This window comes from Megascapheus bottae, chromosome 16, assembly GCF_031878675.1.
Source record: "Megascapheus bottae isolate mThoBot1 chromosome 16, mThoBot2.hap1, whole genome shotgun sequence".
Lineage (NCBI taxonomy): Eukaryota > Metazoa > Chordata > Mammalia > Rodentia > Geomyidae > Megascapheus > Megascapheus bottae.
In genome coordinates this window covers 53,736,472-53,877,922 of record NC_143524.1, presented here as the reverse complement: position 1 = coordinate 53,877,922, position 141,451 = coordinate 53,736,472, and the positions used below count along the sequence as shown (strand labels likewise).

Here is a 141,451-nt window from a genome sequence, read left to right as displayed (position 1 = left end):
TCCGCTCCACTGGGAAAGAATGAGATGGCGGGAGCGGAGAGTCCAGAAACTCTTGCAGCACGACGCCTTCTAGGCGAGGGTCCGCCGCCCGCCCTGGCCACGGGCGTCCTGCCTTTCCCCTTCCCGCCCCCAGGCCAGCCCCCAGCCGCGGTCGGGCGCGCCCCAGGCGGCCAGGCAGGGTAGTCGGGCGGCGGCCGGCTCCGCGCCTTCTCCGTGCGGGCGCGCGTCGAGCCGTTCCGGGTCAGTTTCCTGCGGAGACGCGATGCCTGGACGTGTCGGCCCGGACGGGGAGGGCTGCGCGGGGCCTGGGCTCCTGTGTGCCCCCCGCCGCGGCTCCTCTCCTTGATTTATCCAGCGACGTGATTTTTGCATCAGTTAAGGCGTTGTTTTAGTTACCTGATCTTCCCTGGAATAACGGGTGTGAGATAGTGCGCGTATGCAGAAGAAAGAGAGCTGTTGCACGTTGTAGAGCCAGGAGATTTTTAATTAAATGGAAAAACTGCGATTCTTCAACACGTCGAATTCATTCCGACATCATTTCCTATAAATCTTAGGCTTGTTTCTTTTATGAGCGCCTGGGCCATGATCAAAAATGTGCTTTGACCCTATCATTTATCTCCTGCAAAGCTTTCCTTACAATGCTTGCCAGTTGGTGGTCAAACAGTGAAGCCAGATAAAAACCATTTGCCGAGTTTCCTCATTTGACCTTGATTTTTTTGTGAGCCTTGCCATGTGTGGATACACAAATAGAGGTAGGAAAGTATTTATGGTAGAAAATACCAAATACATAGTCTATTTTTGGCAAAACCACAAAGAACCTGCTTGGTACAAACAAATGTTCACAAGCAGGATTTTTTTTTTTACAAGATCTAAAAATTTTATGAACATACTTGTTTCCCCAATATTTTGTTTAAACCTATTTTTACTGAAGACGACTGCCTTTGCTATCAGGCCATTAGGTAGTCAATTAAGATGTTAATATTAAATACCACAATAATTTCTAGAGGCCTGCGTGGTTGAACCTTTTGACTTTGTAAACTGGTTCAGAGGTCTAGTGCAGCAGATGTTTTACTGACATCGAAGTTACTTTTGAAAAGTGAAAAAGCTAATCTACAATTTTTTTCTAATCCAAAAGCATTGTTCCTAACATTTTGAGCCAACTAAATTGGTGCTTTGTGAGAAAAAATAATTTAAAAAATAAGGACATAAATTCTCTCTGTCTCTCCTCTCCCAGTACTGTGGCTCGAACTCAGGTCTGAGTGCTGCTGTCTGAGCTTTTGTGCTCAAGATTAGTGCTGTACCACTTAAGCACCTCTGGCCTTTTGGTCATTAGAGTCTCACAGACTTTCCTGCTTAGTCTGGCTCTGAATCATAATCCTCAGATCTTAGCATCCTAAGTAGCTAGGATTATAGGCATGAGTCACCCTTGCCAGGCAATGTCCCTTAACTTTTTGCTTAAGGATAGAGCTCTACCAATTGATCCACAGCTCCATTTCTGCTTCTGCCTTTGTGTGTCTATGTGAGTGTGTGTGCCTGTGCGTGTGTGCCTGTATGTGAGTGTGTGTGTGTGTGTTTAATTGGAGATAAAAGTCTCACAGGCTAAGTAGCTGAGGTCTAAGACATTGGGCTCTCCCTGTCAGTCAGCTGTCAGCTAAACATTGTTGAATAAAACTTGCTTTATGCTGTAAGGAGCAAGAGATCAGCAGTTATTATTAGCCCATGGGATACATGCTGTCTTAAACCACTTAGATTGAGTAGAACATTAGTTCTCAAGGTATAAGAATCTGGAAAATCCAGTCAAGTATTGGTGACTGTGATGAATAGGTTAGTTCACGGTTTCTGTGAGTAAGGAATTGGGAATAACATGACCAGCGGTTCTAGCATGGGGCCCACACCTCCTGAGGTTAGGTGTGGGGGCAGATTCTGTATCTGTCTGGAGTTGCCTTCATCTAAGAGGAAAGAATAAGCAGTCACGTTTACAGGCAATCACAGCACAACTGGAGAGAATGAGATGGCACAAGGAGATGGAATGGAAATCCTCGCCTAGGCTCTGGTGTCTGAGACTGATTCTTGGAGGAATTGAAGATTGATTTGAGAAGCAACAATGAGCAGGTATTATTCAGTATGCAAAGGCCCTGAGGTAGAAATTAAAATGCTGAGTTTCTAAGGGAACTAAAGCTATTTATAAGGGTTACATGACAGGATCCCAGAGATAAGAGCCGAGCAAGCAGTAGGGTGGAGAAGCAGACGGGGATGGATGGTGTCAGGCTTGTGAGCCACACTGAAGGTGGCAGGCTCAGTTAAGGAGACATGTTTACTCTGCCTGGTGTGTGCCAGGTGAGGAGGGTCAGGACAGGGTTAGATTCCGCAATGAACTCGACTGACCACAGTTTTAATCCTTTTTCTGGCCCACGAGCCTTGCACTTGAGTCTAGTTTCTGGTCCAAGGAGTATGTCTCAGGCTCTGCCCTTCCTAAGTTTGCAGTGATGACAAAAGGATCACCTCCCTCTATGGATCACATGGTCAGTTTGCCTAATCACCTGAGATTTCAGTGACTCAGGTGAGATGTCCACCCCCACACACGGAAGTAGTCTCTGAAACTTTACCATGACCACAACATCAGCAAACATTAAAACAATAAGAACATATGGAATTATACTACCTCACATCTGGAGAATGAGGCAGTATAAATTCCATTTTTTTTATGAGTTGCATTTGAGTCAGGTAGGTGGTACACATCTGGAATCCAGCTACTGGGGAGGTGGAGATGGAGGAATTTCAAGTTCAAGACCACTTCAAACACAGACCCAATCTCAACAATTAACAACTAAGAAACCACTCATAAAAAAGCAAAAAACTTACCAGACTTATGTAACTGTAGCCACTTTGTACATCACCTTTATAATAACAATACATTTAAAAAAATCCCTGACTCCCAATAAAACAAAATATAAATACCCCAGAAACACACACCCAAAAGAACTATGGTTGGGAGCGAAGCAAGAGAGAGAGAGAGAGAGAGAGAGAGAGAGAGAGAGAGAGAGAGAGAGAGAGAGAGAGAGAGAGAGAGAGAGAGGGATGGAGGGAGGGAGGGAGGGAGGGAGGGAGGGAGGGAGGGAGAGAGAGAGAGAGAGAGAGAGAGAGAGAGAGAGAGAGAGAGAGAGAGAGAGAGAAATAGGACTAGGAGTTTAGTGCAAGTGGTGGAACACTGTTTGCTCAAAGTGCCATGAGACCCTGAGTTCAATCCCTAGTAACACACACACACACACACACACACACACACACACACACACAAGGAAAGAGGGAGCATATGTGGTACACAGAGACAGAAGCTCTATTTGTCTGCAGAAAAGAATGAAGCTCATTTTCAGAGTATCTACCTGTACTAGAAAACCTGTTAGTACACTGAATTTTTAAGTAAGAAGAATAATATTAATTGTGATGTATTCCCTTTATATGATTATGACTACACAATTTACCTTTTATACAACACACTAAGAAAACCACATATCTACAGAAACTGAGTTCTCAGCTAAGCTCTCTGCTACGCTTGTCCTCCCATAGGGTTACCAGCAGGGGGCGTGTTAAAGGGAGAAAGCTGAAAAAGCAGAATCTGGGCTCAGAAGCTGGAAAATCTAATGAAAGCGTCTAACTGCTATGAGAACAAGCACACTTTGTTGATGCTTTGTTTTTTTGTTTTCTAAAAGAATGCAAACTTACTAAGATGAGTTCTTTTTTTTTTTTTTTTGCCAGTTCTGGGCTTGAGCTCAGGGCCTGAGCACTGTCCTTGGACTTTCTCAAGGTTAGAGCTCTACCACTTGAGTCTCAGCACCACTTCCAGCTTTTTTTCTATGTATGTGGTACCGAGGAATCGAACCTGGGTGCTAGGCAAGCACTTTAACCACTAGGCCAAACTCCAGGCTCCTGAGATGAGTTCTTCTGAAGCAGCTTATTCAAAGGAGATCTTGAACTATACAGCTTGCAGGTGGGGATAGGAAGAAAAAACAGAGAGAGAGTGAGAGAAGGGGTGACATCCAAAAAGAATACTCTTTTCCTGACTTAGTAACTGTAACCCCTCTGTACATCACCATGATAATGACAATAAAAATTTGAAAACCTAAAGAAATGGATTTTTTTTTAAAGAGTGATTTGGGGGTAATTTGGGGTATTTGCCTTTCCACTCAGTATCCTCATCTGTAAAATAAATAATAACGGTACTTCTCAAAGCTGTTCTGAAGATTCAGTAAACAAATAGTATAATTGGCGTATAGTAGGTTTCAAGAAAGGTTATTTCTCATACCCCTTGAGAATCCTAGAGACCAGCGTGGTGTGAGTCTCTTCAGGGTCACATTTCCCATGTGGCTGAAGAGAGTGTGTTGTGTTTTTTTGTGGATATGGATCTCATGGACGTTTCTGCCTGGGCTGGTTTTGAACCATGATCCTCAGATCTCAGCTTCCTGAATAGCTAGGATTACAAGCATGAGCCACTGATACCTGGCTCAGTCATGAAATCAAAACATATTTGCTGAGTACCTACTTTGGATTAATGTCTATCAGGTAGGGTCTGCCTTTATTATCTTCTCCCTAGGACAAATTCCAGTAATCTTCTATCTGGACTAAAGAAATTACTTCCCATTCAGTTGTCCTAAATCCAGTTCTGACATTCTATTAGAGCCTTGTCCTTATAAAGCTCCTTTGGACCTTCCATGGCTTTCCAGAGAGCCTATAGGACATGGTTGAGGAAACCATGCAGGCCCCAGGCCTACCAAGGGTTTGAGCAGACCTCCCTGGCATATGCTTCAAGTCACCAGTTGGGTTGTCCCAGAAATAAATCCCAAGACTGCAATTTGTGTGCAAGCAGTTGATTTTGAGAACAGTCTCAGATTTCTCTGGTAGGAAAATCAGGAAATGAGAGAGGAGAAAGAAGCCAATGAACAAGTCACCGAGAGATCTGGTTTCTCTGAGAATTCACGAGACAACATAGAACAGGACCCTTTCCCCCAGGAAGGTAGGAGGCTGTGTAGCACTTGTTTTTCATTGGCTGAGGACTTCTGACACTGTTTACAGCAGTTCTCAGGTAGGCCCGCCACAGGTAGGCCCGCCACAGGTAGGCCCAAGAACCTTGGCTTGTGCGATCTGGGCATAGGAGATCAGTACAGGATACTAGGGAGTCTACCACAGCATTTCCAATACCCTTCATCATCACACCATTATAGTGCTCCTTGACCTTGAAAGGACTAATTCAGTGTCTACCTTTGCTGCTTATCTGTGAGTGTTGTATAGGCAGGCTGGTTATTCCTCCAGTGACTAGTATGGAGCCTGATATGTCAAAGATACTCAGAGATTTAGAGATGTGTCCATGAGTGAATCAATAGCTCTAGTCTTTCCAGTAAATAAGCCCAGCATGGCCTACTGTGCCTGGTAAATAAGTTATACAGGCATCATAAAACTTCCAAGCTACTGTGACATCTGATGGTATATTAGTCACTGATACTTTTTCATAACCAACTATGGGCTATAGTAGATTTCTAAGTAAAAATTGGCATGTAAAGTTTTTTCACTATGCAACAAATATATTCGTAATACCTTTCTTTGCAGATTGGAACTAGTCCTCATTTTATGACTGGGCAACAGAAGATGAGACATGCACGGCCCAACCTATGAAACAGGAAGCAGGCTCAGAAGGGGTGACAGGGAACAAGATGCATTGTACTTATAACCTCACTTATGGAATTCATCCCTCCTGTGCAACTACTTAATAATTAAGAATCGGAAGGAAGAAAGGAAAGAAGGAAGGCGGAAGGCAAAAAGGGAGGAAGAAAATAAGGAAGGAGTAGGCTCAGCTTTGTGATATTAGGCAATTCTGACCTGTCATCCATTCTCATGGACACAAGACAGAGGAAGACATGGTGGTGTTTCAGAGCTTAGACTTTATCCTGACAGCATTGAGAAGCTACAGAAAGTCTTCCTACTGAAAGCAAGACTCAAAGATTAATGAAGAAAAATACAGTAGAAGAGTCTAGAAGTTGGGAGGCAAATGGAGAGAAAAGAAGCCTGAGACAATGCAGCTGACATGCTTTTATTTATTTACTTTTTTTTTTTTTGCCAGTCTTGGGGCTTGAACTCAGGGCCTGGGCACTGTTCTTGAACTTTCTCAAGGCTAGCGCTCTACCACTTGAGCCACAGTACCACTTCTGGCCTTTCCTGTGTATGTGGTATCAAGGAATGGAACCCAGGGCTTCATGCATGCTAGGCAAGCACTCTACCACTAGTCCAAACTCCAGGCTCTGACAGACTTCTGATAGTGATTAACTAGACAGGTTGGGGTCAGAAAAGTCACTTGGGTAAATGATCGTAACAGAAACAATGTGTGAATATAGTTTAAGTTTTTCTTTGAGTCCCTCCTAAGACTTCTATTCTGTGACTATCAGTGAAGTGCTCCTTAAAGTGTTAGTAGAGTGTTTATAAAAAGTAATAAGCAAATGGGCTGTTGGTGGCTCACATCTGTAACCCTAGCTACTCAGAAGACTAAGATCTGAAAGACTGAAGTTCAAAGCCAGCCTGGGCAGAAAATTTTGAGAGTCCATTTCCAATGCCAGAGTGATGATATGAATCAAGCTATAGAGTACATGAATAGCAAGCAGGAAGCTCTAAATCCAAACCCCAGTACTGCCCCAAAGCAAAACCGAACAGCAAAATAAAACAGAAACAAACCCAAAAGGTTACAGAAGATGTACAATGTTACTGATTAGAAGAAAGTAAAGAAAAAGAGGCTGCATCTGACTGGGAATTGTGGCTTAGTGGTAGAGTGCTTGCCTAGCAAGCATGAAGCCTTGGATTGGATTCCTCAGTCCTATATAAACAGAAAAAAACCCCCAGAAGTGGTGCTGGGGCTCAAGTAGCAGAGGGCTAGCCTTGAGCAAAAGAAGCTCAGGGTCAATTCCCAGGCCCTGAATTTAAGCCTCAGGACTGAGAGAGGTGAAGGAGAAGAAAGGCTGCATCATCAGTTACCTATTATCTATTCCTGTAAGTCATTAGAGGCTTCCTTTTAAGAGGTGGCTCATCATGGTACATATGTTCCTCTAAGGTGGAAAGCAGGCTTGGAGTCACCGAGGCAGCCAGACACCTTGGCTCTAGAATCATCCTGGTGTGATTTTGTTGTGAACAACCAGGAATAGCTCCGTCCAAGGTTTGTCTGCTGTCAGCATTTTGCCTTGAGAGGAATGTGTTCAGGGGGACATGGAGAATGTATGAATCTGCTGAAACTGCCACACACACCAAGAACCAGGTGTGAAGACTTCTTTTCACCATTCTGGAGGCTGAAGTCCAGTCAGGGTATCATCAGGACTGAGACTTCCTGAGAGGGCATTTCCTGCCTTGCAAATCTACCTTCTCATTGCACCCTCACATGGCCTTTTTATGCACATGGTTGGTGTGGGGGGGGGGGCTGAAGAGGAAGAAGGGGTCCCTAAAGGCTGTCTCTCCTCATACAGTCACTTTGAGTGTAGGGTTACAACAGAAACTTATAATGGGAGCACTACAAATAAATATGGTGTACAGTGATAACTGATTCTGTGCCTGTAAAGTTAGGAAAAGAAGGTATGTTGACCAATTGGGAATTATTGAGATTTTTTCTCTCCTAGCTATTTGTGATGACAGTTACAGGAAGAAGTAGAAAGGAACATAAATAACCAAAGGTTTTTTGTTGTTTGTTTGTTTGTTTTACCAGTCCTGGGGCTTGAACTCAGGGCCTGAGCACTGTCCTTGGGACACTTTTTGCTCAAGGCTAGCACTCTGCCACTTGAGGCACAGTGCCACTTCTGTTCTTTTTTCCTATGTCTGTGGTACTGAGGAATCGAACCCAGTGATGGAATGCTAATTAAGCATTCTATCACTAGGCCACACTCCCAGCCCCCAAACCAAGTTTTTGTGATAATAAAGCCATGAAATGGTGGTAATGGAGTCAGTTCCAAGAGCCATAAAAATGCCAGGAAGAATGCATATCTGTGTCTATGTGTAACACATTCACATCATGCGCACTTCCAAAGACATCTAAAGCTACGTTATCACTTTGGAGATATAAGATAATGCTGGGTGCCTGCCAACCTACCAACCAAGAGGCTGAAATCTTGGAATTGTGGTTTGTAACCAGCCTGATCAGGAATGTCCATGTGACTCTTATCTCCAACTAAAGCATTAAAAAAGCCAGAAGCCGAGCTGTGGCTCAAGTGGTAGAGTACCAGCCTTGAACAATAAAGCTCAAGGACAGTGTCCAGGCCCTGAGCTCAAACCCCAGAACCAGCCAAAAAAAAGATAAATCATATAAGTTGGATAATGGTCATCCATATGTGTAGTAGTTCTCCAAGCTACTTAGAGAACTGGGATCTGAGAAATTGTGGTTTGAAGCCAGATCCGCCTGAAAGATCCTCTATCTCCAATGAACTAACAAAATGCCAGACTGGAGATGTAGCTCAGGTGCCTGCTGTGAGCTTGAAAGTTGGATGATAGTATGAGGATCTGAGTTCAAGCCCTGATACCAGTAAAAATGTTCTGGAGACTTTGTCTCCAGTTAAAAAGCAAAATGCTGGACTGGAATCATGGTTTCAGTGCCAGAGGCCCATCTCACTAAGCAAGCGGAGCAATTATGAGAATGCCAAGTTCAAAACACTGAGTATTGACAGGAAAAAGAATCTGTTTTCATTAAAAAAAAATCTGTTTTCAGAATTTGCCTTCAATTTGAAAACATTTTATGGTGTCTCAATTCTTTTTCTTTTCTTTTCCTTTTTCTTTCTTTCTTGTCTTTTTGTTTGTTGGGTGCTCTTTTTGGGGCTTGAACTTAGGGTATGGGCACTGTCCATAAGTTTTTTTGTTTGTTTGTTTTTTGCTTAGTGCTACAGCCCCACTTCTGGCTTTTTTGATGTTCAGTTGGAGATAACAGTCTCATGGACTTTCTTACCGGGGCTGGCTTTGAACCATGACCCTCAGGTCTCAGCTTCCTGAGTAGGTAGAATTCTAGGTATGAGCCACTGGTGCCAACTTCAACTTTTTTTTTTCTTTCTTAGAGATTGCACTGCAATTTGACCAACAGCAATAGCAATGTCATCACTGCTAAAACAGCACTCCTTAAATGTAAATATTTGTAGCATAAAAGGAAACTTATCTTCTTTTCAACATTGACACATGCCTTTTATGGTCTTGCCCTGAGAAGTATGCCTAATGGCAGCTGTCTTCAAGGGCAGAGCTGCCATTGACAGATCTGATGCTGGCAAATGAAAACTTCTTTTTGCAGAGTGACTGCTGCAGTCGTATAGAGTTGATGATCCAGGCCTCAGTCAGCAATCTATGTTTTTGCTATTGTGATGGCATCAACAATCTATCATTGATTTATGAACACTCATGACATCCACCTGATCTGGACTAGCCAGCCCAAGAGCTGGGAAGAAAAGCCCAGGGCACAGAACTGGGTGATGAGCAAAAGTAAGTGTGATATCACTGAGTTTGAACCAGAGTGCCTTGGTTTTAATTCTCCAAAATGTGGATCAATAGATAAGAACATGGCATATAGGTAGTTTATGTGGAAGTAATAATCTTAATAATCACACATATGGAAAATGGTTAGCCAAGGAGAAATGCCCATAAAATGATGTGCTGAGGAATTTGGATTGGTGGCACACACATGTAATCCTAGTTACAGCAGAGGTAGAAGGGAGAAAATGGTAGCTTCAGAGTAGCCCTGAACAAAAATAGGGTGAGTCTCCGGGCCAGGAGTTTGTTCTAGTAATAGAATGCTTGCCCAGCATACATGAAGACCTGGGTTTGAATCCTCAGTACTACATACATAGAATAAGCTAGAAGTGGTACTGTGGCTAAAGTGGTAGAGCTGTAGCTCTGAGAAAGCCCAAGGACAGTGCTCAGGCCCTGGACTGGCAAAAAAAAAATAGGGTGAGTCTTTATGTAAAATAAGAGCAAAAGGGATAGCAGTCTGGTTCTGGTGGCTCATGCCTATAATCCTAGCCATAAAGGAGGCTGAGTTTAAGGATGGAGGTTTGAAGCCAGCCAAGGCAAGAAAATCCATGGGACTCATCTCCAATTAAGCACAAAGAACAACACCAACAAGAAAACAAAAATAAAAACCAAAAGCAGAGCTATGGCTCAAGTGATAGAGCAACAGTCCTGAGCAGAAAAGCTAAGGAACAGCAACACCTAGGTCATGAGTTGAATTCCCACTACCAGCATAAAAAATGGGGAGGGATGGGGTGATATAGCTGGAATGGTAAAGTACTTGCCTAGCAAATACAAGATTCTGAGTTCAAAAATCTCTGGATGACAAATAAAGGGGTGTGCTGATGAGTAAGTTATTGTTATGGAAAATTAAGGTTCTCTCTTACTTGGGATATTCTGGGGAGTCATTTGAACAAGCTTCAAAAGTGCCCCACTGTGGAGTAGGGAAGCTAAGGAATCCCTCAGATTTCTGTCTTCAAAGTTTGGAAGGTACCCAAGAGAAATGGGGGTGCTGATTCCTGCCTCTAACAATTGTGTTCTGAAGAATGTCACAGATCAAGCTTCAAGGAAAACTGGCAGCTTCAAGGAAATCTGCTCAGATAGGCCCAGGACTGTGCTTGAGGCATCAGCATGGCACATTCCATGGAGCGTTTAGGCCTTTCGTGTGGTAGAATATCAGTGTTGGGTGTGATGATAGGATTGAAGCAATGGGTTTGTGGATGTGTGTGTGTGTACATGTGTGTGCGTGTGTGTGTGCACGCGTGCATGTGTGCATGCTAGTCTTAGGGCTTGAACTCAGGGTCTGGGTGCTGTGCCCCTGAGCCTCCTTTTTTTTTTTTGCCAGTCCTGGGCCTTGAACTCAGGGCCGGGGCACTGTCCTTGGGCTTTTTCAAGGCTAGAGCTCTACCACTTGAGCCACAGCTCCATTTCTGGCTTTTTTCTATGTATGTGTTACCGAGGAATTGAATCCCAGTCTTTGTGCATGCTAGGCAAGCACTCTACCACTAGGCCAAACTCCCGCTGCCCCCCTCCCTCCCCCACTCGAGCCTCTTTGTGTTCAGGCTAGCACTCTACCACTTGAGCCACAGAACCATTTCCAGCTTTTTCTGGATAGTTTATTAAGAGTCTCATGGACTTTCCTACCCAGGCTGGCTTCAAACCCCAATCCTCAGATCTCAGCCTATTGAACAGCTAGGATTATAAGCATGGGACATCAGTACCCAGCTTGGGTTTGTAGATTTAGAACAAAGAATCCCCCTTGAGTAACTGGCAACACAATTAGCTAGTCAGTTCAGTTCAATGGTTTGAAATCCTTTAGGCAACTAGTTTTCAAAGCGTCATCACAGTTAAGTAGTGTCAGTATCATCTGAAATTAGAAAACTTTGTGATCTACTCTGACCCCATTGAATCCAAAGCTCTGGGTGGAGGACTCAGAACGTGTGATAAGCCCTCTAACTGATCCCCATACACAATGAAGTGTGTAAGGAGGTGCTGAGAAGCTTAACTTCATTCCAGTCACATGGGTGGGGACAAGGTTTCTCAGAGTTTCTGGAGAAACCCAGGGTTTCTTTCTTTCCTTTCCTTTTCTTCTTCTTTTTTTTTTTTTTTGGCCAAGCCTAGGGTTTGAACTCATGGCCTGGGCACTGTCCTTGAGCTTCTTTTGATTGAGGCTAGTGTTCTACCACTTGAGCCACAGCACCATTTCTGGCCTTTTCTGTTTATGTGGTACTGTGGAATCGAACCCAGGGCTTTATACGTGGTAGGCAAGCACTCCATCACTAAGCCACATTCCCAACCCAGAAACGTGGGTTTCTAATCTGGAAAAATGATTTGATTTCCAATCTATAAAATGAAAAGTTTGGACTGATAATATACTGGGACTCCAAGCTTCTAATTTTATTAAAGCAGTGTAATACTTTCCTTCAAAGACATTATTTGAAATAGCAATCGCCATAAACAACAACAAATGGCATTAAAACACAGTCTTTTCTTGGGGCCAGTACCCTATCTTGCATTTCCTACAGTGTCTTTCAGTGGGCCATGAAAGATATTCAGAGACTGAGAGATAGAAAGCCAAGTTCTCTCTGTAGTACAGCCTAAGACATCAACACACTTGATCCTGAATTACCTGAGGGTGATTGACTGCTGAGAGGCAGACTGGGAATCACAAACTTGGCTCCACCTCTGCTAGCTGGGAAACCAGTAGCAAATCACTTTATCTCCATAGGCTCAGCATTCGCTTTTATTCTACGTTGATATTCTTGGCATACCTGTTTTAAAGGGCTGATGAGAGGATCCAGTGAAATCATGTATGTGAACATACTATATAAATTGTTATGTTATATTTAATTGAACGGGATTCTAAGGGGGAAAATGATGCTTCCAGGTAGCTTTCCTTTGAAACTGGTGCCAAAGATAGAGATAGTAGATGTTTAAATGGTTTGTAGTTTCTCTCTTATCTCAGAGGGATGCTAATACAGTTTTCTTTTTTAATTAAAAGCCTGTTTACCAGGGTGAGTCACTCTAAATAAAAGGATGCTTAAGCAGAGACTGAATAAACTGGTTGAATCATTCTATTAAGCCTGTAAAAGAAATGTTTGGGAAATGCTCTCTAAAAAGATAATTTGTTTCTCTTAACATTCTACTGCCCACATGCTACTAGGGGAAAGCCAGTTTTGGAATATGTTGATTTAGCATTTTGAGATTCTTGTATATTGAGAAAAATTGTAGTGTAACATGAATTCATATTTATGTGGCTCCTCCCCACCCCAAATGAGGTTTCTCACAGAGAGTCATCTACCACAAAGTATTCTTGGCACATGCTGAACAGTGTACTTTATGTCTGTATTTTGTCATCAGGAAAGTCATGAGCAATTGTGAAACTTTTGAAAGACTAACTACCAGGAATGTCAAGTACAGCTGCTGAAGGTAGAAGGGAGTTATTTTGGACCTGTTTATTTCAAAGACCCAGGAGGATGGGATGACAGGAGATCAAATGATGTTTGAAAATTGTTGTTGTGAGAAAAACGTATCTTTGCAGTGGTCATGTTGAAGGTAGTGATCACCAAGATCTCCCAGCATTTTCTATGTGTGTACCACTTTACATTTCCTAAATGTTGGTGGAGCTTGGGCCTAATATTGTGGTCTGGTCAGAACTCTCTGGAGGAGCAATCTACACAGACTGGACAAGGATTTGTCCAGAACCACTTCATATTTGAGTGGCAGGCTGCAATCATTCTTGTACCTTGGGACTGGCTAGGCTGATTTGAGGGAAAGCATCCTAGAAGCATGCCCATTCCCTAATACAGAAAAGAGATCGATACCCAGAATTAACTTTTTCTCTGGTATTGTGAGAACATAGCAATGCAGAGAAGTCTGCTGAGTCCTGCAGGGTATGGGGATTCCTCCAGGCAGGAGTTGGAGAGAAAGGAGAGGACAAAGAGATATGGAGGAAAGCAGAGTGTTTTAAGTAGAGAGAATGATGTGCAGAATGGCCCAAAAGAGAGGTCATGGGTGCATGTTCCGAGAAACGAGTACAGCCTACAATAGTTTGGAAGAGTCCCGTGGATCATGAGGTGACTTAGACTGGGAAGCCTTGCCAGCTTGGGCCTTGTTCCCTCATTTGAATGAATATTGAAGCACTACTTTTTCACAGAATCCCGGAGTCCCTTTGGGGCTCCAGAGAACTTTGGGGAAGAGGCGGTAGCGGGATAAAAGCACTGGACTCCACGTTCTGCCTCATTAAGAACAGCTTTGCCAGTGTCCATTTCAACTGTTGGACCAGTATATGATAGTATTGGAAGATCAAGTTCTATACCATCCTTTGACATGAAGCTTCTATGTTGCTGTTCTGAGATACTGCTATTTGGGTTTAGCTTATTGTCATGTGAGAAGCAGCTGTCTTGTGATTGAAAACACTGAGGATTATGGCATGAGTTCCTGAAATTTTCACCTACTCACTTATGTCAGCAGAAGACAGGGGCCTTCCAGAAAGTCTTGTTCTTGAGTATCTCTCAACAAAACATACATAGCTAGAAAGCACATTCATTTATACATTGACCCGAACAGGTGCCAGATGCAACAACTCCTGAAGTGAGAACTTGCCCAACCATACCCATAAAAGGCCTAGTAAGTCTTGGTCAAAGTGCTTGCTGACTGTCTCTTCCCAGACTCGTGTGTGTGTGTGTGTGTGTGTGTGTGTGTGTGTGTGTGTGTGTCCCCTCCCAGCCTCCTGCTCTCTAGCTGAGTTCTCTAGACCAGCATAACCTGTTTTAGCTTTTCTCTCTCACCTGACCGTCTCAGAACTGACTTACTGTCATCTTGACCTCTGTATTTATTACCTGTATTCATTACTCATGGATTCCTGCCCTGTCAGACTTCCACCCAGCTCCTCAGAGAGAAACTGCACTGGCTGCTTCACACCCCACCAATGGTCATGCTAGTTTAAGAGCTCTAAGAGTTGAATACTACTTCCTAACTCCTACCAGATCTAGCCTTTTCAACTTAAAGCCATTAGGTACACCTCTTATACCCCTGCAAGAAATGTGGGCCTTTCATTCCTCTTTGTCAATTTTTTTTTGCCAGTCCTAGGTCCTGAACTCAGGGCCTGGACAACTGTCCTTGAGCTTTCTTAAGGCAATCACTCTACCATGTGAGCCACAGCATCAGAACCACTTCTGGTCTTTTCTGGGCATGTGGTATTGAGGAATCAAATCCAGGGCTTTGTGCATGCTAGGCAAGCACTGTACCACCAGGCCACACTCCTGGCCCTAATCCGTGTCAATCTTTATAACAGCAATACTTCTCAAAGTTTAATGTTATCAGTAGATCCTCTGGAAGTTTGCTAAATTGAATGCATGTTAGGCAAGCACTCTACCACAAAGCACATTCCCAGCCTTATCATTATTTTTAAGAGCTTTAAAATTCTATAGAATAAAGTATTGATTTTGAGTCTATATAAAGTATTTAGCTTAATTCTTATAGTATCCTTATGGAATTATTGTTACCATCATTCTACAAACAGAAACTGTTTTGTTTATATTTTTAACTTTATACTAAAGTTATTAAAGTTTACACTAATATTCAATGATGACTTAAATTTTAATTCACATCTCTCTGTCTCTGTCTCTATTTCTCTCTGAGTCTTTGTTCTTTCTAAGATACCTTGAACATGTTCCTGGATCATTTTGTGTTACTCAAATCCATACATCTGGATTTCTACCTCATTTTCCTTACCTAAGACTTTGGCTTCTAGTTTAGGCTCAGCCATAGCTAGAAAGCCTAGTCAAGCTTTTAGCAACCAGAGGCTCCATACTGCACAAGAGTTTATAGGAACTTCGTAAGTTTCTCTCATGGTCCTTTTATAGCCAGAGACTCAGCATCAGGTAATTCAAAAATATAACAATATATATATATTAAGCATAGAGAGCAAGAAGAATGTGGCCCTAAAATGACATTCATTCTCTAACCTTTTAACTCAGGGTAGCAATACTAATAGTCCAGTATCCAGTTCCTATAGATGCATGTGCAAGCTAGGTAGAGCTGATGAGGTTTGTTCCAGGACCCAGCTCAGCTGTGCCAAGTTCTGCCAAGGGTATGGGGAAAGCGACAAAAGGGGGATGATACATTTTTAATAATTATCATTGTTATAGTTTGCTGTACTATGATATTACCATAAATGTTTAAATGATAAATTCACCTCCATTAGTCTCCCTTCTCTTCATTCTTTCTTCTCACTTTTTTCAAATAGTATGTAGTCAGTTCCATCATGCCATTTTCATAATTTCATAATGTTTACCTCCAGCTACCCTCTCTTTCTCTCTTCCCAGTGATTCTCCCTCAAATGTTCCCTGTTTGTATTCATGTCTTGTTATTGTGATTCTTATAATTTTAGATTTAGTGTGCATATGAGTGAGACATGTCACGCTGGGCTTGGTGAGTTTGCCTTCTCTCACTTTAACACAATGATCTGCAGTGTCATTCATTTTCCTGCAAATGACATCATTTCATGCTTCTTTGGGTATATATTCCACACGTTCTTTATCTACCCATTGATTGTTGGAGGCCTAGGCTGTTTCCATAGCTTTATTGTTGTGAACAGTGCACTGATAAGCATGGTATAGATGTCTCTTTTTTCTGTGTTGATTTTCGCTCTTTTGGGTAACAACCCAAGAATGGCACAGCAGTGTCAAAAGATAGGTCTAGTCTTAGTTTTTTGATGAACCTCCATATCGAGTTCCATAATGGTTGTACCAAATTGCTTTCTCAAGAAACGGCAAGATTCTGGAAGTGGCAACACAGTCTGCCTTCAAGTAGACAATCTGTAGTAGAATTCTGTAAACACTCATTCCCACCCTCTGGCTGACATTTTCACCATCTGAATTCCCAAGGATAATTATGGCAAACTAGATCTTAGGCCATCTTTTTTAGACTGTATGTCACTTTGAATGACACGCGTAAACAAATACTTGTAGACATACTCAAGCCCAGATTTGCTGTGTACCTTCAGAGCTCAAGCTGAGTTTCAGATGGGTATTTTGACTCCATTCCTGCCAGGTGTTTCCCTTCCCTCAGTCTCCAAGAAAGGACACACTGAGGTCTCAGCATGTCCTACCCAGGGGCCACTAGAACAGTGACACTTCTAGGTTGTCTTAACCACATTATAAACAACAGCTCCCCAGTCCTGAAGACTCTTTGGAACCCACTCCCTCATGCAAAATATAAACATGTTTCTGGTTAGCTGTGTTGTAGTGTGTGGTTTCCTCTCATTTAAAGTTACAGGCCTCCTCAGGGTTTCCTATGGTTGCTGTGCAAGTCCTCTCGTTGTTTGTTTGCTGTTAACATGAAGGTGGGCCCTGGCTCCCTCAGCCTGACAAACCACAGCTTCTCACAAGCAATGGACAGATCAGATCTGCAAAACTTTTGAGTTTTGACTGAGTCAGTAACCTGAGAAGTAATCCAGAGTGAAATCTCAAAGCTTGACATCAATATTTTCATTTTGGAATTTCACTCAAGTTTAAAAAAAAACCAACAATGGTAAAGCTCTATAATTTTTAACCCAAAGAGGTTGGCACTAGAATTTTAGCAACTTTTAGGCATTTTTTTGGTTACAAGTTTTGTTGACTCCAGTAAGTGTGTACTAGTATCGATAATATTGACCACATGATTAAATAAAACAAAACTGCTAAAACAACAATAACAACTAAAAACAAACAATAACAAGTAGCACAAAGCTGGGCTCCAGTGGCTCATGACTGTAATCCTGGCTCCTTAAGAGGCTGATATCTGAGGACTGAAGTTCACAGCCAGCTTAGGCAGGAAAGTTCATAAGATTGTTCTATCCAGCTAACCACTAAAAAAGCTGGAAGTGGTGCTGTGGCTCAAGTGGTAGAGAGAGCCTTAAGTGAGAACCAGCATCCAGATCCCAACTTCAAACCCCAGATTGGGAGTTTTAAAGAATTAGGGTATACTTTTATTTCCTTTCAAGTCATTACACTGTTTCTTGTCTTGAGAAATTTCAAATGCTGTTATATAGGAAATGTCTGAAGGCTGTACAAACTGACAGCAATTACCAGACTCAGAGCTCTAATTTTATTTCTGGCAAACGGGAGCAGTCAGCATGGGCTATAATCTCTACTTAAGGCTGGTGTCATAAGTCAGAAGAGCAAACACACATCTATTCCTAATTGATTCCTCTGGGGCCTGGGTGAGATGGACCTTAGCCTGACACTGAGTTGCTGGATTTGGATTCTGGCAGCAGATCTGACATGGTCCCTCAGGATCACTAGCACTACGGGAGCATGCGATCCCACTGAATCCTGAGGGTGGGGCGGGGTGGCAGGGAAGGATGGATGTTGGCTTATTCATCCCAGTCACTGCTTGTGCTGCCTCACTAGTTCTGGCTTTTGGGTGGTTAATTTGAGTCAAGAATCTCATAGCCTTTTCTTTCCCAGCTGGCTTCCAATTGTGATCTTTACACCACAGCCTAAGTAACTAGCACACTTAGCCTGAGCCATCAGTACCTGGCTAAATGAACACGTTTGAAAGAAAATCAACAGCAGACTACTCATCTGGTTTCTCTTTGAATTCTTCATTAGTAATATGCTATATACCTAATGACCACTAATGCATATTTGTAGTAAGAAGTGTATGCATGATTACGAATGAACACAATTATATTTTGTCCATACCAGACAAGCCAGAGGTCAGTGTTCATCAAGATTCCTTTGTACTTGGGGATGAACAGTCAGTAGGAAGCAAAGATAGTATTTTGTAATTACTGTATTTTGACTTTTTTAAAATTTTGTTACTTGTAGGGCTGCTTGAACTCTGGACCTGGGTACCGTCCCTGAGCTCTTCAGCTCATGGCTAGCACTCTACCACATTGAGCGACAGTGCTACTTCCAGTTTTCTGGTGGTTAATTGGAGATAAAACAGTCTCATGGACTTTTGTTCCTCGGCTGGCTTTGAACCATGATCCTCAGATCTCAGCCTCCTGAGAATCTAGGATTACAAGCATAAGCCACTGGCATCTGGCTGTGCCTTGAGTTCTAAAGCAGAGTAGCTACTGGAGGATCCTTAGCTCTTTCAATATGTCTGCCCTATCTTGTTCATGATACTTAAAGGACATCTCACCATGGCTCAGCGGTGGGAAGGAGAAGAAAGAGACATGCCACAAAGACAATGGGAAGCAGAGTTTAAACCTTAAGTAGTAAAACAGAAGGAGAAGGTAGTTTCATCAGTCCATAGAATATCATACGAGCTCCATATTGAATTTAAAATGTTAGCTGGGTGCCAGTGGCTCATGCCTGTAATCCTAGCTACTCAGGAGGCTAAGATTTGAGGAGCATGATTTTTGAAGCCAGCCCTGTTGGGAAAATCCATGAGAATTTTATCTCTAAAACATTTTCAAAACAAGCCATAAATAGAGCTGTGGCTCAAGTGGTAGAGCATGAGCTTTGAGCAAAAAAGAAAAAGCTCAGAGACAGTGTAAAGTCTCTGACTTCAAGCCTAGGACTAGGAAAAAAGTACTACAAGCCACACACAAAAAAAGTTTAAAAATTTTAGAGTATATTTTATGTAACTCAATAGATCCCAAATATTGTCATTTTAACATGTAATGAACACACATATTATTGATGAGCTATTATACTATTGATGAACTCCATAAATTATATTACAGACCATTTTAATCAACAGTAGTCACTTATTATTTTTCTTTTTTGGTGGTTGCTGGGTTTGAACTCAGGGCCTCATCCTGGCAGACAGGCACTCTTACCACTGAGTCATAACTACAACGCTATTTCCTGCTTTTTATTTTTGAGATAGGGACTCACTTCCTGCCTGGGTGTGAAGCAGGAAGCCTCTGTTATACTTCTCACTGTGACTAGGATAACAGGCACAGACTACTGTACCCAGCTCTCCACCGAGATGGTCAGGTAATTTTCTATAACTTGGTTTCTTATCTGTAACCATTCTGAGCTTCTCAGATGATTGTATGACATAATGAATATAAAAGCATTGACTCCACTATGGAAGGTAGGAAGCAGAATCTTAGCTAATATTCTGGGATTACTAGGATCTTGCTCCAATACATAAATGCCATTTGGGAGTATTACCAATGGCTAATAAAGTCTCCTACAGTTCCCTGCCTCCTTTTCCAAGGTAAGCATAGAGGGGCTCTTAAGTACATTGAATTTTAAAAATAAGTAAGTAAACCAAAATGAAAATATATGATGACCATTCTAGATGCTTTGTATAAATGGGAGGTCTTCTATCCTTTAAAATTTTTTTCTTCCATTGGCAATACTGGAATTCAAATAATTCAGGGCATTGTGCTCACTAGCTACCAGTACCCAACTTTGTGGGTTTTTTTTTTTTGCCAGTCCTGGGGCTTGAACTCAGGGCCTGAGTATTTTCCTTGGACTTTCTCAAGGCTAATGCTCTACCACTTGAGCCACAGCACTATTTTGGGCTTTTTCTGTGTATGTGGTGCTGAGGAACCCATGGCTTCATGTATGCTAGGTAAGCACTCTACCACTAGGGCATACTCCTGGTCCAACTCTATTTCTTGAAGTAATTTTTTTTTTAAGGATTAAGAATTATTTGTTGTATAACGCTGGGTAAACCTAGAGATTTAAAACAATGTATGATTGGTGTTGGAATTACATCAGTGAAAGGCACTGCTGTAATAAATAACAATTATTGTATATTCATACCACAGACATAATCTTTGTCTTGAAAGGAACTCTGTATGAAAACACGACATATGAATATAAGTTAAGACAGATATCTGACTATGATCATTGCTTGTAGAGATGATAAATAATAGTGCCCAGTTTTTTTATGGACATATCTCTGGTAGAGTTGATCTCCAGGTTATAACTTGACTTTGTTGCTAGTTTTTCCTTTGGCCTGGGTATCCCAGCCTGGATCTTTCCAGTCTCGCTTATTTTCATTTGCAAATGCTGATACTAGTAGCTGCCGTTCATCAAGGGATTGATGTGAAGATCAAACAAGATAATCAAAGTGAAAGGCCTTTGAAAAATACAAAGCCTTGTAGAAATGTGAGACATTATTAAAGACTGTAGAGAGATTGCTAACACAATTTGACTCAAAGCCAAAAGTTTTATATTTCCAAAAGTTAAAAAGATAGTCAGCATTTACAAATTATTTAGAAAACCAAATTCTTGCTTTGGTGACCCAGTACCATGATTAAATTATGTTCTAAATGCTGTACATTTGATACTTATTGCTGTAAGTCACCTAACCACAGTACCACACCAGATGGAATTATTCAGTGTTTTAGCAATATCTACAATTTTTAGTGGGAAAGAAGCTATAAATCTACATAGCATAAAGACAAAGTCATGTCTCTTACTTTTCCCCCTGTGGTGGCAAATATGTTGCTTTCTGTAATAGATCTATGAATAGCTGTTTGCCAATGGAACTTAACAGACATTTATTGGGTCATTTGGGAAAAGATGGGATAGAGGAAAGGATAGAAGTGGTGAGAAATGCAAGAGAGAATATATTGCTGAAATGGGAGCTCTAAAACTATTGGCAGTGGCAGACACTGAAACAACTAACTAAACAAACTAACAACTAAGAAAGTGAAATTGCTGGTAGGAAAATGGTTGAGGAGCATGAGGGTTGAAGAGGCTACACTAATTATTTCATTCAGTTTAGGAATGTGAAATCAGATAACATTTGTCCCAGGCTTTGCTGTGTGAGAAAGATTCCTTATGCTAAAATGGAGGACAGAAGGGTTGGAAAAGTAGCTTAGAGAAGATAGCTTGTCAAGATCACGAAAGCTCTGAGTTCTATCCCTGATATGAGGGGTGAAAAAAAGAAGCTGAGAGTGTGGCCTAGCATGCCTGAAGCCCTGGATTCCACTCCTCCGTACCACATACACACAAAAAAATTGTGTTGTGGCTCAAGTGGTAGTGTGCTATCCTTGAGAAAGCTCAAGGACAGTGCCCAGGCCCTGAGTTCAAGCCCCAGAACTGGCAAAACAAAACAAAACAAAACAATGAGGCTCTGGATAATTCAAATCTGAAGAACCAACCTAGCCCACTTCCCCAATTAATACTGACCTACTTGCTAACCAGCTTATAAGACTGATTTGGCCTTTGCCTATGACTCTACAAAGGCATCATTGAATGGTATTAGAGGCCACATTCCAGATTCTTCCCTGAAAATGGCCGCCTCATGGCATTTCAGCTTTCTAGGAGGGGAGCTGAGAATTTTATCTTTATTCAGTTAGGAGACCCCAAATTTAAACAACTCACTTTCATCTGAAATACTGCAGGCCAGGCTCTACCCACAGGTGTCTAAGCTCTCTCGATCCAGTCAGTGTTCACAGATTCAACACAAACGTTTACATTTCATTTTTGCTTTCTTCTGGGACTACTGTTGGATTACTTTTCCCTTTTCAAAACCTGAAAGGACTCTCTTCCAATCATTGTCATGCTATTGACTGAAATGTCTTGAGATATTCCCTTTGTCTAGGCTGTGTGCTAAGTGCTACAGCGTTGTTTCCATTACACAGGACAGGTAACAGCACTCTTTCTGTTGTACAAAACAGTCCTCATATATGGTTCCTGTTCTATAGCCTTTCCCTTCATTATTAATATGCAATCCTATGAAGTTCAGTGTCATTTATATGCAGCCCATTTTGAAGTGTCACTTGGTCCTATAAGCGCTGACTTGAAATGATCATGTCAAGTAAGGCTTCTTTAGTGCATTCTATATGCAAGACACTGTGCTAAACAAACTTACTTTCTCATTTTAATCCTCACAATCACCCTGAGAGAGGAACATAATTATTGTCTTCTTAACAAGTGAGCAAATTGAAGCACAGAAAAGTTGGGTGATTGGCATCAAGTTTTACAGATAGAGCCAGTATTAGGATTTTGACCATTTGACATCAGAGCTCTAATTTTTATTCTCTGAGCTCTTTGGGGGCTCTTTGAGAATTCTAAAGAAGATTGCCTCAAAATTCTTCCCCAAATTTGCCTCCCCTGGAGCCTGAAGTGAGGATTCCTAGGCCAACCCTCTAAGGTAGGTGTGGCTGTGTCCAGGAGATGTGTTGCTCTGGCATAGCAAGCTTTGAGTACCTTCCATTGAGTGCCAGGTGACACAAGGCGTCCTCAGATGAGCAAACCAGCCTGTACCTTCCCTCAGGGCTGGAGAGTGGCAGGGAGTGGTAAGCTTCATAACTAAGCCAGGGGTAATCAAGTGAGAAACTAACACCATTGAGTTCTTGGCACTCCCTAGCTTAAAATCATTCTCCTGCAGCCCTCACCAACAGGGTTCATAAAACTTGCATCCCTTCACAAGGCAGGCATGGTTATTCTTCCAGCATGTAACCAACTCATTCCTTTCCTCCTCTTTCAAAAATTACTTTGCGGGTTGGGAATACAGTTTCATGGTAGAGTGCTTGCTTACCATGCTCAAAGCCCTGGGTTCCATTCCTTGGTGCCACATACACAGAAAAAGCTAGAAGTGGTGCTGTGGCTCCAGTGGTAGAACACAAACCTTGAAAAAGCTCAAGGACAGTGCACGGACCCTGAGTTCAAGCCCCAGAACTGGCAAAAAAGAAAAAAAAGAAAGAAGGAAAGAAAAGAGGAAAAAAGAACTACTTTGGAGTTGGGAGCGAGTGGCTCATGCCTAAATTTCTAGCTCCTCAGGAGGATGAGATCTGAGGATTGCAGTTTGAAGCTAACCAGGGCAGAAAAGGCCATGAGAGTCTAATTTCTAATTAATTAGTAAAAATTCCAGAAGTGGAGGTGTGGCTCAAGTGATAGAGCACCAACCTTGAGTGAAAAAGTCAAGCCAGAGGGCAAAGCCTTGAGGTCAAGCCCCAGTACCAACTTACACACGCACACACCACCACCACCTCCTCCCCTTCCTCCTTCTTCCCCAAAAGTGTTTGTGACATTTTTGCACACCCTTTATAGTACCTATGCTAACTTGTAATGAGCTATTATCTTTCTTTCCCTCCCTCCCTCCCTTCCTTTCTTTTTCCCTTCCTTTCTTCCTTTCTTCCTTCCTTCCTTCCTTCCTTCCTTCCTTCCTTCCTTCCTTCCTTCCTCCTCCCTCTTTTTAAAAAAAATGTCAGTTCTAGGGCTTTATCTTTGTGTTTTTGTGTTCAGAGCTGGCACTCTGCCACTTGAGTCACAGCTCCACTTTCAGCTTTTTGCTGGTTAATTAGAGATTATAGTCTCATAGGCTTTCCTACTTAAGTTGTTTTGAATCGCAATTCTCAGATCTCAGTCTCCTGAGTAGCTAGGATTACAGACATGAGCCACCAGTGCTCAGCTTACAAAGGCATTTTTTGAGTTTTTAAATTGTTATTGTAAAGGTGATGTAGAGATGGTTATGGTTACACAAAGGAATTTCTTAGGTGTCTCCTAGTGCGCCATCCCCAGTGCTTCACATCAGAGTCAAAGCTTGGGCAGAGGCTACAAAATACACCCAACATTTTAGCATGCAAAGTCCTGGCCAGGTTAGCAGCCCTGTATCCAGCACTGAACTGAATGTGCGTTTGAACTCAGAAAGAAGAACCAAAGGCGGACTTCTGGGATAGATATCACTAATCCCAGAAATGAAACCTTAGAGTTCGGAAGTTGGCCTGGGCCGGCCCCAGGATCAGAAGTTAATAACTGGCTGTGATGCAATGTTGTCTTTACCGGCGTACCCGCCTGCAGGCAGGCACGCTAGTACTCAGGGCTGGGGCACACCAGTCCTCTTCGCACACCGTCCGCAGCTCGGAATTGAGTTGGCCACTTTTTCGGATAGTATTATTGTACTGGAAACACTAGGGTTTAAACTCAGGGTCTCACACAACGCAGCACTTTATTTAATCCTTGCAACAATCCGTGCACGTTTGGAAACAGTGGTGAAGTGATTTCCCTCCTCCGCGTCCTCCCTCCGCCCAGGGGCTGGGTGGCTGTCAGTCCCTTTGGGGTGGAGTGGCTCCACGCCCTTAATGCACAGCGGTTTTTCAAAAAGGATGAACAGTCTTGCTTTCTTGTACAAAATCCAAGCTGTTTCGGGGGACACGTTCCTTCATTCGAGGGGAATCTGGAGAGAAGCAACCCTCGGAGGAGGGTCACTGCTTCCAAGCAGCTGAGGGAAGAGAGCAGGAGGGGGACCGCACCGGGCCGGGGGGCGTGGCGGGGCGTGGCGAGGAAGCCAGGACTGCTGCCATTGGCTGGCGCTCCAGGAACGGCCCCGCCCCGCCCCGCCCTCGTCCTCCAGGGGGAGCCAGCACGCGCCGCTCGGCGCTGACAGCCGCTCGGCGTCACCAGGTTGAGCTGGGCCGCCGCGCAACGATCGCCTAGAGCGGGCTGCCGGAGGGCGCAGCCCGTTGGAAGGTAACGCGCCACTCTGGGAGCGGGTGCGGGGGGCCGGTGAACCTCAGGCCGGCTCTTTGGGCGAGGAGACGCGGCCCGGGCGGTGGGGACTTCAAGCGGCGTGCCGGGCTCCACTGTGTGACTTCTCGACCCGCAGGCTGCGTTCCCTGGACGGCTTTTCCCGCACCGTCTCTTAACGAGGGAGTTGTTGGAGTGATTATTGCCACGTCCTTTGGTCTGCCGAGCTCGAACTCGTGAACTGCTGGGCCTCCCTCCCTCCCCCCCTCCACCCGAGCAGCTCCGTGCCTCAGTTTCCCACTTCCGAGCCGCCGCGGGGTTCTGCCGGGAATGGGGATGCAGCCTGGAGGCGTCCGAGGCTAATCCGAGACGGGGCCGGCCGCTCGGCAGGGCGCGGCTGCAGTCAGCGCCCCCCCCCCACACCCGGTACCTCAGCCCGAGGGAGTCCAGACAGGTGGGGGGCAGGGCGGCGCGGAGCAGCGCGGGGCCGCGCGGGCGTCTCCTCTGAAGAGGAGGTCCCCAGGTCTGGACTGTCTGTCACGGCAGACCTCTCCCCTTTCGAGGTGAAGAGGCCAAGTGTGTGAGCTGCACGGAGGAAGTGGGTCTCCTCTCCTCCTCCTCCTCCTCCTCCCGCACCCATCCCGCCGCCTCCTCCCCCTTCCCTTTCCTCTCTCCTCCCTTCATCTGTCCCCTTCCTCTGTTGAGGGGCTGCCACTTCCTGCCTCCACGCCAGGTCCTGCTGGTTTGTCACGAGCTGCCTCTGGGGCACTGGGCTCTGGGTTGAGATGGAAGCCTAGATAAGAACAGATGGAATCATTGCCAAGCAGAGAGGCACCAAGGAGGCCTCGCAGGGCGACAGACAGACAGACAGAATGTATCAAACTGCTGTCCAACTTCCTGTCCCTTCTTTTTATTGGCAGCCATTCCCAGCCACTGTGGTGCCCCCTTCCCTCAGCCAGAGAAGGGTGGTCAAGAGTTGCTGAGGAGTTTAACCACTTTCTGTAGATTCCCAGCAGGGCCCCTCCACGCTCACCTGTGGATTTCAGCCCGATGATCATCAGATACCCCAGGGGTATCTGGGTGAAATCAGATTCTAGGTCCCATCAAGAGTGGCCAGGAAGAAGAGGAAAGGGGAAAAGGGCAGAATGATGTTGACAACTTTTTATTAGGCACTTATTGTGAACCAGGCACTGTTCTGCATATAATAATATATTCTTAATTCTCACAGAGCCCCATCTGGTTGTGATACAGTACACCTATTTTACAAATGAGAAACCAGGGCTCAGAAAGATAGGTTTTTGAGTCACTCAGTTAAATGGCATAACTGGAATTCAAATTCGTCCATAAAACGTGCAATTTCTGGGCTGGGAGTTTGGCCCAGTGGTGCTGAGACTCAAATGGTAGAACTCTAGCCTTGAGAATGTCCAAGGACAGTGCTCAGGCCCTGAGCTCAAGCGCAGGACTGGCGAGGGGGGATGGGAAACCAAACCAAAACAAAACCCCAAAACGTGTCATTTCTACTTTCGTTGCACTTTTGAGGAAGGCCAAGCTGAAATAACAACAAAACAGACATATGGAGCTCTTATTGGTTGTCAGGCACTGTTTCACACATTGTGGAGGTGCTGGGTTTTTACAGTGCTGAAGTTTCAGTTATACTGAAGGGAATCAGTGGCTGCCCTGGGCTCTGGGCAGGGGTCCTGTTCCTGGAGGCCTAGGGGGTGGGGCCAAGCTATGCTAGCATGTGGGTAGGGCAGGGGCTCTGTTTGTTTTATCCTAGAAGTGGTTTGGGGTCTAATGAAAGATTGATTGTCCACATCTGATCCGTTAGACTTGACCGTTGGCTTTTGAATGATCCACTGTCTCCTAAGAGGCCCTTTTCCACCTTCACTCAATAAACACTGCTGGTATGAATGAATTAGCACCTTTGTGCTGGGTGCTCTGCTGCCCCATTGAAAAAGAAAGCAGCCAAGGCACAGCACTGTGTCCTATCCTCAGAATCCGTAAGGCCAGCCAGCCCAGGGTTTCACCACCTTGAGAAAGGCCGGTTGGATGAACAGCTTTCCTATTTCCCTGGTTAAAACATTTGCTACCACGTATTAGGGGGTTTTAATGAAATAGTCTATGCAAAGAAATCTGACTTACAAAAAACTAACTTGAAAAGTGACTTGGTTGTAACAAGGTTATAGCTCTCTTTGGAGTTTGGCCTAGCTGTAGAGTGCTTGCCTAGCAGGCAGGAAGACCAGGGTTCCATTCCTTGATACCACATAAATAGGAAAAAGCTGGAATGGTGCTGTGGCTCAAGTGGTAGAGCTCTAGCCTTGAGAAAGCCCAAGGACAGTGTTCAGGCCCTGAGTTCTTGCACCAGGACTGGCAAAAAAGAAGAAAAAATATTTTAAAAAGTGTGTGTGTGTGTGTGTGTGTGTGTGTGTGTGTGTGTGTGTGTGTGTATGTGTATGTATGTGTATAAGATGTATGTCTACCTTTGAGCTCTCCAGCTTTCCTCACAGAAGAGCCTCAGTGGGAAGGAACACCAGATGCTCTTGCGATCTCAGCTGGGATATCAGATCAACTTTTGCAAGCCTGAAAGTTGTTTAAGGATCTAGGATTCTTTTTTTTGCCATTTGATTTCATGTCTAATACATAAAAATAGTTTCACTCCCCCCAAACATTTGAATAAATATTAGTAAATATTGGCATTCTGGAAGATTGTTTTATATTTTGGGGGCACTCAGGTGGAGAAGGCTACAAAGATTGTAGTATAGGCACTTAGAGTACCTGCTGCATTTTCCATTTTTGGTTTGTTGTCATTGAGCCTAAGTCCCTTGGGAGATTACCCTTTTCTCCACTTTGCAGAATGAAAACTTTTTCTTTTCTTTTTTTTTCTTTGTCAGTTGTGGGGTTTGAATCTGGGGCCTGGGCTATGTCCCTGAGCTCTTTTGCTCAAGGATAGTGCTCTACCACTTTGAGCCATAGCCCCACTTCTGGTTTTTTGAGTGGAAGAGCCTCATGAAGACTTGTTTGTTTGGGCTGGCTTCAAACCACAATCCTCATATCTTAGTTTCTTGAGGAGCTAGGATTACAAGCATGAGCCACTGGTGCCCATTGTGAAAAATGTTTTAAAAGTTAAAACATTCTAGTCAGGTGTTGGTGGCTCATGCCAGGAAATGCCATGAGACGCTAATTTCCAATAAACTACTCAAAAATAAACAAACAACCCCAGAAGTGGTGCTATGGGGGTAGAACGCTAGCCTCCAGCAAAAGAAGCTCAGAGACTGTGCTCAGGATCTGAGTTCAAGCTTAAGGACTGGCAAAAAAAAGTTTACTTTCATATTACCAAAACCATACATAGTCATTGCACAGAAAGCTAAAATACAAAATACCAATAATAAATAAAACTTTTGAGTAGCATCTGAGATCTGAGGATCACAATTTGAAGCTTGTTCAGATAGGAAAGTCAGTGAGACTCTAATCTCCAACTAGGTACAAAACAAAACAAAACAACCCCCAAAAACAAAATCCCAGAAGTGGAGCTGTGGCTCAAGTAGTAGTGTGGTATCTTTGAGTTAAGTCCCAGGACTAGCATGAAATAGCAAAAATAAAACAAAAAACCCCCAATACATCTATAATTATAGATACTAACAAAAAAACTTGGGATATAGTTTTCTGTCATTTTTCTGAGTCTATATGAATAAATTAAAAAACTCATTGAATTCTTATCAGAACTAAGAGCCATCTCATACTGGTTTTTTTTTTTTAAGAATAAGTAAGGGCTGGGATGTAGCTCATTGGTGCAATGTCCTGGGTTCGATCCCCAGAACCAAAAGAGAGAGAGAGAGAGAGAGAGAGAGAGAGAGAGAGAGAGAGAGAGAGAGAGAGAGAGAGAGAGAGAGAGAGAGATAAAATAGAGAACTATCATAAAGGTTAATCCCATTTGTACTTACCCTCTCCTCTGTGCCATTTGATCTCCAGCAGAGAGAAATAGACTGGGGACACTGCTGAGAATGTACATGTCCCAAATATAACAAAAAAGATTGCTTTTCAGTATGTTTCTGTGGAAATTTGACTTGAAAATTCAAAAGGTCATTTGCAACATTAGGAGAGGAGGGCTATAAATAAGGACATTGCTTCATCGTTGTAGTTTATTACCTCTGTGACTTTCAGTGACACAGGTAGCTTCTCCGAGCTGACTTTCTCTCCTGTATTGGATGGAATGCACTTGTGTTAATCAGCCTTCTGTAATTGTGTAAAAATCACCAGAAACAATCAACTTATAGGAAAGGAGGATTTCTTTTGGCTCTTGATTTTTGGGCTTTGTTTTCTTGGCTCTGCTACTTTTGGACCTGTGACAAGGTAGTACAGAGGAGAGGATGAGAGAGAAGGGAGAAGGAGGAGGAGAGAGAAGAGGAGAGGAGAGGAGAGGAAGGTGAGAGGTATGGACTAAGTTCTAATAACCTCTTCAGAGGCATGTACCCAATGACCTAACCTCATTTTTGTAGGCCCCACTTCCTAAAAGTTCCACCACCTCCCAATAGGAATGCAGAATTCTAACCAAACTATCAACACAAGAATATTGAAAGACATTTCAGGTGCAAATAGCCCTAATTTATTTTCCCTAGCAAAAACACATGAAGACCAAATGTTGGCATTACCTGCTACATGAATTGCATATAAGTGAATATATTATGGAGAAATGTTTAATTATAGGATATTCAGAAGGATTTCAGACTGTATAAAATGATGGAGCCTAACTCTTGACTTACCATTTGTGGGACTTAATTGTGATTTATGTGATTTATGGGAGCTCTGCTCCAAGTTTTCTTCCAAGAACCTAGTATTTCGTTGGTCTTCAGCAACCAAAGGAAAGAAAATAGTTCCATTAAAGACAGGCTTGCATTCAAGAGAGCTAGTCATTTGCTTAAGGAGTTTCTGAAAGTATTCCTAATTGCCTTAATGGCAGAGGAATGCTGGGAGGAAATGGTAGGAGCAGCTAAGAAAGCAGTGTATCTCCGTGGAGGGCATGAGGGCTGGCAGCATTACCTCAGGAGGAACTCTCAGGTGGCAACCTGTTCCAGGCTTCTCCAGGAAGACATAACAATGGGTCCTACATTGAGAATGGGGTAGCTTGGCTTTTTTTCATATATTTTTTATTGTAATCAATAGAAGGGTTATATTATATTCACCAGATAGAAGATGTATTACTTCACATACATTGATAACCCTTGCTCATGTCTTGGTCCCCATTTCCCTCCCCCCACTCTGTAGCTTGGCTTTTATCCTTGCATCTACCCAAGGCGAGTTGTACTAATTGGGGTTTCTCACATTGCCCCTCTAAGCCTTCATTTCTTTATAAAGTTGAGGAGTTGGATCAGATCAGATTTCTTCCAGTCTTAAAAAACATCTTATTTTCTATTCATATTTGATTAAATAAAAGTGCAGTAGGGAATTTATACCTCTAGCTGACTCAGGTGTTGATTTGAGCTTTCTGTAACCCCATTCCTGATTTTCTATGTGTTGTCCCACCTGACTGCCCTCGACATATCACCGAGAGGAGAGCCTTGTTTCCTTCCACTCATTTGTTGCTGATAACCTGCTACCTCTTAGCATGTTCAGAGGAAAGAACTAGGTATGTAGAAATATAATGAGAGCAGATTTTAAAAATGATATTATAGTCATGTGTTCCACTAAATACCTCTTAAGTTACTAAGGATAGTATTTTTTCTTAGTGCCTTCTGGGCAATTGGCTCTGTGCACCTGACCACCTCTTGAGTCAGCTCTGGAGGTAGGGGAGAGGACACAGAAAACAGAACAGCTGTGGTTGGAGTAGAAAATGGTTGAAAAAACTCATTTTTTTAAAAGAAAAACAATTTGGGAAAAGATGGAATCCCTGAGGGCTTAGACTTTATAGTGTAGTGTTGCTAAAATTCGGTGTTAAGTTCTCTCTGATGGTGACAGTTACGTTTTTAAAAATGAATATAAACTTGCAAAAAAAAACCTAAACAAAAACACTCTTCTATGTTATCTCATATTGATGAGATAAACAAGACTGAAAGTACTTATTTCCTAACATCACACTTTGTAGTTACTTCTAGAAATAGACTTAGTTTCTTATTCCCAAGTCTCCTGTACATTTACCAGGAAATATTTACAGGTAGGACAAGCATAATGCAACAAGCCACTGTACATATTTGCATTGCACTTTGAACCAGAGGGAGAAAGATAGGCATCCTTTGACTTCTGGGTGAACAGACACTTGTTTTTGCTTTTGCAGAAGCATTGTCTTATTTTAAGTCTTAACCAAACTCCCACCCGTTTCTGATCAGACAGATGCATTTTGTGCTACCATTACTCACAGCCACAGGCGCCTGGGCTTCTCTGCCTCTGGCTGAGTCACTTGGTTAAAGCACAGAGCTGGGAGGCTGAGGGCATATGGGCTTGATCCCAGGCCAGACGAAACTGCTGGGTTAGATCTGTCCCCTGACCACTTAGGGCCCCTCTGCCAGTGATCCACATTGCAAAGAAGACAGCTGTGGTATGTTAGATTCTTTAGGTCAGATTCTGTGCCACTGTTGGTTTTTAGGATAGTCATTTAAGCATTAGAAGTAAAGGGTCTGGATTTTCAGTTTGATTCTCTTCAGTTGTTTCAGTTTTGTCATTTGGGGACATGTGCAGAGGATGTAGCCTGAGACCTTTGCTACCCTTGACTGTAGCTATTCCCTATGTTTGGAAAATGAGGTTGATCATACCTGCATCACAAGGTTGTTGAGATGCTTGGATGAGGTCATATATCTCATGAAAACCTGCCAAATAGATACTGTTGCTGCTAGGTGGCTGATCGAAGATTAGTCTGCCAAGAATGCTCTATTCTGCACCTGTATGAGACCATTCTGATTTAACTACAGTTTCTGTGTGACACATTCAAGGTAACTTAGGGGTAGTTCAAAAGCCATCGACATTCAATCTACAAATGCTATGTATCTATTACACTGTTGCATCTGGGAGTAAACTGGTCATATCAAGTTTATCTTCCTTAGTTGCTTTTACCTGATCTGGGATATTTGGTTGCTAATGTAACATGTTGTATGTGACTTGTTTTGGTTTTCTTTTTACCAGTTCTGGGGCTTGATTTCAGGGTCTAGGTGCAGTCTCTGAATTTTTTTTTGTTTGTTTCAGACTAGCATTCTACCACTTAAGCTACAGCTCCACTATTTTTTTTTTTGCCAGTCCTGGGCTTAAGCTCAGTGCCTGAGCACTGTCCTTGGATTTTTCTCAAGGCTAGAGCTCTACCACTTGAGCCTCAGCACCACTTCCAGCTTTTTCTAAGTATGTGGTACCAAGGAATCGAACCCAGGTCTTTGTGCATACAAGGCAAGCACTCTAACACTAGGCCAAACTCCTGCCCCCCCTTTTTTTGCTGGCTAATTGGAGATAATAGGGTCACAGACTTTCCTGCCCCCCGCTGACTTTGAATTGTGATCCACAGATCTCAGCCACCTGAGTAGCTAGGATTTACCAGCAAGAGCCCAGTTGTATCTGATTGGTTCTTTACTTTTTTTTTGTTCAGTGCTGAGATAATGATGATGAGTGAATGAGATAATAAATGATGGTGGCAATTATTGAGCACTTATTGTATATCAAATATCATCTCAAATGACATATCTGCATCTGTTTCTAATCATCAAGATAGTATACTATTGATAATAGTTTTGGTGTTTTTATTGTTCTTATTTTACAATGAGGAAATAGAGGCAGCAAGAAATTATGTAAGTAGTCCAAGATGACATAGCTAATAAGAAGAGGGACAAGGATTTGAACCCAGGCAGTCTGACTGCAGAGCCCATGTTTGGCTCAGCAGGTGATGTGATTTGCTTGATTCCTGTCCTCACCAGATGATTGTTCCACAGTTTTGTTCAAGCTATGAGAGAGCTGAAAACGGAGGTCCAGAAACAGGATGAGGCTTCATGGTGTGGCCAGTGTTTTGACAAAAGATTGAAAATGGTCTCATTACTGAAACTTAGGATATTTTCTTACACAGAGATAGTAATATTAAGTACTTTTGGTAGTGTTTGGTGGTGATACTAGACTCCAAATATTACGCAATTTAGTCATTCTATTTAAGAATCAGTATTTGCTTGGGATGTAGTAACTAAGATATTATGTTTAGAAGTTAAGAACTAGTTGTATTTGCATTGGATAAGTCATAAGACTTCTGGTTCTCTATTTAGAATAGAAAAGGTGTCTTTGTTTTGTTTTGTTTTGTTTTTCCAGTCCTGGGCCTTGAACTCAGGGCCTGAGCACTGTCCTTGGGCTTTCTCAAGGGTAGAGCTCTACCACTTGAGCCACAGCACTATTACCAGCTTTTACTATGTATGTGAACTCCTGGCCTGAAATAGTATCTTTCTTTCCCATTCTTTTTGGAGATGCTACAGATAATGAAACATAGTAATAACAAGGTATCTGTTTTCTATGGAGTATATAGTATGTGTTAGTTCCTTGCTTCTCTAATTGGCTGAGAAATCCTCTGAAATAAGTGAGAAATTTTTCTAGTTTACCAGGAGGAAATGGAAGCACAGAGAATTAAGTGCCTGCCCTAAGTTACTGTATGATAAAAGAAACATTTGAACTCAGGTTTTTTTTTTTAACATTGATGCAAAAGTCTATGTTCTTTTTTATTACTTATTCAGACATGACTTTTTGGTGGTGATGGGGGAGGGAGTAATTCTTGAGAAAGAAGATATTGAGTTTATTCTTACTGAATTCTATCTTGTAACATTGTTTGGTGTGAGTCTCTTTATAGATCATAATATTTGAAATTTAGTCTCTTACAGAAAACAGTATATTTCTATAGAAAAGTAAGAATGGACTTGATACAGTCTTCCAGGAAAAAAAACAACATGGTTTTCCCAGCTCCCAGTGGCCAGAGTCTGCTGTTCACTGCTGCAGCACATGGCAGCACTGCCCAGGACTGGGTCCCAGAGAACTGGTCTCTGGAGAACAGGCAAGCCAGCTTCTCTCCTGCTCTTTTCCTTTCCCTGTGCTTTTACTTTTTTCTTGCCCTTTGCTTTCTTTCTTTCTTTTTTTATCACTTGGATTTGAACATATGGCTTTGTACTTGAGCCATATCCCATATTCATTTTTTCATATATTTTTATTATAATTAATAGAAGGGTTACATTATATTCACCAGATAGAAAGTGCATTACTTCACATACATTGATACCCTTTCTTATGTCTTGGTCCCCATTTCCCTCCCCCTACCCCCGCCCCTTATCTTATTTTCCTCCCTTCCCTATCTGATTTCCCCATATTCATTTTTTGCTCCTCCTCCTCCTCCTCCTCCTCCTCCTCCTCCTCCTCCTCCTCCTCCTCCTCCTCCTCCTCCTCCCCCTCCTCCTCCTCCTCCTCCCCCTCCTCCTCCTCCTCATCCTCCTTCTTCTTCTTATCATGGGGCTTGATCTCAGGGCCTGGGCACTGTCCTTGCCTTTCTTAAGGCTAGTGCTCTACCACTTGAGCCACAGCACCACTTCTGGCCTTTGATGTGTATGTGGTACCAAGGAATCAAACCCAGAGCTTCGTGCATGCTAGGTAAGCACCCTACCACTCCTGGCCCTGATCTTTGGTTGTTATTATTTTTTTTTGCCAGTCCTAGTGCTTGAAATCAGGGCCTGGGCACTGTCCTTGAGCCTTCTCACGTCTAGTGCTCTACTACCTGAGCCAAAGCACCACTTTTAGCTTTTTCTGTATATGTGGTACCAAGAAATTGAATCCAGGGCTTCATACATGCTAGGCAAGCACTCTACCACTAGGCCACATTCCTGGTCCTCTCTGGTTATTCTTGAGATAGGATCTCCTATTTTTCTCCAGGTCAACCTGGACCCCTATGTTCTCCTATTTATGCTTCCTATGTAACCAGGATGACAGGTGTGCACCACCATACACAGCTATTGGTTGAGATAGGGGTCTTGGGAACATTTTGCCTGGACTGGCCTGGGGTGACTACAGTGTTCCCATTCTCACTTCTGAGTAACCAGGTGACAGGTGTGAGCCACTGGGCCCTTTCTCCTCGTGCTTTATTTCTGAAAGACCTCCAGTCACATTTTATTTGAGAGTATCACAAGTTGACAGATGAGAGGGAAATAGTGAAGAGTTTGAGTCAAAGTGAAGCTGATCATATTGCCAATGATAGAGGACTTATTAAAGCTGAAGAATTCTTTATACCAGATGCCCTCCACAGACCAATTAGCCATGACACATTTTCATTCTCTTTTATACAGATTGAATAGCACTTTTCTAAAATGCTTGGGGCCAGAGTGTTGCTGATTTCATGTTTGTTTGCATAGCTATAATGAAATAGATTAGTATGGGGCCACACCTTGCCACACACTTCATTTATATTTCTTAAATAACTGGAATATGTAACCCACAGGTAACTTTGTACAGCATTTTTAACTGTGACTTCCTATATAGATGAACTCAGTTTAATTTTCTACTTGTAAGATCATGTTGGCACTTAAATAATCTTCAAGTTTAGATTTGGGGATTAGGAATAAACAACCCTCAAGTCCTTTGGAAGTTTTTTTTTAATAATCCCAGTGATACATTGCCATGTAATGGTAGGTAATAAAATGTTTTGCTGATACCTAGATTTGAACTCAGGGCCTTGAAATGGTTTGGCCTACTTGCTCAGCTGGTACTGTACTATTTGAGCCATACCTCTAGCCTGTTCTGTTTTTGCTGTTTAACTGTAGGTAGTTTCACAGACTTTTTTGTCTGGTTGGGTTTCAAACTGTGATCCACAGATATTGGATTCTTGAATAGCTAGGATTGCAGGCATGAGCCACCTGCTAATAACAGTTTTGAAATACAAGTGGTGAAGTAGAGAGGTCAGTTAAAAACATTATTTTATGTCTGAAATATGCAGACAGGTAGGGCATGGATGCTAGGGAAACAAGAAGGGACCTCTGAGTTGGCACATATAAGGTGATTATCATGGCCGGATATCACTGGGAAGCTGAAAACCTAAAGTGAACCAGGATCAAGCCTTGCTCTGCATCTTAGAGGCTGCAAGGGAAGCAGTATTTTGAGTACAATATCAGAATTTCACTTTAGAACTGATAATACTGCTCAAAGTAAGAAAAATGAATTTGATTGCCATACTTCCTTGTTCTTGTGGATATAGATGAGGTATAATATTTTCTTTCTGGATCAAATTTACTGTGTGTGTGTGTGTGTGTGTGTGTGTGTGTGTGTGTGCTGTTGGAGTTTGAACTCAGAGTCTTGCACTCACTGTGCAAACACTGCCACTTGAGCCAGACCTTAAGCCCTGCATATCCTAGTTATTCTTTTAAACAGAGCCCCATGTTGTTGCCTAGGACCAGCCTTAGACTATAATTTTTCTTCTTCTGCTTCCCTTTTATCTGGGATTACAACTATGCACCACTACACTGGCTTGTTTTCCAAGAAGTACTAAGTTGTTTTTATCCAAGGCTGACTTCAAACCATGATTCTCCTTACCTTTGCTTCCCAAGTAGCAAGGATTATAAGTATAAACTACCATACCTGGCCTGCACATTTACCATTTTAAATAAAACACCCATTTGCCAAAAGCAAGTGAGGCTTGAACTCAGAAACAATATTTAAGACTCCCTTTTCAATCTCCATATTTGAGGTGCAGATTCAGGAACAGACTTCAGCTAGTACATGATAAATTTGGCTAGCACTTTGTAGAAGTTCTTATGCTCAAGTATGCACCATTGTGGTTAACACATTTCAGAGTTTCCTGGGTAGTGGGTGGAAGTGGACAGAGAGGTCCACAAACTGTCAAGGGATATTGCAAGACACTGGCTGTCTTTTTTTCCCCATACAATCAGGATCAGATACAAGTACACACAAGTGCACACAAGTGTGTGGGTTTTGTGTGTTTCTAGGTCTATATTTATGTTTGTTGTCTATTTCATTCACCAGAGGGAAAACTTGAGATATAGCTGAGTTCTCTGGGGAAAGCCACCAGGGAGTTAGCCTTGGTTACTAGAGGTGCCTGGATATAAAGACAATCACTTCTTTCCTTGCCTGAACCAATGTGTGGTCAGGAGCCAAGGGTGTGGAGGAAGCATGACTCTATGTGTTAGATCCTGCTAGGGACAGATGAGAGGCTTTCATGAAACTGAGCACAGGTGTGTGCTTGGTGTGAGGAAGTGAAGTGTGGGTGGGTTTGTTTGTTTATACCTTTCTGTCAGACTTTCGCCAAGATCACTCTCAGAGGCAGCCAAGAATAAAGAGCAAGTCTTGGGCTGACATAGGGAGTAAGATGTACATTTTAAATTCTTTGAAGGCCCATATTGGGCTGTGATGGATTCTCTTGAGGACACTTAGTTGAAATGTGACTGGAACTGGTCTGGTCACTCTCTGTAGGGCAATGGTATGACTGGCTAGTGTTTACTGAAAAACCATTGCCTTTACACTCTCTCTCTCTCTCTCTCTCTCTCTCTCTCTCTCTCTCTCTCTCTTTCTCTCTCTCTCTCTCCCTCTCTCTCTCATGTGTGTTTGTGTGTGTGTGTGTGTGTCTGTGCACGCATATACTTGCGCATGTGTGCATGTGTGAGTGTGTGTGTGTGTGCATGCTTATGCATGCATGCTGTGCTTATATGCAGATAGTGGGACTTGAACTCAGTGCCTGAGCACTCTCTTTTAGCTACCACTTGAACCACAGCTTTTTTTTTCTGGCTGATTTTGTGGTTAATAAGAAATAAGAGGCTCACTTTACTACCCAGACTGTTTTTGAATCATGATCTTCAAAGCTCAGCCTCCTGTGTAATTAGGAATACAGGCATGAACCTGTAGCCCCTGGCAATTGCAATTATTTTAAAGCTGTTATTAAATACTGAACATTTATCAAGATTTTGCTCTATGTATGAAGCTAATTGAAAGGACCTCCAGGATATTGAAACAAAAGCCATATAACGAATGATTGTTGTCCTTAATGTACTATGTTATCTCTCATCTCCTTTGCTGTCCCTGGGGTATCTCATATTGTTATAGTATCTCACTTTGTTATCTGATATGTTGAATTTATTTGTATTTGGTTATTTGAAATTTGATAGGGAAGGGGGAAAATCAAGACGGGTGGGGGGTGTGGGGGGGGTAAATGTGGACCAAGACATGAGAAAGGGTATCAATGGATGTGAATTAATGCACCTTCTATCTGGCAAATATCATGTAACCCTTTTATTAATTACAATAAAAAATATATTAAAATAAAAAAATTTCTTGAAAAAAAATACTGAACATTTGAAACAAGTGCCCATGGTTCACCTCTGTAATCCTAAATACTCAGGAGGCTGAGATCTGAGGTTAGTGATTCAAAGTCAGCTTGGGCATAAAACTCCATGAGACTTTTATCTTCAATAAACTACTCAGAAAAAGCCTGAAATGGTGCTGTGACTCAAGTAGTAGAGTATTAACCTTAAGTGTAAAGAGGATTAGGATCAGCCCCCAGGCCCTGAGTTCAAGCCCCAGGATCAGCAAAATAAATAAGTAAATATAATTGAAATTAAAAATTAAAAACGCTGAACTTTTGATAAAAAGGGGCAGCATGCTTTTGGTGGGGGTAGATTCATCTTACCAAATGCATACTATCCTGTGACAGTATGATTCTGTCATACTGAGTATTTACTGTGTTCATTAGTTCTTATGTACTTGTTACATCGTTATTTCCATGCCAGAAATTGTCTTGGGCTCAAAGTCCAATAGAGAAGACAGGTCTGGTGTTACTAGGAAATGTGAAATTACTAGTCAGAAGTGAGCAGGATCAGGGTAGGGAGGGGGAAAGGAAAACTAGTGTCAGGAGGGTTTTACTGGAAAAGGTGACACTTGAGAAGGAAACTTGGATGAATAAGAACCAGAAAGTCAAGAAGGATAGGAAATAATGCAGTGGGCTCAGCTTCATGTTCAAGGCAGGGCTGGCAAAAGGGGAGACAAAAGACAAAGGAGCTTGATCACTGACTACAGAGAGATGGGTACATTTCATTAAGGAGACTGAGACCATTTATAAGCGTTTACTCCCTTTTTTTTTTTTTTACAGTTCTTCCTGACCCTGCCACCTTCTCTCCAGTTCTGCTGGTCTTTATACCTGCAGTTCTATGGTAATTCTTCCCCAGGTCCTCCTGGTTTATTGCAATAGGTTTTCTTTTCCTTCTTGAGCTTGTTTAGTGTTTGTTTTTGCCTATCTATGGCTGCCACCACATATCACTGTGTCACTGATCTTTATGTACTTCATTATTGGCCCCATTGGTCTGAATATTTTTAGAGGGCAGGACCTCTGGAGATTTAGTATTTCCTTAATTCCCAGAGCTCAGAAGGCTGACAGAACAAGTATGTTGAATAAAAACATTTTAAAATGCGGAGTTAGATTTTCTATAAGAATGTATTGGTCAAGGGGCAGCTGTTAATTAGACATTTAGATTTTTTTTATTCCCAGGAGAGCAGATAAGACAACATAACTAGACGGAAACTGTTTATCCCTAGGCTTGCTTGTAAGGTTGGCCCTTGGCTGGAATCTGGGAACTTGGGCTTTAGGCAGGTTCCTATTAATCTAGATAAGAGAGGTTCACAGAGCCTAAACTATTTATACACGGTGTGGCTTACACTGATTACCAACTTGAATGGAATTTGGGTTCATGTGTATATGAGTAGCAAGCCTCCAATAAAACCCTTGAGCAACTGAATTTCTAATGAACCACCCTATAAGCAGCGTTTCACATCTAATGGCATTGCTTGTCCTGTGAAACTCACTGGAGAAGGGTGTTTGGGAGCTCCCGCCTGGTTTTCCCTCTGACTTTACTCATCTTTCCTTGGCTGACTTTGCTTTGTACCCTTTGACATAAGTCATAGCAGTGAGCATTATTGAGTGCTGGCTTGAAACCTAAGGATGAATGTATGTATCCACACACTGTGAAATATCACAAATGTAGATATTCAGCATTGGGGATTAAACTTGGGACTTTTGTTTGCTAGGCAGGTGCTTTACCACTTGAGCCCTGCTTTTAGTTAGTTTTGCAGATATGGTCTCCTGCTTTTGCCTGTGCTTGTCTGAACTATGCTTCTTTTATCTCTACCTCCAGAGTATCTATGAAACCTGGCATGGGCCACCATAACTGGACCCAACTAGCTTTTTTTTTTTAGCTAGAACCTTATAGATAAACAAGAGAGTTGACTGGTCCTTTCTTTTTCCCCTCCTCTTTTTTCCCCCTTTCTTCTCCTCTATTTTATCCTCGAAATGAGGTTTATTGCGCTGTTATTATATAGTAGGAGAGGCCCAGGTGCTGAAGTGTTCATATACATTGTGACTATGGGGACTGTGAGTGGTGAGAAGCTCTGGGATAGAAGTCCTAAGGCTTATGTGTAAAATGAGGTAAACAGTTTCAATATACCCCATCTTCTTGAGACATTGTGGACTGGTCACTCTCTTTTACCTCTCTTTCCCTCCTGCATTTGTTGTCATCTAATTTAGGAGATGGATTTTCTTTTATCACCAATCAGTCACACGTGTTATCCTCCCAGCCTTTAGCACTAGCACTACATCTGATGAGGCATTTGCTAAGCCAAAAGGGGTAGATTTGATGATATTTACAAACACACCAGTCACCTTTGAGGGCTAGCCCCTCTGTGCTTGGCTGCTGCATTGTAGAATGTCCACTTAGCTATTTATCTTGGTTTTGGCCACCCCCGCCCTGCCTCCATGTGACTAAGGATCACTGTCTGGCCAGCACAGGCATTAGGGGCCACCCTGTGCATGTCTGGTGGCAGACACTTACTCAGGTCTCCTTGAGGCTGAAGGTCCCCAGAGTGGCCCTCTGCATGCTGATGACACTGCTCAGCCCTTTCCCAACCCACCTTGGGGCTCTCAGCTGGGCCACTTTGAAGGTGGACCTTGCCTATGTGGCCTAGGCTTCCCAGGCCAGATGTTACAGGACATAAACCCGGGTGGTTCACTGGAAGCCTGAGTGGGGTTGAAATAGATGTGTCGAAGCTGCTTTTGCTAGAAGCATTGACTCCTCATATGGGCCTACAAAAAGTACTGAAAGCGGAATAAACACTTGGCATCTCTGCCTCCATTTCGCATCTGTCTTCTTTGCTCTAAGCCATTCTCTCTTGCAATCACTCTCCAGATACCTTAGAATGCAGGAAGGACAGGACTGTTCAGTAACACCTTGTGAGAAGCAAAACTGTCCCCAGACATTAAGGCCTTTCTTATCTTGATACCATGCCTACACTCCTGAGATGATAATCAAGTGGACTATACCTGTGACCAGGATTACTTTAATAATCTTATCTTTAGTTAACCACCAAAATGCAGGGAATGAAGCTGTGATTTCAGTGATAGAATGCCTGCTTTGAGTGAAAAAGATAAGGGACAGTGCCCAGGCCTTGAGTTCAAGCCTCATTACCAGCACACACACCAATTAAAAATGTGTCAATGGCTTTAATAGAAGACCTGAAACTTTGAAACCAGTACAGGATAACATAGGGCAAACACTTTAAGGTAGAATGTAGGAATAATTTTAATAAATATGACTTAAATAGTTTATGGAATAATAGTGGAATTGACAAATGGATTGCATCTAATTTAAAAGCTTCTGTATACAAATAATCAAATGGCCAGACTAAAGAGACATCTTACAGAATAGGAGAAAATATCAACAGGATATTAGTATCTAGAACATATTAGAAAGAAAACATAAAAATCAAACACCCAAAGAAGAAATCAGTCACTACATGGACAAATGAACTGAATAGACACTGACAAAAATTACATGAAAAAAAGTATTCAACAACTTTCACCACTGGGGAAATGTAAGTAAAAATATTTTTGTTTCCATCTCATCTCAGTCACAATGTCTGTCTTCAGGAAAGTAAACAACATGGCTGGGCATGGTGTCTCATTTCTATATTTCTAGCTAGTTGGGAGATGGAGATCAGGAAGACTGAAGTTCAAGGCCATCCTGGTCAAAAGTTTCATGAAACCCTATCTCAATCAGTAGCTGGGTATGGTGGCTCAGGGCTGTCATCTCAGTTACAGTGTGAAGCATAAATAGGAGAATGTCAATTTAGGTTAGTCCAGTGAAAAAACTCTATCTAAAAAAAGGTTAAGTTCAACTGATAGTGTTCTTGCCTAGCAAGTGCGAACCCCCTGAATTCAAAAAAGAAAGAAAAGTAAAACAAACACTGCTAGGGATAAGGGGGGGGAATGGATAGAGTTGGGGGAGGAATCCTTATTGGTGTTTGGGGAAATGTAAGTTAGTGCAATCTCTATGGAAATTGTTATGAAACTTCCTTAAAATACTAAAAACAATGGCCATATAGTCCTGCCATAGCATTCCTGGGCAGATATCCAAAGGAGTTAAAGTCAGAATACAGTAGATATGCCTGTACATCCTTGTTTGTTGCAGCCCTTACTATTCATAGTAGTCAGAATTAATAGAGAGAACAGGATATGTATACACAGTAGAATAGCATTCACTTATATGCAGAATGAAATGGTGTCATTTGTAAGAAAATGGGTGGAACTGGAGATCATCATGTGAAGGAAAATAGACTCCAAAAGACAAATATCATATTAAAAATGTTGATTTTAGCCAGGTGCCCATAGCTCACCCCTGTAAGATCCTAGCTACTTAGGAGGCGAAGATCTGAGGACCTCAGTTTGAAGCCAGCCTGAGCAGAAAATTCCATTTATTTGTTTGTTTGTTTGTTTGTTTATTTATTGACAGTCCTGGGCTTGAACTCAGGGCCTGAGCACTGTCCTTGAGCTTTCTCAAGGCTAGAGCTCTACCATTTGAGCCACAATACCACTTCTGGCTTTTTCTATGTATGTGGTACCAAGGAATTGAACCCAGCTCATGCTAGGCAAGCATTCTTACCACTAGGCCAAACTCCTAGCTGCAGAAAAGTCCTGCTTATCTCCAATTAACTACTCAAAAACTGGAAATGGAACTGTGGTTCAAAGTGGTGGATGCTTGCCTTGTGTAAAAGAGTTCAGGGACAATGTATCAGTTCTGAGTTCAATCCCCACAACTGACCAAAAAAAAAAGAATGCTGATTTTTAAAATCATGAAAGTAGAAGGGAGTCTATTTGAGATAAAGTTATGGAGCAATTTCTGGGATATTTGCTTCTTATTTTTTCACTTTGATGTAAACCTTAAATTATCATTTTCTTTTTCCAAAAGGAATGGGAATCATATTTGTGTCCTCTTGTACAGCACTTCCCCAAAACTGATTTTTTTCTCCCTCAAACACTAGAAAAAGAATAGAAATCAAACCAAAGGTCTTTGTAAATCCAAGTTTTTTTTTCCATTGGGGGATCAGTTCCCAGGAAGCTATACCACCTAGCTGGGAATTGGTATACTTTTCAAATTTGTTACTTCAATTCCTTGGCCTTGAGGAAGTGTAACTTGTTATTGTTCTTTACAATTCACATTTGCTCTTTTGATCCCTGGAAGATAAAGATTGGGAAAATGTGAGTTCTGTCCTTTAATGTGTTACATAACATCATTAATTAAAGATGGCAAAGCATTAACCTCTTATTTTGACATGCTTATAGTTGTTTTGATCACATAGTTCTATTTAATGAAATATTGTATGAGGCTCATATTTACATTGAAGAAAAATACTGACTAGATGTGAAAACATGTGTTTGCTGAATTCCTTAACAGGAATTTTTTGGTAATAGGATTTTGAAAAATGTGTGCAGAACTAAATAATGTGACAGCTGCAAGACCTTGGCATGGAAATGCCTGTTTGTCTGTTGGAGTAATTTTCATGACAGGAATTTTTGAGACCATGTTCTTGATCTCTTAAGGACAGATTTATAAAATATTGGTTATAGAATAGATCAGCTTAAATTTCACGGACATTATACAAATTTGAAATGGCTAAAATTTTCTCTATATCTGGCTTGAATTTTATAATTCAAAGAAGAAAAAGGAAATTGCTCATCTTTGTAAAACAGAGTTCATAACAATGAATTTCCTTCTAGTTATTTGTACTTTGTTTGCTTTATGCTGGTTCCAGGGCTTGAACTTGGACTCTGGGCACTATTCCTGAGCTTTTAAATTTTTTATTTACTTCTATTTATTTATTTATTTATTTGCTCAAAACTAGCACTCTGCCACTTGAGCCACAGCTCTACTTCTGGCTTTTTGGTGCCTCGTTGGAGATAACAGTCTCACAGACATGCCTGGTTGTTCTGGCCTTGAATGGTAATCCTCAGATCTCAGCCTCCTGAGCAGCTAGAATTACAGACAGAATTACTTCTCTGATTTCTTTTGGGAAATCATTTTTTTTTTACTTTCTAGTTTATTGTTTCCAAATTGCTCTTATTCAAAGAAGAAAAAGTATATGGAGATGTTAAAGCACTTTTAAATGACAAATTTCCATGTATTGAATCAAATGATTAGTCTTAATTTAGAACAGGACAGAGAAAAATGAAGGCACATTTGGCTCTCAGTGCCTCCACTTCTCTGTCAGGTGGCCTATTCTGACTTCCCCAGAAAGATGGATTTGAAGGATCTCTGCTTTGAGAGATAGAGATAACCCTAATTTGAAGAAGCCTGGTGACATGGCTTCCTTAGCGAGTTTGATCATCTTAAATAGTTCATCATCTAGCCTTCTACAGAAGAGTAGTCTTTTTCTAGTGCAGACTCTATCTCTCATCTAACTTTTTTTCTGCTAATCTGCAATTCTCACTGGGAACATCTTCAAATTCATCACATAGTAATGATCTGTCACAGACCTCACTGGTTACGTACTCAATGTCAATTGTATTGTCACCACATCAAGGTTATTAATCCTCTTGTATCAGCTGGTAGAATTCCCAGGGAATGATGGGTCTTAGCTGCAAGAAGTTGAGGGGATGGGGCTGCAGCTCAGTGATAGCATACTTGCCGTGATAGCACACTTGGGATTCTATTCTCAGCAATGCACGTACAAACACACACACACACACACACACACACACACACACACACACACACACACACACAATTTGAGAAAGCAAATACCTCCTTGCTGCATGTATTTCTGCCTTTGTAAGCTCAGTTTAGATCTATGACTTCATATGAGATACTCCCAACATCTGGTGACCACTCAACTTTCTTTTAGGACTTAGTCTAGTGCAGAGGAAGTGAGGGGGGAATATAACAGAATCTTTCAGTATTTATCTGAGGAGCTATTGTAGGTACATTGGAAACGGCTCTTTGCTGTGTCTGCAATGGACAGTGATGGGGGGTGGAATAGGTGGAAAATGAAATGGAAATCACTTAGATGGCAGAGGATGGTTCTACCTCAGAACAGGAAAGATGCTTAGAGGTTAGCTTTCCCTCTCCTTGTACATGAAGAAACTGGGACAGAGGCAGCTTGCACAATGAGTTAGGCTCTCAAAGCTAGGAAACAGCATTTTTCAAGCATTGAATTGATGTCTTTGGGGCTTGCAGTTTGGTGGTTTCCTGTAACCCACTGCTCCTAATCCTTAATCATTACAAGGCATGTGACTATAAAGTGCTCTACCCAGCAAACCTTCAAGTCTCTTCTCCTGTGATTTTCTTTTTTTTTAAATTTTTTATTGTAATTAATAAAAGGGTTACATGATATTTGCCAGATAGAAGGTGCATTAATTCACATACATTGATACCCTTTCACATGTCTTGGTACCCATGACCCTCCCCCCCACCCCACCCCACCTGTCTTGGTTTTCCCCCCTTCCCTATCAAATTTCAAATAACCAAATACAAATAAATTCAATATATCAGACAACAAAGTGAGATACTATAACAATATGAGATACCCAAGGGACAGCAAAGGAGATGAGAGACAACATAGTACATTAAGGACAACAATCATTCGTTATGTGGCTTTTGTTTCAATATCCTGGAGGTCCTGTGATTTTCTTTTTTTAAAAGTCTAGATAAATATCTAACTGGAGAGGAAAGTGGAAGATTTTTCTGGAAATCACCATGAACAAGTCAAGAGACTTTTATTGGAAGGTCTGCATTTGTCCACATGAACATTTCTTTTTCTGTATTTCAACTCTTCACACTAACGTGACTTTTCAGGGCCAAGGTTCCCTTTTCTGTTATGGAATTATGAACTATCAGAAACTCAGCACCATGCAGATTCATTGCAGTCCCTAAATAGATAAGCAAGGATCCTTAAACTGGGCTGTAAATGTGGCTTAATGGTAGATTGCTCACCTAGCATGCATGAAGCCCTGGGTTCATTCCTCAGCATCACAGAAGCAGAAAAGCCAGAAGCAGCACTATGACTTACATGCTGAAGTGCTAGCCTTGAGCACATTGAGGTTCAGGGACAGAGCCTAGGCCCTGAGTTCAAGCCCCATGACCGCCTTCCCATGCAAAAGAAAATCCTTAAGCCCAGGGGTCACAGGAAGCCACTAGGAGCTATCTCTGAACTGCAGAATTAGAATAGAGGCAAAAGCACAGCATTTGGCAGGTAGAACAAATGAGTTATTGTTCTCCTCTCTTTCTTATGTAATTATAGATCTGGAAGGGAACATAAAGACAAATTCCAGTCAATGTGTAGAAATGTTAAGAAATATGCTGGAAGTAAGGAGATGGTCTGGGGCTGGGACCATGTCATTTTTCTCTCTTGATATTATATAGGATTGAACCAAATGAAGTTGCTATTTCCATAGGTCAAAACAATTTATACTGACCATTTCTATTATGGCTCACTTTCATGTGTTTTAAGGATTGGTACTATATGCATTATTTTTTGAGGGGGTGTGCCAAGTTCTGGAGCTTGAACTCAGGACTCCATCTCTGAGCATTTTTACTCAAACCTAACAGTCTACCACTTGAGTTACAGCTCCATTTTACAGATGTTTAGTGTTTCTTTGGAGATAAAAGTATCATGGAATTTCCTGCCTGGGCTGGCCTTTAACCATAATCCTTAGATCTCAGCCTCATGAGCATGAGCCACTAGCACCCATTTATAATACATTCTTAGTTCAATAATAGGAATAATAGTTTTGGCCTTCTTTCTAAACCAAGTAAGCATATAGTAATGTAGCTTAGTGCTGAGGTTGAGGCTATGAGTTCTGAATGAGTTGATCCTGGATTTATAGCCTTGTTCGTTCTAAGCCGAAGTTTCCTCATGTATAGAATAAGAATAGTATGTGAATTTCTCTTAAGAGATAGTTTTAAAAATTAAATGAGATTATTTTTTGGAGGCCTTAACATAGTGCTTGCCATATAGTTAAGTTTGTGTCAGCAAGTCATTAAGTATATTTTTGTTGTAAATTGTATTCACAAGGAAGATAATCAAATTCATCAAACTTCAAAAATTTAATAGATTTATCTTTAGAATATGAATATTCATGTAGAAAAGTCATCTTTACTGAGATATATAGAATATGCCAATCTACATTATGTTTCATGAATTTATATTCTATTTCATATGTTCCTGCTAGCTATAGGAAACATGCTTGGTATGATACTCTACTTCTGAGACATTTAGTGTGACACATACCTGTGTATCTCATAAACTTATTAGATAGAGGTAAAGCAAACAGAATATGTGGCATGAGATCACAAGCTCCATAAAGGGAGGGGTCATTTGCATTATGATTATGGATGATTCCTTCTCAGTCCCAAGCAAATGTCAGCCCAGTTATGGCCCAAAATGTTTGTACCAACTGACTGAGTTAGTATATTCTTCAAAAAAAAAACCGAGCCTGCGCTCATATCCATGTTTTTCCATCTGTGCCTTGTTGGTCAGCAAGTATCTCTGCTGCCTGGGCTCAGAGACACCCATGTGTAAATTATTTGTGAGAGAAGTCCTCATGATCCAGTGACACATCAAGAACAAATATATATCAGACATCTCTTGGGACTTGAGTTACCACCCTAGAATAAGAATGGATTAAAGCATACCCAAGAAGCAATATACTTACTCTGAAAGCAAATGGCTCTCCTAGCAAAGAAGATAAACAGAGGTCCACCCACCTCCCCTAAGTACCTTTAGCTCACCCTTCCCAGGTCTTTGTAAGCAACTTTTTTTTTTCTATGCACTCTGTGAATGCACCACCTCTTGAAACTAAGGAGGGAGTGAGCAAGCCCAGAACAAGCCTTCTTGTACAATGATTTGGGGAGAGAGGGTCTTTGAGCATACTGTCCTCTCAAGGTTATCCATAAATGGACTTATTGAATTAGAATATTTTCTTCTCATCTTCTTCTCTATCTTGTCCATATGAATTTTTGTCATTGTAAGTGTAAGGAAAGTTTGATCTTTAGAGGAGGAGACTACATGAATCAAACAAAAACTTAAGTGAGAACTGGCCACCATTTTGAATTACGATTAGACCATTAGTGCCCAGATATAAGGTGGAAATACTTATTGAGGATCTGGTGAGATCTTCAGTAAGGCAAGGCCTTTTGTCAGCATCGTGTCTCCTTCATGACCTTGTGAACATAATTGCTATTTTCAGTTTTACAGAAGGAAATTCTGAGGTTTTCTATGGCATAAGCCATAGAAAAAATATTGGTATTTTTCCTCACTATAGCTATGAATATGCTTGTTACTGCAGCAGGCTCTGGTGGAGGTGGCTCACTGAAGGCCTATGAGGCAGATGGGCAGAGGTACTATTGACTTTTTAAAGTTGAGAAAACCAGAACAAAGTATTGGGAATTTCCCTAGCTTTATGAGTAAGAAATTCATTCAAACAGCCTTCTGAGTAGCTAAGATTACAGATATGAGCCACTGACACCCAACTGGGTGCCACAAAATTCCCTCAAGATTCCGCCAAATTGCCATAAATGTTAATGGTTTCATCTCCTCCTCCTCCTCTCCCTCCCCTTCCTCCTCCTCCTCTTCCCCTTCCTCCTCCCCCTCCCACTCCCTCTTCCTCTTTTTCTTCCTCCCCTGCCCTTCCTTCTCCCCCTCTTTCTCTTCCTCTCCTCCTTCTTTTTGTCCTTCTTCTGTTTCTTAGTACCCACCCATGGTATGGATATAACACAGTTTATATAACCAATCACTTGATGAGAAGAGCATTGGGGTTATTACAAATAAAGCTATGATAAGATCATTATGATAAAATGTTATTTTCAAAGCACTACCATGTCTTGTCTTAGGCCAAATGTCAAGTATAAGTGATTATCGCTATTTCCTTGGAGATATTCTTTAGCACCCATTCAACATGTTTTCACTTTGCAGGGCTTTAATTCATAGCTTCCAGCTCTTGCTTGGCTTTTTGCTTATGGTTGGTGCTCTGCTGGTTGAATCATGCCTCCAGTTCCATTTCTTTTTGCTGGTTAATTGGCAATAATAGTCTCTTAGAACTTGGGTTGGCTTTGAACCTCAATCCTCTAATCTCAGCATCCTGAATAACTAGGATTATCGGTGTGAGCCACCAATGTACAGTTTCAACAAGTATTTAATTTCTATGAACAAATAGATAAGTAAAAGTTACCTTTGTGGACTCATGGGCCTCAATAGTCCACAGCTCTCACTGTCTATTTTCTACTAGGAACAAACTAGAAGTTAGTATAGTCTCAGTCAAACTCCTATTGCCTTTAACTCAGTAATTAAAGTTTGAGGAGTTTTACCCTCTGTAATTCTCCTGACCCGTTTCACACTATACATTTTCATGATCATTAAAATGATCACTGAATATCGTTTTTTGTTTTCCAGACCTGGGGCTTGAACTCAGGGCCTGAGCACTATCCTTGGGCTTTCCTCAAGGCTAGAGCTCTACCATTTGAGCCACAATACCACTTCAAGCTTCTTCTGTGTATGTGGTACCAAGGAATAGAACCCACAGCTTTATGCATGCTAGGCAAGTACTCTTCCACGAGGCCAAATTCCCAGCCTCACTGAATATCTTTAAAATTAATGTTCTGAATTACTTTGGAAACAGAAGCAGAAATTATTGCTTTTCTTTTGATAAAAATATTAGATACATTAGTATATTAATATACTTTAGTTTCATTTCTAGGAGGATATTATATAATGGATAAGAGAAAAGGTGGAATCCTACTTTTTTGTGTTTCATCCCTAAATGGGGTTCATTTCTAGCTGCCCTTGAACAAGCAGCGTTGAGACCACTGTTTATCCACTCTACTGTCTTGGAAATGCCACTATCTGCAGGTGAGAGAGTTTCATAAAGTAAACCTTACTGGTGTTTTCCATCCAGCTTTGTGGGAGGAGTTTGAATCTTGTTCGTTTTGCCAATCATACATGATTAGGATTTCTATGTGGAATGAATGTGGGTTTTCTCTTGGCGTAAATCCCTTTTTCTACCTCCCACTTCTTTGGCTATCCCTTTGTAATCTCTTCTGATTGGTTCAGATGAAAAGTAATACCCAAATAGGAATGGAGTAGATTAAGTGCTTGCAAATCATAATGTGTCCCAGCAGGTAGGCACAAGCTATGGTGTGATTCCTGGGGCTGATTGAAATTCTTTAGAAACCCAGGTGATAGTTTTCCTTACTGGTTCAATCTGTGGAATTATGGAAAGAATTTCACCAAAGTTTTACAATGATTATTTTTTTGTGTATGTGTGAATGTGAATGACTAGCAATTGTCTAGGCTTCTAACATACATAAATTTAATGAAATTAATACAGTACAATTAAGCCCCAGGATGATGTCATTTATTTCCCTTCTATTGTAGCCTAACTAGTAATGATAGTTTTGAAAGTCATTCTAGAGAATAATATAATTGCGGCCCCTGAATCTGTAGACTGGTTTCTGACTAAGTCCTCTTTGATCTCTTTTGGTATTGTTGTTGTTGAACATTGGGCTTGTTAGGCAGGAACCCTCCCACTTGAAGCCTTACTGCTCTGGTTGTTTTTGAGATAGGATCTCTTCTTTTTGCCCAAGCTTGTCTTAATCAAGGTCCTTCTATGCATTTTATGCCATAACAGGCACGTACCACCATGCTCAGCTTCTGCTGTTGAGGTTTGAACTCATCCACTTTTTTTTCCCCCAAAGTTGGCATGATCTTCACTCCTCCTAAGCTTCCTGCATGGCTGGAATGACAAGTGTCTACCACTGAATCCCACTATTGATCGAGATGGTGGTCTCATAAATATTTTTTGCCTGGGCTAGCTATGACCATAACCTTCCTAATTTTAGTTTCCTGAGTAGCTAGGTTTATAGATGTGAGCCATTAGGACTGGATTCCTTTAGTAATTTCTACTTATTTTTTCTCTCATATCTAGGATAAAAAGAAAGTCAGTGTGGAAGAGAATGTTGTATCTTTGGATATAACTTTTCCCCTCACATCATTGTTAATGATTTCTTTTTGCAAGACATTCCGGAGGTTTTCCACACTCTTTCCACATGTTGGCTTTGGCTTCCAAATAGGAGAACAAAGCAGAAGGAGTTTGAGGTGGCCAGTGATTCTGCAGCTCTGTAAATTCAAACTCCATTTTCAGATTATTATATCATACAATCTCTACCATGGGATGGTTGCAAGAGATAGTCTTCATTTATCTGAATTGATCAGATGTTTTTGCTTGAGAATGTTCCTTTTCCCTGGGTGACTCCCTCTCTTGGAAAAGGTGAGAGTTCTCCATTTCCAGTTTCTCGGTTAAGGTTCTGAGTCTGCTGTGGGGCACAGGGCAGCTGTGGCTGGGTAGTGCCCATTAGATATTTGGAGCCTCCCTCCCTAGGCCTCCACTCCTTGAGGTGCTTGAAATCTAGCCTGAGGAAATCCATGAGCAGGTTCTGAGTTGCAGATGAGAAAATTAGCCATTATAGAGGATCTATGAGGTCACAGAGAAAGAAGCAAAACTAGTCAAAGACAAAGACTCGCACAGGTCCAACCCAGGCTGTCTATGCACGGTGACATAGCAGAGGGTTTCACTGAAGCTGCACTGCTCCCACTGAATTGCTAGTTACTCTCTGTACCTGTTTCTTTATTCATAAAATCATTCTGATGTGAGAAATGTTAATATCCACAAAGTTCTAGGGGCAGTGTAGAAATTAAGTGCTATCTAAGCCTTTGATAATGTTATCGTTAAGAATTAATATTAACTATTTTATATGTGCTTAATTGGTTATTTGAAATTGTATAGGGAAGGGGGGAAATCAAGATGAGCAGGGGGGAGGGGGGAAGGGAAATGGGGACCATGTCATGAGAAAGGGTATCAATGTTTGTGAAGTAATGCACCTTCTTTCTGGTGAATATAATGTAACCCTTCTATTAATTACAATAAAAAATCTAAATAAAAAAGAAATTAATATTAACTGATTTTGCCTGGTTTATTATTAACCATCAAGAGTAAGGGTGAAAGGATATGTTTTTCTTGTTCTCACAACAACAGGAAACAGTGACCTCGTGTCTGGAGGTTTTCCCACAAGTCATTTTGCAGTGGGCCCAGTTCAGTGTCCCTGACTCTGTCTGCTCTACAAGTTTTGTTGATGACAATTGGAAATAGTGTGTTTTGAAGGCGTTGAAAGAAATTGCAATACATTATGATTCCCACTATTTCTTTGGACTCCAGCCATTTGGTAGGTTAGCTCACAGAACTCAGGGATACACTTAAACATGTCAGTTTGTAATAGAGTAGTAAAAATGATACAGATGAGTAGGCAGATGAATGGGGGAGTGGAAAATGGTGGAGTGTGAGCTGCTGGGCATGGAGTTTCCATGCTTTCTCTGAGCACCACACACTCCAGGGATCTAGAAGAAATTTAGACACTCAAAATCCAGTCCTTTAGTTTTGTGAGATTTTTTTTTGAGACTTCATTTGTAGGCACTATTGATTAAATTATTGGCTGTTGGTAGTCAACTTGACAATGAGTCCCTGTCAAGTTGGGGGGTAGAACTGAAAACCCTGTAATTACACCTTAGTGTTTCTGGTGACCAGCTCCCATCCTGAGACTATGCAGAGATCACCAGCCATCACCAGTTATTTTATTAACATATTAAAGACACTCACAGGTTTCAGAGATTCCAAAGCTTTAGGACCCGTATATTAGGAAGCCAGGAAGAAAGACCAATATATATATTTCACAATAACCAGAAAAGGTTGTTCCATTTGGGTGAAAATGATCCATCTCTTTAAAAGGGGTCTAAGTCTCCCTAGAGGAATGATTATGCCAAGCTCCTGAAAACTTTGGGATAGGGTTACTCTGGGTTTTCAGATGAAATGAGTGGTATATTCCTAACTTATGGGGCCATGACTGATTACAGCTACATTTTGCTGTGGTCTGAATGATGCTCTTTCATCAGTGTGAGTCAGAGTGTTTAACTGCTGAAAGAGGTTGATGAGATCATTTTAGGGTGCCCATTTTGCAAATGAGGTGATGGAAGTTTCAGAAGGTGGACTTCCCTACAATTACTGCTAAAGACTAACTGGGAATAAAACTGACCATACCTATCTCTAGCCAGTGTTCTTTCTCCCACACACACCAGTCTTACACAATTGTGGCCTCTCTCTGTGGTGAGATATAGCTAATGAATCTCTATACAGAGCATTTCTTTAGGAGATTTTTGGCAATTCCCTGTGGACTAAGGCTCGGGTGAGACAGCTGGGAAAGTGATCTACCATGGAGAATCTTCATAACAAATAGCAATAGCTCCACATGTAATCCCAATAAACAGCTGCATCTGGGCCATAATAACTCATTCTTCCATAAGGGAACCATGCTCAATCTTTGCTCCGTATTTGGTTATACAGTCACTTTGCAACCTCCCAGTCCACATTTGCCTATATAATCTGATGAAGGGTTGAGGGTGTGGCTCAGGGGGAGAGCACCTGCCTAGCAAATGCAAGGCCCTCTTAAGAATGTCCACTTTGATCCTGCAGTCTCCTTATCCATTTGGGGGCTTAAACCTGATTCTGCTAGTACACACAGTCTGTGCCTGTTTTATTAAGACACTCTCATATAATTATGAGTCTCTATCATCACCATGAAATTGTTCCCAGTCATTCCTTTCCACTCCATTCCTGTGTTAGGAACAGGCCCAGGTTACTCATTAATTACATTCTGGATCCTTGGTAGCAATGAATGCAGTCTAAGAAGGCAGGTTTGCTGTGCATGCACGTGATTAGTCAGACCTACGGAGGGGACACTTTGACTGAGAAGGTCGGGCAGCTCAGGTAATGTTCTTTGACTGAGAAGGTCAGGCAGCTCAGGTAATTTTCAGTGATGATCAAGGGTGCTATAGTCAGGTGCTTCCATGTTGGCTCAGTGAATGTCCAGATCACATACACTTATCTCCATGTGAGTCCTTTCCCTGGTACCTACTGAGTGCTAAAAGTAAGGCTCTGAGCCCAGAGGCTTTCTGCTGAGTCCACCCCTTTCTACTTCTAGGAAAAATACATATTGATTACTGAGTTGGCTAAAGAGCTTGTACTTTTCTGTGTCTGTATGCTGGTTCTGGAGCTTGAACTCAGGACCTGGGCACTGCCTCTGAGGTGTTTTTTTTTTTTTTTTTCTGAAGGCTAGTGCTCTATCACTTGAACTACTGCTCCACTTGTGTGTGTGTGTGTGTGTGTGTGTGTGTGTGTGTGTGTGTGTGTGTGTGTGTGTGGTTAGTGTAGTTAATTGGAGATAAGAGTTTCAGAGGCTTTTCTGCCCAGGCTGGCTTTTAAGTTTGATGCTCTGATCTCAGCCTCCTGATTAGCTAGGATTGCAGATATGAGCCACAGGCATCCAGCTTTGAATGTGTGCTTTTGAAGTGGAAGACAATGTACTTTCGTATACATTCAAATATAGACAAAGTTTCACTTTTCTGTATCTTAACCTCTTCCAAATAGTATCATCCCATCTTTTTTAATTCAGTGAGTTCACATATGCTCTGCCTAAAATGTAGTGTCTGTCAAAGCTTGGCTTTCCTACTTCTTTTTCTGATCTCTTCACTTACTCTTTCCTACTTCTTTTTCTGATCTCTTCACTTACCTTCCATTCACTCTTAAGTAGGTTCTGATGGCTTTAGTTCTTTTCCTTCTTTGCAAATGTGTTGCCTTCTGATATGTAACACTTGTGTGACCCTAGATAAACCATTTGATTTTGCTGAACCTTAGTTTTCTCATGTGTACAGACTACTGTGATGTTATTCCTCCCTGTTTTCTCTCCCTATAAGGTTGTGGTGTGGCATGGGTGTGCTCCATTGTGTGGGTATGTTGTAATCCTTCAACAGAGTATGAACAGGACCTCGATTACTGCTTTGAGCCAAAATCTTGACAATGGAAACCAGGTCTTCCTATTTAAAGGATGATCTGGTGTGCTGTGTTTAGTCTCAATCAGAGGATACTATAAGAATGAAAGGAGAGAGGGACAGAAAAAAAGGGAAGGAAGACTGTCTATTTTTATGCCTTTTCTCCCCTTTCCCAGTTATTGCTTTCTCCTCACTATAGGGGTGTCATATGAAACTCACCTAGTTTCTAAAAAGACATTTGCTCTGGACAACAGGATGGCTTATTTTTCTCCAGTAGTCTACTTCACATCTCTTATCCAAAAGTTTGATATATAATTATGTCCATGAGGAAAACAAAAACCAAACATTAGAAAGTAATAGAGATAGGTAAGTTCAAGCACCTCATTTTTATAGGTGAGATCATCAGAAGGATGAGTGAAGTCAGAGATTCTATTAATAGTGACAGAGTGGGGTCCAGACTGTTCGTAGACTTGTGAAATGCCAGTTACCATTTATGTCTGCCTTTGGAGGCATTTTAAGGCATTATGATAAAGCTCTCCCTAAGATCAGTACAAGGATTTTTGTTGTTCATGAAGAGTTAAGAAAAATGGATTTGCTGATGAGTCAACATCCACATTTTCAGTCTATTTATATATGCTACTAAATTGGGATCACATAAAGAGCAATAATCTGTTTGTACCTGGCTGCATTACACATCAAGGTGAAGAGTTCTGTGTTGCAAAGCTTAGTGTATTGAGTACTCAGGATCTGAGGGGAAGAACTTAGCCTTCCTTGCGTTTGAGTTCCTTTTCAGAGTATCATACCCCTGGGCCCTATCTTTAATCTTGGTGTGTCAATCAGAACTGGAATGTCCAACTCCAATGTTTAGAAGCAATATGGATTCAGATGGGTCTGTCAACCTCCATGTACTTCAGTTTTCTCTCTCTAAGAGACTTTGCTGGTTTTCCTTATGGTGAATGTAATGATGATCTGTTTCTGCCCCAGCTCTTCATCAATTCCAAGTGCTACCAAGGCAGTAATTAACTTAGCTTAAAAATATCCTTGACAACACATGCACTTACATTTTAACATTATCAATGCTTAATAAAGGATTCTGATTCAAGGTCATATTCATTCTTCTACTCGTTTGATTTTTTCCAAGGTTTGGTTAAGAATTTTCAGGCAGCTTCATAATTTATTCCTTTTGGAGGGTTTCTTTTCACTAGGCAAAAGAGAAATATCCACCAAGTTGGATAATATTTCTAACTTTAAATTGCCTTTTTAAGGACTGAGGTTTAGTTGTTTTAAAGAGAGCTTTCATAGGGACACAGTAATGTGTAGTTTTCAGCTTGGCGAAGATGATGTCACAATTCTGAACAGCTGTATACATTTTTTCCTAATAAGGGCAAAGGATTAGAAATAACTTACTTTCTTATTTTTTGAATAAAATAACAATCCTTACAAAAATAATTATGCCCTTTGAAATAACACCATGTATTGAATGTGGTCCTTTGGTGGAATCTGGTACCCTACCACCACATACTGAGTGGCAGTCATAGGTTAGGTGTGGGGAAGATGTCCAAGATATGGTATCTCTGCCTTCAAGATCTCAGCCTTGTGAGAGAGACAAATAAGTAAACATACAGTTGCTTTATGACGCGGAGTCCTGTAGACCACAGTGCAAGAGCCCAAGCTTGTGAGGAAGGGTTAATCTCATCTTCCCTAAAAAGGTAAACTTGAGCTATGCATTGAAAGATGCGGGATTTACAAAGCTCAGAAAGGACTTTCCAGGTATGTCTCAAAGGCACAGAAGTGTGAGATGTAAGTTTAAAGAACTTCAAGGTTTGCATGAGGGAAATAGAGAAGGAAGACACTGGGGCAGAAACCTGGAAGGGCCAATGGAACACTAGGGAATTGAACTCATCCTGGGGGCAGTGAAGGGCCATTGAATGTACCTTAGCACTTTGAAAGAGAACCTTAGGTCAGAGCCCAGCACTTTATAGATGTAGAAACAGAAAATAAGGAAGGACAACTGAGTTACTCTAGACCTCATAGGTAACCAGTGCATGTCTTTGTACAGTGGAGGGTCAAGGCAGGGGACCTTCACAATGGATTTCAATGTCGACCCTGTGAAGGCAGATTCTCACAGGAACATTTGGCTAGGGATTTATTATGGGGACTGCATGGTTTGGGGTAATGACCCCAGCATGCCTTTTCTCAAACTATTTCCTTTAAAGGAAAGTCCATTACTAGCTAGAAATGTTCTTTGGTTATTTTTAGGCTCTGTGGTAGGGGGAATTAGTGGAATTCCTAAGGTCAGCTCCAGCTGTTTTCCTCCAAAAGATCAGCTGAATATTTCATGAGATTTTTCTCATTAAGGCTTTTATCCCTGTGTAAAGGATTGTACTGGCTCACTTGGGAAATAGGCAACAGGATGGGAATTTGGGGAAAACTGGACTGGGCTGAGGTACTTGCTACTGCCCATAAACTAATGTTGTATTAATAATATTGAAATTCAGATTTACATACTTTCATATGTAGATTGAATGTCCTGCTGGAATCTGCTAACCATTTTGAAGGGTAGTCATACCATTTTATAATTACTATCATGCAACAGTACCTCCTATCAAAAAAGATCACCCAGCAGCCCTTTGTAGCTATCAAGCCCTGTCCTCAAATGGCCTTAGCAGACATTAAGAATGGGGAAATTGCCTATGGTTATTTAGTAACTCCAAGTAGAACTTAACTTCTATTATATCTTGGGAATTATGTGAAGGCAGGTGAAGTAAAAACATTCTTCATTTCATTATGAGTGTCTGCTTGGAGCTCATGCTGTTGTTAGGAGCTGAATGGATAAATATGATTGTGTAGTGTTTTCCATAGATCGTCTACAAACTGTCCCCTTAAATAGTCTCATTAGCTTCCTGTAATGACTGAACAAGGGAGCCTGAGCAATGGTTAATACCAGTTTTAGAGATGAGCAAAAAGAATTTCATAAGTGCGATGTTCCTAGCCACCAAGCTAGTAAATGGGTGACTATATTTCAAAATAGAGGTAGTAGCTTTAAGACTTATGGTCTTTCTATTTGGAACATAGCCACCTAGATTGGGGAAAATGATTTTCCTTTTCAGCAGAAAAGTGGTTTAAGAAATGCCTTTAAGGGGCCAGGAGTTTGGCCTAGTGGTAGAGTGCTTGCCTAGAATGCACAAAGACCTGGGTTTGATTCCTGGTACCTCATTCATGGAAAAAAGCTGGAAATGGTTCTGTGGATCAAGTGGTAGAGCTCTATTCTTGAGAAAGCCCAAGGAGAGCACTCAGGCCCAGAGTTCAAGCCCTAGGACTGGCAAAAAAAATGCCTTCAAGAGAAAGTAATTCTGTTGCATACCCAACTGAGGAATGAAGGAGAATCTACCGCATGGGATTTTTTAAAATATGATTAGTCAAAGTAACATTGTCTCACCAATTCTGGAACAGTAGTTGTCAGAGCTAGAGCTTAATGACATTAAAAGATCAATCTACAATTTACACTAATGAAAACAATGCTTATTCATCACTGTTTTTGGGATAAATAGTGGTTTAGTGGCCTTAGCCAAACCTTCCATAAGAATTTTGTGTAAGTAGTGTTAGTGATTAGAAAGAGATTTGGTGTACTTCTTTCCTATGCTTTAAAATGTCTAAAGAAGAGCCATCTTTAGTCTGTGGGGTGTAAGAAACTTGGGGAGATGCTCCCAACATTATGTATTTTACTTGCTATTTATTTTTTTTTTTCTGCCAGGAGGTTGGCCTAGTGGTAAAAGTGCTTGCCTAGCATGCACAAAGACCCAGGTTCCATTCCTCAGTACCACATACATTAAAAAAAAGCTTGGAGTGGTGCTGAGGCTCAAATGGTGGAGCTCTAGCCTTGAGAAAGTCCAAGGACAGGGCTCAGGCCCTGAGCTCAAGCCCAGGACTGGCAAAAAAAAATTCTAGCGAGGTGTTGGTAGTTTACTTCAGTAATCCTAGCTGCTCAGGAGGGTGAGATCTGAGGATTATAGTTCAAAGCTAGCCCAGGCAGAAAAGTCCATAAGTCTCTTGCATTCATTTAACCTCCAAAGACCCAGAAGTAGATCTGTGGCTCAGGTAATAGGTGATAGAGTAAAATAAAACAAAACAAAATTTTAAAAATCCTAAGTTCTATCTGCAGGAAGAGAAAAAAATGCCTCTACTATGTGAGAGTTGCTAAAAATGAGGTAGGCATTGAAATGGGAATTTGATGTACTGATAAGTTTATTAGTATCTCAATGAATGAGTGCTGTATTAAGGGACTTGTATATTTCTTTAATCTTCTTAACAATCCAGTAAAAGCTCTTTTTTTGCAGATGTGAGTCTGGGGGCTCAGAGAAACTAAATAACCTGTGCAATGGGATCACTTTGTATCAGAATCTGACTCTGGAGTCAGTACTCTTTTGTACTAGATATGTGAATAGGTATTATGAGACCCAGGGAAAGCTTGGAGGAGGGGTACTTGTGAGGGGAAATGGGACACAGGAGAGGTTTCATGCAAAACCTTTTTATTTAAGTTGAGACTTAATGAACAGATAAAGTTTGAATGTGTGCAAACACAAAGGAAACACATTCTTGATGGAGTGAACAACTTGACCAAAGTTCTAATGATGATGATACAGAGGAGTGTACAATGAATGGTTTGGCTGGAATTAAAAGATGAAGAAGAAGCACATAGAAGGCTTTAGAGGAAGCCTTGCATGAGAATTTGGGTCCATCAGGAATCCTGATGAACCATTTTTAAGGATATGTTCAGTCCACAGGGACCAGGAAATGAGCTGAGAGTTCATATATAAAATACTCCTAAGTATTAGTTACCTATTACTACTATACCAAATTCATTGGCTTAAAGAAACATAAACTGATTATTTTTCAGCTGTAGATGTCAAAAGGCTGAAAATGCATCTTACTGGCTAAAACCAAAAATTTAAAAGAACTGAATTTCTTCTGGAGTCTCTATTTCTTTGTCCTTTTCCAATTTCTAGAGGCTGCTTGCATTCCTTGGCTTATAGCCCCTTCTTCCATCATTAAAACATAGTTGCAAACAGTTTTTACCCTCATAATTCCTCTCTTCTGACTGTCCTGCTGCCTTCATGTAAAGACCCTGGGAATGTGGCTCAGTGGCAGAGTACTTCCTAGCTTGCATAAAGCCCTGAGTTGGATTCCTCACTGGCTCAAGTGGTAGAGTGCTAACCTTAATTGAGCAGAGAGAGGCTCAGAGACAGAGCCTAGACCCTGAGTTCAAGACCTGGGACTGGCATTAAAAAAAGACCCCATGGTTCTATTGGGCCTATCTATGTAATCTAGGACAATCTCTCATTGGGGATCACAAGATCCTCAATTTAATCTCATCTACAATGTTTCCTCTTTTCCAATTTCTCTTCCCTTATTCTTCCCCCTCCTTTTTGACCATTCCCTTCCCTTTCCTCCATTCCCCTCATTTTCCCCCTCTCCTTCCTTTCCATTCTCCCTTCTCCTTTCTTCTTGTCCTTTCCCTTCCAATTCTTCCCTTTTCCTCCCCTCTACTTGTTTCCTCTCCCCTTTCTCTTCCTCTCTGTTCCCCGATCCCTCCTCTCCTTTCCTCTTCCCTTCTTCTTCCTTTCTCTCCCCACCTCCCCTCCTTACCCAGCCTCTCCTCTCCTTTCCCCTCTCCTGTCTTGATATGTAGCCAAGGCCACCCCATGAACTTACCCTGTCTTAACCTCCTGCCTTCTGAGAGTAAATTGTGCCTCATCATTCCTGGCTGACTTCAGTTTTCCAAGGCAGGAGTCAAAGCCTAAAATGGGAATATTTGAAGAAACCTTGATCATTAAAGTGTGGGACCTCCTCATCCAATCTATCTGCTAACTAGTTTTCATCGCATCCTTATCTTTATAATACCCTCATACAGTTTCCATGGCATTGGTATATGTGAGGGTGTTTGTAGAAGCCAGGAATCTGATTCTTCCTTAAAATGAAGTGGGAAGATAGAGAAGTGGGGAGATAAATCAGTAAAGCAATGCATTAGCTTGGAAAGGAGACTGAGTTGGTGAAATGCAGAGATTTTTCAGCAGGTATTTATCAGGCCTTTGGCATATCCCAGACTATTTTGCTTACTGCCAGATGGCATCTTTACAGTAACCCTGTATGGTAGTTTCTGGTAAGACTGAGCAACATGCCCTAAATTTTTAGAAGACCTGTCAAAGACCCAGTGAAAGGTCTGACCTCTCCCAGCAGCCCCTTATACCAGCACATAGAAAATGGCTGTGGCAGACAGTATTTGGTTTCAGAATATTTCTCTCCTGGAGAATGGAAAGGATCGAGGAAGATTTTACACTCTCCAGACACCCTATAAAGCTTTACTGGGACAATAAATGGCCTGAACAGAGAGATTAGACCAGGTCTGGGACTAGCATGAGGCAAGTGAAGGGTTTAGGTGCCAAATCTTTGGAGACAAGGTGTTGTGACCATTGGCACTATACTCGGCAGCATTCCAAGTGTGTCTCCTTAGATTTTGTGTCCTAGTTACTTCTCTCTTAAGGAGCTATTCATTCTCAGGGTGCTGAGAATGTTTTATGCCCTGGCTACCTTGCCTGCCTCAGATTGCAGATTAGAGCAGGGCCCACAAAGCTGAGGGTGGGGTGTGGGGAGAAGACCAATTAGTTCAGTGATCTCAGCTCATGCTGCAGTCACCTGAATATTTTCCACAAAAGTGTCGCGGATGGGCAGGCAGGGTCCTATGTCAGAGAAATTAGACAAAGATCATGGAGGAAGAGGAAAGGATCTCAGAGATTTTTATTTTTTATTTGCTACTGTCTAACCAGTTTTAGGAACTCCTGAGTCCTGAGTTCATGCATTTGGAGGGAGACTCATGCTCCTGGGCTGAGCAGGGGTGTACACAATGGTACTCAAAAGAGATTTTTCTGTCGTCCTTTTAAAGTCAGAACTGGGGCTGGCCACAGTTCAGTTAACATTATGATTCTGGATTTAACTGCAGTCTAGTTAATAAATCAGCTGATTCCTCTACTGCCTTCCTCTGAATTTGAAGCCTAGAAAATACCCAGGTGTGGAATCCATCTGTAATTGCTGCTTGTTGTCAGCATGCTCAGTTCAGGAATGCTATGAACTGCAGCCTGACTCACTTATTAGCTCATTAAACAAATTTTTTATTTACATAGGAATTTTCTATGTCCTGAGAGATAAAAGAGGCATCCCCAAGAATCACAACAAATCAGAGAAAGGCTGGATAAGTGGGACTGCATTAAACTGCAGAGCTTTTGTATGGCAAAGGACATAGCTAGTAAACTAATCAGGAAGCCTACAGAGTGGGAGAAGATCTTCACCAACCATACAACAAAGGCCTCATATCTAAAATATATCAACAGCTCAAAAAATTGAATCAATTCAAAATTAATCTCCAAATTAACAACCATCCCATTAAAAGATGGGTCAAAGACTTAAAGAGAGTCTTCTCTGAAGAAGAAACAAAAATGGCCTATAGACACATGAAGAAATGCTCAACATCCCTGGTCATAAAAGAAATGCAAATCAAAACAACTCTAAGATTCCACCTCACTCCAGTTAGAATGGCCAGGATCAAGAAAACTAATAACAACAGATGCTGGAGGGGATGTGGCCAGGAGGGATCATTACTATACTACACCGTTGGTGGGAGTGCAAACTGGTTCAACCACTATGGAAAGCAGTATGGCAGTTCCTCAAAAGACTAAACATAGAGCTCCCCTATGACCCAGCAATTCCACTACTACGCATTTACCCAATCATCCAGAAACAAAGACATACTAAATCCACCAGCACAACAATGTTCATTGCAGCACTACTCACCATCGCAAAGATATGGAACCAACCTAGATGTCCCTCAGTTGATGAGTGGATCAACAAGTTGTGGTATTTGTACAAATGGAATTCTATGCTGCTGTCAGAAAGAATGACATCGCCCCATTTGTTAGGAAATGGAAAGACTTAGAAAAGATCATATTAAGTGAAGTAAGCCAGACTCAAAGGAACTTAGGCTCCATGGTTTCCCTCATTTGTCATAATCAGTAGAAACCTTGGGCTCTCCTAGCAGAGATTTGCAATAGAGCAAAACCTTGATACAAAAGGCCATATAGTGGGTCGCTAAATGAAAGGATCTCTAGGATATAGAAACATAAGCCATATAATGAATGATTGTTGTTCTTAAGGTACTATGTTATCTCTCATCTCTTTTGCTGTCCCTTGGTTATCTCATATTGTTACAGTATCTCACTTTGTTACCTGATATATCAGATATAGTTGTATTTGGTTATTTGAAATTGGATAGGGAAGGGGGGAAAACAAGATGAGGGGTGGGGGGGGGAAGGAAATGGGGACCAAGACATGTGAAAGGGTATCAATGTATGGGAATTAATGCACCATCTATCTGGCAAATATCATGTAACCCTTCTATTAATTACAATAAAAAATATATGAAAAAAAAGAAAAGTGTGCTAAAAAAAAAGAGGCATCCCTTGGAGCTATGAAGCTATGCAGCCTGAACCAACTGGCCTAACCCTTTTTAGTCTCAGTTTTCTTATCTGCACAAAGAACTGGTTATGACTCCGTGATCCAGCTGTTACGTGGGGGCTGTGTGTGTGTATGTTCTTAGCACAGCTGAACAACAATTGGTGTATAAATGTGTGTGTGTGTGCCATTTCTGACCTACTGGAAATCTTGTAACTCTGAGTCTTAGACCTGTTCCATCTTCCCAATCATGTGGGAACATTTTAGTAAATACAGATTCCTGAACTTTGGAGTTGGAAGATTTTGGTTTATTATGTCTTAAGTGATAGCTGTGAATCTGCTGCTGCATAGCTAGATTTGGATACCACTGTTTTATTGAAGCAATAATGAGTATAATTAAAATGATTGTAGATGTCACTAATAGTATGAGGTTTTGTCAGAAGAGATAGTGTTTTCAAGGATACTTTTCCTTTTCTCTTAAGACCACATATATCTTCCCATCAAGTTAAAAATGATAACCTCTACTCTTATGTTTGTGTGGCTTTTTTTTTACTTCGTTCAGTGTACTTTAAAAATACAATCGCTCTCTGAGAGCAGGCCTTATGCACATTATCAGAACTTTGAAGATTAAAGAACTTTCCTTCTTCAGAGAGAACTTACTCTGTGGTGAAGACTGGTATTCTAAGGGGAAAACAAGTTTCTCTAAGTCATTGGGAACCTAGACAGGACTCCTGATACTTTATAAACATTGTTGGCAACAGGAACCCATGACTGTGTTGGCTTTTACAGCAGCTCCACACATTATCAAATTCCTTTCTGTGCTCAAAATCTCTTCTTGATATGTTGTCAAAGGTGCATCGTATCTTTTATAGACTGCCATCTCTTTTCTAGATTAGATTTGAATTTTCAACCCAGCTGTGAGGTTTCAAATGAACTTTCCACTACTCATTTCCTCTGCTCCTTTCTTTCTTCACTGTTAATTGTGCCTTGGAATGCTGCTATACTGAGAAAATAGGGATTAAAAGGATGTTTCTAGCATACTGATCAAGAATGCAGAGTTCAGAGTAAGGTTTCTTCCTTTGACATTTCAGGTCCATTGAGATCACTATTTTCCATTTAGACCTTATACTTAAGATACCAGTCTTCATCATCGTCATCGTCATCTTCCTCTCCTCCTCCTCCTCCTTTTTCTGTAATGTGATTTCCATAACCTAGTACTCTTCTATAGGTTAGTCTTCCATGCTTGCCTCATTTTTTTCCCTAAATCCCTGGGTCTCCTCAACCCACACATTGGTTTATACCTTCTTTGTTAAGAGTTACCTAGGGAGGGTTAATTGTGTATGTGATACTGTGTGTATTTCTCACATGGCTTATAATTTCTGCTCTTGGTTGAAGCTTAGTTGAAATTTTGCTTTCTTAAGGGCATTATAAATTTAAACTTGAGAGGCCAAGAATTTGGCCTAGTGGTAGAGTGCTTGCCTAGCATGCACGAAGACCAGGGTTCAATTTCTCTGTACCACATACACAGAGAAAGACAAAAATGGTGCAGTGGCTCAAGTGGTAGAGCTCTAGCCTTGAGAAAGCCCAAGAACAGTGTTCAGGCCCTGAGTTCAAGCCCCAGGACTGGCAAAACAAAACAAAAAACAAATTTAAACTTGAGCCAAGAAATAAAAGATCTGAGTTGTTTTTTTTTTTTAAGAAATCCAGGTTTTGCAGAAATTATTTGTTTGAATGTCAAATTTAGGAGTAGGAACACTATCACTTTTAAGTAATTGTTTTCTCCTTCTCATTGCTTTTTGGAGACTATGCCAGTTTCTAGGAGATGTTAGCTGTTGGCAACCTCAACCTGGAGCTGGGGAAATGAACAGAGTAGAAAGATGCTTTCACTTTTGGAAGAATCTTCCAAGGCCAGGATCAGAGATGAAAGCGTGGCAGCCAGGTTGAATTTACACTTGTTACTCTATGGAAAATGAAACAGAAACAAGTATACCCTTTTTATTCCATCTGTATCTTTTCATTTATTCACTTCTTCATAGGTTTACTTTATACATTCATTTTATTTAGTGTGTGTGTGTGTGTGTGTGTGTGTGTGTGTGTGTGTGTGTGTGTTTGAGAGGTTACCATGAGCCAGTCACCAGAAAGTATTCTTTCTCAGGAAGTCCAATTTGGGCAAAGTATTAGGTTTGATTTTTTTGTTTTGTTTTTGATGACAGCATCTTGGTTTGTTTATCAGGGTAGTCTTGGACTCTCTGTAGACCCAGGCTGACTTTAAACTTGTGATTCTCTTCCCTTCACTTCTGAAGAGCTGAGATGACAAACGTGATCCACCATACCCAGCTACATGGTTTTTTTTTTTTGTGGATGTGAAACATTTAATTTAAAAATGTTGACACTATAATATATAAAATAGCTATTATAAATGCACATAGTGTATTCTATAGCTGTCAGGTTTTACTTTTTTTTTTTAAGGAAACTGTAAGTTACACTGTGGCTAAGACTTGTATCTTCACCCTTGAAAAAGCCCACATTCTATCACAGTGATGTATGGTCAGACTTAACAGCCCCAATTGTTAAACACTTGGATCAAGTCATAACCAGTTTTATTGCAAAAGGACCCTGTACACATTTATCAATTCTAGTACTTTAATAGCTACCCAACAAGTCATTAACATACAGAAACATGCATCATGAGAAGCAAGAAGTATCACCCATCCCTTCTGCGTATTAGCAACTCCTCACTCCTGAACCCAGTGTGCACCACTGAGATCTGTGAACAGTCACTTTCCCATTCATCCTGAGTGAAAGATGGAACGACTTAAGTACAAATGCAACATATTATAAACAATTTCTTACAAAAAAGTCACAGATTAAACCAAAGTATTTTACAGAATTTACTACAAAACGCCATAAAAACTGCCTTCACTTAAGCTCTTTCTCCCGGTATCCGGCGAGCCAACTGGATGTCTTTGGGCATGATGGTGACTCTCTTGGCGTGGATGGCACACAGATTGGTACCTCCAAACAGACCCACCAGGTATGCTTCACTAGCCTCCTGAAGTGCCCCGATGGCAGCACTCTGAAACCTCAGGTCCGTTTTAAAATCCTGGGCGATCTCTCTCACCAACCTCTGGAAAGGTAGCTTCCGGATGAGAAGCTCGGTGGATTTCTGATAACGACGAATCTCTCGAAGAGCCACCGTGCCAGGCCTGTAGCGATGGGGCTTCTCCACCCCTCCGGTAGAGGACGCGCTTTTCCTGGCAGCCTTGGTGGCCAGCTGCTTGCAGGGAGCCTTCCCATCAGTGGATTTACGAGCAGTCTGCTTGGTTCGGGACATTTTCTCTCACCCAAAGCCGAAGTTTCAGGCCGTTTCTCGGACCACCACGCCGCCGCTGTTCTCCAATGAAGAGGTGCAGTTGACGAGCTAAGGGACAACGCTACCCCAACGAACGACCAAACCGCTCTGCCATGGTTTTTAAAATAAAGCTCTGCAAGACCCAACCATGCAGAAAAAAGAAAATATTTATGCTGGGAAACACACCCAGTTAGGGGAAAAGATGAAACTAGGATTCAAGTTTCCTTATTCTTCCCTTAGTTCTTTATGTGCCCTAGTATTCCCTCACTGTACATTTATTACTAATTATTTCCCATGGGCAGCATGCATTGGTGTTCAAAACACAGGGTGCCCTCCAATGTAAACTTGTTAGGAACAGTGGAGTGGAAGTAGAACTATTTCCTGACAATGTGTGAGTGACATTTTCCTCCTGCATAAATACATTTCTGTGTGATCATTTAACAAAACATTCTGGTTGAGTTTAAACTTATGGACTATAGTTTCTAGTTCCAGGAATCTATACTATTCTAAGACATTAGTGGCATGTATAAACACCTGCATGTTGATACAGGTGCCCCTTTCCCTCTCTCTAGGGGCTTGTCCTTTTTTCTATGTCTATCCATAAAACAAACCCAAATGAACTCAATAGTTTTACTATTCATAAGCTTCACCCAAGAGCATTCTAGGCTTTGAGCACCAAGGCATGTTGGCCAGGGGAAATGGCCATGAAATGTACAGAGAGGTGGCATAGCAGGGTGAAAAAAGGACTAATAAACTGGGATTCTAGTCTCATCTTTACTCCTCACCAGGTGTGTGGTCTTTCTGAGAAGGGAAGTGGTAGCTAAGTAAAATATTAAGAACGATGGCTTCAGAATCATAAGCCTTGGGTTCAAATTACATTGTGGTTGACAAGTTAATTTAATGCCAGGAGCCAGCCAGTGCTCTCCTCTAAATGATGTAAGGAATACCTCTCAAGTGGTCAAAGTGAAGAACTGATGTTCATAAATGTGAGGCACTTAGCACCATGTAAGGAATGGTTGAAAGAAAGAAAAAAAATTGTCTTCTTAACAAAGAAGACATAGGGGAAGTGATGTCTGTCGTCCTTTAATATGGTTATGTGAAAGGAGGCTCAAATGTGGCTCCAGAGAGCAGGGTGGAACTTGATACACAAGTCTCATCAAGGTGCCAGGAAAGCCTACGAAAGGGAGTGATATGACCAGACAATTGCAGTGTTAGCATCCACGCCCTATCTTCATGGGCCTAGGAAACTAATGACCACTGGTCTGGCATCTGAAGGTGGGATTTTTCTCTTGGATGTATACAATGAAGTTCCTGATTGTCACATTTAGTTTATTCTATCTCAGATTCTCCTGAACCACTGTGGAATGAATATTCTATCATCTTCTTCTGCCACTGTGACCTTGGGCATGTACAAAGCATAGTTTTATGTATGATGGAATTTGTGTTGTTGCTGGTGATGGGTCCTCATTGGTCCAGGCTCTTCTGGTAGACTCCATTCTCCTAACTCAAGATTTGTGCTTGCTCTCTGTCTCCTGTCCATATTTTCCTTTCAAGCTTTCATTCTTGGTGTCATGGGACTGTCAGAATAAGCCTTCTCTTTTGAAAAGCCCATCATGTGAAAGTCATTATAACAGCTACTTGGGAAAGGAATGGATATTCTCTGGGACTCTAGTTTACACAGAACATATTGGGAAAGAAATTTCTCTTCTCTTGGCTGCCATCAGAGTGCCAACTATTTATAGTTTTGGCTTTTCATTTAGCTAATTTTTGAGTAATTGACAAGGAGACCACTGATGTTCCAGGGCAGGGATGATATGTAAGAAGTATGAATTGAACAGTCCATATTTAAAGGTTTCAAAATTCCTTTAGGTGCTGCTAGTTCTAGTGCTACTTGTTATCCTGTATTTGCCCCTATGGAGCCTTACAATAATCTCTCTAAGGAAGGACACGTAGGCTTACAGAAGTCATGAGAGTTATTCAGACCTCAGAGTCTTATGCCAGACCTGGAGCTAGAATCAGTTTATAATATGGATTGATTTTATAGACCCTAAAGCAAGGTTTGTGTGATTGGGGAAATAGGAATGCCATCCTCTGCCAGCTGGATTAGTTCATTTATTCAATTACTATGGGTATTTGAGTGTAGGTACTTGGGATGTGAAGCACTCAGGGATGTAAACCCTTGCTTATGACGGAATGTAGGACAAATGGATTAGACAGGCATTTTCTACAGTGAAATGAGTACTGTGACTGCGCAAGGCCCATGTTAAAGAAAACACCCAGGAAGCGGGTTGAAAAGCTTCTGTGTAGCTTCTGACACATAAATTGAGATTTAAGAGAGAAGGGGTTTCCAGGAGGAAATGAAGGCATGAGGACCAACGGACTTAAACATGAGCTTTCACCTAAGGAAAAGAGTGTAGAGAGGAAAGAGGTACTTGTTCATGAGCCACATTAAGGATTTCAGCTTTAGTGATCATTAGCAAAGGGAACTTGGAAGTGGGGTTTTAAGCCTAGGAATGTTACCTCGTTGGATCCGAATTGTAGAAAGCTACTCAGCAGCATGTAGAGGATGAATAGAAGGACTAAATGAAAGAACCTTTCATAGTAGCTACTCCTATGAGCATGCTGTCCAGTGAACCTGGGTGTCTCCACATGTGCCTTTCTTTGCTACCACTTGAGCCACAGCTCCGCTTCTGGCTTTTTAGTGGTTAATTGGAGATAAGAGTTTCCCAGAGCTGGGAGCCAGTGGCTCACACCTGTGATTCAAGCTACTCAGAAGATCGCATTTATTTGGAAGCCAGCCTAGGCAGGAATGTCCATGAGACTCTTATCTCCTCTTACCTGCCAGAAAACCAGAAGTGATGCTATGGCTCAAAGTGGCTGAGTGCTAGTCTAGAGCAAAAATGCTGAAGGTCAAGTTCCATGACAGCCAGAAAAAAAAAAAGGCTCACAGACTTTCCTGTTCATGATGGTTTTGTACTATAATGCTCAAATCTTAGCCTTCTAAGTAGCTAGGATTATAGGCATAGGACAACAGAGCCTAGCTACAGTACCAACACTTTTCATTGTCATTTTTTGTTGTTGTTACAAAAGTGATGTGCAAGTGGGATTACAGTTTCATAAGCAAGGTAATAAGTACATTTCTTTTGGGACACTGTTACCCCTTCCTTCGCTCTCTCCCAGTTTTTCTCTCCCATCCCCACTCATAAGTTGTATAGTTCATTTTCCATTAACTACTCTTAAAGGCTTCAACTCGCCCCACTTTTCCATGTTTTCCATTCCCAGTGCTTTTCTGCTTAGCTTTTATCCCTTCCAATGTGTTGCATACAGTTTGAATTACTTCTATTATTATTTTTTTTTTGCCAGTCCTGGACTTGAGCTCAGGGCCTGAGCACTGTCCTTGGACTTTCTCAAGGCTAGAGCTCTATCACTTGAGCCTCAGCACCATTACTGGCTTTTTTTTTTCTATGTATGTGGTACCGAGGAATGGAACCTGGGTCTTCATGCATCCGAGGCAAGCACTTTACCACTAGGCCAAACTCCAAGCCCCTACTTCTGTTTTTAAAAAAATAGAAAAGTAGTTTTTATTGAATTTAGTCATATCTTAAATCACATGTAATTTCATCAAAGGCAGAGATTTTTCTGTCTTGCTCATTGCAGCTTCTCCAGTGCTTGAATAGTGTCAGGTGATCAAATGAATGGAATATTCACTTAGCAACCAGTTAGATATCATCCAAAATAGTGGAAACTGGGCGCCTACCAGTCCTAAAGAGTTTTGGTTGCCCTCTGAATGCTCTCCTCAGATCTGCTTGGGTAGAGATTCCTAGCTATTCACCTAGGAGGAAAGGACTTTAGGCTTCCATTGTTCAGAAAATGAGAACACTACCCTTCCCTTGTCAATAGCCTAATCTAAGGGGAAAAGTTTACCCCCTAAAACTCAGTAAGTATAAGCACTTGTTAGTTCCTGTTCTATTTGAAGATATGGAAACCAACCAACACATTCCCTTCAAAACCCTTCCAGTTACCACTTAGACTGTTTTTCTTCTGTGCGCTCTTCCTGTCCCCCAGACAGTAGCATAGGCTTTAGTGGGGACAGATCCTAAAGAGTGGCCAATATCCATTTTCCTGGAGACAACCTTGATCTGTCTTGGAGGATGAGTGGTTTCCAAGGCAGATGAGGAGGCAGTGATAAATGCAAGAGAGGAATTTTTTTCAAAAAATATTGAATTATCATCTTAACATTTTTTTGTCAGTCATGGGACTTGAATTCTGGGCCTGGGTGTTGTCCTGAGTTTTCAGCTCAAAGCTACCAATCTACCACTTTGAGCCACAGAGCCACTTCCAGTTTTCTGGGGTCAATTGAAGATAAGAGTCCCATGGACTTATACACCCAGGCTGGCTTTGAACCTAGATCCTCAGATCTCAGTTTCTTGAGTAGCTAGCATTACAGGCTTGAGCCATCAGCACCAGGCTTTATCTTAACATTTTATTGAAGTAGTTACTGTGGGCAGTGTACAAGAGCTGTGTCTTCCTTTCCCCCAGTTTTTATATCCATACCAGGAAATGTTCAGAAATGGAGGGGGACAGGCTTGGTAGGTTCCTCTATGCCTACCAAAAGTCAGAGCTGCAACCAGATAATGGTGACAATTCCCATAGCAGAGCACAAGTATATTCTAGAGACAAGGTGAGCACTTCAGATTTTTGATTCCTGGTTCCTTTCCAATAATGATTTAATGACTGGAATCACATCTCCCTGGTCTTACTGACCTTTAGGATTTCTTTTTCTGTTTCCTAACTCAAAGTATTTTTTTTTTTGCCAGTTCTGGACTTGAGCTCAGGGCCTGAGCTCTGCCATTGGACTTTCTCAAAGATAGAGCTCTACCACTTAAGCCTCAGCACCACTTCCAGCTTTTTTCTATGTATGTGGTACCAAGAAATCAAACCCAGGTCTTCATGTATGCTAGGAAGCACTCCAGCACTAGGCCAAACTCCTGGCCCCTTGGCTTTTTTTTTTTTTTTTTTTTTTAAGAGAACCATCCTTCACTCAGGTAGATTGTTAAACACGGATAGGCATTTTAATGAGTTTTTCATCTCTGGGTCAGGCTGGATTTGGTTTGAAGTGTGTTCTCTGACCCATTTGTCATGTGCTCAGGAAGCTGGCAAAACTGGTTCCCTTCTCCCCAAAGTCTATCTCCTATCATTTGCAAATCATGTAATACTGAGAAGTGCTGACAGGAACGGCCTCTCACTGTCTGCTGTTTTCTGTCTCATGACTTCCTAGGTCAAGGAGGCTCCAATATTGCTGTCTCTCCTGGAGTTGACAACGGGGAGTGGAGAGAAGACAGGCTGTGTCTGAGACAGAGCAGTCCAGAAAGAAAGTGCACTAGATGCTGCTGAAGAAACGAGCAAGGAATGCAACATCCTGAGAACCTCTTCTCAACTCACTCCCCAAACCACGGCTTCCTCACAGAAAGAGGGTCCTTTTAGGATCTTGTTATCAGCTGCCCAGAGCTTTCGTGGAGCCCACACAAGATTGTTGCCACAGATCTGAACAGGATAGCATTTCACTTTTGCCACCTTTGAATCTTCCTGATTGTGGTCTTAGAGCTATTTATCCCCAAGAATTATAAGCCACATTTATTGCTGGGGTTTTTTTTTTTTTTGTGTGTGTGTGTGTGTACACTTTTCAACATGATTGACTTAAGTTTCCTAACTGAGGAGGAACAAGAGGCTATTATGAAGGTTCTGCAGAGGGATGCTGCCCTGAAGAAGACTGAAGAGGAGAGAGTCAGGTAAGAGGCCAGAAGAGTCTTCAGACTTGAGGGAAGGAAGATGTGGGCCATAAGAAAATAGAGACTTTTAAAATTTTCAACCATAAGTGGTAGTTCTGACTTGGAGCCTAAACTTATGGGTTCCAATTTTAGGTTTGCTTCCTGCACAAACATTTTCCTCTGGTGTCTTTTAATTTACTCTATTGGATTCCTGTCAGAAGCAGATCTTGATTAAAAACTTAAACTGGGTGTGGTTTGTAGTCCCAAGCTACTCCCAGCTTGAGCCCATGAATCTGAGATCAGCCAAGAAAACAGAGTGAGACATCATGTCAAAAAACAAAACAAAATACACTGAACCAAGCAGCCAGATCAGCGAGTATCCTATACTCCTTCAACTTATTAAACAAGTTAAAAATGGAACATATAGGGCTAGGAGCGTGGCCTAGTGGTAGAGTGCTTGCCTAGCATGCATGAAATCCTGGATTCTATTCCTCAAAAGCACATACAGAGAAAAAGGATAATGTGGGCTGTGGCTCAAGTGGTAGTGAAGTAGCCTTGAGAAAGCCCAAGAACAGTGCCCAGGCCCTGAGTTCAAGCCCCAGGCCTGGCAAAAAGATGGAACATATACAAGTATATTTCTCTCCCTCCCCCACCCTGGTTGTGTGTGTGTGTGTGTGTGTGTGTGTGTGTGTGTGTTTGAGACAAGGCTTCCCTGTGTTACTCAGGCTGGCCTTGAACTTGGGATCCTCTTGTTTTAGTCTTCTGGGATTCTAAGCACCTAGCTGCATGCATGTGTGCATATTCCATTCCACTACACAAAGCATTTTGGGAGTAGAAAATTATATGCTATGATGTTCTTTGATTTCTAAAATTTTAGAAGGAAAATAGAGAAGAGCTCATAGCTTTGCATATTTTTAGAAATATTGGAATTGGTTTTAGCAGCAAAATTAAAATACTCTGTTCATATCAACTTTTTATTTGGCTCAAACCCATGGAGCAGAGTAGTAACTCTAATATATTAGGCTTGTTAGGAAGAACCTGTCAACATTCTTATAGCTTTTGCTCACCTTTGCAGTAGAAAGAGCACTAGACCAGGTCACTGAATAACTGGGCTTAGTTCAGACCCTTCCAGTTGCTGTCTTTGTAACCTCAAGCTTTGAAGGCAGTGAGAGGCTTTCTGCATGGGAATTCATGGTATTAACTTTGTGTTCCTTATCCCAGGAGTTATCCAAAAGGAGCATAAATTATATTCTTACATCCTAGAGCACAAGGACCATGAATAGTGGGTTTATTTTCACCATTCCCTATAGCTTGACCCTATATATTGAATGTGCTTTGTAAAACAACACACTGAAATTCACTTTGAACTCTATATAATGTCTGATCATTGCTACTGATAATTATGATGCTTAATAAGGTGTAAATGCCTTAATATGCCCTTCTTTCTTCTTAAAAAAAGACAAGCTTTAATGAGCTTCATAAAAATCATCCTTGTAGGGCCAGAAGCACAGCCTAGTGGCAGAGGGCTTGCCTAGAATGCATGAAGCCCTGGGTCAATTCCTCAGTACCACATACACAGAAGAAAAAAAAGCTGGAAATGGTGCTGTGGCTCAAGTGGTAGAGCACAAGCCTTGAGAAAGTTCAGGACAGTGCCCAGGCACTGAGTTCAAGCCCCAGGACTGGCAAAAAAATATCATCCTTTAGTTGACCTGGGATAGGCCCACTTGCCCAGCAAGTTGTAGGTAATGGTTTCACATTTTCTGGGCTCCAGGATGGGATGATTTCCTCTGCATGCCACAGACATCTAAGTGACAGTACATATGCCTCCTTGGTGAGAGGAGAGGCTGTAACTCCAGCTGAAAGTGTACCTTTGGCACCGTTATGCCCATCATTTCTTATGAGCCCACACGCTTATATGTAGTTGGAAGGTAGAGTGGGATATAATCACCCTTCCACCTTTATGTTTGAGGCACACCAGGTGAATTGCTCAAGAGCACAAAGCCAGTGGGTGTCAGAGTGAGGGTGAAATCCCACTCTAATGATCTTCCCGTACTCGTACACTCCACTTCCTCTTCTGACATCTAACAATGGAGAAGGGGAAAGGAGGTAGGACACGGAGCTGGGATCATGCTCCTCTCTACAACACACTTGTAATGCCTTGGAAGTGTTACATCCCACTCTCTGCAGGTGCTCCACCTTTGAGCAGTTTCCCCAGAAGCAGGAAAGAACTGACACTAATCCAGCCATCAGAGCTTCTGGGTAGCTTTCAACTTCACACATTCACAGATCCTAAAGGCCTTTCATGAATGTTACCCTCTTAGGTTTCTCATGGCAACACCAAGGTGTGTCAAGGCCAGGACTGTTACACATAGCCACAGCTAAGTATTCAAGTCCCTTGGCAGGCTTGGATTTGTACACTACTCTCCTTTCTCCTGGGTTTTCCCCAAACTACCAAAGGTACAGCTCTTCTGCTTCTCCTTCTCCTTCTCCTTCCCCTTCTCCTCCCCCCCCCTCGGTCTCTCTCTCTCTATCTGTCTATCTGTCTCTGTCTCTGTCTCTCTCTCTCTCATAAAAAAAATGACAAGAAGCCTTGGGGTGGTGACAAATCCAAGGAGTTAAGCCCTGTCTACAACACTTCTCCAAGGAGCTTTCATAGTGGTACCACACATCTCTTGTGAACTTGGCCTTGAGCCAGGATTGCAGAGGACATTGGGACTATTGAGGAGTGTTAGTGTGGCAAGTAGGTTTGAAATGATGACTTGCAACACTGAGAGTCTGACCCATAATGTGTTCACACAAAAAGAACCTTGCGGTGTGTCCCACTTTTCTCTAGAACTGAAGGAACTGACTGGGCTCATATTCTGTTCCTTTTCTGCTTCTGGGCCAAAATTAAGTCTCTGAACACTGGAAAGACTACTTGATGGGATTCTTTCTTATAAATGCCTGTACCCTTGTTTGGCTCTTTATCTTTACCTCATCCATAAACTAAGCCTGACAGCTCAGAAATAGAGACTTTTGAGTTCCTATCAATGGTTTTATAGGTTAAATCCCAAAGAGGATTAATGACTTGCCCAGGGTCAAAAGTTAGACAGTGCCAAAGCCATAAAAAGAAAAGTGCTTGTTCCCATGATTTTTTCCTCTGCCCCATGCAGCTTGTTGCAATTTATCTCCCAGAACAAAACAGGAAAAATTCACTCATGACACAGGGAAAGGACTCTCATGCCTGGATCGTGGAATCAATTCCATCTCCACTTCTAATCAACTGTTGCTCATTGGGCAAATTATTTAACCTCTCTGAGCCTCTACTCACATGCTGGGTGTGACCATAATACCAATTCAGTTTAAAGTCAGGTTTAAGTAAAATAATTTTAAATCTTCCTGACATGTTAGATAGTAAGTACATTTTAAAATCCCTTATTCAACATTCAACCTGTGCTTTTATAAAAGAACAGAAGACTCTGCTTAACTATCTGATTCCCTAGCAGAGATACAATTCTAAAACCAATTACTTAATGTAGTAGTGAGATTGAGTAGAGCACCTTTTAAGTACAAGAAACTGTTTTGGACAGAGATATGAAGTGAATTTCTGGGATAACTAAAAAACATCACCTCCCTCAAAGGATTTACCACCACATGGCCCTTCATCCAGTTAATGGATTACCAATTGCAAATGAGTCTAAATTTTGCTTCCCTAAGTTGGTTTTACAATGCCTCAGTTCTCTCTCTAGTTGGCTTGTAGCTTAGAGATATCAGTTATGCTGGGCATTGGTGGCTCACGCCTGTAATCCTAGCTACTCAGGAGTCTGAGATCTGAGGATCACAGTTCAAAACCAGCCTGGGCACAGAAATCCATGAGACTCTCATCTCCAATTAAGCACCAGAAAAACCAGAAATGGTGCTGTGGCTCAAGTGGTAGATTGGTAGCCTTGAGCTGAAGAGCTCAGGAACAGTGCCCAGACGCAAAGTTCAAGCCCCATGACCAACCCCCACCCCCCAAAAAATGTTTCTTTCAAATGCTAACTCTCTTATAGCCATAAAGACGTCACTAGAGGCCTATAGCTTCCACATCCAGGAAATCTGCTGCTTCAGAATCCATTTTAGAAGGCCTGAAGGTGAGATGTAGCATTCACATTGAAATCTGGAAACCTGGTTCACCTTTTTCCATACATCCAGTGCTTTGATTATTCCTACCCAAACCCACTTCAGACACTTTGAAGATCATTTAGTTTGCATGTTACCTTCCATCCTGGTTTCATAATAAGAAATAGAGATGTTAGTCATTTTAGAGCTGTGTTCAAGCTCTAAGTCACCCAACCAAGCTTATAGTAGTAGTAATTAGAGTAGTAATAGTAGTAGTAGAATATGGAATTGAGTTATCCTCTATGGGGTCATTGGGGTGCAGATGAGAAGACAATATCTCTAGGTGACTCTTGCCACAACTCTTTTCCATGATGCATCTACCTATAGCCACAAGGGCTAGGCTTGGGTTACAAACTGCCAAGTAAAGATATTTCACAGACCCGTAGGGAAGGATCCATATAGATAATTTTTTTCTTCTACTCTTTCTCACCCATGCCCTCTGTCTCCTTGCCTGCCTGTCTCTCAACTTTTAAAGAAACACACCCATATAAACACATGTGTAATTTGAGTCTTTTATGGTTTGAAAATGACATAGTGTGGAGGTGGCGTTTCCTGTGCTTTGCCTCACACTGCCAGCAGGAAATCGCTGCATGTCTGTCTGTATGCCACACCAACACCACCTCCCCCGCCCCCATACACATACAACCACATTGATGTGTGTCTCTACAGGAGATATCATCTCAACTGCCACCACATCTTATGAGTCTCAGAATCCGGTTGACAGGCAGTTGACATGACAGATTTGACTGACAGGACCTCTGGCAGTGTATTCTGTCACAGGAAGTGAACAGGAACTAACATTTATCTACACATGGAGCCGCACATAGTTGTTTTTTTTTTTTTCATTTTGTCTTCAGATCATTACAGTGAACCCATCCAATAAATGAGGAAATATGGCTTAAAAGGATAAGTGTCCTATAGGATTAAAGCCTGTTCCCTTCTATACCCTGTACTGTTTCTCAGCAGATTATGGGGAGCTAGGATGGATCTACGGTCTAATAGATTCATTTCTTCTTATTTTTTACTGTAAGGAATATTGCAATTGATTTTGTTTTCAGATGTATTGGCTTCTAGCTTCTCCATCAAAGGTTGAATCTCTTGGTAGAGTGAGTATGATAGTCATTTTTAAGACCAAACATATATTTTTCCTTCTGAGAGAGTAGGGAGTAGTGGAGAGAATATTAGCTCAGAGTTGGGCTGGTTTCTGGTTCTAACTCTGGGTGATTTTGAGCAAATCTCTTAACTTCTCTGACCCTCAATCATCTCATTTAGAAAGGGAGGCCACTCATAACTATCTAAGGTATCTTCTATCTGTCACATTTTTCTTTTGTGGTCCTTGTTCTGGGGCTTTAGATTGGGGCCTGGTCACTGTAGCTTAGCTTTATTGCTCAAGGCTAGTGCTCTACCACTTGAACCACATCTCTACTCCCTCTTTGGTAGTTTATTGTAAATAAGTCTCCCTCATAGATTTTTTTTTCTTCCCAGCCAGTTTCAGACTGTGATAGTGAGCTCTCAGCCCCCTGATTAGCTAGAATTAGAGGTGTAAGTCACTGGCTCATGACATTCTAAGCAAACATCTAAGAGTATTATTATCATAAGGGTTATTATTTGACAGTATTGGACCTCATGCTTCCTAGTTAAGTCCTCTACCACTTGATCCACATTCAAAATGAAGAATAATTTAAAGTCACATAATCCAAGCACCTGACTGTAGTGGGATATTAAGCAACAACAGCAAAAGACTAGAAAATGGATCAGTCATCCTCCTGTTTGCCTGCTCATTCTCCATTCACAGTTGGCTAGGTAATATCATCCAGTTCTTGTCTATAACATCAGGCCTTTGCTGATCACGATGAGGATCTAACATGCATGGATATGAACGCTAGAAACAAAGCGGTGGGCTAGGGAAAAGTGCTAAAGCCTTACTGCGGCCACTCACTTTTCTATATTTCTTCTGAATCCTCATACTCTTTGTGCACTGCCAAGAATGAACAGTTGGTAGTTAGGGCTGTGCATTGAATTCTTGTACACAATTTCAAACCTATCCCTGATAGGGAATGAATAAGTAAACAAATAAGCAGATAAGACTTAGATGTATAGTCTGCAGCATTCTGAGCAGGCAAATAGCCACCTTTTGCAGATGACTAAATTCTTTGTAGCTCATGCTAATATGTAAGGATACAATGATGTAATGCATATCCAAGTGCCAACCATATGGTACAGCGTAAAGCAGATGCTATGCAAGTGTTAGCAGAAGGAATGGGAGACTGGATAAAACAACTGGATGTTTGTTTTGAAGCCTTTCTGTGCTTTTGTGTTCACCCCTGTCCACCAACCATGGAACATCTTTCTGCACAGTTCTCTACTAAACACAGTGTGTATATGTAAAGGATAGAGTGCCAGTCTGAAAAAATTACCCTTTTCCCCCTTCAACTAGATAGTAAAAATATGCGGAAATCCAGTGCTAATTTGATGGGTGCAATTACAGTTCAGAAGAATAATGAGAGATCAATGTGAATTAGCAGATAGAGATGATTTTAATAGCATCATTGTGGAATTTTTTCTGTCTTTACAAAACTTTGTCTTTGATGTCAATGCATACAGAGTCATCTCCCAAATATCATGAATGACTAAGAAAAAGATCTGGAAAGTGGCTATTAAACTTAGCAGCCATAATCATGTTCAGAAATATGAGTAGTGCTTATTACACTTGAAAGAATTGTTATTCTTGGATCATTTCAAAACAAAAGGCCATAAATATTTTCTTTTCTACAATAGCTACCAGCCTTTGGTAGAGAGGGAAGCCTGTGTTTTCTTGTGTCTGCCTCACCTAGCCTGTGCTCACTGTGCATGGATGAGGAGAGTGGATGAAGAGTTGCAAAAGGATCACTGCAGAATAGTGAGCCTTTCATGATCCTTGCAGAGTCAGGAGTTGTTCGGCTGGGGGGCTTGTGGTCTCTTTCAGCAGCAGTGTTGACAGTGCTGACATGATGTTTCTAGTGAGAGATTCACATTCCCTGCCTCATCAGTTGGATGAGAAACCCCTGCCATTGTGATGCTTGATCTCCTGCCATTTCTTCATTACCTGTGACCTGACTCAGACCAGGGTGGCCAAGGAGCCCTTATTTGTTCACTGATTTATTCACTCAACAAATACTCACTGGGTGTCAATATCAGCTCTGTACCAGGCTCCATGCAATGTGCTAGGGTTACATAGGTGATTAAGATGAGTTTGCAGAGTCTACTGATGACTGGGTGAAGCAGATGTGCAAATAGATTGTTGGGGTGTGGTGTGCTGGGTGCTACAGGGGAGGTGCCATGGGAGCACAGAAAGGCAGGCCCTTCTTGAGATGGATCCATGGAGCTGTACAATGAGGAGCAAAGACAAGAATCAAGGGAAAGACATCCCAAAGGCTTCACATTCATTGGCCCCTTCCCAACATCCAGGTATTTCTAGGCAAGCACTTCCTATAGGTAGATTTTATTTTTTTCCCTAACTTCATTAAAAAGAATAGCAAAACTTAGCATGATTCGGTAATCTATCCATGAGTACATATAGGAAGAACAAAACTGAGATTTAGAAATATTTGGGGAGTAGTCCTCTGCCACCTCCTTTCTGTGGTCTATAGGTTAAGAAATGCAGTTTGAAGAACATTCTAGTATGTTAAGTGAATATAAAAGTAACTTCTGGGAAATGAATCTGAAAAGGTAACCTGAAGCCAGATAGTCAGGTACCTCATATGACATTCCTTCACTCTATAAGAACTCAATCAATAGCCATTGTCCCCACTCTCTCCTCCCACCCCTACACACACACACACACACACACACACACACAGCAAAGATGCACCAAATCTAGGCCCTGACACTAAGAATTCAGTCTTACCAGAAGATGGAAATGATTTCTATCTTCTGGAACTGGACTCAGTCTTAGCCCAGAAATCAAGAGCTATGCCCGCAACACAAAAGGGATTGTCTGCTCTTAATAAGTAATAAGCAAGCCGGGCACAGTGGCTATAATCCTAGCTACTCAGGATGCTGAGATCTGAGGATCATGGTTCAAAGCCAGCGGAGCACTAAAGTCCATGAGACTTATCGCCAATTAACCACCAGAAAACTGGAAGTGATGCTCTGGCTCAAGGGGTAGGGTGGTAGCCTTGAGCTGAAGAGCTCAGGGACAGTGCCTAAGCCCAGAGTTCAAGCCACACAACCGGCAAAAAAAAAAAAAAAAAAAGAGAGAACTGTGATTGAATGCTTACAGTATGCTCATTCCTTCTTAGGTAAATGGGAGCAAACAGAGAGGTAATGCCAGCTACTCTGGCTGGCTGGAAACTCTCTAGGCATGGTTGGAAACAAGAAGCATCCTTACCAGACTTGACTAGTTGCCTACCTAACTTGCTCTAAAGGATATCTAAGTATGACAGGTTTCCAGCTCTACCATCTTGGTCTAGTCATGTTCTCTGGCTAGAATGTTCCTACTTTAGGAAATAGGCATAGTAGTTCTAATGTACAAAAAGCTCTTAAGTTTCTAAAAGGCCTTTATTGCACTTTATTCTGTTAGTAAAAAAAGGTATATTTGTGGTTCTCATCTTGAGGAGAAACAGAAATGTAGAGATTAAAAGACTTGTCAATGAGAATACTGTTTTTCCAAATAATAAAAATTTGGGAAGTTTTAGGAAGTAAGAATTGGCCTATTCTTTAGGTTTTAGCTTTTCAGTGAGCATGGATGACCCTGGAATCCTTAGCAGCACTCAGGTCAAATTTTTCTGCCCAGTCTTCTTCTCACATTTGGTCTTCCCTAATTCTAGCCTGCTTTAATTTTCAAGGCCATCAAGCCTCACAAGCTACCAGGAAAGTCTCTGAGAAACCCATTTCATCAAGACTGAAAGGGCTGATGAGCTGGTAATCTTATCACTAGTTACTTGGTGAGCATTTATTAAGTGCCAGACAGGTACACTGGGCTCTCAACACAGAATTAACTTACTAAATCCAGAAGGTAGGTTTACTGTCCATAAGCTCTGCCTCAGGAAACTTACGTATTATCCCTCTCTAGGACATTTGAATAATAGACACAGAACATGGCAACCACTAAGTGAAATTGCTCTTAAGAAATTTTAAACATCACCCTAGGACTCTGAAGGAGACCTTTTTTTTTTCTTTTCCCTTTTTTTTTTTTGCCAATCCTTGGGCTTGAACTTAGGACTGAGCACTGCCTTTGGGCTTTCTCAAGGCTAGTGCTCTTTGAGCCACAGTACCACTTCCAGCATTTTTCTGTGGATGTGTTACCAAGGAATTGAACCCAGGGCTTCATGCATGCAAGCACTCTACCACTAGGCCACATTTCTGACCTGCATAATATATACATTTTTTGCCAGTCCTGGGGCTTGAACTTAGGGTCTGAGCACTGTCCTTGGGCTTTCTCAAGGCTAGAGCTCTACCACTTGAGCCACAGCACCATTTCTGGCTTTTTCTATGTATGTGGTACTGAAGAATTGAACCTGGGTCTTAGTGCTTACTGGGCAGGTACTCTACCACTAGTCCAAACTCCTGGCTCCATGCATAGTATATTTTTAAACAAACCCAAGAATCACTTGCTCTTTACATTTCTTACTTTTCAGTCAAAGAGGAAGATTGGTTAGTCATCTGTGATGTTTCTGTCATCTACACTATTAATAACATTATTTCACTTACATGTTTACAAATTTCCTTATGCAGTGCTACAATCACAATGAACTCATTTAATTTGCTCTGGGTCTCAGTGAAGTAAAACTCTTTTCCTTTTTTAGACATTTGCCTGAAAAAATTAAGGATGGCCAGCAGCTGAAGAATATGAGTGGCCAATGGTTTTACGAAGTCAAGGCCAAAAGACACAGAGAGAAAATCCATGGTGCAGATATTATCCGGGCATCCATGAGGAAGAAGAGGCTCCAAGTGGCAGGTAAGGAACTGTCCCTCAGCATGTGTGTGGAACAGAGCATAAGATACGGTATGAGGATTGTTACTGACACTGGTGGAGGGAGATCAAAATCTGGGTGAAAATCTCGCCCTGCTTCAGATAGATAAAATCAAAGCCACTGAGACTCTCTGCCGTATAAAAGGGAAGCCCTTTTAAGTACCATATTCAGCTGTAATTGCCTCAATTCTTGGGGTTTATAAGGGATCTTACTACCTGTTCTTTGGCTTTTAACTCTGGAATTTTAGAACCTTCTGAGTAAGATAAAAGACTTAGACAAAATGAGATCAGCCTTCTTATGAAAAATCTTTGACATCTGGTACTTTATTAACCAACCAAGTACATTATTTAAGGGACTGTCTGGGCAATATTATGAAAGCTTATTAGAATTGTTTTGAGTTGACTACTTACTTGGTGGATTCTCTTCAATTGTAGGTTAATCAGTCTAAACCCCTGGGTAGATGTAGCCTTGCACCCTCTATTATTTCTTCTTCTATTCTCTATTATTTCTAATAATAGCAGCAATCTTGTAAGGTAAGTATATTTTCCCTAGAAACTTTCTTGGGCAAGCATGGAATTGGCCAGGATCATACTGTTGGCAAATGACCAAGTTAGGATTTCAAATCCTACTGACTCAGTGTCACACTTTCTACAGGTAAAAATCAGTTGCTTAATGTTCACAGTGGATTGCATGCAGCCTTCTTGCTTTTCCAAATCCAAAGCATACTGCTAAGTAATGTAGATTTAGTTGACATTTTTCAGTTGTAGAAATTAGACTTAGATATCACAGGACCTTTAATCCCTTGCAGGGATATATAGCTGGAAATTGTAACTCCAATATTGTTCTTCCTCCTCCTCCCTTTCTTCCCCTCCTCCTCCTCCTCCCCCCCCTTCTCCCTTCTCCACCTTCTCCTCTCCCTCCTCTTCCCTCTCTCCTCCCTCCTCCTCCTTCCCCTACTCCTTTCCTTCCTCTTTCCCCCCACCTCCCCCTCTCCTCCTCTTTCTTCCTTTGTGTGTGTATGTTTCCTAGGGCTTGAATTCAGGGTCTGGGTACTATCCATGCGATTTTTCTTGGTGAAGTGTAACACACTACCACTTGAGGCATAGCTCCATTTCACTTCCAGCTTTTTTTCCGATAGTTAATTGGAGATAAGAATCTTACAGACTTTCCTGCCTAAACTGCATAAGCCTGGCTTGTTTCATCTTTTTAACACCAATGAAAGTATTCTTGGCCTTCACCTGCCATGTGTCCTTGTACAATTTTCTTGAACATTGAAACCATCAATTTCTAGATGTAAAAGTTACAAAAATGGCTCCTAGCTCCTAGAATAATGCTTACAAAGAACTCAGCACCACAGTGTCTAATAGTTCTCATTCCGCTGTTGGTAATTATCAGACAAATTCAGGCATAAAGAGAATATTAGGATTCAGCAGCAAAAGAGGTTTTTCCTGAAGAGAAAACACAGGGGTTTTATAAGAGGTCTGACATCTGAGCTACCTGTTAAGAAGTAAGAAGAATTCAGGTATGTAGAGACTAGGAAATGGGGTGGAGGAGGCAGTAGAAAGGGACATTATAGACTAAAATCATGTGTTCCCATTGTATCCAAGAGCCAAGCATTGTGTGGAATACATTGTATAGATTTATCCCAATGAATATTCTCCCTGCCCTCGGTATCATTTGGCTATGCAAATTCAGTCCTGACTCTAGATCAGATTAATCCGAAGGGATTAATAATAGAATACAGATGTCTCACAAATGGAATCCTGATTCTGAAACTTGGAGGCCGAGAGCTTGCATTTGAGCCCTTAGTGATAGGAGCTGGTGAGAGGGGTAGATTGTGGAGGAAATGACCTTTCTTTTTTTTAATATTTTTTATTGTAATTAATAAAAGGGTTACATAATATTTGCCAGATAGAAGGTACATTAATTCACATACATTGATACCCTTTCACATGTCTTGGTACCCATTACCCTTCCCCCCCACCACCCACCCCCCCCGTCTTGGTTTTCCCCCCTTCCCTATCAAATTTCAAATAACCAAATACAAATAAATAAACAATTTCTTATTTCAGCTGAGCAGAGTAAGGACAGAGCCATTGGGGTGAAGGAGAGCTGGGTGAACAATGTCAACAAAGATGCCTTCCTTCCCCCAGAGGTAGCTGGTGGTAGCGAAGAACCAGAAGACTCAACACCAGCAAGCCCAAGGTAAGATGGAGCTTGAGAGTTTTGTGACTTGGTGTGCTGTGAAAACATTGGACTGGTGCTATCAATATGGGAAGAGGGTAGGATGTGAGAGAATTTGGGGCCCTGATGGGGGCCTTGGTTGGGACAGAATCTAGGCAATGTTCTTTTAGAATTGTAACAAATCTGAATCATAAATAAAATTAAAATGTTAAGGGACAATGTTTTCAGCACCAACAATAACTGCTTTTAATTTATAGTAAGGATTTTTCCTGAGAATAGGCCAGAGTGGTATTCCAAAATGAATTCATCTCAGAGGTAAGATGATTGATGATCACACTATAACAGCTTAGTGCAGTGGAAACAGCTCCAGCACAGGTGCCAGGAAGACCAAGTTCAAATCCTGAGACTGTCATTTATTTGCCATTAAGCAAACCATTGAACCTTCCATATGTATTTCTTAACTCTAGACTGGAATGCTAATATAGATCCCAAAGGCCATTAGTGAGACTTGATTATAACAAACATAGAACACATAGCATGTGTGAAATACTAAGTAAAATTCACGATGTTGGACGGGAGTGATGGTACATGTGTATAATCTCAGCTACCAAGAAGGCAAAGTTGGGGAAGATAGCAATTCAAGGCAAGCCTGAGAGCCCCATCTCAACTAATAAGCTGAGCATGGTGGTTATGCAGGGGGCATTGGTGTAGGAGAGAGTGGGAGACAAAGTAGCATTTTTTTTCTTTTTTTAAAAAATTAATTTTATTATCAAGGTGATGTGTAGAGGGGTTACAGTAACATCCATAAAGTAGTGAGTACGTTTCCTCTCCAACATTGTTACCCCCTCCCCTCATTTTTTCCCATCTTTTCTCCCCCAACCCCCTCTCTCCCAAGTTGTAAAGTTCATTTCCAACATATGAGGCATAGTAGCATTTTATCCTCAGCTTCTGGGTGAAGCTAGTTCAATGTAGAATCTTCACCTGGAATAAAGTTGATGACTTTGCTGGATGAAGAACCTCTGAGTAAGAGTCCAAGGCTGAGGTACCCAGAGACAGATACATTTCCAACAACGTTTGCTTCTTTTAATGGTTGGGGGGCATAATGCCTTTAGGCATTGCAAAGTCACATCTAAGTAAAATTCTTGCCGGGTACCTGCAGCAGCTCAGGAGGCTGAGATCTGAGGATGATGATGCAAAGCCCATCCTGGCACTAAAGTCCATGAGACTCTTATTTCCAATTACTCATAAGAAAATCAGAAGTGCCACTGTGACTCAAGGGGTAGGGCAGTAGCCTTAAGCTGAAGAGCTCAGGGACTGTGCCCAGGCCCAGAGTTCAAGCCCCAGAACTGACAGAAAGAAAAAAACAAAACAAAACAAAACAGAAAACCAAAGAACATGGAATGATGAATTTATTGATACCCCTTGTTTATTCATCCTACTTTTCCCCATGAGTGGCAGAGTCCACTGTTTTCTCCCAGAACAGTATGTGGTATTCTGTTTTATTTATAGAGGCCATGCTAGTTATTGAGTAAACACCTTTGTAGCAGCTACCATTTGATACTATGATCTCACTTGTAGTAGTTCTGACTTTACTACTTTATTTCTATAGATATACATGGGAGTATTAACAGTACAGTTAATGGAAAATGAGTAATTAGTTGGTATATATAGAATTCTTAACACATATAATGCTAGCAACTTGAAGGGTAGGATCTAAAATATACATGAATACTTCAGGGTGACTAGGAAGGGTGTACGGGGACTCTTTCCCACCTTAGTGATTCCTCATTTAGCAGCTACATGAAGATGGAGCCTTTACTTTTATAAAGACAAGAGTTTCAGAGCTGGGAGTTTGGCTTAGTGGTAAGAGGGCTTGCCTAACATGCATGAAGACCTGGATTTGATTCCTTAGTTCCACATATATAGAAAAAAATGAAAATGGTGCTGTGGCTCAAGTGGTAGAGCTGGTAGAGCTCTAGCCTTGAGAAAACATAAAGACAGTTCTCAGGCCCTGAGTTCAAGCCCTGGGACTGGCAAACAACAACAACAGCAACAACAAAATAAAGGCAAATGTTTCAAAGTATTAGGAACTCTAGGAGAAAGAACATAGCCATTTATATCCACTTTGAAGGAGCTGAGATAAGGTCTTTGGATCATTGACCACCTGTGGAAAGGAGACAATTCAGGCATATCAGAGACAAATTCAACTCACTGCAATTTTATCTAAATCAGATCTCTCATCCCTCCAGGTGGTCATTCCCTTTCAAAAGGTTTGAGTGGGCAAAGGTGCCTGACTCGGAGACTGGGTATTTCCTTAGTCTTCCTCACTTTTAGGCTAATAAAACTTCCACGGCTCACATCTGTACTTGTTTTCTGCATTTCTCATGTGACCACAGACACTCATCCATGTTCCGGGTGTACCAGGATATTGTGAGATTACCTGAAAGAAGGTGATGGAACCACTAATCATTTCTTAGGAAGACGGAAAATTGACCAGCATCCAAGAGGCAATATAATAATGCTATTTATTATTACATAAATAAAGTGTGGTCAAAAAGGCAAGTCTTACACTGTGTGGTATGAGTGATAATCACTCAGAGCTAACTATACATGGGGTGATATTTCACTTCCTCTTTTCCATGGCAGAAATCGCCACTTCACTCAATATCAAGTTCCTGCAATGTTTTCACACTTTAACCTTTGTGAACTGAACTGGGTGTGTTAAGTATACTTTAGGGCCTGTACTTTTTAGACGATGTGAATTTCAATACAGTGACTCAATAACTGTCAATATTTTCTTAGCCATGAGTTGGGGAGTATGAGTGGGGATTTTGTGGGTTTTTTTTTTCCAGTCCTGAGGCTTGAACTCAGAGCCTGGCTTCTGTCCCTGAGCCTCTTTGTGCTCAAGACTAGCGCTCTAACACTTGAGCCACAGCACCACTTCTGGAGATAAGAGTCTCATGGACTTTCCTGCCTAGGCTGGCTTTAAGCCCTGATCCTAACATCTTAGCCTCTTGAGCAGCTAGGATTACAGGTATTAACCATCAGAGTTCAATCTGAGGTTTTTGTTTGTTTGTTTTTAATAATAATGGCAAGGTGTTTTATGGTGTTGTGGGCACAGTTTTGTTGAGTTCTACCCGTGAAGAATGTAAACATTGTTCTAGCTCTGGAGTCAGGAGCCTGGACATCTGCTTGTATTCCTTCTGAATTCTTCTTTGTACCTATAGCAAAGGAAGCAGAGAGAGGCTTATGAACAGAGAATAAGTTTCCCTTTAGGGCAGCAAAAAGGAAACTCTAAGCCCAATTCCAGTCCTATTTACTGACTTTTAGCTGGGTAGTATTGGCTAAGCCAGTATAATATAAACTGTAGTGAAGAACCCATTTTATTCTATTTCTAACTTTTCTTTCTTAAAAAAAATCTATGTTGGGCTATAGACATAATGTTCTATTACATAGATTAATACATATCTATGATATACAAACCCTCATCTTAATTTTAATTATGTTCTAAAATCTATGTGCCAGTGATTGTATATAGAGATTCCCATCTTGAATACTTGTTTGTTAAACATGACATTTGAAATAGGATGTAAAAATCAATGTTAATAAAATCTTAAAGAAATGTAATCATCACAGGTTAATATTACCCTTTGGGCTTTGGTAACTTAGGGTTGTTAACCTAGCTTATACACATACATATTTATCTATAAAATATGGGAAAATAATGGCATAAAATGGATAACTGATCATATGCTGAGATGTCTCAGCAAATTGCTATAAATGGTTCTCAACATATACTCCCAATTTTTGTATGTATATCATTGTGAATCATTGATAAACAGCTCATGGATTGGCACTGGCCCACAAACCACATACTGATAACGTATAAATATTTGTTAAACACATACACAGTAAGCCATAGCACCTGGCTGAGTCAGATAAGAAGTAAAGAACAAAACACGATCTGGGCACCATTGGCTCATACCTCTAATTCTAGGAGGCTGAGAATCTTGAAGATGTCAATTTGAAGTCAGCCTGTGCAGAAAAATCCAAAAGACTCCATCTTCAATTAACTAGCAAAATGCCAGTCTTATGGTATGGCTTAAGGGGTAGAGTACCAGACAAACAAGCAAGCGAATTGAGCAAGAAGACTTAAGTTCAAACTTTAACACTTAAAAAAAATTAGAAGCTCCTTCCACATGTAACAAGACCCTTCCCATGCATGAAATGTAACTTATCCTGACTTCAGAAGTAATCCTTTAAGAAGCCCTTTCTCTATTACTCAGGGCTACATGTTCTATGAAACAAATTTGGGTGGTGTGAGTTCCATTGAAAACAGTAGGCTTTCTTTATGGACTAGGACCTTACATATCCTTGCTTCTGACACTTCTTTGGACTGAAGGATCCTGGATATGGACTGACCTTTTCATTCCTCTCTGGTCCCTGTCTTCAAGGAACCCATTGTTCCTTGTATATATAATTATGAACATTATGAACTGTGTTTGGTGTGGTGATAGTACTTAACATACTGTGAGAGCAGTACTGAGTTTATATAGGGTGGAATAAAAAGATGATCTGAGAGCTTTTTGGAGATGATTCTTGAAGGATGAGAAGGGTTATGTTAGATGGTCCTGGCAGAGAGGCTGACCCAGAATCTGGAAGGCCTTGGCATGCCAAAGTCCTGGAAGTGATCTGACCTGGGAAGTCTGCCTTGTGCATGGTGGGTAACATGTATATAAAAAAGCTGGAATCAAATTGAAAAGAACCTTGAATGTCATTCAAGAGGCTGAACTTTTGCTTAAGTCATAAGGAAACACCAAATGAATTTTTTGCCAGTCTTGAGACTTGAACTCATGGCCTGGGCATTGTCCTTGGGCGTTCTCAAGGCTAGTACTCTACCACGTGGATCCAGAGCTCTACTTCTGGTGTTGGTTTGTTGAATGGCTGATTGGAGATGATTCTCATTGGGCACTTTCTTGCCTGGGCTGGCTACAAATTTTCATCCTCAGATCTCAACTTCCTAAGTAGCTAGGATTACAGGCATGAGCCATCAATATCCAGGTACCAAATGAATTTTTAATCAAGTTTACATTTTAGACTGACCCTTCTGGTAACTGTATATAGACTGGAATAGTCAGTTCAATTAGGACCTTAGAACAGAAGTTTAAATATGAAATGGTGAGGATCTAATTGAAGGAGAAAGAAGGAAACAGCAGAGCTGTAAAGATGAAATTAGAAGGAATTTGTGGTGATCATAGAACAGAAATATCTAATGACTAATGTAAGCAATTTGAGAAAGATTCTCAAATGTAGTGTGTGTGTGTGTGTGTGTTGTCTTTTTCCCTTGGTCCATTAGGTTAAGGATTTAATTCATTTCCATGCTTTGTTTTGTTCAATGTCCTTGTCCTAGCATATGGATAGTGCCCAAAATGTTCTGTGGAAAGACAGAATGGAGCAGAGTGAGAGACTGAGAGAGTGAATAGCCGGTGGGATAGCAGATTACTAAATAAAGATTATATAGTAAGTGAATGGTGTGATAAAAACACCATGGATAATTGAATGACTGAATGGAATGGTTTGGAGCTTAGGGGAGTAAATAGAAAAAGGAGGAAAGAAAGAGAACAAAAGCAAAACCATGAAATATGGACAATATTTCTAGCATCCAGATATTGTGACTTTGCTTTACTAAGAATCTCTTCAGAAGTATCTCTGGGTGTACTAGTGCTTATAGAAAGACAGGAGAATCTGAGGAAGTCAAGATAGAAAATTAAAAGGCATTCAGGTAGGAGAAAGCTTGACTGCTACAGAGGTTTGTAATGTCTAACACCCCCAGAGATGGGGCTGGGAATGTGGCTTAGTGGTAAGAGTGCTTGCCTAGCATACAAGAAGCCCTAGGAGGATAATGATGATGACCTGAAGAAGTGGAGATGTGGCTCAAGTGGTAGAATGCCAGCCTTGAGTAAAAAAAAAGTCACATGAGAGCATAAGGTGTGAGTTCAAGCCCAATATGTCCACAAAAAAGAAAATAACTTATTTGACATAGTTTATTTTCTAATTTGCTTCCTTTATCTATCCCTGACCTGGGCAGAAGTTGATTCACACACAGCAAAATAACAACCACCACAATCACAAATTCCAAAATAAATAGTTGCAGACATTTTAGTTCTATAAGCAATATCATTGTCTGATATTTGATTTTATTGCCAGTCCTTAGGCTTGAACTCAGAACAGTGCCCTTGGGTTTTCTCAAGGCTAGTGCTCTACCATTTGAGCCACAGAACTACTTCCACCTTTTTCTGTGTATGTGGTACCAAGGAATTGAACCCAGGTCTTCGTGCATGCTAGGCAAGCACTCTACCACTAGGCCAAACTCCCAGCCTTAATAATTTTTCTTTCATATATTTTTATTGTAATTAATGGAAGGGTTACATTATATTCACCAGATAGAAGGTGCATTACTTCACAAACATTGATACTCTTTCTCGTGTCTTGGTCCCCATTTCCCTCCCCCTACCCTGCCCCTCATCTTGTTTTCCCTTCTTCCCTATCCTATTTCAAATAACCAAATGCGCATATATACAATATATCAGCTTAATAATTTTTTAATGAAGTAAACTAATTTTGTTCAAGTAATACTTATAATATTATAGGCTCTTTTTTCTTTTTTCATATATTTTTTATTGCAATTAACAGTAGGGTTACATTATATTCACCAGATAGAAGGTGCATTACTTCACAAACATTGATACCCTTTCTCATGTCTTGGTCCCCATTTCCCACCCCCTCCCCCACCCCTCAACTTGTTTTCACCCCTTCCCTATCCTATTTCAAATAACCAAATAAGCATATATACAATATATCAGATAACAAGGTGAAATACTGTAACAATATGAGGGATAGCAAAAGAGATGAGAGATAACATACTACATTAAGGACAACAATCACTCATTATATGTGTAGGTCCTTTTTTCTTAATGTACTATGTTATTTCTCTTCTCTTTTTTTGCCCTTATGGTTAATCTCATGTTGTTACTGTATCTGGCTTTGTTACTTGGTATATTGTATATATGTTTATTTGTTTATTTGAAATAGGGAAGGGAAGGGGGAAAACAAGATGATTGGGAGGGAGTGGAGGAAGGAAAATGGGGATAAAACCATGAGAAGGGGTATCAATGTATGAGAAGTAATGCACCTACTAACTGATGAATGTAACTGTAACTCTTCTATTCATTATCCTGACAATAAAAAGATACTATAGGCCCTTTTTCAAAAGTGCTTGAGGGAGGGAAGTTTCAAAGCACTAGGTATGGAATTGTGCTTGCTTCACTGTTTAAAAATCTCATCATGTGGTTTGCATTGAGTTTCTTTTTATATTTAGGACACAGTCTACTGCCCTCTGGGAAGAATTCTAAGAAACAAAGAACATAGTATCTAGCTGTAAAAAGACTATATTCTCTAAGGAAAATTGAATCTCTATATAAAGAGCTTACCATCTTACAGTAAATAGTTCCTGTCAGGAAACAAATTCATAATTCAAAGTACCAATAAAACATGTCATAATAAGATTAAAAAAAGATTCACTTCCATCAGTATGGTATACAAGGTGAGGAGATCTGGATTATGTGTGGAGATAATAGGAATGATTTATGCAGGAGAAGGGATGGGAAATAGGTCAAGTAGAACAAGCAAAACATCAGGTGAGTTTCTGGGAGTGGAAGTAGATGCATCACTTCATTTGGCATAAAAGCTTTACAGAGAGGAGTGGGAATTTCCTAGGACAGATGTGCTTTTCTGCAGAGTTCAGACTTCACTCCACAGACCTTGAAGACTCAGGGAAAGTTAGTGGGTAGAAAAAAGATATGGGTCAAGTTATGTTTTGGCCTATTCTAGTTCAATAATAGAAAATGGAATGGATTAGGACATTGGGATTTTCAGGAAGCCAGATATGAAAATTGACAGCAATTAAGTATTGCTAAGGAGAAAGAGGAGGTGCAGATGTGAGAGTCACTGAGAAGGAAATATCACTTGGATTTGTCTCCAGGCTTTTTTTTTAAGGCAAGCAGGGGAAAGTTTATTGGGGTAACGCTCCCAGGCGAACCCCCTGGGCAAACCCAGAGAGGTTGCGCCAGGTCAGGTCAGGTCTCTCTAGTCTTTTTGTACTAACCACTGTTGCAACAATGCAAGAAGACAGAGACAGTATAGTCTGGCCCTTAACCATGTTTGCTTTGGTGTTAGACATAGCTAGATTCACTTTCACTATGAATTTTGTGGTAGCAACAAGTTACTTTACTTCTTCAATACAGGGTTTTCTCACAAGTAAAATGGGGATAACGATAAGCGCCTCATAAATGTTGCAAGAGCAAGCAATATGGAGCAGCAATGATTGTTGGCCAGTTGAAGAGAAGCAAGCAAAGCATCATAATATTCCTTCAGAGAAGCAAAGCTACCAAGAAGTGGCTACATTTGGGGACAGAGATTGGGGACCTTTCATCCACCTCCCTCCTACCCCAGGCACAAGGCAGCTAATGAATGCTAAGCACTTCTGGCTTATAGTGATTACACTTAAGTTCTGACTTGTTTTTTTCCCCCTCTTTTGTTTTCCGAATTGCTGAAAGACATATTCTTTAACACCTGCATATAATCTTCCCCCATTGTAGTCTGGCATACAATATGGATTCAAAACAAAATGAAACCAAGTCCAGCCACCTGCCTGCTGCTGTATTTCCTGGCACTGGATCAGTTATCCTTCATTCCTTTAGGCTCACCAGTCATGTACCTGACACTGTACAAGAAACTGTGTGTCTGAAGATGATGGAGATTCTCTGGAGAAACTGCTAGTTTATCATGAGTGATGAAACAGGCACCCAGAGAAAAAGGAGTTGCATAGTAACATGAAATACATTGCTGAGCAGAGTTCAGTAGGGAAAGACTGGTTTCAACTTTAGGAAGGAGGATCAAAATCATGTGCCACATGGGCAGTTAAGGCTGGAGTCAAAGGGAACAGGAACTTATTTCCAGGAGAAGACTACAAAAGTATGACCTATCTTTTGGGGTTGGGGAGACAGAAGAGAGAGGAAGAAGATGGCAGGAAAATATGGATGTCCCACAGAGACCCTAGTCAGTGCTGTTTGGCCTCATGTTTACTAAGGAAGGCTATAAGAAACATTCTGAGAAACTGAGTATAACATGTTCTATCTGAATGTTTTCCATTATCATCCCCTAGCTTTGTAAAATGACACATAAGTGAAATCACTTTTTAGTTCTGAGCTATTGACCAGGGTCCCTGAATCCTATCAATGACTACGTTTCATTTTTCCCCTTTGCCTCAAGCTGATGTAAGTTTATGCCCATCTATTGCAGGCATAGATGACTCCCCATTCTGTCCTTCTCTTTTCTTATTCTTTCCTCTCTGTTCTCTGCTTTCCCCTCCCATCCTCCTGCTCCTCTTTCTTACTTCCAGACTATCAAGCTGTATTTTATACCTCGTCTACTAAAATGAACTCCTTGCTAAAACAATGAAAAGGGCAATGAAAGAAAGAATGACTTCCTGAAGAGTTCAGCTGTTTCCTAGCACTAACTGTACAAAAGCAGCAATCAGTATACAAAAGGAAGGGGAGGAAATGAAGCTGCAGGAACATGTAGCTCAAGAGTTTAGTGACAGTAATTTGGGCACAGTTCCCTGGCCTTAAACAACATTGCTCCCTTCTCCAGGCCTTCTTTGTTTCCTCTGCCAATGTGAGGAAAAGCAAGCACCTTCCCTCGTATTTCTCAAACTTTAGGCTGAAGTCACTAAGAGACCGATGGTATTTAACCGGAACAGAGGTTTCAGCCAACAGTGACTTCACCTCTTTAGGCCTGAGGCAAGGCTACTAGGGTAGGCAGTCTGATGAGTTTCTTTTCTTCCCCTCCAGGGCCTCTGTGACCCTCTGCTGCCCTTCTTCCTCTTGAAGAGGGTAGTTCCAGCAAAAGGGCCTGCTTTACTCACCTTTCTCCATTCATTCTTGTTTTACTCTTACCCTGGGGCCATCTTGTCCCAGAGGCAAGTCCAGAGACTCAAAGCACTCTAGGCTAGCTGTGGGTTTATAAACTTTCCCACAATCTTCCAGAAGCACTCTTTGTCATTGAATAAGAACTCAGTTGGGTTGAGAAGTCCCAGGAAGTGGCCCCACCCACCATCTTCTTTGCTTTTCATCTCCCATCTTCTGTCTCTTGGCCAAGTCACTTGTCACCACAGGAGCTTTTTCTTGAGTTACTTCCTACCGGACTTAGAGTGAGTGCTGCCATTTTTGTCTCTCCTTGCTTTATGGAATTGAATCTTCTTTGGGGCTTTATTTTTTGAACCCAATCTTCTTTGGGGCTTTATTTCTTGAACCCAAGTGCTTCCTTTTTTGGCCTGCGTTTGATCTTAACAGTTGACTTGGAGATTAATTTATTTCTGAAATTTAAATTGTGAAGCTCTGGTGTGCTGTGCACTCTGATAACAGCATCTAAGCTCCTGAATGGTGTTTTTTGTTTTTTGTTTGTTTGTTGTTGTTTTCCCCCTTCTCTTATGTCTTTTCTGTTCTGCCAATTCCCTTGATTTTAGTGCTTAATTGTTCCTAACTCCTCTTCCTGGAGGTTCTATTTTTTTTTTTTACAGACTTTCTTTCCTGTCATTCATTAAAGCTTTTTTGTTTGTTTTTTGTTAAGCTTTCAAGGCTTGACATAGGCTTTATGGATGCTTCTCAAGAGGCGAGATTGCATTTTCTGAATGGTTTCTTTTGCAGCTCCAGTGGGATGAGTCCAGCCTCCACTGTCATTGATGCTTCCCAGGAAAGCACAAGGGAATCCACCATTTCTCTGGCCAAGGTAGATAGAACCTAGACTTCAAAACTCTTCATTTTGAATGGGAATGTCATTTTTTTTTCATTTTATTCAAGCACTAAGAAATGAAAAAAAACGTTGTGTTACCCTTTGTGGTACTAGCTATAGATAATTCTTACAAGTGACTATAAGAAAGTATTCTTTTGGTGGATAAAATTGATCAGTACTATGTTTGTTCAGTGCTGAAGACCCAGATTTCTTGTCCTAGAAAGTACAAAGTCTGAACTAGTTGGTGGGTTAACTTTAAGCACTTGTTTTTATTCATAGTTTCCTGAATTTCTGTTACTATTTGCTTCTGTGAGGAAATCACCAATCACCAATGTATGAGATTATAGGCATTTTGAAGGGGTATTTAGTCATATATATACATATATATATATGTATATATATATATATATACATACTCTTAAGGCAGGGGGAAGATGTGTTTGAGATCAGCCTGGGCTAGATAGCCAAGCCCTGGCTCAAAAAAAAGCAAAAACGAAAACAAAGCAACAAAGCAAAACGTTGAAAGGAATAACATTGATCTCAAGATGCATTGTATTACTAAACTGCTTTGTTAAATGACAACTCCTTTGTGTAACTACTTAAAGATAATTTTTTTAACACCTTGAATTGGCCATGATTATTCACACATAGTTAATCTCAAGGAAGGCAGAGACAGGAGGATTCCAAGGCCATCCTGGGATGCAAGTGAGACCCTGGCTCAAAAATCAAAGAAATCACAGGCTAGGGGTCTGGCTGAAGTGGCAAGACACTTGGCTGTAGCTACAAGTCTCTGAGTTTAAACTCTAGCATCCAACAAACTCTGTTTGGTCCCTTTCTATTATTGGAATGGACTGCAATAATGGCTGAGGAGTACTGCAAGATAACTAAAGCATCTCCTAAGTCCTTAAAGTCAATCACAATTAAATTGCATACAGTTGTAATCTAGTAGGGTGCCTAGTATGGTAGAAAGAGCCCTGGTGGGAATCTGACCTGATTATAGAGACCTTGACCTTGACTTGACATATCCAGAGGGACATTTTTTCCTCACTTGTAAAATGTGAAATTTCAATTTGAATTACTGTTTCTGAACTTTGTAAAAGTCTGGCACTGAGTATATTTTATACAATGTTATCTGTACTTATTTTTTTTCATATGGCATGTGGTAATTCTATGCTAACCAGATTCAGTTTTTGTTTTTCAAACATGCCTGATAATAGAATCGACTAGGTACATCTAGGCAAATATGGGAAGTGATAAGCATTTGCTAATGCTGAGCTGCTGTTATGACATTTAAACTGCTTCATAAACAATATTTTTCCCCAGCAAAGGAAGAATCCATTTAATAGCTCCATGTTGCCAGAAGATCACTTATCGCAACAAACCAAAAATGAGCAGTCAAAAAATGGAAGAGCTGGTTTATTTCAGATTTCAAAAGAGGGTAAATATTATTTTTATTAGACTACATATTTTTATGGTTGTTATCTGTGGATGAGGGAAATTCTCAGAGTTCTTTGCACTAAAATAACTTCGCAGAGAACATGAAAAGTCCTGATTTTCTTATTCTTCTGTGCCTATTGGGAGAAGAGAAATGTTAAAAACTGAATCTTTATGTGTTCCAAATCTCGGAGCTGCCACTTGTTTTGTGACCTCCATACTTTGTGATCCTTTAGCAGTGAAAACTTTTCACCAAATATTGTTTTAACTAACTTTTTTCATTTAATACTACTTGTTAGATGCATATCACATACTGACACAGTTTTTGTTTTTGTTTTGCCAGACCTGGTGCTTGAACTCTGGGCCTGTGCACTGTCCTTGGGCTTCTCAAGGCTAGAGCTCTACCAGTTGAGCCATGGCACCACTTCTGGCTTTTCTATGTATGTGGTACTCAGGAATCAAACCCTGGTCTTCGTGCATGCTAGGCAAGCGCTCTACCACTAAGCCAAACTCCCGCCCCATAGTTGTCTGTTTAAAATTAATGGAGATTGAAAAAAGAATGTTTTGAAAGGTTGCCTCAAGAAGCTAAGGCTACTTGACAAAGTTAAGATCTTCTAATCTGTAATTACCAGTCCATTTGCCCAGGAGCACTGGAACACTTTTGTGGCTTAAGTGATTTGAGTTTGCCTCTAAGGGAATTTTACTGTTCTTACAAACCATTAAAAGGAAATAATAGATAATTTAGTTGTCTTTAAAAGAACTACAGTCAGCCAAGGGGTAGAAAATTAAAATTGAGCAATAATATGTTGAAGGGTTTCAATTAGACCATTTTAACATTAATATATTTTTCATTGTATATACAGTACACAAACTATTTTGTAGGAAAGACATCACTGGATTTGTGTTTTTTTTTTAAGTTTTTAACAGAAATACCCTTTTTTCTTGCCTAAGGTACTGAGATTTTCTTTTCTGATTCAAGTGCATGGATTTTTTAAAGTGATTTGTGGTTTTTAAAACCTTTTCAGAACAATCTTTTTCTTTTTTTCTCCCTTTCTTTCTCCCTTTCTTCCTTTCTTTCTTTCTTTCTTTCTTTCTTTCTTTCTTTCTTTCTTTCTTTCTTTCTTTCTTTCTTTTTCTTTCTTTCTTTTGCTAGTCCTGGGGCTTGTCAAGGCCTGGCACTGTCCCTGAGTTTTTCACTCAAGGCTGGCACTCTACCACTTGAGCCACAGACCACTTTCAGCTTTTTAGTGGTTAAGGAAACAAGCCTCTCACATACATTCCTGACTGGACTGGCTTTGAACCACAAGCCTCTGGTGTAGCTAGGATTACAGATGTGAGTCATTGATTTCTGAGGAATTTTCTTTTTAGGTTGTTTTTTTTTTTTTTCTAACACCAGTCCTGGGGCTTGAACTCAATGCCTGAGCACTGTCCTTGGGCTTTCCTCAAGGTTAGCGCTCTACCAAGTCAGCCACAGCACCACTTACAGCTTTTTCTATGTATGTGGTACTGAGGAATCAAACCTGGGTCTTTGTGAATGCTAAGCAAGCACTCTACCACTAGGCTAAACTCCCGATGCTTCTTTTTAGGTTTTAGCACTGTTTTTTGTTGTTGTTGTTTGTTTGTTTTGCCAGTCCTGGGCCTTGAACTCAGGGCTTGAGCACTGTCCTTGGGATTTTTCAAGCTAGAGCTCTACCACTTGAGCCACAGCACCACTTCCAGCCTTTTCTATATATGTGGTACCAAGGGATCAAGCCTGGGTGTTCGTGCATGCCAGGCAAGCACTCTACCACTAGGCTAAACTCCAAGCTCCAACAAATACTTTTTGTATTAAGTATAAAATACTGCAAAGTAAATTAAAACACAAGGGCCTTGAACTTAAACTCATGGTTTTTGTTCTACCACATGAGCCCTATCTCCAGTTGACTTTTTGCTGTTAATTGCAAATAGAGTCTCACAGACTTTTCCGTTTGGGCTGGCTTTGAACCACAATCCTCAGATCTCAGGAGCCTTAGTAACTAGGATTAGTCATAAGCCACCGGTGCTCAGCCACACAACCATCTTTTCTTTTTAAATTTTATTAAGTAATTGTACTTCTATTCCCCCCATTCCCCCTCCCAATTCTATTCTCCCCTTCAAGGAACATTAAATGTAATGACTGCATTTTCTCACCTTTTTCCCCTTCATTTGCATTCCTGTATTATTGTCCCCTACCCAGCATGTTTCCGCTTTCTGATATTCATTTTGTTAAGCAGTTCATTAGTTGCTTATGAGTTATACCATTGAGACGCCTTCCTAAACTATACCATCAATCAGTTTAAAACACAATAATCTTAAATGTGCATTCATTCTGCGCTGCAATTAAATAAAGTATACACATTACCCATATAAGCTCTTTTGGGTTTTTAAAAATGTTTTTATCATTATTAAGATAATATACAGAGGGGTTACAATTATATAAATCAGGTAATGTGTACATTTTGGGGGGAAGCAGTGTCACCTCTCCCATCCCTGCCCACATTTTCAACATGGTATCTACTGAGTACCACAGACATGTACACACAATCCATGCCTGAGTCTCTCCCATTACTGACATCTCAATTGTTTGTTGTAACTCAAGAGCTCCCTTTGACATCTCTATCACTAAAGTCGATAATTTCTAGGAAGGATCACTATTGGCGTTACCTATTTCATGGGTTTGGAAAAAAGTATGACATGAATCTACCACTGTAGTATCCTAAAGAATCATTTCATTATCCTGAAAAATACTTTATGCCTCCATTTATGATTTATTTTTGGTCTGAGACCAGAATTTGAACTTGTGATCTGCTGCTCTTGCTGACTGGCTGACACTTCATCAACTGAGCCATGTCTCCAAATCCAGTTTATGAATTTTTAAAGGTTTATCTTATATGGTTTGCATTTCTGTGACCTACTTTACTATCTTCATATTTTAGTCTTTTTAATTAAATGGGGCTACATTTGTAAGGATTTAAAATTGTAGAGTTGCTCTCCAATGAACATACCATGACTTCTTATCTCTTAACTTCCAGGTGAGTTGTTGGAGTCAAAAGAAAATACCCAAGGTATTTCAAGCCAAATGTTAGGGAAACTAAAGCAGCCAATGCCAGAAGGGCCTGTGAGTGGGGTTCAAGAGAAAGCTCCAGTTCCTAAAGCCAGAAAATTGATCTACAAATCAAATGGTTATAAGCAAGAAGACACCCAGCCTTTTCCTAGACAAAGGACAGACTCCTTGAATGCCAGAGCAGTTCCAAGAGGGATTCTCAAACGCAATTCTAGTTCCAGCAGCACAGACTCAGAAACTCTTCGCCTAAATCACAGTTCTGAACCTCGATCCAAAATTGTGTCACCTGGCCCAACCATCCACGAGAGAATTTCTGAGAAGGACCCATCTTTAGAAGATGATGCTTCCTCATGTGGCCTGGAGCCATCAAAGCATGTGAGGTTCTCCGCAGTGAAGGATGAACGTCACCAGAGTTCTGGACTCATTCATGGCAGGGAAGTGGGAGAATTCCGTGTTTTAGAACCTGACAAGTTGAAGAATGGAACAGAAGAGATAGAGGACACAGATGAATTTCTGGAGGACTTGAAGCCCTCTCACAGAAAGCTTTTGCCTTTTCCTGAGTCAAGATCAAGTCCAAGTGTGACAAAAAATGAAACACAACCACAAGTGACTTCTGGTTCTGGTCCAAATAATGGAGTCCACTCTTACTCAGAAGTTCTGACTACAAGAGGACAGTCCATTGAGGATTCACCCACCAGCAGTGAACACCAAGATGAATCCTCAGAATTAACAAGGCTGGAATCAGAATTGTCCAAAGGCCCTGCTGGTAAGTTATAAAAATTAATCTAGAAAGCTTGGCATGGCAAGACCATGTCAGAGCCATAGAAGAACAATTTTGCCTCCGCAGCCTTCTAGCTACAACTCAGACAGATGTCACTGGGGTTCTGGGGCTTTTCTTCATCCCCTATATTACAAAAAGAACCAGGACAGCACATTTTCCATCTTAGTTTAATATGAGCCCCTCTATACATTACAATTAAAAAATTAAATTTCCAAAAAAAGATGAGCTTGGCTTAACTCTACACAGAGTAAACCTATCAATTATTTAAACTAATGACAATGTTGTGACTTAAATATAGGTGCCTAAATATAGTAAGAGTGAAAGAAATGAGAATACTTTTGCAAAGAGTAAAATATTCTTACTCACCTAATGTAAATACACAAATAGTGTAAATGTATGATTTTTGTTTGTCTTGTAATTTGAGAACCTTCACTTTCTTGCCCCAGACAATGGAAACTAGACTTTGAGTATTTACTGTGCTAAAGCCCCAGACTTTGGCCTGCCTAGGCTCTCCAGCCATTTGTGTCTCCAACCATTTGTTCTTTGACTTTTAACAGTACTGAAGGCCCTATCTCCCTCAGGTGGTGTGAGTTGAGAGAAAATGAAGGTATTGCCTTTCCTACCTCCCTCTTGATCTCTGTCTGTCTTTGTATTTCTGTGCTAGGGATTGAACTCATAGAATCTTATACTTGGTAGACAAGTGCTTTACCACTTGAGCCACAAGCCCAGCCCTTCAAACTATCTTATTCTTATGTGATTACTATATTTAAAGCAGTGGGAAAGATAATACTGTGTATTCTCTGCCATGTTCAATAAGTATATACGCATACACATACACACTTAGGATACAAGCAATTAAGTTTCCAACTCATTTGTTCTTTTTTCTTATTGGTCAGTATTAGGTGATTATGTAAACTTTGTTTTACTTTTGCTCAGCCCTATAGTTTCATAAATGTTCAGATCCATCTATGTCTTAAAAGACAAAGCTTCCTTTACTTCTTGGACATTTTAAACCATTTGAACACAGCAAAGCTTTGAAAAATGAAGGATTAGCAAATACTCCTTCCAGAAATAAGAGAACTTGTGTTAAAGGAAATTGTTTATACTTAATCAAACATTAGCAAGGAATTACATAGTATTTTTTCAAAATGTTTATTTAAAGGGTGAAAAGAAAACTTCTTTGGTAATATTTCCCTTTGTTATAAGTAATAGAAAATATTTCTAAATTTTTCCTTGTTTTGAAGCAGCACCTGCTTTTTTACCTGACTACCTCTATAATTGTGTATTTATGTCTTTGTGTTTTATTTTTTTTTTGCCAGTCCTGGGGCTTCAACTCAGGGCCTGAACACTGTCCTTGGGTTTTCTCAAGGCTAGGGCTCTACCACTTGAGCCACAGTACCACTTCTGGCCTTTTCTATGTATGTGGTACCAAGGAATTGAACTAGGGTCTTTGTGCATGCTAGGCAAGCACTCTACCACTCGGCCAAATTCCTAGACCCTCTATTGATTTTTTTTTTAGCTAGGGCTTGAATGCAGGGTCCCACAAGTCATACAGTAGGTTGTTTGCCTAGGGTTGCCTAGGACCACATTTCTCTCTTTTGTTTTTTTGTTTGTTTTGTTTTTATTTCCAGTCATGTAGCTGGAATGACAGGCATGCACCACCATACCCAGCTCTGTTTGGCCTGACTTTTTTCTGTTTGTTTTTTCTAAACATTTACTGATACAAACACCAGTTTTTACTTTTACATGATAAGATTGTTTCAGATTAGCTGAGCTATTAGGACCTCCCCTTGCAATAAAATTAAAAACGATTCTTCATGTCAACCTGAAGAGGAAAAACATCATGCAATATTTACATCACTAACAGATCCCTGCATTAGCCAGCAAATATGTTTAGTACAGTCATGTAAAAGGTTGACAAAACACACAATATGAGGATACCACTGGTGTATTATAAATCACAGTGAATTACTAGAAGACAACCATGTAGCTTGTCTGTGTGGAAGACTGAGAGATGTGGCAAGGATTATGAAGGACAGGTTCTTTTCGGCAGGGTAAGCCAGTCAGCTCTCACTTCCTGCCTGCCTGCCTCTGAAAAGACAGCTTGAGAACGCTGAGACTTCCTCACATGTTCATTTCAGACCATTGCTAAACAGCAGCAACAACAACAACAAGAAAGCCATGCACAAATTTTACATCTGATTAAAAATAAGATACAAAACCTGTTTGCTCCACTACTAGGAAAGCTTGCATCTTCACTGCCTCCCTGTTCTCATCAGGTTGCATACCACTCACCCTAAATGAAAAGCTGTTGGACTTAGCAATAGTCAGCCCTCCACAAACAGCAAAATAGACTCCATCAGGTCACTGATTCTTCCCTGCACAGCAACCCATAAACGTATACACCACAAATCTAGAACTAGACACTGTGTGTGCAGTTTAGGTGGTCATTACTGGTGTAGTGTTTGTTTCAGATCCTATATTTGGGAGAGGGGCTACTAAACAGCCCATCCCAGCTGAAGGTTTGCACAGGTCTGCCATAAGTAAGTCCTACAATGTGATACAATGTAAGAAGGAGTGTTCCCCTTTGAAGAGGATGTCCACTACAAAGTTGTGTTTACAGAGTAGGCAAGAACACTGCTTAAAAACTGTCAGACCAGGGCTGGGAAGGTTGCTCAGTGGTACAGTGCTCACATGCATGAAGTCCTGGGTTTGATTCCTTAGTACCACATACACAGACAAAGCCAGAAGGGGCACTGTGGCTCAAGTGATAGACTGCTAAGTTGAGCTTGGGGATGGTGCCTAGGCCCTGAGTTCAAGCCCCAGGACTGGAAAAAAAAAAAAAAAGAAAAGAAAGATTTCTGGACCAAACCTTTAATAGAGTAAAGGGAAGAGTTTTTTTTTTTCCTTGTGCCCCTTTTCTATTATCGTATAGCCAGTGAGAAAAGCAAAATACTTGTCTGTGCCTTGACACATCTAGCCAACTGAAAGAAACATTTCTGATTTTTACAAAATACCTATCATTGAAACAAGGTTATTGTAATTTCTTCCATTTACTCACTAGTTCAACCACTGGCAAACATAATCCAAAGTTCAACAACCCCATTCCCAAAACAGGCAAAAGTTGTCTCATTCAGAGAACAAGTACTTCTACTTTGATGGAAACCAATAACAGGGTTTTGCTCCCTGAAATTTTAAATATTCAGAAAGACTTGTCAAATGCAGTGCTGGCATTTAGATCTATTGCCCTAAATCATATTTTAGTTCAATTTTTTACTCATATTTTACTTTACTATCATACCTCAGACCTCAGACTTACCAATCACAAATCTACTGCTAGTACAATAAAACTCTTCTCAGAAATAAGGCCAAAGTTCACAGATTGTCCTCTGTTGGGTGAGTTTTAAAACTCAATTAAAAAGTTATTGAGGGGCCAGGAATTTGGCCTAGTGGTATAGTACTTGCCTAGCATGCACAAAGACCAGGGTTCAATTCCTCAGTACCACATACATAGAAAAAAAAAAGGCGAAAGTGGTGCTGTGGCTCAAGTGGTAAAGCTCTAGCCTTGAAGAAACCCAAGGACAGTTCTCAGGTCCTGAGTTCAAGCCCACAACTGGCAAAAAAAACTCATTGGCCAGGAGTTTGGCCTAGTGGTAGAGTGCTTGCCTAGCATGCACAAAGACCCAGGTTCAATTCCTTGGTACCACATACTTAGAAAAAGCCAGAAGTCAGAAAAAATGACATCGCCCCATTTGTTAGGAAATGGAAAGACTTAGAAAAAAATCATATTAAGCGAAGTAAGCCAGGCTCAAAGGAACTTAAGCTCAATGGTTTCCTCATTCATCATAACCAGTAGAAACCTTGGGCTCTAATAGCAAAGATTTGCAATAGAGCAAAAACTTTATACATAAGGCGATATAGTATGAAGCTAATTGAATGGACCTCTAGGATATTGAAACAAAAGCCATATAATGAATGATTGCTGTCCTTAAGGTGCTATGTTATCTCTCATCTCTTTTGCTGTTCCTTTGTTATCTCATATTGTCACAATATCTCACTTTGTTATCTGATATATTGGATATATTTGTATTTGGTTACTTGAAATTGGACAGGGAAGGGGGGAAAACCAAGAGAGGGGTCGGGGGTGGGTAATGGGGACCAAGACATGTGGAAAGGTATCAATGTATGTGAATTAATGCACCTTCTATCTGGCAAATATTATGTAACCCTTTTATTAAATACAATAATATATATATATATATATAAAAGAAAAAGCCAGAAGTGGTGCTGAGGCTCAAGTGGTAGAGCTCTAGCCTTGAGAAAAATCCAAGGACAGTGCTCAGGCCCTGAGCTCAAGCCCAGGACTGGAAAAAAACAAAAAAAAAGTTATTGAATTTAGGAGGAAGCATCAGCTAAAGCAGTTCATTTGGCTAACAGCCCTTCTGTTATAAAAGAACTTAACAACACATTTATTCATTAATGCCTGCCTTTTCCCCTTTGATGTGGAATATTTTTTAAAAATTAGGGCTGGATATCAGTGGTTCACATCTATAATCCTAACTACTCAGGAGGCTGAAAATTAGAGGATTCAGGTTCCAAGTCAGCTCAAAAATCTATCTCCAATTTAGCTAGCAAAACTGCTGGGTGCTGATGGCTCATGTCTAATCTTAGCTGATGGAAGCTGAGATCTGAGGATCATGGCTCAAAGCCTGGGAAGGAAAGTCTGGGAGATTATTATCTTCAAGTAAGTAGTAAAAATCTGGAGTGAAGCTGAGACTCAAGTGGTATAGTGCTATCCTTGAGCATAAATGCTCGGGGACAGCTCCCAGGTTCTGCATTCAAGCCCCAGGACCAGCCCAAAAAGTGAGGACTGGAAACCTGGTTCAAGTATTACAGAGCTAGCTTTGAGCAAGAAATCTGATCAAATGTGTGAAGCCCTTAGTTCAAGCCCTAAGATCAGTACCTGGCAGTTTTTGCTAGCTAAACTGGAGATGGATTTTTGAGCTGGCTTGGAATCTGAATCCTCTAAGTCCCAGACTCCTGAGTACTTAGGATTATAAATGTAAGCCACTGATATCCATTCCTAATTTTAAAAATAAACCTCAAACAAACAAAAAATGATTATGACTAAAAATCTAAACTTTAAGGGTATGAATCATAAGGATTTATCTTTAGTTCTAAGCTTCAAGATGCCAATATCACATTCAGTTTTACACTGAGAAAAAACAAGAAAAAGATATTTTTTATTTTTAACATAAGAACTCCCACTACTAACACTTAGCTATAGATCCTTCCAAAAATCTATATGTATAAATATTATTTATAAATTCCATTTACATTGCCTAGACTTTTTAGAAATGAGCCTGTTCGTATATCCCATATATCACTTTAAAGACGAGAAATATTAAAACATCCCTTTTTTTTGCCAGTCCAGAAGCTTGAATTCAGGGCCTGGGCATTGTCCTTGAACTTTCTTAAGGCTAGCATTCTACTACTTAAGCCACTGCTACCATTCCACTGCTGGCTTTTTCTGTGTATATTACTGAGAAATCAAACCCAGGGCTTTGTGCATGCTAGGCAAGCACTCTACCACTAGGCCACACTCCTATCCCCCTAACATCCATATTTTAACTATAGTCTTAAGTAAATGCTCAATGGGTGTTAACACAATGCCTGGATTCAGATATTTTATATGACTGGGTTTCAGGCTCAACAAGGACTCTGCATTTCTGATGGTTTAGAAAGAGTGTAAATGTCCTTCTTTAGCCTCCTAGCTTTAGGTTGGCTGATATCAGGAAGCAGGGTAGGGAATCTCATTCTACATCAGTCCTCAGTTTAGTTCACTGGGTTCACAGAAATAGCTAATAAAGGGGGAAAAAAGGTAGAAAAGAAATGGGGCACAATGGAGGGCTTGTTTAAATCTGGGTTCTAAAATCCCAGTGTGTAAAATGAACTATAGGAACAACTGGAGTCTTTATGCAATCTCTGTACAGAAATGCTGGCTCCTTATATCAGGAATAAGATGCAATATTGCGGGGCCTGGAGTTTGGCCTAGTGGTTAAAGTGCTTGCCTAGCATGCATGAAGACACGGGTTCGATTCCTCGGTACCACATACATAGAAAAAAGCCAGAAGTGGTGCTGAGGCTCAAGTGGTAGAGCTCTAGCCTTGAGAAAGTCCAAGGACAGTGCTCAGGCCCTGAGCTCAAGCCCAGGACTGGCAAAAAAAAAAAAAAAAAAAAAAAAAAAAGATGCAATATTGCAAATGATCCTCATTTAGATGTTATAGAGGAATTGTTCAGTCTTAGTTGTTTTACTAACTCCTAAAATCACTTAAGGCTGTGCTCTTCATACTTGGTAATAAGCCCCTTCTAGTGTTTAAGGTCATGTGACAGGGGATGAGGGAAAGCATAAAGTTGTGTCTTCCTGGAATGTAAATTCTTTACAGAAATCTGAAGGTTGGAGAATATTACTATTTGAAGCATAACTTGAAGTAGAATCTAAAATCCACATATATATTTAAAAGAAGCCAAGGATTTCAAAGAAATGACCTAACTAGGTCTACACACAACTTCCAGGGATTTACACTTGCCTGTCTTTACTTTAACAGTTGCTATAGAGTCCCTTTTGTAAATACCTCCTTAGAATGGCTGAGATCATAATCCCTGAAAAATACGGCTACAAAGAGTGGTAAAGAAAGTGCAAAGGAGAATACCTTTTACAAAAGATAATGTGAATGACTGAATAATTGCTTAAATGTTCTCTCTTCTTACTCACAAAAGCATCTCTATGTTGCAGATGAACTGTCTCCTTATGTCAGACCTGAGCTGTCTCAGGTACTGGATCACAGTTCAAGAGACCATCAGCAAGGTAAGCTCCCTCTGTTTGCGGCTAAGACATCCTCATGCTCTGGTTCCGATGTCAGTGAGATCAGGAAGACAACTGATGATGCCATATCTAAAGTTCTAGACTGGTTTAACCGAAGTTCTCATTCAGATGACAATAACTCATCCCTCCCACATTCCCAAGGAATAGAGTCCAAAGAAAAAACAGACTCAACGTTGAAGGCTACTGTTGCCATGGAGACAGATGATGGCAGTCTAAAAGAAAACGGCACAAAGGCCCTGTCACCTGCCAGAGTTACCTTGCAGCCTGTGAGATCTGGCTTAATATTTCAATTCCAGGGAGATAGGCTGTTTTCTGAAAACTGCAAAGATAGTGACATGGATAACAAAGCCAAATCTATGAATTTATCCCAGCAAGGCATCTCAGAGGAAGATGCGTGTGTACCATTTGAAAGCCAAAGAAGTAAAAATGTGAACTGTAGCCAAAATTCAATAAACCCAGGAAAAGAAAATGGGGCACCTAGTGCAACCAGTAAGTTCTCCCACAGAATTCTCCGAGGATCTGACACTCAAGGACAAGCTCCATGCAACACTAAGAACATTGGCAGGTTGGGCAAAGAAGAATTCAACTTTCCTGTTCAAGAAAAAAATAGAGAAAACACGGAAGTGAATTTTAACCTGGAGACAATTGACCACAAACCAAATTTGAAAGACGATGTGGAAGCAGAGATAAAAAGCAAAAAAGGAAATAGTTCCATCCATGTGGCTTCTTTAGAGACAGAGAGTAGGGGCATGTCCCCTGGGGCTGCCCGCTGTGGATCTGCATGGCAAGGTGCAAGGGAGAGTCACAAGAAACCAGTACAAAGAGAGAAATACATACGAGTGAGCGAAAGAATATCTTTTTGGGAAGGAGAGAAAGCTGGGACTAAGTTAATTCACAAAGAGCCTGTACCTTCAAGTAGCCAGGAGCACCCTTGTACTAAAATGTACCAACCTTTGAAGTCACAGAGTATGGCCCTGGACACAAATGAATATTGTCACATCATTGCCAAGCGAGTGGTGCTTGATGATGATGACCAAATACCCCATCTCTCCAGTTTTTATTCCTCAAATCAACCCGACGAACCCAGGCCTCAAATATCAGATCCATCCAAAGACTCTCATTCAGCTGACCAATCAGAAAAACTGTTTGTGTTTCAGAAAAAGGCTTATGAGCCTGTAAAACAATTTCCAGTTGAAGACAGTTGGAGTTCTACAAGAGATAGTACTTTACCAGCACTGCCAAGTCCCTCAAATACTGAGAGTGAAAGACAGACTTCTTTGGAGAAAAAGAGACTTCCAATGGGTGAATCAAATGCCAACTTTAAAGTGATGTCCCTAAAGGAAAGAATAGATGAGCACAATACCGAGCAAGTCTGTCATCACTCACACTTTGAGAATTTGAGAAAGTTTTGGGACTTAGGAGCAAACAATAAGGATACTTTTGAGAATCCTACGAATTCCACAAACCCTATACTTTTGAATAACCAGAAACAGAAAGAATTCAATGACATTAAATCATCAGGAAAAAATGTTCATGAAGCAGAAGCACTTTTAAGCCATAAAAACCTTATGGCAAGAGAGGAAATGAAGAAAGTAAACTCAAAGTACACGCTCCAGGTTCTACCAGATGAAACCACAGTCCTGTTGAAATCATCAGGAATGTCCACTCATCACTTGGCAGGAAATGAGCTATTCAAGGAAAATGTGGAAAAGAATACAGAATGGTTGCTCACTTCAGTGATCAAGGAGGAAAGGAATGACTCAACTCAAGAGACTGAAGAATCTATAGTGAAAATGAGAGTTTTGTCCGTTGATGACAAAGTCACTTATAATGACAGTTTACAGCAGCTGCTGTCCAAAGCTTCATTGCCTCCAATCCAACCTTTGGATGGAAATTATGAACTCAAACCAGATAATTCTGAAAATAGGACATGGCCTCAGAAGGTGTATTATCCTCATTCTGAGGAGGATCCCAAAGGACCCAAGGAGATCACTGCTAAAGAGATTGTCAAAGAACATATAGACAAAACAGTAGCCCCTCCAAAGTTCAAACAGGACACTTTGGCTGCTAGTCTAGACAAACTTCTGAAAGAAGCAACTGAAACTTCATACTCTCCCTTGCAAAACACGTTGGAACCTATTACTGCTAAAACCAACCCTCAGCCTGATAGGGGAAGATTTTGTGAAAAGGGAACAAAGAAGGATCCCAACATTTCAGCCTATTTGAGAGAGCTAATAGCTCCTTTTCCAGAAGAAGATGGGCCATTTGGAGATGTTGCCATTACCCAGAAGGCTGCTGGTAGCATGTGCCAGCTCCACGGGGAAAGCTTGCTTCAGATGGCTGAGAAAGGTCCTCCTCTGCTGGAGCAGGCTTCCTGTCCTCTCAGAAAGCATTCTTTTGTGGATGAGACTAACGCTCCAAAAGATTTGCCTTTGACCTGTGATGCTCATCTAGTTTCCCAGGATAGGGCATTGGCCTCCCAAAGGGAAATTTCAGAGACCATAGAGAAAGTCATTCTTCTACCCAAACCTGTACTGGATGAAGTGAATACTACATTATGGAGGCTATCAAAAGAGGCTTGCCTAAGTTATCCAGCTGGGAATGCAGTGGGTCCTGGAGAAGTGAAGGCAGGATTCCCTGAGGGAGTACAATTAGCAGGTGGCTCCCCAAGTCCTCTGGGAGTGACCCCACCAAGGCTTACAGTGGACAGCATGGTTCCTAATTCCTCCCAAGTAGTTCCTGGTAAAGCTTGTGAACTCAGGTCTTACTTAGCTACCCCAGTGTCTCCCTCAGAACAGCTCATTCATTCGTCCATTTCTACTTTGGTTCAGAATGACGTAGAGCTACCTCAGGAAGTGGCAGAGATTGTGAGGCAAACAATTATTCAACCCAAATCAGAGCACTGCCTTGAATTCAGTGCTGGCTTAGCAAAACTCCTGCAGGAAACCCTAGAAACCTCCCCATCAACACACGGAAAGGATCCGGAGATGCTTTCTTCATTAGAAATGACAGCTAGTGCCGACAGGCATGTCACTTCTGAAATCCATCCTGAGGAGGTAAAAGAAACAGTAGAAAAGACAGAGGCTCCCACAATCACCGAGAGTGCTTTTGACACTGGACTTGAGAAACTTCTTAAAGAACTAGCTGAAGCTCCTCCTCATCTGCTCAGAATGTTGGTGGAGGAAGAGACTTCTTCTGAGAAGGAGCTGGCACGATCAGAGCAGCCCACAATCTCAGGGGCAATGCTCCATTTTTACCAGGGAGCCTCTAACATAAAGGATAAAACGAATGCTTTGGACCCCCAAGTCAAGCAATGTGATGAACTTGTTGGAGTTAAAGCTGAGGCTGGTTTACCGTTAAATCTTGGTGATTCTGCAAGTGATACAGAGGCCCTCGGAACCTCACAACTTCACAAGGACTATGAAATAGGAGCTACTACAAATATTACACCCCCAGAGAGCAAGGACAGGAAAAGCAATGTTTCAGGGAGAAGAGGGCCTTTTCAGGAACCTGGCTTTGAAGAGGTTTCTGCAGTCATTAGTGGGCCCAGAAACGAGCAACCTGTGTCTCCCTTGACAAGCAAAGAAAACTCGAGAAAAACAAATGCAGTTGAATTGATCCTAGCATCTCCATATAAGAGACAAGATGAGCATGAGCAGCAAGGAAAAGGCGATTTCTCTGACTCTGATTTTTCAGATAGAAACACCAGTTCTAATGCAGAAAGCTGGAGAAGTACTTTGAGTGAGCATTTTGGGTTTTTTTTTAGCTCATAAGTATGCTTCATGAAGTGCTTATGTAAAGGATACTTTTAAAAAATTGGGTTAACTTGATGATCTCAGTAGTGCTACTTTCTTTACCTCATTTTAGTTCTTTTGACCCTTTCTCATTTTAAAACTATGATTTACACAGAAACAGATTTCCTACAAGGCTGTGTTTCAGAGTTGAACCTGACTTCTCAATAACTTACCTGTGGAATTTTCAGTATATAAAATAATCTTTGGGGTTTAGAAAGCACCTTTAACTGTGCTGGAAATAATTGAAACTTCTTAACTGGTAATATTGAGTGAAATCTCTAAGTCAGGGTTAAGAAAGTAAGACCAAAGAGCACAAATTCCCTAATTAAGTGCAGCACTTTACTGCAATTTTGACTAAAAATATCCAGGACAAAACATAAAGCAAAACTTCCCTTCCCTCAAATACTTGTGCTATGTTTTTGTTTGTTTTGATGCCACTCCTTCTCTCTCACTTTCAGACATTTGCAGACTTTTCCCCTTCTAGAATATGACTTTGGTCAGATGAATTCACCTGATTCCATCTAATGAATTGCTGGGTGTGGTGAATTTCTCTGGCTTAGCTAAGTTGTTAATGATCTTTATCCATACTCACTTTCACCCAAATGGACCTAAGACTATAAAGCATAGAACTTGACTTCATTTGCTATTCCGATCCTCTCTTGGAATTTTTGGTTTTGTTTTTCGGGTTTGTTTCTTTTTTATAGAGAAATCCCAGAGTGAAATAGAATAAGGAATTGCCTGAATGAACAGTGATGAAATGGTATAGGATGTTCTCTGGCTGGGACATTTTAACCAAAGTTGCACAACAGCTGCTGTTGTAAATTAATAGATGACAGTTTCCATGAAATCAGATGAGCTTTGTTGAGTGTCTGATTTTGAGTACTTTTGAAAGTAGCTGTAGTGTCTCCTCTTGAACACTGAGCAAAGAATCCACCTTTAATCCTAATTAGTCAAGATATAGTCCTTTAACAAATGTTACTTTTTTTTGGTTTGTTGGTTGGTTTTTGTCAGTCCTGGGGCGTGAATGCAGGATCTGGGCACTATCTCTCAATTTCTTAAGGCTAGTACTATCCCACTTAAGCCACCGTACCACTTCTGACTTTTTCTGAATAGTTTATTGGAGATAAGAGTCTCACAGACTTTCCTGCCCTGGCTGGCTTTGAACCACAGTCCTCTGATCTCAGCTTCCTGAGTAGCTAGGATTATTGGCATGAGCTACCAGTACCTGGCCACAAAATGTTACTCTTCTGAAACAAATAAAAATGAAATAAGATACCAAAACATGAACCCTATTAAGAGGTATCCTCTTAATTCCTGTCCCATGAGTTACTAGGATAAACCCCCATAGGAGCTTTACAAATTTGTCCTAGATAGATACTGTCATCCAATGTATGTAGTGTTATAGGCATTGCTGATTAAAGAGCAAAAGCATTTCTAAATAAGAAATCACCTAGACCAAGGCCAGAGAAGATAATTTAAAATTATGAGCCAATGAAAGGTATAAAATAATACAGTGCTTATCCTATCTTCTAACCTAAATTACTATTTTAGGACAAGTTGTCAGAGGAAGAATGAACATTAAGGAAGAAACTTACTACAAAGTTACCTTAATTCTGATGAGCGATCTTACATGTTTACTTATGGCTGAGTTCTTCACCAGCTAGGACTTCAATGTGTCTCTTTGGAGAGAGAGGGTTTCTATGGTCAACTTCTTTGGGAAATGCTGAAGGACTATGGACATTGTTAGCATGTTAACATTTCTGAGATATCTCTCTTCCTCTTTTTTTTTTTTTGTGGGGCTTGAACTCGGCCTGGGTGCTGTCTCTGAGTTCTTCAGCTCAAGGCTACCACTCTACCCTTGAGCCAAGCCTCACTTCTCGATTTCTAGGAATTAATTGGAGATAAAAGTTGCAGGTTCTTTTGTGCCGGGCTGGCTTTGAACCTTGATCTTCAGATCTCAGCCTCTTGAGTAGCTAGGATTACAGGTGTGAGGCACTACGCCCAGCTGAGATGTCTCTTAAAGTTTAACCTTGAACATCCCAAATCAAACTCATCTAAGAACCCATTTGCCATGTCATGCATAATTAACAATAAGCAGAACTGGAATGCATTTCAGGAAATTATTTTTTAGAAAAGTGGTATTAATAGAATGATTCGTGGATTCAACAAATACTTTTCAAGTATCTATTGTCATTGCACAGAGAGTAGACAGTACTGAATGTCTATACTCAAAGCAGGCTAACCACGGTAAGAGTTTTCATTGTTAAAAAGAAAAATTAGGGCTGGGAGTTTGGCCTACTGGTAGAGTGCTTGCCTGGCATGCACAAAGACCTGGGTTTGATTCCTAGGCACCACATACATAGAAAAAAGCTGGAAGTGGTGCTGTGGCTCAAGGGTAGAGCTCTAGCCTTGAGAAAAGTCCAAGGAAAGTGCTCAGGCCCTGAGTTCGGCCCCACGAATGGCCAAAAAAAAGAAAAATTAAAGAAAATTCAGAGATTTAAAAAATAAGTCTATTTAATTTAAAGACTGTTCTTACTCTATTCTAAAACTATGTATCTCTTTTCCTCTTTTTGGTTAAAAACATCTTATTATAGAACAATAGCATTAATAAATGATAGGATTTTCCCTTGTCCTTCAAAATGCCATGGTTAAATAAAAAGTTGACTACTCCATTTCTTTACTCTCATTTGGTTAAGATTGTCACAAAGTCATGAAATCCAGGAAACCTACATCTACTGTTCTGGAAAGACACACATCTGTGCACCAGATGATATACAGATGTTGCACATCTGGATGCTGCCTTCTATGGTTTTCAGCTAACATTTTTAATGCTTCTAAAATCATTTCATTATTATCTTCAAAAGCTAGACTATTAAGTGGGAAGACTCAATGACTGGTGCAAAATAAATCATGTGCCTAAAATAGGTAGGTGCAAGCAATCAGGAAAACACTTTCCTATTAATGTGGTAATCTTGTTTCTGAACGTTTATGTTTGAAAATATTTCCTGAGTACGGAAATTATTTTAAAGAGAATTTTAATTGTGCAAAACTTTTATGTTTTTCTTCCATGGAGTATTTAAAAAGTAAATCAAAGTAGAGAGGCTTATAGCCTAATTTCTCTTTTCAGCCTACTATCTCAATGTTCACTGGTTATGACAAGGTTATTTTTCCTTTTGTATTGTGCAGTATTCACCGGTTTTGTCTTATAACAGGTTCAGAAGAAGAACCCAGTCCTGTTTTGAAAACTTTGGAAAAGAGTGCTTCTAGAAAAATGCCTTCCAAAAGTCTAGAAGACATTTCATCAGATTCATCAAGTGAGAATAAAGTTTTCCCCCGTCCATACCTCTCCTGAGCTTCAAGTTGCTTATGTGCTCTTGTGTGGTCTCACTGCATGTTGCCGTGCACTGAAACCCAAATGCAGGTGTTCACTACTTAGAATAACCTCTCCCAAGTGTGCTGAAGAGGCTCACACTTAAGGGTCTTGAACTTTGCTTTTAAGATGATGGATGAAGTTTGATTATTAGAGCCTAGGTCCCCTTGCATTGAAATGAGTGTTTACTCAAGTGCAATGAATTTTAAAGGATTGTGGTAGCTAGTAGTAGAGAAATTAGTGCTATTTACAAATAGTTTAATTGAATATCTGCCCAAATTTGTCTAAGAATTTTACACAGTTGACCTCATTTAATCAAAACAAGCAACCCAGGGAGAGATGAGTTGTTGTTGTCCCTGTTGTATAACTTGTAACTGCAGCTCAGAGATGTAAAGTCTTGCTGTCACACAGCATACCTGGGAGTCAAAATTAACAGACTACTGCCAACAGCATTTATGAAGTGGCTGTAATATATACGACAGTGTCGGGTGTCTAATGAATTTTGCAATATGAAGTGGAATTAATGGAATTAGTCCCTGGTTCAAGGGCTGTCTTTTCTACCCACATATTTTTCTTTTGGTTACTGGGACTACAGACACAAAGACTAACCCACAATACTTTAGGTTTTCTTTTTCTTCACTGGCAACTGCTTCCATTGGTTCAGTCGGTGAAGGATTTCTTATGTGCAGACAGAAAGTATGATATATGTAGAGATTATGTGCCAGGCAAGTAGACTTAGCAAACATGACTTCTAGAGGTTTGTTCTTTACTATGTTGCAGTCAATGATGTGTATTTCTGTGATTACAGATCATCACAATGTATTGCGTAAAAGTTAACTACTTGCCAAGTGCATAGAATTACTCAATGACCATTGCTGGATTTGGAGTCATTCTGAGACATCTGCAGGGGAGATTTACCCCCCAAAAATGATAGAAAGAAATCAGAGTTTAATTCAAAAAAGAAAAACTGCTCCATAAAAAAAAAATCTGAGATTCAGAGACTCTCAAGGCTCTGAAGACAATCTGCTCATTTTGGAATACAGTCCCAGCCCTCCCAAGGGTCTTGAAATTTCAGAATTAGAAGGATCTTGAAGGTCACCCATTTCCACCTTCTCCTCCTCCTAAAGCTGCCTCAACACGTGGTCAGCCCCCTACCCACCTGAGTGCTTCCAGAGAAAGCCAGTCAATCCTTCATTGGACATCCCTAATTATTCTGCCTTATGTTGGTGATGAGCCCTAGGGGTGGAGTGAGGGTGGGGAGAGCCTTAATATCAGTTGTTCAATTTAGCAAATCTCTTGCCTTTAGAAGCATGCGGTGATTTCCATTTAAACTACTCAGGAGTGTGTAGGGTTAAAAAAAAAACCATCAGCTGACGGGTATTCTTGCACACTCCCTTCCAAATACCGATACCCACTCTCACAACAGCCTGCCAAGATTCCACTTAGCAGCTGGTCCCCAGTTACAAGCTCTTCAGTTGACTTCCCAAGCAAGTCTTCCCAGCGGCATATGCAAACGATGATGCATACACACAAATATTTGTTCATAGCCATAGGTTTGGGAAAGTGTTAGTCATGGCCAGATCTCACCCTTTGCAGAAGAATAGATAAGCTGTTACAGTCCCGTGCTTCCTCCCGCTGCCCGCTGACTGCTTGCTCTGAGCTAACCCTCTAACCCTTGGGAGTCAGTGTGCAGCAGGCAGTGTGCTGATGTGAGCTGCATCGGGGCTGAAATGGGAGCTTGCGCTATGGCACTACCTCAAGAAGCTCATCTAAAGAGAAAGTATTTGGGGGAAGACATCTTGGTTGCACCCCTCACTGCATCTGGATTAATTGCTTCCAACTCCGAGAGCCTCCAGGGACCATCTCATTGTTCTTTTCTCTCCAAGGGTCAGCCATGTTAACCATTTGTTCATTTCTCCTGAACAGATCAAGCAAACGTAGATATTCTGCCAGAAGATTTAGTACATAGTGCCGAAGATGGTAACTATCTTTATGTATTTGCATGCCTGTTTGTATTTTCAGTTCCAGGGTGATTTTGGTAGTTAAGGGGGTGGCTATGATGGGTAAAGAAAAGAATTTCATTAGCTACTATGTAATAAATAATGCTAATGAAAAAGCCTTCCGAGGTGCCTTTAATACTGTTTGTATTCTTGAGGCTTTTGGTGGTGAAACTGTTGGGATGAGCTCATCAGAGACCTTTAGGGAAGCATAAGTTCCGATAAATAGGAAATTGTATTTCTGTGGTATGAGTTGATTTTTACTACTTCGATTTGCGGAACTCAAGATAGAACAAGTTCCTTGGTTAAATTAATCCTGTGTTTAAGTCTCAAGTCTTAGCATTTAAATATCTGGAAACAGCTAGTAAAGTCTTAGGGTCTAGAGAAATGGTCCCAGGACAAGGATTGGGAAATCTGCCTCTGCTTAGATAATAAGTAAAGACTAGACTGAGGATGGAATTAATTGATTGATTCTGAATGTTAAGGAATCAGAAATGTCAGAGATTGTCTGTGGGTCATTTATTACTTGGTTCAGTTTTAAAAATTAATAGGGACTAGTTCTAAATTTATGCAAAAAGTATAATTTATTTGTATGCTAGTTTTTGCATTTTTCCTAAGTTGCTCTTGCTATAAAATACAAATGTATACTAACTGAGCTTTTCCTCTACAAAATGCAGTAGTACAGTTCCTCAAAGATCATTCCTTTTATGGAATAGTTTAATTACCTCATTAAAATAAAGTAGGCAGGATTTTCATATTGATTTTGCAGATAAGTAAAGCCTGGAGGAATTGTGTGACTTTTCTAAGATCCTGTATCCTAGTCAGTCAATGGGAGAGCAGAGAATGGAATTTGAACTTGGCTTCTCCCTGTCCGATGCTCGTGCTTTGGTTTAGTAGCTTATAGGAAAGCCACCACACCCTCTGATGCTAGAACTTACATTTTTAAGTGAGCAAGAGACAGTAAAGAGGTTAATTGGAGTCGTACTGGGATATGGATGAAGCAAGCTGAAAAACTTGTCAGATGTATTCTGTAATTTCAGCTCTAAAACTGACATTTGAGCTTTACTTTCATGACTATTTAACCCTTCTATTAAAATGGTTTTTATTCTCCATGTTACTCTCCTGAGTAGATCAAAAAGCAAATCAGGAACCAGAAACAAATGAAAGCATACCAGGAAGTGAGTAGCAGGATCTTCTTCACAATTGATTAACTCTTCTAATCTACACAGTGGTCAATGTGCTGAAAGAACTAATTCATATCATAGCATTTATTATTGCTAACCTCCTGCAGCTTGCAAAACTATTTCATTTATAAATGTTTTAAAAAACACTTTATTAGTATTTGTGGTAGAGGATAATTCCTAGTTTCACTAGGGAAGAGGTATATATCTAAATATATATCTATGTATATATTGTGCATATTGCTATCATTGCATATGGTTGACTTTTTGTCCCTCTCTCTGATTTTTTTTTTTTCTGTTCCTGGGGCTTTAACTCTAGACCTGGGCGGTATTCCTGAGTTTTTTTTTTTTTTTGTCAGTCCTGGGCTTGAGCTCAGGGCATGAACCCTGTCCTTGGACTTTCTCAAGGCTAGAGCTCTACCACTTGAGCCTCAGCACCACTTCCGGCTTTTTTTCTATGTATGTGGTACCGAGGAATTGAACCCAGGTCATCGTGCATGCTAGGCAAGCACTCTACCACTAGGCCAAACTCCTGGCCCCTCCTGAGTTGTTTTTGCTCAAGGCTAACACTCTACCACTTGAGCCACTTACAGCTTTTTCTCTGATTATTTGGAGATAAGAGTTTTAGGGACTTTCCTGCCCAGGCTGCCTTCAAACCTTGGTTCTCTGATCTCAGCCTCCTGAGTAACTAGGATTCCAGGCATAAGCCACCAACACCTATCCATCTCTCTGCTCTTTTTGAGTTTTGCTTAAAATCAAGTTAACACTTTCTGATTTCAGTGGGCTTTGAGTTGCAGTATGGTCTTAAGTATTAGATCTCTTGTATACTGTATGCAGAACTGTAGTCACAAAGCAATTTATTAATTATTTGAACCAAAAAATGGACTGTACTTTGACAGATTTGTATGTAGTATAATTGAATATACCTCTCTACATGTCTACAAATTATATTATGTCATGGATTTAAACTGAGGCTTAAAATTAGACACAAACAGTAAATATTCAATGCAAACGATGAATGGACACCTGAATCTAATATTCATCAGCTATCACTATGCCACTATGCAACATTAAGCAGAGCATATTTTTGTGTTTTTTAATCTCTTTTTTATTTAATGTTAAGATTATTTCAGGACAGAAAAGGCCAAAAGTGGTTCCATGGCTCAATTGGTAGAATGCTTGCCTTGAGCAAAAGAAGCTAAGGACAGTGTCTAGGTCCTGAGTTCAAGCCCCAGGACTGGAAAAAAAAAAAAGATTACTCTACTTGGCAGTGACTATTTTTTGGTAGTAAATTTAAACTCAGAGCTTCACATTTACCTAGCTTGCTTGTTTGCTGCCATTTGAGCCACATCTCCAGATCTGCTTTTTTCTAGTTATTTTTGAGATAGTATATCATGGTCTTTTCTGCCCAAGCTGGCTTTGACCTATTATCTTCTGGATCTCAGCCTCCTGAGTAGCTAGGATTACAAAAGAAGTTATCAGCATCTGCCCCTAACCATTATCTTTAGGACAAATGACACATTAAAAAAAAAAAAGATTCTGTGAGGCCAAGCAAAGCATGAAGATATGCCTGTGTGGTTTCTTAGCCATTTCTGTCCATTTTGTAAACCTAGGCACTGCAAACATGAAGGTAATCTCACACACCTCTCCCGTTGGTTCCACAGTATTTTAATAGTAATCTCCCCACAGCCTTTGCATGTACTGATAGTCAGTAATGAGGAGAGCAGGGAAAGGAGGGAGCCATTAGCTAGAGAATCAATGTGCTGATGCTGAAGTCATGACTTCTAGCATGTAATCTGAGACGACTCTTGAGGTCCTCCTCCTGTAAGCAATGGAGGGTTGAGCTTTGGCACATGACTTGACAAATTCTTAAGAGCTGCATAGGGGAAGAAGACAGTCCAGGCCTGGCCCTTGTGAGTATGTGCTTTCTGGATGCTACAGACTAAATAAGACTTCTGTCCCTAAGAGGTGTTGCTTTTGAACTGGGAAATGCTTACATTTGGATCTTTGACCTTATCTTGCTATGCTTTGTTTAATATTTAGGCTGAGGAATGACAGCCAAACATGCAGATGCTTGTGATTCTCTGTGTTCACTCCAGACTTCCTAATTGGCTTAGTTATTGGTCAAGACAAATATACCAGTTGTGTACTAAATTTGGACTAAATTAATTGTTCTCTTTTTAGCAATTTTATTTCTGGGGGAGGGGTACTCAGCCTCCTGAGTACCTAGGATTAAAGACACAAGCCACCAGCACCTGGAATTCTTAGTGACTTTTATTAGCATAAAATACGTTCTTTTCATAGGATAAAATCAAATATATGGTCAAAGCATATATAACAAAGCCCATAAATATAAAATTCACTATATTTCATCTATCTTTGATAATAATAGGAATGGGTTACATCAAAAAAATTTTACTCTTCTGATCCATACTCTCCAACCTAATCTTATTGTACTACCAATTTAACTCACCCTGAAAGAGAGAGAGAGAGAGAGACAGAGACAGACAGAGACAGAGTTGTTCAATAGAAGGAGACATGAGAATGGGTTTTGTTGTACATTTACCTTTGTGTACCTAAAACTAGCTAAAAATTCATGTGCGAGTAATTAAGTTCAAATTTTCTTTGCCTGCATGAGATATTTTTAATTAAACATGAATATGAATTTAGCTAATACCTATCGTGAATTTGAGTCTTTTGATTTATATATAGAGTGAAATTTTATTTGGATCTGTTATCCTAATATCACTTTTTTTTGCTAGTCCTAGAGCTTGAACTTAGGGCCTGAGCACTGTTCTTGGGCTTTCTCAAGGCTAGTACCCCACCACTTGAGCCTCAGTACCACTTCTGGCTTTTTCTGTGTATGTGGTACCAAGGAATCGAACTCAGGTCTTTGTGCATGCTAGGCATGCTACCACGAGGCCAAACTCCCGGCCCTAATATCACTTTTAAGGATAAAGCCAAATGTTTACGATATAATTTAAAGATTCTGTATCAGGCAACATTTATTTAGAAAATAATTATATAAAAATCTATATGTCAGGGACTTAAGTACCTTGGAAAATATTACCTTCCATTGTAAAAGCTGCTGTTCACCATAAGAAAAGCTCAGATATTGTGACTCTTAGACAAATGGGACAATACTTTTCTAACTAGAGCTGTGCATGTGCAAGTTAGGATTAGAATTCAGCCTCTTACTGTACCATTTACACATATAGTCACTATATCAGAAAAAGATATGTGCTATATTTTCCTCTTAAATTCATAGAATATTCTAGCTTAATAATGTCATTTGGCCTTGAGCTTTTTTTGCTCAGGGTCAGCACTCTACCACTTGAGCTACAGTTCCACTTCTAACTTTTTGGGTATTTGAACTTTCCTGCCCAGGCTGGCATTGAACCAGAAGTCTCGGACCTCAGCATTCAAAATTGTATTGCAGGCATGAGCACCCAAGCCTGGCTCAGAAGCAGTTTTTAATTTCTAATTTTCATAATTCTGAGTAAGAAACACTGTGAGAAAAAGAAACCTCATGATCATTAAGTAAACAAACTTGCTTCTTGGCAGTCAAAGGCCAAGGACACTTCCTTTGTGGAGCTATCTGTAGAGATCCTCACTGTTCAAATGAAATAGTTTTCCAGCCTGCAGCATGTTGCTCATCCAATGTATCTTGAGGAGATGAACCAATAAATTCTAGAACTTGGGGTTCAAAGGGCTGATATTTCTAAGAGTAAATAAAACCAATTCATATTGATAAAGTGCTTTAATGTAATAAAAGTCCATTTCTAGTTTAACAAGAACTAGTTTCAAAAGTTACTTCATTTACTATTTGGTTCAATTCCTTGCTAGTTCTTTTTTTATCTTTATCTTTCTCTCTATATATATGTAGTTCATTAAAACTGCATGTTGCTTACCTCACAGTTCTGTGCATGTGAACTACTGTGCCTTTACTGTTTGCCCAATGCATTTGTTCATACACTGAAACATAAAAAATTTCCACTTATGCCTGATGTCTGACCAGTGTAAGAATAATTTGAAATCAAATGTTGCTGTTTTAGTTTCCACAGTGCCTTCACACCCCGATAATCAGTTTTCCTATCCTGACAAACTCAAAAGGATGAGCAAGTCGGTTCCAGCATTTCTTCAAGATGAGGCAAGTTCTGCTTTTTTTTTTTTTTTTTTTTTTTGTACCTGGAGGAGAATGGAGCCAAACAGGCAGATTTGCTAGGACTGCTTGTGTTCTACCGTAGCAGGGAGCAAAGAGGACAGCCAGGACGTAGGACCGACCCTTGCTTCCAACTCAATGGAGGCAGTGTTGTTGGTCCTGGAACCAGGCATAGCACATCTCATGTGACTCAAACAGAAATTCTTTTTTCGGTAGTGAAGTCAGATTGCCTAGATTTGGGAATGTGACTTTTGTTTCAAAGTAGGTACAAAACAAGGAATCCAGGCAGAAATATGTTGGCAGGAATAAACTACCCTTCTGTAGCTTGGAACAGATTTGACTTAGTCTAGGCAACATGACTACCTTAAAAGCATTTGTTCAAAAATAACAGTGACACAACAGATTTTATATTTATTATTTTATTCAGTCCTCCAAAGATCCTGGAAGATTATAATATGCAGGTATCACAAGTAAAGAAACAGAGAGCAAAGTTGGTGAGGTAATCACACTCAGCCAAAAAGGGGTTGATCAACCACAAATAGAGCCCAGAACTCATGTGCATGCTGGTCATCATACTGCCTTAAGAACATGACCAGCATGTTCAGTACTTGGTATACTCATTCTAACCATCCAGCTCTCAGTATGCATGATAAGGGACTATGTTCTCCCATTTCAAAAGAAGAGGAAAGGACCCCACAGAGTCACTTTCCCCAATTCTAATAGCTTCTAAAAAGTAGATTTGTTATCTTTTTGACCCAAGTAAGGTCTCCTGTTTTTGTAGTCAGGGATCTGAGGTCACATTCCAAATTTGCAACTTGCTATATGATGGACTGTGGACAAATAATTTAGTTTCCCTGAGTCTGGTTACCTAGTACCTAACCACCACAAGGGGCTGTGGGGAATCAGAGAAAAATATGTAGCCTAGTACCTGGCAAATAATGAATATCCAGTATACGTTAGCTGCTATTTTAGCTTTGCTCTGATTTTTCTTAGTAGGTAAAATAGAATATTTGGAGTATTATATAAGTTACATGTGTTCCTCTTCCAGTCCTGGGTATTTTTTTGTTCATTCTGTTTTTTGTTTTTTGTTTTTTTTGTTTATTTGCCAGTCCAAGGGCTTAAACTCAGGGCTTGGGCATTATTCTGGAACAGTTTTTGCTCAAGGCTAGCACTCTGCCACTCGAGCCACAGCACCACTTTTGTGTATATGGTACTGAGGAATCAAACCCAGGGCTTCATACATGCTAGGCAAGCACTCTACCACTAGGCTACACTTCGGGCCCATTCTGGTCTTTAGAAGAGCTGTTTCTACACATATTCAGGCCTCACACATAGTTAAGGTCCCGCATTACAGTGTTCCTTTTGAAAGAATCACTCAGTTTTTAGAACTAAGTTGCTAGTTAGAACTGAGTCATGGACAGCCCTGGAGTTTCTGTGATTTTTATGCCATTGTAGATCTACTTTGGTTGGGAGGAGGTAGAGGGGAGGGATGGAAGGAGAGGGTAGTAGTAGGGGGAGGCTCATAGTAATGAGCCATATACTAATTTGAGATAGAAACTATGTCAGTTTTTAAAATTTTCTCCATTCAGTTTTAACCTGTTGAGTCATAACTCCACATAGAAGAAAGTCCCAAGTTTTTGAGGCCAGAATTAAATTATCAGTGTATTGGTTTGGACTAGTTATTAGAGGATGTGAGATGCATTGTTTCTTGGAGACTTTATTCACTTTAACTGAGTGCTAGTTATGGGGAGGGAAAAAGATTGTTTCAGATCAACAAGACAGGATCTCATCATTCCGATAATTCACTCATGATCTAATATACTAGTAGAATATCACATGCACTATTGTAGAGAACTGTTCATGTGGGGTATGCAATAGAAGACAATGTGAAAGGTGTGAATATTTTGTAATCTATGAGAAAGGACTCTTATCCGTGTAAGTTATTAATTTTGTTTTTCTTTAACTCCTTTATTAATCTGCAGTAGAATTGGCATCCATTATATCAATGAATAATTGCATGGCCTTGGAGTATGTTGGCATGAACTAATGACTCGATAACCTCAGGAGCCTAGAAAGTGCTCCATATGTGCTCTAACTCTTATAGGAGCCCAGTCTAAATCTTGAATGAAGTTCAAGAGTATTAAAGAGTGACGGGCAAGCTCACAACAACATTGTTGTGAGCTTAGAGCACCTTGGGGCCACCTTGTAGGTAGAAGAATCACTTTGCCATTTTGATACTCTGCCCTGCCCTCTTTCTGGGGTGAGATACAGTGCAGACCATCAACTTCAGCCCCCACCCAGCTGGGGAATTCACACTAGCACCATTTGACCTTGAGAAATGTCCTAGATGGGGAGTGACCAAGATATCATCCTAAACATAGATTCTGATCTTGACTCAATTCTGAATTTAAATACTGTGCATATTATATGATGTTTTGTAGAGTGATGACAGAGAAACAGACACAGCATCAGAAAGCAGTTACCAGCTCAGCAGACACAAGAAGAGCCCGGGCTCTTTAACCAATCTTAGCAGTTCCTCTGGCATGACGTCCTTATCTTCTGTATGTAAACGAAGGCTCCCCATTAATATCTCTCTACTGCTCTAAGCCTTGCTGGCACTGTATTCCTGCACCTTGTGAAATAGCCTGTTATAGTCCTCAAACTTTATAGGCATTTTCTCTAATTAGTAATTAACAGCTGGATGGCTTTTTTCCTCCTATTGCTCCTCCTCCTCTTCCTTCTCCACCTTCTTCTTCATATCTTCTTCTTTAGAATAAAGGGTTTAATATACATTATAATTTAAGTAAATGGAATTTAAGTACTTCAGAGATAAACCTAGCTTATCAGTGGGATGTACAACTAATATTTTTGTACAACAAATAGGTTGGCTATTATAAAATTTACTTACATTGGGCTATGATTTTGAACTATTTATAGTCATAGAATTCCCCCATCTTTTTAATATACTTGTTGAAAATTTAATACTAATTCACGTAAAAGACTATAAAAAGTGATTCTTTGCCTTTTAGAAAGATTCAAATTCCTTTTAAAGGAAAGTTCCTAAATGTAGCTGCTCAAATGTGGAGAGAATTTACATGCAACTATTCACATAAAGCAAGGTAGCTTGATATGTGTGTGGTATGTGGCTAGAAATAAATAAATATACTGATGTACACGCATCTAAATATTTAGCTGATATACAAACATAATTTTGTAGTTCAGTGGACATGCCAAATAAATGATGCTATGCTTAAGTTCTTGCTATCCTTGAATTTTTGAAGCTTAAAAAAATCTATTTAAATTGATTTTCTACTGACACTCTAATGTATGACTTTGTGAAGGCTCATTAATCATCCATTTTCTACCCCTCTTGACCTCTAAAAGTGCATGGCTCAGAAGGCATTTTCCTGGATTCAGTGAATGGGTAGCACGGTAAAATTCCTTTTTAGTGCTGTGGAAATTTCAGCAATGTGTCACTGTGATTTGTGTGTCTGGAGTTTCTCACATCCTTTTCTTTAGCATTTTTAAATACCATGCATGCCTAAAACTACAACTCTGAATGCCACCTAGCATAAAATCACCCCATTTTTTGAAATAAGCTGGCATCTAAATAACTATATTTCACCCTTCATCTGCTTTTTTTTTTAGCAAAATCGAAAACTTCCTAGTCCTGTATATCATGTCAAGTTGTCTTTGTTCTTATGCCAAATTAAATCAACTGCTTTTGTATGCAAACTAGAAAAATAGGTTATAGGTTAAGCAGGGGTTATGCCTATAATCTGGGCTCACAAGTGAGACAGAGACAGACATTGTGTTTCTGATGCCTCCAGGTGAGTGGCAGTGTGATGAGTATTTATAGTGGAGACTTCGGGAGTCTGGAAGTGAAAGGACATATCCAGTTTGCAGTGGACTATGTGGAGTCACTGAAGGAGTTGCATGTTTTTGTGGCCCAGTGCAAAGACTTAGCAGCAGCAGATGTGAAAAAGCAGCGTTCAGACCCGTAAGTACAGATGTGTAAGGCGTCACCTACTTTCTTAGGGTTGTCCAACTTAGAAGAAGCAAGAGGAAGTCAGCTGTGTCTCAAGTAGTATAATGCAAGCCTTGAGCAAAACCACAACCCAAACAAAAACCAAGTGAGATTGTAAGGTCCTGATTTCAAGCGCCAGTACTGTCCCAAATTGGTTAGTTCATTAATTAATTATTTCTCGGGTTTAATTTATAGCCAGGTACTGGTGGCTCACGCCTATAATCTGGAGATCACAGTTCAAAGCCAGCCCAGGCAAAAGAGACTCATGTCCAATTAACCAGCTAAAAACTAGAAATAAGGTATTGTTCAAGTGGTAGAGTTTCAGCCTTGAGAAAAAAAGCCAAGCAATACTGCAGGGGCCTGAGTTCAAGCTATAGTACCAGCCCAAAATAATTGAGAATGAAGCTAAACAATCAAAAGAAGGGACCACGTTCATTAATATTGGAGGGAAATGCTGTTTTATTTCCTATATAAATTTGCATATGAAATATTAAACTATAAAAAAAAATCACAGACATATGGAGTGTTTCAACTAGGAAGTGACCTTTGAGATCATCTTATCTAGTTCTTTTATTTTACAGATAAGGAAACAAGGACTAGAAACAAACAAGAATACCCATGAAAGTGGCACTGTGGTAGAGCACTAGCCTTGAGCTGAAGAGTTTAGGGACAGCGCCCAGGCCAGGAGTTCAAGTGCCACGACTGACAAAAAAATTTATGAATTCATGGGGCTGGGAGTTTGGCCTCGTGGTTAAAGTGCTTGCCTAGCATGCACAAAGACCCGGGTTCGATTCCTTGGTACCACATACATACAAAAAAGCCAGAAGTGGTGCTGAGGCTCAAGTGCTAGAGCTCTAGCCTTGAGAAAGTCCAAGGACAGTGTTCAGGCCCTGAGCTAAAGCCCAGGACTGGCAAAAAAAAAAAATTTGTGAATTCAGTGAGCAGCAGAGAAAGAAACCTTCCCCCAGTCTCTTTTCAAACTTTTGCTAACATTAAGGATATGTGGGATATACTCTAGATTGTCCATTAGTGTGGAAACATGTAAGACCTTAAGGTGGTTTCCATATTTAAATTATGTTCTACAAAAAATCTCTAAATGAGAATTACTAATTCATCCTTGAAATCATGGGTTCGATTACATTTCAGTTTGTAAGGGCTCAATGGTATTCTCTACTTTTCATTTTCCAGAAGCTTGATTCCTAAATATTTTACTTGGTTGATCCTAATCCTGCTTTCTTTTATTTTTTTAATGGTAAAAAACAATGAGGCTCAACATTCATGTTTTTACATAACCCAACTACTATGTACTAAGATTTTTTTCAGAAAGCAGTAAAACATTTAAAAAGAAAAACTCCAAACCTATTCTTACAAGCCCAGAAACCTTTCTTGAAGAAATTAACCCACAGAAAGAAGGACTATTCTAGGTCAGACTTCTTCATTCTACACATTTATAAGGTAATGAGAAATGAAAATAATGAATTTAGGAAATTTCCCTTCAAAAGCTCCAGAAACAATATATTAAAAAGTTCATTGTACCAAAATCAATTTAAGAATCCATTTGAGAATCAAAGGTATTGGCAGGTACATTCTTTTCTTACTATACTATTTTCCTCAATCTCGTGTAGTAATTATTTTTACTGTAGCAAAGGGAAAAGGCAGAAACATCACCTTCATCTGCTCTGACCATGTCTATTTATATTTTTTTCATAGATATGTAAAGACCTACTTGCTACCAGACAAAGGCAAAATGGGCAAGAAGAAAACACTTGTCGTGAAAAAAACCTTGAATCCTGTGTATAATGAGATACTTCGGGTAGCTATACATTTTTTTTACCTTTTTTTGCCCAGTCCTGGGGCTTGAACTCAGCATTGTCCTTGGGCTTTCTCAAGGCTAGAGCTCTACTTCTTGAGCCACAGCACCACTTCTGGCTTTTACAACATATGTGGTACTGAGGAATCGAACCTGGGTCTTTGTGCATGCTAGGCAACACTCTACCAATAGGTCACATTCCCAGTCCTAGCTATACTCTTTCCACAGGAAAATTGTAAGTTGTGACCTGTATATTCAATAACTATTCCTTCTTGGGTACAGATGGAATGAAAACTGAGAAAGAAGTAGAAGTGTAGCTCAAGTGCTAAAGTACCAGCCTTGAGGAAAAAAAATAGCCACGGGATGCTCTGAGTTCAAGTCTCAGTGCCAGCACCAAAAAGAAAAGAAGAGAAAAATACTATATCAGGGCTGGGAATGTGGCTTAGTGGTAAAGTGCTTACCTAGAATGCATGAAAGCCCTTGGGTTCTACAGTATAATATAAACAGAAAAGGACAGAAATGGCACTGTGACTAGCCTTAAGCAAAACAGCAGCTCAGAGACAGTGCCCAGGCCCTGAGTTCAAGCCCCAGGATGGCTGTGTGTGTGTGTGTGTGTGTGTGTGTGTGTGTGTGTGTGTGTGTAATATATCATAAGCATTAAATACATAATCCCATGCATTAACCGCCCATACCTACCAAATGGTTATAATTACTTGCATATCATTGATGAGGCAAAAGTTTGAGGAATAATTAACTTGCTCAGAGATCCACAGATAAAGTTAAGCTCTGCAACCAGAATAATCTTCTACAATATAATTTTCATCATATTATTTCACTGCTAAAAATCTTCAAGGATTCTTGTTATGCAGGTTAAGTATAACTTTCTTAACCCACATGACAGCTCCGTCACAGCTTGAGTTTTTCCTCTTTCAAAATCTGTTGTCTTTTCTCTGTGTTCTTTGTACTTTGGACCAGGTACAATTATTTTCTCAAATGGATGTGACTTTCTGCTCCTTCAGACTGGAATATTCTTCCCTATGTTTTCCCCTGTTAACTTGCTTCCATGTGGCCAGAATTGAGAAATGCCTCTTTCTAGGAGAAGTTGTTTTTGACCCCTAACTTCCCTGCCAGCTCTGCCTCTGTAACCTTGCTTTATGCTAGGCTATATTAACACTCAGTCCTTTAACTGGCTTGTCTACCTCAACAAGAGATTATACATTCCTTGAGGAAAGATGCTAACACTGTTTTGTATGTAGGGTCTCTGCCTTTGGGCAAATAACACATCTGCGTTTCAGATCTGAGAAATGAGGATAATGATCATTTTTGATCTGCAGTAGAGAAAAGTAATAATCAGTTTACTTTAGTAATTGTGAATATTAAACCAGTTTACAAAGATGAAGACATTAACCTCAGGTAAACATTTCGTAAATACTGATTGGTTGTACACTGTTTAGGGTAGATTCCCTGAAATGTTGCTGGAAGACATTTAGATAAACAGATGTTTGGAAAGTCTACCTGCTCACATAGCACATTTTTTTTCTCCCCACAAACAATATCATGCTTTCTTTGCCATGACTAACAGACTATTTAAAAATAAAAATATAGCAAGTATTAATCACTCCTGTTTTTTATTATGCTCTAGAAAAAGAGAGAGCTAGGGTTAAATGAACTGTTAGTCATTCATGATTGCTTGGCCACGTGTGGATTTTCTCTAGCAACATTTTAATTGTTAATTGACTTCAAGATAGGCCAGTTCCTTAGCTTCTCTTGGGTCATCAACTTCAGCTAACTTAAATAGTAGATTCAGAGGAAGACAGATCAGCTACAACCAAAATGGCCATTCAAGTAGTACATCATAAAATGAAATAGATTATTTTTAGATTAAAAGTCTTATTATTCCTTCCATGATTATATATAATCGAGGTTTGACTACACTGAAGGTGAAAAGTTGCTGGGATGCCATCTCTCTTCTGTTGGCCATAGGAAGCCAGAAAAGAAAATTACCTTTTTTGAAAACCTCTTAGGAGTTCTGTGAAAGTTGATAATTAGAAGTATGTATGTATGAGGAGGAGGCAGGCGGTATCAGATTCTGTACTTTCTGCTCCATTTTGCTAGAAAATTCTTATTTTTCAAAAGTCTACAGAAAAGTATCTAGTCCTCAAGTAGATAACAAAATTATATTAAATTTTTCTTTGTATTTTCAGTCTGAATTTGATTTATACTAGATGTAACCTGAAGACACCCAGCAAAAGCGCAATAATTGGCTTTTGTTTTTAGAAAGCTATTAACCAGTTATGATATTTGAGCTATGGTTTGCCTCTTCCAGAAGGGAAGAGCTTCATCTTTTGTGAAAGATGGATTTAAGCTCTTTGAAATGACACACTCAGAATAAGATGACTTTGCAGTAATTGTGACACTTGAAACCTGACAGATGAGAAAGTGTGGATGGCTTTTGTTCATCTCTGTGTCATCACTTTGGCATGAAGTCGTGTTATTCACCATTGAAATGTTCTTCTTTGAACTACAGTATAAAATCGAAAAGCACATCTTAAAGACACAGAAGCTGCATCTGTCTGTTTGGCATCGGGATACATTTAAACGCAATAGTTTTCTGGGGGAGGTGGAACTCGATTTGGAAGCCTGGGACTGGGACAACAAACAGAACACACAGTTGCGGTGGTACCCTCTGAAGCGGAAGGTAGGTCAGCGCTGCTTGCTTGGGTGGATACTTTTATGTACAGGGAAAAGCTCAGTTGCATTTAACTCACACTACTGAAGTGTGAGATCATTTTAAACTATAGTTGAATTGACTTAGCTTGTGCACTCAGTGAAAAAAAAACACAAGAATGAAAACGATTATAGGGAGAATGCTGAACTCATTAAACATAACTGTATATGACTTCATTCCTCAGGAAGGTCATTTTAAGAAATTCAGTCCTTTGAAATTTGAGACACACTTTTAGCCTTGCATCTGGTCACATTTTGATAAATGATCCATGTGCCATGCCACTTGAAAAAGAATATTCCATGGTTGTTTGATGTAATATTCTAAAAAATCAGTAAGTCCATTATGCTTGTTAAAATATTTTTGTCCATACCAGTTTTATGTCTGTGATTACTGTGAATTACTAAGAGATGGTTGCAGATTTGCCTTTTTGTTGGGGGATTTTGGGGGTGGTGGTGTTTGTTCCTCACCCCCTCGCCATGCTAAGAGTTGAATCAACAGTCTTTTTTTTTTTTTTTTTTGCCAGTCCTAGGGCTTGAACTCAGGGCCTGGGCACTGAGCTTGGACATATTTTGTTCAAGGCTACTGCTCTGCCACTTGAGCCACTTCTGGCATTTACATTCGAATGCAGGAATCGAACCCAGGGAACTGAACCCAGGGCTTCATGCATGCTAGGCAGGGACTCTACCACTAGGCTACAGTCCCGGCCAAACCCACAGTCTTTTATGTGCTTGGTAAGTGCTCTACTACTGAGTTACATCCTCCCAAGCCTGTTACCTTTTGATTAATTTTTTTGAAGTTGTCTTATTATATATGCATATATATATTGAGATTTGTTTTACTTTTGTCGTGGATTGACTATTATCTTTAAATATTTCTTTTTATCTCAATAATAATAATTCTTGATTTAAAATCTACTTTGTTCTTTAAGGTATAGTGATTCAAGCCTATAATCCTAACTAATTGGGAGTCAGAGATCTGGGTATTGTGGTCTGAGGCCAGGCTGGGCAAAGAGGTTTTTAAGACTTTATCCTAACCAGTGGTGGGTGTAGTGGTGTGTGTGCCTCTCATCTCAAGTTCTGTGGAAGTATAATGCCCAAGTGTGGTTGTGTGTGTTGATTGTCCTAGCAACATGGGAAAGGATCAAAGTCCAGACTGGCTAAGGCATAAATTGAGACCCTGTCTTTACTCATGAACACCTTTAGAAGGAAGGATATACTTGTGGAATGTCTCAGGTAGTAGAATGTCTTACAAGTACAAGGCCCTGAGTTCAAACCTTAGTACTACCATTAAAACAAAATCTATTTTGTCTGTTAGGATATTTAGTTAGTAGTTGATTTCTATTTCAACATTTTGAATTCTTATAATATGTGCTTATCCTTTAAAAAAAAGTTTTGCCTACAGACCTTGAATTGATAGCTTTAAATCTTTCTTTAAAAACTAATTATTGGGGCTGGGGGTATAGCCTAATGGTAGAGTACTTGCCTAGCATGCATGGAGCCCTGAGTTAAATTCCTCAGTATCACTTACACAGAAAAAGCCAGAAGTGGTGCTGTGGCTCAAGTGGCAGAGTGCTAATCTTGAACAAAAAGTGTCCATGGACAGTGCCCAGGCCCTGAGTTCAAGCCTCAGGACTAGCAAAAAAAAAGTATTTTCAGTGTGAGGATTGATATGGCCCAAACTAGTTCATATAGTTAGAAGTGATAAATATAAGCAATGCATACCATTCTTTAGTGTATCTAAATCATAACACAGTTCCACTAAAGAAACAGTTCTCAAATGTGTCAAAATACTTGAAAGCCTGTATCAAGCCTACTGAACCCACATTCCTCAAGTGTGCATAGTAGCCCACAGTTAACTACCCCTGTTACACTTCACATTCGCACCCATGTTTTGGAACTAAGGTGCTAAATAGCCAGAATTTGAAAGTCACTGTCTCTCTGTCTCTCTCTGTGTCTCTCTCTGTCTCTGTGTCTCTGTGTCTCTCCCTCTCCCTCTCCCTCTCCCTCTCCCTCTCCCTCTCCTCTCTCTCCCTCTCCCTCTCCCTCTCCCTCTCCCTCTCCCTCTCCCTCTCCCTCTCCCCCTCCCCCTCTCCCTCTCCCTCTCCCTCTCCCTCTCCCTCCTCTCTTTCTCTCTTTCTCTCTTTCTCTCTTTCTCTCTTTCTCTCTTTTCCCAGTTCTGGGGCTTGAATTCAGAGCCTGCGCACTGTTCTTGGGCTTTCCTCAAGACTGTCACTCTACCACTTGAGCCACAGCACCACTTTCAGCTTTTTTCATGTATGTGGTACTGAGGAATCGAACCTGGGTCTTCGTGCATGCTAGACAAACACTCTACCACTAGGCTAAACTCCCCAAATTATCTCTCTTACACATAAATATAATATCTTTTTCTTTTTTTTGCCAGTCCTGGGCTTGAGCTCAGGGCCTGAGCACTGTCCTTGGACTTTCTCAAGGCTAGAGCTCTACCACTTGAGCCTCAGCACCACTTCTGGCTTTTTTCTATGTATGTGGTACCGAGGAATCGAACCTGGGTCTTCATGCATGCTAGGCAAGCACTTTAACCACTAGGCCAAACTCCCAGCCCCATATCTTTCTTACAAATAATAAATAACATGCATTTATGTCTTGTCCTTCCTTCTTTCCTTCCTTCCAGTAGATTTGGACTCAGAGCCCTGTGCTTTTTAGGCAAGCATGCTCCCATTTGAGCAATGCCCACAGCCATTTATTTTTAGGTTTTTGTTCTGTTTTGTTCTGTTTTACATTGGGTCTCATATTTTTGCCTTGTGAGGCTTCAGGCTGTGATCCTCCTACTTCTGCCTCTGTGTAACAGAGCTTTGCACAGCTGGAATGTGCAGTTCCATGCCTGATTTACTTGTTGAGACTGGAATCTCAAATCACTTTTTGTCTCAGCTGGGCTTAAGCCGCAATTCCCCCCAATCTTCAGCTCCTGAGTAGCTGGTATTGAATGCATAATCTGCTGTGTTGGGCTGACAGACTCCTTTGCATTTGATCTGTAATTATCAGGTTAATACAGCTGTGAAAATTTGGCTCTCTTACCCTCATACACATTCCCATACTATCGTCTATACAGAACAAAAATAAAATGTTTCATTTGTTGATTGAAGACTGAATAATGAATTTATTTTAAGAAAAAAATAAAATCTCCCTGGGACACCTCTCCCATCTTCAAACAAGCCATTCTTCCTTCTTCAGCACCCCTGACACTGAAAGGCCACTCAGCTCTCTGGGTTTCCGGAAAGGTTTTCTGAGATGCATAACATTGTTTTTTCCAGCCATGGAGACAGTAGTCTAGCTCTAATGTACAAAGAAATGTTCATTCAGGACACTCAGATGATACCTAGTCCCAGAAATGAGGCAGATATGGCCCTGTAATACAGCACCCACAAACAGGATGTACAAATCTGTGTTCTGCACCTGCTGATAATCCTTCATTCCACAGACAGCGCCAGTTGCCCTTGAAGCAGAAAACAGAGGTGAAATGAAGCTGGCTCTTCAGTACGTTCCAGAGCCAACCCCTGGTAAGTAGTGTTTTCTTTCCTCTTTCCCCTCTCCAAAGATTCTTTCAGGTCCTGTTACATTTTCACACATGAAACTCTAGACTCTAAGTTAATCATACTTTACTGGACCAAATGAGTCCATTATAGGTGTAAGCTAGAAAATTCTTTTTTTTCATGAAATAAAAAATATAATATTAAGTTTACCAGCATATTCATTTTAAATGCACAGCTCAATCATGTTGAGTATATTTACCTTGTTACGTAGTTTTTCTCCAGAACTTCAGCTTACCCAATTAAACAATAGGTTGTGCCCATTAAACAACTCCCTTTGCCTTCATCCCAGAACTTTTAACCACCATTCTACTCTCTGATTCTATGAGCAAATTACCTCTTTTTTCAGAATTTAAAGTTTTGACTTTATCCTCCTTTTGCAAAGTATGTATTTATGCCACATAGTTGGCCTTTTCTGCATTCAGAATTTGGGCCTCGTGACAGTGCTGATGTAAGAATGGAGCTGGAGTGTTCTTTTTCACTGGTGGAAATTAGGGTTCATGAAAAGCCCTAAGAAATTAAAGCTCACTTGTCCTCCATTCTCAGTCTCATGAGCAAGTGAAGCTTTAGTATCAAAATGGTTAATTACATTCCTGACATTAGGGTATCATGCGTTTAGTCCCGCTATGGAGCAAAACACTGGCAAGATATGAGTGCTGACTTCATCTCAACTCATCAGGCATTCTTCTTACCCCTCTGTAGGACTGCTATTTATTTATGAGTCCTGGGGATTGAATTCAGAGCCTGGGTGCTTTCCCTGAGCTTTTTTTCCTCAGGGCTAATGCCCTACTACTTGAGCTACAGCTCTACTTCCTTTTTTTGGTGGTGGTGTGGGGGGAGTCCTGGGGCTTGAACTTAGGGCCTGAGCACTGTCCTTGGGCTTTCTCAAGACTAGAACCCTGCCACTTGAGCCCAAGTACCACTTCCAGCTTTTTCTATATATGTGGTGCCAAGGAATCGAACCCAGGTCTTCATGCATGCTAGACAAGCACTCTACCATTAGACCAAACTCCCAGCTCTCTACTTCTACTTTTGATGGTTAATAGGAGATAAGTGTCTCCTGGAGTTTCTTGTCTGGCTATATTTGAACTGCAATCTTCAAATCTGTCTCCTGATTAGTTAGGATTACAGGCATAAGCCACCAGTGCCCAGTTGTTATTTATTTTTGCCAGTCTTGGGTCTTGAACTTGAGGCCTGGGCCCTGTCCTTGGATACCTTTTGCTCAAGGCTAGCCCTCTGAGACTTGAGCCATAGCACCACTTCTGGCTTTTTCTGTGTATGTTGTTCTGGGGAATCAAACCCAAACCTCCCTGCATGCTAGGTAAACACGTTACCACTAGGCCAGTGCCCAGTTTATAAATTATATTTTACAAAGTTATCTGAGCTCATTGTAGCCAGACTTTGAAAGATACAGTTATATAGAGGAGCTGTGTGCGTGTTGTTCACATCTATAATCCTAGCTGCCACAGGAAGCTGAGATCCCAACGATTATCATTCGAAGCCATTCAGGGCAGAAAAATCTGTGAGATTCTGGCTTCAAAATCACCAAGAGAAAGTGAGGCTGGAGATGTGGTTCAAGTGCGAGGCTCTGAGTTCTAACTCAAAAGATTAAAGTTTAATCAATTTAATACTATCATGTACTAACTAGAAACACAACAATATAATTTTTAACATACCAACCTGGGATGCAAGAGTATTAAAAAAGAAATAGTAGTAAAATTCTTCTCTCATTCTATTATAGGTAAAAAGCTTCATACAACTGGAGAAGTCCATATCTGGGTGAAAGAGTGCCTCGAGCTACCACTGCTAAGAGGAAGCCATCTAAATTCATTTGTTAGATGGTAACAGCATTAATGACAGCCTCTTCAGTTCTATTTCCCACATCACCTTTCCTGGTTGGGTTCAGTTCTATCAGGGATACTAAAACTCATCACTTGTAGCTTAAATGAATGTTCTTAGAATAATGGAGACACCAAAAAGAGGAATCTGTAATAGTAACTCCCAAGGCTTCATTTACTTTTTTGTTTGTTTCCCTCTCTATGTGGGTACCAGGGCTGGAATTCAGAATCTGAATGCTATTTTGCTCAAGGCTAGCACTCTACCATTTGAGCCACAGCGCCACCTGCAGCTTTTTGTGTGTATGTAGTACTGAGGAATCAAACCCAGGGCTTCATGCATGTTAGGCAAGCACTCTCTACCACTAGGCCCACATTCCCAGCCACTTTATTCACCGTTTGTAGGTATCAACTGGTAAGTTTTTGTTTTGGGGTTTTTTTTTTAGCTCAGATCAGTCTTCCAGTCTGAGACTACTCTCAGGCCATCTTGTCTTTACAAGAGACATAGTAGAGTTGATTATCATAAATGAAACATGATTGCAAAAAAAAATCATGTTGTTTATTCCCAAAGTAAGATCTAGCAAAATGGAGATGATTCTCCTCCTTTCCAAATCTACATAACAGTAGTTCCTTAGATTATCATTGATAATCAGGAATACACTCTGCTTCTAAATTTTAAAGTGACCATCAGGCAAGTGCTACCACATAACATGTATCAAATGCAGACTTCAGACTTTGTATTGTGCCTGTGTTGCCATATCAACCTTGTGAAGTCCGTGTCACCCATTCTCCTATAGGTGAGGAATCAGAGGTTGAACAACTGTCCCTAGCATTTAGAAGTGACAGAGTGAAGATCCACAGCAAGTCTGTCTGTCTTCCCTGCCTTACCCCCAAACCACCAGCACTGTCTCTGCACAGACTTCCTCCTTTGCCTCTCTAATGCTGTAGTATCCTGAAAAATCTGCATGTTCACTATTCTGCCATCTCAAAACATGCTCACAAGAATGTCTCTTTTTATAGTACCATCCTTCCAGATACCAGTAGGAAAAGTCGCCAGAAGACAAGAGCTGTAGGGAAAACCACCAACCCTGTCTTCAACCATACCATGGTGTATGATGGGTTCAGGCCTGAAGATCTGAGGGAAGCCTGTGTTGAGCTCACTGTCTGGGACCATTACAAATTAACAAACCAGTTCTTGGGAGGTCTCCGGATTGGCTTTGGAACAGGTAATGTTTGGTCCATGTTTTAATTTTCCAAGAGCCAGATTCTTCTGGGATAAGAAGGGGTTTTCTGGCTGCTTTGCCTTGTCCTAATGACAATAGAGAGCTAGTAAGGATAATGAATAAATTAGTGAAGGAATGTCAGCCTGTGTTCCAACGTCTCTGAGGCCTTGAGAATTAACAGGATGCAGTGGCTGTCCTCATAGTGCTTAAGTTACCATTGGCTGGGAGTGGCGGAATACCTGTATTATTATCCTCTACACACACCAAAATAAAAGATAACATTTATAGTTCTTCCAGAGTAAAGATATGCTTTGGATATCTATAATAATTAACATCTATTGGGCATTCTAGTTGCTGTATTTTATACTTTATTTACATTGTTTTACTTAATTCCTCACAGTAGATATAAAGTGGTTGCTAATATTATTCCAGAAGGAACTGATAATCCAGGAAATTGAGTTAAGAAAGCTACTAAGTGACACAGCTAGGACATAAAATTGAAGAAATCATTGGGACTTATGGGAATGATCTCGGTAATGGAATCACTCAGGTGATCTTTTTTCCCCCTGTGTTTCCCTTACTGCCAACCCCTTCTCAATGTCTTCTGTTGGTGGTTTATCCTTTCTTCAGGGAAAAGCTACGGCACTGAAGTTGATTGGATGGATTCTACTTCAGAGGAAGTTGCTCTCTGGGAAAAGATGGTAAATTCCCCAAACACTTGGATTGAAGCAACATTGCCCCTCAGAATGCTTTTAATTGCCAAGATTTCCAAGTAGGCCCAGAGCCCACAAGCTGCTCCACTGAAAAGGACTGCACAGGTGGAATCTGACCTTGAATGTGTCCTACTAACTACATGGACTGATACTGGCTTCCTATCTGTTGCCAAAAAGGAATAATACACACCTCAGCAAAGTCAATTTGCATGTGTTTCTTTGATTGCAAAGGCCCAAGGAACTTCAGTAATGGCAAGACGTGTGACATATTTGGGACTCTGATATTAAAGAGCTTTGACCAAGCTAAGAAAACTGAATTACTGTGTTGTTTAAAGAAAACCCTGCCACAAATGATTAAATTTGGAGATATTTTTTAACCAAGAAAATGTTCTAGTTTGCCACCATGTGCTTAATACCACAATATTGTGTTACAATGAAGACTTCCTACTCAATTACTGAGATTCTTAAAGAATTTACCAATGGGTAGTTATTTTTTTAAAAAAGCAACAGAAACACAGTCCTGAGTTAGATGCAGAGAGGAAGAACTTCAGTGGTGTCAGCGAACCACACAAGATAGCTGTTTACTCTGTAATTACTAATACAGAAGTCTAAATTAGGACAAGACTAGATTGGACTACAGACTTCACGTCTCTATCTCAAACGAACTTTGGTGCCACCCACTGGCTACAAGTGGAATTCGGTTCTTGGGTTATTTTATATTAGTTTTATTTTAAAGTCTTCAGCCTGCATTTTTCAATAAAGTATGTAAAAAAACAAAGTGAAATAACCTTAAACATATATGATTGCTTTTCTCATAACTTTAGTATATGAAAAAAGCAGCATAGAATTTGTCACATGTATGCTTCACAACAAAGTTTTAATTAGAATAAAAACCATTTGATTTTACTGTACTTTTGTGGATATATTATTTTCATAAAGAATTTTATAAAACTCAGAATAAATTATCATCTGACTTAAATAATATTGGAAAGTTAGCCTGATCTTGTATTTTACTTTATTGATTGATTGAATTTGTGTGCGTGTATGAAAGACAAGAGAGGAGAGAGACAGAGACAGAAAGAGAAGAGAGAAAGATACTGAGGTTTGAACATCTCTGAGTTTACTGGTAGACACTCTACCACTTTAGCTATACTGTCCCTCTAGCTTTTTTTTTCTTTTTGCTTATTTCTTAAATTTATTTATTGTCAGTCCTGGAGCTTGAACTCAGGGTCTGGGCACTGTCCTTGGACACTTTTTGCTCAAGGCTAGTGCTCTGCCACTTGAGCCACAGCACCACTTCTGGCTTTTTTCTGTATATGTGGTACTGAGGAATTGAACCCAGAGTATCATGCATGTTAGGCAAGCACTCTACCACTGGCCCTTACTTGTTTTAGATAAGAGACTTTTCATGGGGCCAACCTCAGACTTTAGTTCTCCTCCCTATATCATGTGATTACAGATGCTTGAAGCCACACCTGGCTTCTTGGTTGAGAGTAAGAGAGGTCTCACTAAAAATTTTATTTGGCTAGCTTTGAACTGTAATACCTCCTGGGTAGCTGGGATTACAGACCTGAGCTACCACACTCAGCCCTGAGGTCTTATTTTAAAGTACTTTCCATTAGGAATGCTGAAAATCCAAATTCTCTAACAAGTCTAATGGATTCTGTTGAGCTAATGCTTATTTTTTTTCTTGTGATATTAGGGTTTGAACTCAGAGCCTTGTGCTCATGAGACAGGCCTGCTATCACTTGAGCCCCACCCCTAACTCTTTGTGTTATTTGGCTATTTCTGAGCTAAGGTTTTGATTTATGCCCAGGCAGGTCTGCACTGTGATCTTTCTATTTGTATTTCCTCATATTGCTAGGACAATGAGTATACGAATACAGTCAGCTGTTGGGTGAGATGGATTCTTGCTAATTTGTGTGTGTGTGTGTGTGTGTGTGTGTGTGTGTGTGTGTGTATGTGTGTGTGTGTATTAGCCCTGGGGCTTGAGCTCAGGGCCTGGGTGCTGTCCCTGAGCTTTTTTGTTTAAGTCTAGTGCTCTACCACTTGAGCCACAGCTGCATTTCTGACTTTAGCAAAGTTCATCAGAGATAAGAATCTTGCAGCTTTCCTGCCCAGTCTATCTTTGAACCAAATTCCCCAAATCTCAGCCTCCTGAGAAACTAGGATTACAAGTGTGAACCATCTGTGTCTGGCTGGAAGTGTCTTCTTGAAGTTCATATTTTAAAGACTTTTTTTTTTGCCAGTCCTGGGCTTGAGCTCAGGGCTTGAGCACTGACCTTGAACTTTCTCAAGGCTAGCACTCTACCACTTGAGCCTCAGCACCACTTCCAGCTTTTTGCTATGTATGTGGGGTACCGAGGAATCGAACCCCGGTCTTCATGCATGCTAGGCAAGCACACTACCACTAAGGCCAAATTCCCAGCCCAATTGAGTTGTTTTTTTTTTTTAATCAAAATAATGGTTATTACTGCTCCCCTTCCCATCTCAGTTGATGGTCTTCTTTGTCACTATCACTATAATAATCTTGAGAGCTGGGATTATAATTTCTCTGTCCATGTGAAATTAATACATGAAGTGAAAGATTAAGGTATGGTCCAAGACTGTGGGATTTGTATTTTTTAAAAAAGATTTGGATTTAAATCTTGTCCTTATTCCTTAGTCTCTAGGTGACTTGGGGAAATTAACTTAATCTCTCTGAGTCTTGTTTGCTATAAACTATCAAATGTAGATTATAATGTCTGTCTTTGCAGTGTCAGGATTAAACAAGAGATATTCAAATGCCAAGTACCACACACTATAAGCTCTTTAAATAGTAGTTTATGCTGTTAACACTTAATGTAGGCAAATGGAGGAGGCTCATCTTTCACCACTAGGCAGAGAATTGGCCTAATTTTATGACTTGGACCTCTGAGAGGAGAATATATTAAATATTTTCAGGATCAAAGGGTGGCAGGGGGGAAATGGCTGAGCAAAGAAGAGGGAAAAGTGATTATTAACCTCTACCTTCTTAGAAAAGCAATAGTATTCATATTGTTCATGGGTTCCAAG

General features: G+C 40.6%; 2 protein-coding genes across 7 annotated transcripts; one reads left to right on the top strand and one right to left on the bottom strand.

Annotated features, from left to right (window-relative positions):
* Positions 1–24,774: 24,774 nt before the first annotated feature.
* On the top strand, positions 24,775–139,300 carry Sytl2 (synaptotagmin like 2). Of its 6 annotated transcripts, none has more exons than XM_090348554.1 (20): positions 24,775–24,881; positions 72,191–72,701; positions 82,607–82,758; positions 84,847–84,979; positions 95,725–95,806; positions 97,133–97,247; positions 100,294–101,091; positions 107,903–111,733; positions 114,999–115,100; positions 117,083–117,136; positions 118,284–118,331; positions 122,390–122,484; positions 124,938–125,057; positions 126,327–126,496; positions 128,234–128,336; positions 130,861–131,031; positions 134,518–134,596; positions 136,368–136,467; positions 137,482–137,687; positions 138,315–139,300. In XM_090348554.1, exons 2-20 carry the CDS (start codon positions 72,601–72,603, stop codon positions 138,458–138,460), a joined length of 6,606 nt encoding a protein of 2,201 aa, XP_090204680.1. In that variant the 5' UTR covers positions 24,775–24,881; positions 72,191–72,600; the 3' UTR covers positions 138,461–139,300. The 6 variants fall into 6 exon arrangements, with proteins under 6 accessions (XP_090204680.1, XP_090204684.1, XP_090204679.1 ...); XM_090348558.1 differs by lacking the exon at positions 24,775–24,881 and adding an exon at positions 56,735–56,828 and having other exon boundaries at positions 107,903–107,974; XM_090348553.1 differs by lacking the exon at positions 24,775–24,881 and adding an exon at positions 56,735–56,828.
* LOC150053591 (histone H3.3A-like) lies at positions 66,010–67,013 on the bottom strand. The gene has a single exon (XM_090349128.1). The coding sequence runs from the start codon at positions 66,892–66,894 to the stop codon at positions 66,484–66,486; it is 411 nt and encodes a 136-aa protein (XP_090205254.1). The 5' UTR covers positions 66,895–67,013; the 3' UTR covers positions 66,010–66,483.
* Positions 139,301–141,451: the final 2,151 nt, after the last annotated feature.

Coding starts and splice junctions, on each gene's coding strand:
- LOC150053591 (XM_090349128.1), bottom strand. CDS start 66,894: ATGTCCCGAACCAAGCAGACTGCTCGTAAATCCACTGATGGGAAGGCT.
- Sytl2 (XM_090348554.1), top strand. CDS start 72,601: ATGATTGACTTAAGTTTCCTAACTGAGGAGGAACAAGAGGCTATTATG. Junction 97,248..100,293: donor ATTTCAGATTTCAAAAGAGG/GTAAATATTATT, acceptor CTTAACTTCCAG/GTGAGTTGTTGGAGTCAAAA. Junction 134,597..136,367: donor CGTTCCAGAGCCAACCCCTG/GTAAGTAGTGTT, acceptor ATTCTATTATAG/GTAAAAAGCTTCATACAACT.